This window comes from Amblyraja radiata, chromosome 29 (genome assembly GCF_010909765.2).
Source record: "Amblyraja radiata isolate CabotCenter1 chromosome 29, sAmbRad1.1.pri, whole genome shotgun sequence".
Taxonomy (NCBI): Eukaryota; Metazoa; Chordata; class Chondrichthyes; order Rajiformes; family Rajidae; genus Amblyraja; species Amblyraja radiata.
The window spans coordinates 12,950,654-13,094,832 of record NC_045984.1 but is presented as its reverse complement, the minus strand read 5'-3'; the positions used below and the strand labels follow the sequence as shown (position 1 = coordinate 13,094,832).

The window sequence follows — 144,179 nt, the reverse complement described above, 5'->3', positions numbered from 1 at the left end:
AGTTTTCTGGTGCTGTGTGTTGTTTCAGCACCTCAGCGAGCACCTTTTCCAGTAATGGTTTATTGGATAGATGGTTGATGCTGGCCGCCATTCTTGGTTCCAGCGGTGCTCCAGCCCGTGAGGTTGCTACAAAGCGGTCCACCAGACCCAACAGCTCTTCCTGTTCCTGCACCCCTGGCATACTCCCGAATTTGTCCGCCTGCCCCTGTTCCAGACCAGCCCAGTCCTGGTCACCAATGCTAGCCTCCAGTAATGAGGGAGCAGAGGGCAGTGTACAGAACACTGTGGAGGGGGTGCCTGGCCTCCCTCCGCGAGAGCGCTCTTTCTGCGCATCTCGTTGGAGCTGCTCCAATAGCTGTTGGATGCAGCTCAGGCGGCTGTCTCTCCTCCATTTAGGTGGAGACATGTCCCCGTCCGACGAATCGGACGCCACCGGCCGGATGCCTGTTCGGATGGCTAGACATCCAGCCCGCAGTTCAGGCACTAGCGGGACTGGGCTCGGCGCGGTGATGGGGATAGCGGAGCGCCCGGTAATTGTTCCTACCGCCTTCTTCTAGAGCTTTTGTGCCTTGTAGTAGCAAGAGCGCCCCTCAAGCAACGCCTCGCAGGCACCTGCTCCGAGAGCCGCTCCAGCGGCTCAGGCGGCTCTCTCTCCCCCCGTGCGGGTGGAGAGACGTCCCGTCCGAAATCGGGAACACCTGCCGGATGCCTCTTCGGGTGGCTATGCATCCAGCCCGCTGCTCGGGTACTAGCGGGCTGAGCTCGGCACGGTGTCGGGGAATAGAGGAACACCGGGTAAACGCTCCTACCGCCTGTTGCTGCCCCCCTCCCCGACGGGAAAACGTTCCTCTTCGAACGGGGGACAGTTTTGTTCCAGAGCCTTTTTCTCTGCCTGTAAAACACAAGCAGAAAAAAGGCTCCCCTGTAAAAGAAACCCGACCTCAGGGTACTCACCTGACGGTCCGTTTCATTCTGTAGTGGGAGCGCTTACTCCCGCTGCAGCCGCTGTTGCACTGCTGGCGTAATGCCGCGCCTGCGCGCTGAGCGGGTTCTTCACGTAGTCACTCACGTGACTCCGAAGTAAAATTAGTTCACTAGCCTTATTCTCTGGAAGTCTCACACTTCCGTCTGCTGGCTCCTTCCTCTTTATACATAGTAAATAATTAAGGGCCAAGAACGAATATCTGGGATGTGTAGAAAGGAACTGCAGATACTGGTTTACACCATAAAATGCTAGATTAACTCAGCGGGACAGGCAGCATCTCTGGATAGAAGGGATGAGTGATGTTTCAGGTTGCAACCCTTCTTCGCACTCGACCCGAAACGTCACCAATTCCTTCTATTCGGAGATGAAGCCTGCCCCATTGAGTTACTCCAGCATTTTGTGTCTATCTTCACTAATACTTGGGAGCTCCGCTTGTTACATAGGTCCAGCCTGAAAATAATCCATTTATTCTAACTCTGTTTTCTATGTGAGAGCTAGTTTTCAATCTTTGCTAACACGCATCCTCCAATATCTTAACATTTCAACACCAGCTTATTATGTGGCACCCTGTCAATTGCCTTTTGGCATATCGAGGGGTGGATCATTGGAGTAAATCACAATAAAAATAGAAAGCTGAAGAATCTCACACACCCCCAATAATTCACATGGTGCAGTTTTTTAAGGCAATTGACGACTAGGTTTTGATTATGTTCAGCTTTCCCAAATGATTAGTTATTTTCACTTTGATTATTTGTTCTAGGATCTTGCGAACAATAGTCACTAAACAAACTGGCCTTTAGTTCACCGCTTTCTGTCTCGCTCCCTTTATGAAGAGGGAAGTCACATTGGCTGCTTCCCAATTTTCTGGAAACCTCCTGGAATTTAACGAGCATTTAATTTTTTCAACCAACGTGTCCACTGTATCTATAGACACTTTCCTTAAAAACCTCAGGTGAGTCCATCATGTCCCAGCCTGAAGAACGGTCTGAGTTTGAAGAAGGGTTCCGACCCAAAGCATCACCCTTCTTTTTTTCTCTGGAGATGCTGCCTGACCCGTTGAATTACTCCAGCACTTTGTGTCTATCTTAGGTCCCAGCCATTTGTCTGCCTTTATCTCCGTGAGTCTCTCTATTACAATATCTCTAGTAATTGGGATTTTTACTCCCAATTATACCTTTCCTCCTTGATAATTGAAACTAACCCATCTGTTGTTAAAGGTGACCCAAAAATTCACCTATTCAGAGTGGTGAATTGGTGAAATTCTTTGCCACAGGAGGCTGTGGAGGCCAAGTCAACGGATATTTTTAAAGCAGAGATCGATAGATTCTTAAGTAGTATAGGGGTTACGGGGAGAAGGTAGGAGAATGGGGTTAGGAGGAAGAGATAAATCAGCCATGATTGAATGGCGTAGTAGATGGGCCGAATGGCCTAATTCTGCTCCTAGCACATGATCTTATGACCTTATTCCTTCTCTCCAGAGATGCTGCCTGACCTGCTCAGTTGTCCCAACATTTTGGTGAAAAGGTGCTCTTGGTGAAAAGATCGCCAGTAGTGGAGCTCCAACCGGCGCGGCCTTGTTGGCTTTGGAAGCCGCGGCCTCCAGTGCGGAAGCGGCCGTTCCAGGTGTCCCAAGCCGCTGTGAGGATTCTCCCGACGCCGGAGCACCATCACCCGGCGAGAACGGCCAGGAACATCGGGCCTCCATAGAGGCAACTGTGGAGGCCTCAATTGGCTCGACTATGGGTGAACTGGGGTTGGGGACTGGACTTTGTGCCTTCCCTCATGGTGGGAGCCATTGTGGGGGGATGTTCTTTATGTTTAAATCTCTTATTAATGTTATGTCTGTATTCTTTCTTTATGTGCTGCATTGGCAAGAAGCATTTCACTACACCTAGGTGTATGTGACCAATAAATAACCTTTGAACCTTTGAACCTTTGAACGTCTTCGGTGTAAACCAGAATCTGCAGTTCCTTTAAACTAACATCTGCTGTTAAGGAATATTTGTCATGTCTTCCACAATGAAGACAAGCAAAGAATTGATTTAACATATCTACCATTTTTTATATCCTGTTATTAATTCACCAGCCTTGTTCCACAGAGCCCCAACCATTACTTAATCTGCCTTTTAGCTATTTATATATCCATGGAAACTATGACTATTTGTTTCAATAATGCATGCAAGTTTTTTTCTCAACATTTATTTTCTCCCTTCTTGTGAACTTTTAGACAATAGACAATAGACAATAGGTGCAGGAGTAGGCCGTTTGGCCCTTCGAGCCAGCACCGCCATTCAATGTGATCATGGCTGATCATCCCCAATCATTACCCCGGTCCTGCTTTCTCCCCATATCCCCTGACTCTGCTATCTTTAAGAGCCCTATCTAGCTTTCTCTTGAAACTATCCAAAGCACCACCCTGCAAGGCAGAGAATTCCACACTCATAACTCTCTGTGTGAAAAAGTGTTTCCTTGTCTCCATTCTAAATGGCTTGCCCCTTATTCTTAAACTGTGGCCCCTGGTTTTGGACTTCCCCAACATCGGGAACATGTTTTCTGCCTCTGGCATGTCCAAATCCTAATGCCCCTGTCCCACTTAGGAAACCTGAATGGAAACCTCTGGAGACTTTGCGCCCCACCCAAGGTTTCCGTGCGGTTCCCGAAGGTTGCAGGTGGTTGCCGGAGGTTGCAGGTAGTGGAAGCAGGTAGGGAGACTGACAAAAACCTCCGGGAACCGCACCGAAACCTTGGGTGGGGCGCAAAGTCTCCAGAGGTTTCCGTTCAGGTTTCCTAAGTGGATCAGGGGCATTAATAATCTTATGTTTCAACTTTTAGTCTTTTACTGTTGGATCTTAAAAAGTTTCCAAATCTCGGAGATTAATGACTATTTTGTATGTCTTACTTTCAATTAACTTCCACTTTCTCTTCTGTCCCTTTCCCTCTTCACTTTTCCCTCACACACATTCTTGTCTTCCCATTATCTGTAATTATCATTTATTTCCCTCCTCCTCTCTCTGGCACCCTCCTAACATTTTCTAGAACTTTTTCTCTAGAACTTTCTCTGGAACTTTTTCCAGCTCACATCCTGCTGAACCACAATAATATATCTGGTTTTATATGGAAAAACATTCTGAGTGACCATCAAAAAAATAAATCAAAACCATCATGCCAATGCTTAGCATCGCAATGGGTCATTTCAGGGCAACTAGCAGAAGTTGGGAGATATTCAAAGAACGGTTACCAGCCTCAGCAACTGAATGTGTGCTTGCTGATATACTCCACCAGGTGTCTCTGCTGAGACACACCACTAAGAGTCAAGAGCCAAGTGTTTTAAGGGCCTGTCCCACATGCGAGTTCACCCAAGAGCTCTCCCGAGTTAAAAAAAAATCAAATTCTTGTTATTCTTGGAAATTTTTCACACTGTTGAAAAAACTTCACGAGTTTCACGAACTTACCGCGTTTCCCGAATACCTGCCATTAGCGTTAGGAGCCGCTATGAGACGTTCACGAGCCCCGACGTACCCGCTACGTACATTCTACGTACTTACCACGAGTTTGATTTTTTTTTTTAACTCGGGAGAGGTCTTGGGTGAATTCGCATCGTGGGACAGGCCCTTTATTGTCTCATGTCCCAGATCGAACAATGACATTCTTACTTGCAGCAGCACAACAGAATATGTAAACATAGTACACTGTAAACAATATAATAAACGAGAAAAATAAAGTTCAGTTTGTGTATACAGAGTCAGAGAGTCATAGAGTGATACAGTGTGGAAACAGGCCCTTTGGCCCAACTTGCCCACACCAGTCAACAATGTGTAGGAAAGAACTGCAGATGCTGGTTTAAATCGAAGGTAGATACAAAATGCTGGAGCAATTCAGCGGGACAGGAAGCATCACTGGAGAGAAAGAATGGGTGACGTTTCAGGTCAAGACATTGGGTCTGCAGTTTCTTGTTACTGGCCCCCATGATATGCTATTGGAATCCAAAGATTTTTTTTCTGAATCTTCTCAATATCAGTATAAGGGAACCTCCTGATTGTCCCAACCAATATGCACCACATTATATATATTTAGACATAAAATGCTGGAGTAACTCTGGAGAGAAGGGATGGGTGACATTTCAGGTTGAGACCCTTTTTCAGACTGGAGTCCGAGTCTGCCGTTTGAAGAAGGGTCTTGACCTGAAACGTCACCTATTCCCTCTCTCCAGAGAGGCTGCCAGTCCCGCTGTGTTACTCCAGCGTTTTGTGTCTATCTTCGGTGTAAACCAGCATCAGCCTTTCATATTTATCGTGAATATTATTTCCCAGTAAGCTGACCACATGCATTTTGTTTTTATTCAATAACATTGATCCCCTCCTCTCCTCCTCTCCTCCCCCCCTCCCCCCCCCCCCCCCCCCCCCCCACCCTGTAATGAATCACATCCCCCCCCTCCCCACCCTAGTAATGAAAAGCCATCAACTTGCTGTTGTGGACATAGAGCCTCAAGAACTCAGAGCATCTCTGCCAGTGGTGGAGTGAATAAAATCTGAAGAAGGGTCTCGACCCGAAATGCCACCTATTCCTTCTCACCTGAGATGCTGCCTATCCCGCTGAGTTACTCCAGTTTCTTTATGTCTATCCACGGTTTAAACCAGCATCTGCAGTTCCTTCCTACAAATAAATCAATGATGCACAAAGGTAAAAAAATGTAGAACAGGGATATGTAGAGCTAGAGGTAGGGACAGAGCAGAGGTAGGTGAGCAAGCCTAGAGAAAACAAGGATGAAAGCTAAAATCAAGAAATTGTTGGTGGTGTAATCAGGTCGGAGATGAGGAGAACTTGGTGTAAATTAGGATACTGACCACAGCTTTGGATTAACTCAAGTTTATGGAGGGTGGAAGGTGGAAGATTACCCAGAGAGTCACACTCTCTCAAGCTTGCAAATAGTAGTCTGTACCCAGTCAGAAACAGTGGGATATGAATGGGAAAATGAGATTATGGTATCTTCTCATCATGGTCAGCATAGACATTGTGGGCCGAAGGGCTTGTTTCTGTGCTGATGCACATTTACATAATGGGAAACTGTAAATAACTTGTGATTTAATTTAGAGATTTTCTCTGAATGAAGACCTTTTCTACTGCTAGTTGGAAGCCGGAGGAAGCAAGGGGAGTGGAACTGAAAAGGGCATGAGGGCAGAAAGATGAAGAATGGGGAGTGACGGTGAGGAGGGATGAGAAGGGGAATAGAGAGGTAGGAAAGAGAAAGGAGAGAGGAGAAGGAAGAGAAAGGGGTGGGAGTAGTGGAAGAACGTTATCGAGGGGAGAGGGAAAAGGACGAGGGAAGATAGATTGGGCGGGGGAGAAAAATAGAGAACAGAGCAAGGGAGGAGAGAAGGAACAGGACAGAGGAAAGGAAGAGAGGAGACCACAAGGGGAAAGAACAGGCATGGGGCAAGGATGGAGTGGAAGAGGGGTCCATGGAAAGGAGGGACAGTGGAGAAAGGAATGGGAGATAACGTGAGGAGGAAAATAATGAAAGTGGAAGAGGGGAAGTAGATTGGGAGAAAGAAAGGGTGGAGAGGAGAGCTGATTAATAAGTTTGCAGATGACATGAACATTGGCGGTATTGCTGATAATGAAGAAGATAGTCTTAGGTTACAGAATGATAATGATCAGCTAGTAGTTTCAGCAGGGCAATGACAGATGAAATTGAATCCTGATCAGTGTGAAGTGATTCATTTTGGAGGTCAAATGAGAGAAGAACATTTACCGTGAATGATAGGGTCTTAGCAAGTACTGAGACATTCTGTATAGGGACTTCGGTGTATTAGTCCAAAGATCTCCGCCTGTGTTTGCACGGGCTGATAGGGTGATAAAGAAGAAAATTCAGACTACTGGCTCTATTAGCCAGGGCATAGACAATTAAAGCAAGAACATCTTGGTACATCATTATGATAATAATAATAATAATGGATGGGATTTATATAGCGCCTTTCTAATACTCAAGGCGCTTTACATTGCATTATTCATTCACTCCTCAGTCACACTTGGTGGTGGTAAGCTACTTCTGTAGCCACAGCTGCCCTGGGGCAGACTGACGGAAGCGTGGCTGCCATTCTGCGCCTACGGCCCCTCCGACCACCACCAATCATGATGTACCAAGATGAGAAAATCATTTTTTACACAGAGAGTGGTGAATCTGTGGAATTCTCTGCCACAGAAGGTAGTTGAGGTCAGTTCATTGGCTATATTTAAGAGGGAGTTAGATGTGGCCCTTGTGGCTAAAGGGATCATGGGGTATGGAGAGAAGGCAGGGATGGGATACTGAGTTGGATGATCAGCCATGATCATATCGAATGGCGGTGCAGGCTCAAAGGGCCGAATGGCCTGCTCTGCACCTATTTTCTATGTTTCTATGTTTCTATGTTTCTATTATCTTCTGAAAAAGGGTCTCAACCAGAAACGTCATCTATTTATTTTCTCCAGAGTTGCTGAGTGACTCCAGCTTTTTGTGTCTATCTACATTTTTATAAAACACTGGTTTGGGCATTGCTGGAATATTGTGTGTAGTTCTGGTGGCCACATTATAGGTGGGACTTTGTTGTCCTGGAGAGAAATGCAGAAGGGATTCACCAGGATTTTACATTGATGTTTCAGTTGTGAGGAGGGACTGGGTTGGCTGGACTTATTTCCATTAGAACAGAGGAATCTGAGGGGGGATTTAATTGAGGTTCGGTTTAGTGTCGTTTAGAGATACAGCATGAAAATAGGTTCTTCGGCCCACCGAGTCTACGCTGACCACCGATCACCTGTTCACACTAGTTCTATGTTATCTCACTTTCTCATCCACTCCCTGCACACTGAAAAGAATTGACAGAGACCAATTAACTAAAAATACCCACCATTCAATCATGGCTGATCTATCTTTCTCTTTCAAACACATTCTCCTGTTTTCTTCCCGTAACCTTTGACAACATTAATCAAGAACCTGCCAGTCTCCACTTTAAATATACACAAAGACTTAGTCTCCACAGTCTATGGCAATGAATTCTACAGATTCACCACCCTCTGGCGAAAGAAATTCCCCCTCATCTCCTTTCTAAAGGTAGGTCCTTTTATTCTGAGGCTGTGCCGTCTGGTCCAAGATACTCCCACTAGCGGAAACATCCACTCTATCAACAGGACCAACAGAGATAGGTACTCGATGGTCAGCATTGCCATGGTGGGCTGAAGGGCCCGTTTATAGAATGTATGATTTATAATAGTATCCCCAACTACCCACTTTTGCATCTCCAGCACCTGAACATACTATGTTTTGAAATGTAAAGTTACCACTTCTGTCCTTTCGGTACACAGTGGTGCAGTGTTAGCGTTGCTGCCTTACAGCGCTAGAGGCCCGGGTTCGATCCTGACTATCGTTGCTGTCTGTACGGAGTTTGAATATTCTCCCTGTAACCATTTGGATTTTCCCCAGGTGCTCCGGTTTCCTCCCACACTCCAAAGACGTGTAGGTTTGTAGGTTAATTGACCAGTAAAAATGGTAAAATGTCCCTAGATAGTTCTAGTGTACAGGCGATCGTTGGTCCAAATGGGCCTGTTTCAGCATTGTATCTCTAATCAAATCTAAACCAAAGCTATTTCTCTGATAGCATCAATATCATATTTACATGCACTGAACCACTCTTTTATTTCATCCGCCTCACCAGTCACTCTGTGCATTAAAATAGATGCAATTTGGCCATGTATTCCTCCCATGTATGTGCCTTATCAGACATATCTGCTCTGCCTACTGTAGTAGAGGAGCTATCACGGAGGAGCGTGAGAGAATGGGAATGAGGGAGATGGGATAGCCGGGGAAGGAGGGAGTGAGAGAGGGGGTGGCACTAGAGACAGGCAGGAGGAGTAGGATAGGTGGGGCGAGGGTAGGAGAGGAAAGAGAGAATGTAGGTGGGAGTAGGGCCAGACAGGGAGAGGGATAAAGAGAAAGGGGGGAATGAGAGCGAGAGATAGGAGGGAGTGGGACTAGGCAAGGGGAGGGAAGTGGGGGAGATAGGGAAGAGAAGAGAGTAAGGGAGAGGAGAGAGGGAAGGAAGAGGGGGAGAAAGGGAGGGACGAAAGGAAGGGAAGGAGGGAAGAAAGAAGGGAAGAGATGGAGAAAAGAGGGAGAGAGAAAGAAGGGGAGAGGGAGGGAAGAAAGAAAGGGGGGAAGAAAGACGGGGAGAAAAGAGGGAGAGAGAAAGGGGAGAGAGGGAAGGAAGAGAGACAGAGAGAGAGGGAAGAGGGGGTGAAGGTGACGAGACTAGCGTCAGGCTGGGGTTACGGGAGGACGGCAGGGATGGATGTGGAATGGGTATGGAGCTAAGTCCCATTGAGTGGAGGCCGCCTTCCTCTGCACCGTGAACTACAGCACAGGCACTGACATCAGTGTGTCTCTTTAAAAAAAACATTTTGCCTCTTTGAGAGGCGAACTGAGAGAGTGTTTGTTGTGTTTAAAAAAGAATCCCAATCCCCATGTGCAGCTGCAGCCCTGGAGATGTTTGCGGCTCCGTGGCCACAGTTAAAATCCCACAAAGCTCCTACAAATCCCACAATCCGCTTTCAGACGTTCTGCTGTTGCGCAGAGCCGGAGTGGAGCTGTGTAGTTTAGGCCCCCCTCCCTCTCCCTCTCTTTCTTTACCAGTCAGTCCCGGTGCTTTGTTCGCTCTATTAAAAGGCGAGGTTTGCAGAAATAAGCAAGAGCAATGTTCTTGCAATCAGTGCAACCTTAAAGAAGCGGAGAATGAATCCCAGTGGAGGTTTCGCAATGGCAGATCACAACAAGGTAACATTTAGAAAGGAACAATGTTGCACCTGCAAGGGGATGGCTTTAACCTGCAGAGTTGGGGCTGGGGTTGGGTTGAAGGGAATGAAATTGACCTGATCCAAGGCTGTACCTATTTTAATGCTGCAGCACGAAATACATTTCAAAAACATTCCGTGACCTTTATTTCTGTGGTTTAACGAGAGAATGCAAATGTAAAAACTAATCTAGATATCGATAGGAACTGGGGTTATTTCAATGTGTAGACCAGGGTTCCAAAATGGGAGAGGAGATTATAAAACATTGCTTTAATAGGTCGGCTACAGACTGTTCTAAACGTGGATACATTTGCACAACTGTTTGGTGCATTGATATTTTATTTGTGGCTTATTATAAGCCAGTTGTTTATACGTTGTATATTTAAATGCCTTGCATTTATGTGTGTTTTTTTTTTAAACTTGGTGCAGTTAAGTAACAAGTTGCATCTTGTGGGTACACAAAAATGCTGGAGAAGGGTTTCGGCCCAAAACGTCGCCTATTTCCTTCGCTCCATAGATGCTGCTGCACCCGCTGAGTTTCTCCAGCATTTTTGTGTACCTTCTATTTTCCAGCATCTGCAGTTCCTTCTTGAACAAGTTGCATCTTGTGATTGTTGAGGTCTGCGTTTGAAATGAGTGTCAGCATTGCTTCTGGCCCAGTTCCCGTGCCCCCCCCCCCCCCCCCAGAACTGAACACTTGAGCACTTCACCGGCGGCTCCTTACAGTCGGTCCAGTTTATAAATATGATTATATTTGCAACCTAATCAGAATTTCATGACCAAAATGGCTGAGAGGCATCCGAATTACTGAAACATTGCATGGGTTTATCAGCATTGTTTCTGACATTATGCTGGGATTTTTTTAATCTATTGAATATTTCTGTTGTGGACTGATCTAAATGAGCTTGAATTCTGCCCTTCCTGGAATTCTGTAGGCTGCCTTGGATGTGTAGGCTAACAGTACACCAGTTATGTTGTATGTAAATAAGGGGATAATTGGGCTTGCTCCATCCCTAGATGTAAATTGAGGCAACAAAGTCACTTGGTATCATTGCCTGAAAGGCCTGAACTGCAGGCTTTTGCTACAGCCCCCCCCCCCCCCCCCCCCAGAAAAAACAAGTAAGAGCTCTAGGATTTAAAGGGGTGTTTTCTAATGTCATTTCCAGGCTTCCCACTCACCAAGGGGAGAATTGGGCCTAAATATCAGGCAGAGAACAAGGGAGGCAGAAGTTGTCTGTAACAAAAAGTTAGAGAAGATAATGCTTAGTGGTAGCATACAGAGCAGTAATATCACAACGGAATAATACCAAATTGGTGTAATCCTTCTTCAAAATCTGCAATTAAATTGGGCTTGGAAGAGAGAGCTAGATCAGCCATGATTGAATGATGGGGTAGACTTGATGGGCCGAATAGCCTAGTTCTGCTCCTATCACTTATGATCTTGTGATAAACTGACTCTTCTAATGAAATGATGATTTGAAATAAATAGCAGTTAATGATTTTAACCCAGATTTTCTGTGGTTTATAATACCTCAAATTAGGAGGGTTTGCAGGGAGAGATAGACCCCATTCACAAGTTATATGAGTAGAATTAGGCCATTTGGCTCATCGAGTCTACCCGTCATTCATTCATGGCTGATCTCTGCCTCCTAATCCTATTTTCCTGCCTCCCCATAACCCTTGACACTTGTTCTAATCGAGAATTTGTCCATCTCTACCTTAAAAACCTGACCTCCACAGCCCTCTGTGGCAATGAGTTCCACAGATTATCTACCCTCCGACTAAAGAAGTTCCTCTTCATCTCCTTTCTAAAAGAGTGCTCTTTAAGCCATGATTGAATGGCGGAGTAGACTTGATGGGCCGAATGGTCTAATTCTGCTCCTATCACATGAATTTATGAAATACAGGGACCATGGGAACTCTAAGTAATATCATTTTGTTTTTGCTCAGTGGGAGCAACTAAAGGGCAGTGTTATCGGTATTTAAATACCCAGGTTAGTGTAGCAGGAGACCACTCAGCCCCTCTATCCTGCTCTGTTTGGTCTTCCAATAGTCATGATCATACAGTATGGAAACAAGCCCTTCGGCCCAACTTGCTCATACCGACCTACATGTCTCATCCACACTAGTCCCACTTGCCTGTGTTTGACCCTAATCCATCTGAACCTGTCCTGTCTATGTACCTGTCTAATTGCTTCTTAAACATTGCCATAGTCCCTGCCTCAACTATGTCCTCCGACAGCTAGTTCCATACACCCGCCACCCTTTGGGTGAAACAATGACCCCTCAGATTGCTATAAAAATTTTCCCCCTTCACCTTAAACCTTGTGTCCTCTGGTTCTCGATTCCCCCACTCTGGGCAAGAGACTCTGCGTTTACCTGATCTATTCCTCACATGTTTTTGCACATTATGTTTGGACAATTTTTTTTCTCCCTGCTGCTCAATGTGATTTTTGCAAAAGGTGTAAGTAAAAACTGTATTACATGTCAACTGGCAGATACAGTTGCTCCTACATCAACCAAAGGAGAATATGATACAGATATAAGGGCATATTTTAGCCCTTGGGTGGCCAGTCTAGATAGTGAGTTTTGGCAACATGCTGCAAAGATGCAGGTGAACCTAAGCCTTCAGAGCATGGAGTAGTTTTTAAGCATTCCAAGGGCACAAGAAACTGGTCCCATTGCCCTTTGTGTCTAGTCCAACATTCCTTAAAATAATGGCTGATCCTCCATTCATTCCAGCACACATTTCCATAACCCCTTAATTCCTTTCAGCATCCGCATTTTTGCATCAGTGATGAAAAAAATGGATACTTAAATGAGTTGGATGTGACTACTTGCAAAGCTAATGAATAACCATATAACAATTACAGCACGGAAACAGGCCATCTCGGCCCTACAAGTCCGTGCCGAACAACTTTTTTCCCTTAGTCCCACCTGCCTGCACTCATACCATAACCCTCCATTCCCTTCTCATCCATATGCCTATCCAATTTATTTTTAAATGATACCAACGAACCTGCCTCCACCACTTCCACTGGAAGCTCATTCCACACCGCTACCACTCTCTGAGTAAAGAAGTTCCCCCTCATGTTACCCCTAAACTTCTGTCCCTTAATTCTGAAGTCATGTCCTCTTGTTTGAATCTTCCCTTTTCTCAAAGGGAAAAGCTGATCCACATCAACTCTGTCTATCCCTCTCATCATTTTAAAGACCTCTATTATGTCCCCCCTTAACCTTCTGCGCTCCAGAGAATAAAGACCTAACTTATTCAACCTTTCTCTGTAACTTAGTTGTTGAAACCCAGGCAACAATTCTAGTAAATCTCCTCTGTACTCTCTCTATTTTGTTGACATCCTTCCTATAATTGGGCGACCAAAATTGTACACCATACTCCAGATTTGGTCTCACCAATGCCTTGTACAATTTTAACATTACATCCCAGCTTCTATACTCAATGCTCTGATTTATAAAGGCTAGCATACCAAAAGCTTTCTTTACCACCCTATCTATATGAGATTCCACCTTCAAGGAACTATGTACGGTTATTCCCAGATCTCTCTGTTCAACTGTATTCTTCAATTCCCTACCATTTACCATGTACGTCCTATTTTGATTTGTCCTGCCAAGGTGTAGCACCTCACATTTATCAGCATTAAACTCCATCTGCCATCTTTCAGCCCATTCTTCCAAATGGCCTAAATCACTCTGTAGACTTTGGAAATCCTCTTCATTATCCACAACACCCCCTATCTTGGTATCATCTGCATACTTACAAATCCAATTTACCACACCTTCATCCAGATCATTGATGTACATGACAAACAACAAAGGACCCAACACCGATCCCTGAGGCACCCCACTAGTCACCTGCATCCAACCCGACAAACAACCATCCACCATTACCCTCTGGCTTCTCCCATTCAGCCACTGTTGAATCCATCTTGCTACTCCTGCATTTATACCCAACAGTTGAACCTTCTTAACCAACCTTCCATGAGGAACCTTGTCAAAGGCCTTACTAAAGTCCATATAGACAACATCCACTGCTTTACCCTCGTCAATTTCCCTAGTAACCTCTTCAAAAAATTCAAGAAGATTAGTCAAACATGACCTTCCAGGCACAAATCCATGCTGACTGTTCCTAATCAGACCCTGTTTATCCAGATGCTTATATATATTATCTCTAAGTATCTTTTCCATTAATTTGCCCACCACTGAAGTCAAACTAACAGGCCTATAATTGCTAGGTTTACTCTTAGAACCCTTTTTAAACAATGGAACATTCAGGGCCAATGGAATAGGCCCTGAATGAAATTTGGTTTTACCAATATTTTTCCTTCATTTTCATTTATTGCATGGGTGGAGGAAGAAAGACATACAACATGGAAACGGGCCCTTTGGCCCAATATGCCCATGCAAATCAAGATGCCCCATCTACACATCTACATTAAATCTTTCCTATCCATTCCAAATGTTTTTTTTGTGTTTTTTAATATTTTTATTGCAAGCATATGTACAGATAGTAATAAACGACAAATTGGTTACAGAGTTCTTACATAGCTTCAATTTTTTTAAAGTTTTTTAAAGAAAATAAATAAAGAAAGAATGTCTTTTAAATGTTGTCTTTTTCTAATTTAATTTAATGGGAACCAAGATGCTAAAATTCCCCTCATGCTAGGCATACTAAACTCAGAGAAGATGTTTGTTTTATAATGAAGATCAGTAACCTCAGATGTATAATGGCAGAGAATTAACTTTCCTTCTTCATCAATGGCTATCCTTTCATTGTGTATTTAGAAATGGGATTCTTTTACGTTTGACCCTTGGATAATTTGCTAGTCTGTACCCACATATTGAAGTTTACCGTATTAAATGGTGAGCTCATAATAATTTCCAAAAAAGCGTTGGTGAGGCCACATTTAGAGTGGCCTCACCAACTAACTAGCTCACCAACTGAGCTATAGGGAGAGGTTGAGCAGGCTAGGACTATTCTTTGGAGCACAGGAGCATGAGGGATGAACATATAGAGGTGTACAAAATCATGAGAGGAGTAGATCAGGTAAATGCACAGTCTCTTGCCAAGCTTAGGGGAATCAAGAACCAGAGAACAAAGGTTTAAAGTGAGGGGGGTGGGGGGGAGATTTAATAGGAACCTGAGAGATAACATTTTTACACAAAAGGTGGTGGGTGTATAGAACGAGCTGCCAGATGAGCTAGTTGAGGCTGGAACTGTCCCAACATTTAAGAAACATTAAAAAAGATATATGGATAGGATAGGTTTAGAGGGATATGGGCCAATCACAAGCAGGTGGGGCGTGAGTAGATGGGACATGTCAGTCGGTGTGGGCAAGTTCTGCTGCATGATTCTTATCTAGCTACTACCATTGAAATGAATTGACATTATCATCACTGAAAGTTACTGCCATTAAAGCCTGATCGGAAACCTAACCATCCAACATGCGTCACAGTAGAACGGGAAAGCATGTGGATTGCGTACTAGAAGTCTTGCTTCCTGTTTTTCCCAGTGTCCTTTCCACCCACCGGCTGAAACCAGAGTGGGGTGTATAACTTTGCTGCATGCAATAATATTAAAAGTTCAACAAAGCCTCATTCTCCAGTGTAAACATCTACTCCTTCGTGAAAGGTGTGCTAGAGCTTCAGTGTGTCCCATCTAAAAAATGACCTGCAATGATTCAAGGGACCTGCCAAAACCAAGAACGTCGCCACTGAGATGGGAAAAAGATAGCAAATACAAGCTGCTGCGTCTGTAAGCTCCTTCAATTCACCACCTATCCTGAGGTTGAAATGTATAGTTGCTCTTTCGTCATTGAATCAACAAGCAGAACTGTGGAAATGTCTACACCGAATCCATAACCAGTTCATGAAGGTGTCTTGTCCCCACGCTTGAGATCAGTTTTGGATGGACAATCAATTCTGGCTTGCCAGTGACATTCCATGAAGACCATTTTATTCAAAATAAATAATACAAACTTTAGTCTTCAAAGGCTTGGGTAATATTTAGTTACAGAGCAGTCATTTTGCGGCAGAGGTCAAAGTGATAGGAGCAGAATGAAGCCATTCAGCCCATCAAGTCTACTCCGCCATTCAATCATGGCTGATCTATCTCTCCCTCCTAAGCCCATTCTCCTGCCTTCTCCCCGTAACCCTTGACAACCGTACTAATCAAGAATCTATCTATCTCTGCAGAGAATCGGCTCCCTTGACCATCAGCCACTTGTTTACATTAATCCCGCTTTTCCTTATTCTCCCCACATTCTAATCAACTCTCCCAGTTATGGAGGAATTGTTTTTGTTATGATGTGGATTATTAGTATGTGATGGGCCTTACGACCTTGAAATTCCCTATAGGCTGCACTGTGTCATCTCAGTTGTGTTTAGTTTGGGTTTAATTTATTGTCACGAGGTACAATGTAAAGCTTTTTGTTGCATGCTATCAAGTCAACAACAAGACTGTGCATTACTGCAATCAAGCCATCCACAGTGTACAGACACAGGATAAATGGTATAACATTTAGTGCAAGATAAAGTCCAATTAATGATAGTAAAAATTTTGGCAGATTCCATGGAACAAGCCCTCATGAATCATTACAGGCCATTTTTTAGATGGTAAAACAGCACCTGAAGCTCTTGAATGCTTCACGCTGTTCGCTCATGAAGGATTAAATTTACCACCTCAATCTCGCTAGGCAGTATTTGAATTATTAATGTCTTTTTTTTTCCCCAAAGCATTTTGCCAACTTTAAATTTAGCTTGGTCATGCAAACACTGGTGTCCTTCACGGGTCGCAACAGCAAAGTAAACCATCTAACCATGTGCAGCATTGTTTGTTATGAAACCAAGGTAATTGGACCAAGTCCATGTGAAGGATGTCAGTGTTGAGAAGATAAATCATAACATTATGGTTGAATTATAACTAGATATCAAAATCAATGTGGGTGGGGTAAAACATTATTAAAGACTCTTCATAAAAAGTAATCCCATACTTCTGTAAACAATTCTTTTAAGAGATGTGGATTATGAGTTTTCACCGGAGAAAAGAAAATTGTAATGAGTTTACAGTATTCTTCTCCAGTTCTAACCTTCACTTAACCTTCCTCAGATGTGTTTAAGGAAGATTATAACTACACTGGCTGTGAAAAATGAAGAGGTCCAGAACTTTGTCTACCTGCTACAGCAAACCCTGAAGAATGTTGAGGTAGCTCTAGTTCTTTCAACTCCATGTTTACAATGAGCTGCCTATTGAACTCTTCATGAGCTTTCAGCCAAGCTTGATGTGTGATGGCTTTGTATGTGTGAAGTGTTTATGTGTGTTGGCTTTGTGATGATATACCTGAACAGGATAATGGATAGCAGCGACAGATTTATATTTCAACGTATTCTATTTGCTCATTAAACTCCGTTTATTCACCCCTTAACCAGCAACCATCCCTCGGGCTTCAAGTGTTCCAACTGTACGGAACGGTTCATACTCGATGTTGGCTATGTACATTCACTGAGGGTAGTGACTATGCCAAAGAAGTTAACCAAATGAGGAATGGCCATTTCTGCTTCTCTACAGAATCTGAAATGTATAACTGTTCTAAATATCCATACTATAAATATCCTGAACCTTTTTTAAAAAAAATCTGTGTGTGAAAATTCCGCATGAGGGGTGTCCAAAACTGGTGACCATAAATATGAGTGACATTTGCCAGAAATTAATTTGCCCTAAGAATAGAGTGTGGAGTTTATTGCCATGTAGTATGTTAACACTATGAATGCATAGGAAACAGCAAAATTATAAGAGTTACTTGATTTGCAAATGGTTGATTTAAGAATTTTCACTTTATTGTCGTTGATACTTCGGGGTATGTGTTTTTAATTAACAAAGTTATTTTGTACTAACGTGAATAACATGCTGCTTTCTATTCATAGAAATACACTGCACTGAAATAATCCATAATGCGTTGGCCACAACACGCTTTTGATTTCTGAAATTTTGCTTAATGTAACCTGTTCTAGGAATGCATCCCTTTCATTAATTGAGGGGGAGAGGAATCGAATGGACTTGCTGATGGAAAAGATAAAGTAAAGTGCAAGGACCCCCATGATACCGAGGGCCAAGTGGCTGTGATTCAAGAGTAAAGCTGCCAGCTTTAACAAAACCCGACAAGTTTGCTTTTAGCTTCTAGCCAAGTGCAGGGGAAGCATTGCAGGAATCGCAGCCACATGACGTGCTATAACATAAAAGCAGCTTTCATTTTTCCATTCCTCAAATATGGACAGCGAGACGAGCAACAAATGGCCCTTGTGATTAGTGAGTGAATGGTGCATATTGTGTCCAGAGCCATGCTCATTTAATCCATGTTGGGATGGGGATGCTGGTCTCTTTGCACCTGATATCGAAACGACTGCGAAAGGAAGAATTAACTTGGCTTGTTGCTCATTATTATTGCTCTTAAGATATCCAAGATATGAGGAGAGATTACAAACCTTTATTAAAAACAAAACTCTGCAGTGATGACCATGGTGTATTTTATTAAACTGGCATTTCAGGCTGAGGGCAGTGTGGGACTCTGTTATTATGCTCACTACTATTGAATAATTAATCAATAGTTTAGTTTAGAGATGCAGCGTGGAAACCGGCCCACCGAGTCCATGCCGACCAGCGATCCCCGCACACCAACACTATCCTACACACACTAGGGACAATTTAAAATTTTACCAAACCCAAATAACCAAATCTGTACGTCTTTGGAGTGTGGGAGGAAACCAGAGCACCCAGAGAAAACCTTCACGGTCACGGGGAGAACCTGTAAACTCTGTACAGATAGCACCTACAGTCGGGATCGAACCCGGGTCCCTGTCGCTGTAAGGCAGCAACTCTACCGCTGCGCCACCATGTCGTCTTGCGTTGAACAAGGTCTGAAGCAGTGATCAGCCTCTGCACATTTGCTGTGTGTTCAGGCATGAGTTGTTTTGAGAGATGTAACATCCGTGTGGATAAGAAAGTGCTTTGAATATTGTGGTATTCAACATCAATGCAGAGATATTTAACAAAAGTAATTTGTATTTGGACCTGGTTTACGAGGGATAGTTGTCGTGGATTCTGGAGAAGCCAGCATAACAGCCACTTGAAATACCATTGCTCACAACCGAAGATGCCAGAGTAGTTCTTGGAGCAATTCACATCTGAAGGATAGAATCTCAAACAAAGTAGCTTGCAGTTTGTACTGCCCAGCCAGGGTGCTATTTGTCTGAATGGCGTGGGCGTGCGAAGCACAATTGTTAAAACATAATTGCAGTATTGACAGTCCGGGATGACACTGGTGACTTCATGAAAGTCAATAGTTGTGCCTTTCACATTTAATTCACCTGAACTGTTAGGTTGGATACAGTGGGGAACCCATACTGATTCCATCCTGTTCGATTTTATGTTGAGGAGATGCGGTCTGTATCTAAACTTGCAGACCATTATTTCATGCCTTGTGATTTGCTTTCCTTCAACCTGCCCTCTTTGTTTCTCAGGATAATTCTGAGCGAGCTCTCGGAGACCTGGAAGTGGAGTATAGCTCGCTGTATAATATCCTTGATGAGTTGAAGGAAAACATGGTGACAAAGATCAAACAGGAACGAGCCAGCAAGACATATGAACTGCAGGTTGGTTGGGCATCTTGTTGGTAGAAGGTTCAGCTGTGTCAGAACATGAAAGTGACAAAGATTATTTTGCTGATCTGGGTGAAACGGGGTTTGCTGTCTCTCCTTTCGGGGGAATACGACTTTTTTGTCGTATCCCCCTTCTCTGCCTCCGTCTACGCTGAGGCCTAATGGCGGAGCTGGCGACCTCGAGGCTCCGGAGGCAGAGCCAGTCGGGACTTGCCCTGGGCTCGCTCCCGTGAGGGCGGACCGGCTCGGGGCTGGAACTGCGCTCCCGTGAGGGGCTGTGACCCGTCGGAGTGGCCCAGCCCGAGGGAAGTACGGCGCTCCCGTCGGAGCGGCCCAGCCCGAGGGTGGAATGGCGCTCCCGTCGGAGCGGCCCAGCCCGAGGGAGGAACGGCACTCACGTGAGGGCGATCCGGCTCGGGGCTGGAACGGTGCTCCGGGGGCTGGGAAGGCGTTCTGGCGGCGGTGACCTGAGTCCTGGGTTCAGCCGCGGGCCAGCGGCTGCGTGTGCTGGACTGGAGGACGGCAGCTTAGACCACCCCGGGCCGCGGTGTTTGAGCCGGCCCATTCGCGATATGTGATCTAGGAAATTTTAGTCCACCATTATCTACATTGTGGTATTGCACTCATGGCTCAGTCTGTGACAAAACATTAAGGTGACCCCCTCCCTGGGTACTTTCATCTTTCATCCATTGTTCTTTATCTCTCCACATTATCATCTATATCTCTTGTTTCTCTTAATTCTAACCAGTCTGAAGAAGGGTCTCGACCCGAAATGTCACTCAATCCTTCTCTCCAGAGATGCTGCCTGTCCCGCTGAGTCAATAATGTTTTATTATTAATGTCTCATTCCTAACTGTCACTGTATGTCATGTTGTCACATGCAGGAGGAGCATCAACGCAAATTCCTTGTATGTGAATACTTGGCCAATAAACGTATTAATTCATTCCTCCAACCTTTTGTGTCTATCTAAGGGGATCACGAATACCATTTGGGTATTTGGAACTGACACACTCACCCAGGCATTGAACAATACAGAACTGTGAATGGTAAACTTTTCTGCCTTTTGGATTCTACAGTTTGCATGGATCAGCATTGGGATAAAAGCATTTATATCCACTTCATGGACAGAAACTGGTAACTTAAAGGATCAATTTGGCATCTAGTGCAAAATATGCAATTGCAGTGCATATCAGCCCAGGCTATTTCTATTCCAAAGATAGACACAAAATGCTGGAGTAACTCAGGCAACATCTCTGGAGAGATGGGATGGGTGGTGTTTCAAGTTGAGACCCTTTTAAATTGGGAAAATCTCCCAATGTATGTAATTTCTAACAGCCACTTACATGGGTAAATAAAATGTGTAGAAAGGAACTACAGGTGCTGGTTTACACCAAAGATAGACACAAAGCTGGAGTAACTCGGCAGCTCAGGTAGCATCTCTGGAAAAAAGAAATAGGTGACGTTTCGGGTAGATGTATGTCTGTGTAAACCTCATTTTAAAAGTTGACACAAGGAACAGTGGTGTATCCTCGGGTAAATTGCTTGTATGCTTCAGGCTGGTTTTTGTGATTCAACTTTGAAGGAAAAATGCAAGTACTGAGCCAAACTAATGCTGAATAAAGGATTCTATTGATTGGAACAATGGAAACTCGAATGCATTCTGTCTCCATTGCTTCTTAATCCTTCTGCGGTTTGATTTCACAGCATGTAACATTCCTTCCCAAACAATTACAATTCGGCGCCACAATGTCTTGACCAGTGAGAAAACAGTGGGTTTAATGATTGTTTCTAGACTCCAGCAATATTTCTCTCGTACGAAGAGCTGTGCCAGGCTATAGATCACTGGAACTCTTTATTTCTAAACTACCAGATGTTTACATGGTTTACAAATAGGGAGCTACAAATATGCCATTATTTCTTTACTCCAGAATGTGGCAGTGAAAACCAACCCTGAAGCAAGTTGTTGATACACAGGTGGTTTTCAGCAAGACTTTGTTTAATTGTCAATCTGATTATTCATCCAGTTACGTGGACTCGCTTGAACCAATAGAGCCAGGAACTCTGACTTATGGTGCTCTGGAGCTGCAAACCACTGTTGTCGAACTACACTTTGCATCAGATATCCAAAATCTGTGGCAGTTTCTTTCGATTTTCAATCACTTCTCTGTGTTGTCTCGCTCCTCTGCATCCAAACCAAGTTGAAGTTGAGTTTCATCAAGCTGATACCCACTAGAATTCAGTTGTGATCCATGAAAACTGTGAGGAACATTATAGCTTAGAAGTATGTATTCTGGTAAAATGTCAGAATAGGATCTACACTACCTACTTAACGCTAATTTTGTCTCTTCTATCTGTGGTCTTGGCAGTTCACTTAAGTCCTGACCGATGTGTTTGCCTGATATGTTGAGTTACAGATTATTCTGGATCCCTCATTGACAATTATTTTGTACCCCACTCCACATCAGAACCAACTGACGGTATGTACCAAGGCTTTGGAGAGTTCAGAGGAGCTTCTGGAGTTTGCAAACCAGACATTGGACCACACGGACCCTGATGGATTGAACCAGGTATCTGCTTTTCCCAAACTGTTTTTTGATTCACATAATTAATTAAAGTTTGTCAGAGGCTATGGGGAGAAGGCACGAGAATGGGGTTGAGAGGAAAGATAGATCAGCCGTGATTTAATGGTGGGGTAGTCTTGATGGGCTGAATGGCCTAATTCTGCTCCTTGAACTTATGAAGAACAGCCCATATCAGAACTTTGTAAATAATTTGTGATGGAATTGTAATTTTGAATAAATCCTCTCAATGGAGGGAATTGCATATTGTGTCATTGATATGTTAAAGTAAAATGGGAGATTAATCCAGGGCCTTTTGAGCCATTGTTTGTTTTACATTTTCAAGAATGCCAGTCATTTTGTGGGATTTTTTAAACATAATGGCCACTGTTTAATCAAAGTTCTGATCTGTGTTCCTGCCCCTGCCCTTCCAGATTATTGTTAGCAAGATGAGTCAGTCATGGATGCTAACGCTATCTGTCCCAATAACTTTATGGAGGACAGGAATTGCAACTGAATCCATTCACTTGCCAACTCATTGAATGTTGCCCTTTTATATGCTTGGTAAACCTTGCAGCTGAGACCAATGTTGAATCAGACCCACTGTTTAAAAAAAATAAAATAATAATGGCATTGACTCTAAATGTGTTTTTTAAATGGTACCGTGAAGATTTATACCGCAGATGAGGTGTGATATTATGAGCGCTGGAGGATGAGGGGGTCATCTTATAGAGGGGGAAAAGATAATGAGAGGAATAGATAAGGTGAATGTACAGTATTTTATTCAGAATAAGGAATCAAGCACCAGAGGGCACGGGTTTAAGATTTTACAGTAACCTGAGGGGCAACTTTTTTTACACACCAGGCAGTGGGTATATGGAACAAACTGCTAGAGGAAGTAGTTGAGGCAGGCACTATCACAATGTTTAAAAACCATTTGGACAGGTACATGGAGATGATAGGTGTAGAGGGATAAGGGTCAAATGCATGCAGGTGGGACTAGTGTAGATGAGGCATGTTGGTCGGCGTGGGCAAGTTGGACCTGTTTCTATGCTGTAGGACTCGTGACTAATAGTGCTAAAATGGGTCGGCACAGTTCCCATGGATCTTGAATGGAAAACTCCCAACTGTGATGTGTTTGCTGAGCTGCTGACAAGAAACGCCATTAATCCTTGAACAAACTTTTCATGAGGTAGAGAGAAGCTGTGTGGAAATGGAGGTGATCCCACCAATTAGGTCCCATGCTACTGCAAGACATTAGATAATCAAGACATCAGAGACGAAGCAAAGAACTGTCAACGTTCAACGTGTTAGCAACTCCTTGCAAATTTTGCTGCGAGTTTCCTTCTACAGTAAATTTATCAATGGTGATAGATTGTACCATGAGCTCCAATTTATGCTGACCAGTAGGAAACCGATGATGCGTTTTGTGTCATCAGGGACCTTAAGGTCTGCATCAGTTTCCTGATGGGTGTACTTTAGATGAAGAGAGATACAGGCCCTTTTGGCCCACTAAATGTGTGCCAGCACCCATTTTTTTACTCCAGTCCTACCCTAACCTATTTTATTCTTCCCATGTTGCTATCAAGTCTCCATGGACTCTACCACTCTATGCATGAGGAGCAATTTACAGTGGCCATTTAACCTATCAAATTGCACTTTTTCTTTTGGTTGGGGGGGGTGGGTGGGGATGGGGGAGGAAGGGGGAGGAAGCCGGAGCATCCATATGAAACCCATGCAGTCACAGGGAGAATGTGCAAAGTCCACACAGAGGCTAGGATTGAACCTGGTGCCATGAGGTAGTGGCTCTAATGATTGCAGCACCTTTGCCAGTCTCCCAGACATTATTGGCAGCCAAATCCAACTCGTACTAAATAGAATTTGTATGAGATTTGTGCATTCAGTTTAGAAGAAGCTGTTGATGGATCCAATGTTTCTGTTGCTTTCTTTGCAAATGTGACAAAGTATTAATTTTTCAGGAATTATTGCATCAGGTTTGGGAAGTCTGAATTACTTCTTAAAGATTTGGTTTATGGTCCTGAAGGCTCAATTGATAATAGTCTTAACAGACACAGCCAAGATTAGCTAATCCATACATAGAATCTTCCTAGCCTGATTAGTTTTGTTTCTCACTTAAGGCTGCGTTTAACAACCGAGGAACGATGATGCTATTTAAGATTAATGTTACTGGAAGTAGAATATTTTGTTTCTCCCTCTTTTCATTAAATATTACTTTCTTGTAAAATGTGAATTGGTAAATCATTTTAATTTCTTTGGCTGTTTTAAAAAAAAAAAATTTTTTAAATGACATTCAAAAAATCTGGAAGCAATCAGATTTGTTTTTAAATATGCCCCCAAAAGAATGGTGAAAAACAATACATTTTCGCATGTCGCAATTATTGATTCCAGAAGGGTTTAGAGTTGCAGCAGAAAACGGGGAAGTGAAATGGGTTGAAAGGCAAGCAGAGCTAGTAAAGTTAAGATAGACACTAAATGCTGGAGTAACTCAGCGGGACAGGCAGCTTCTCTGGGTCTCCAGTTACTCCAGCATTTTGTGTCTATCTTCAGTGTACCTTCCCACACGTTTCATCTGCTAGTATAGTTAAGTTGTTTTAAGTATTTTGAGCATTCAAGTATTCCTGATATTTAAGTAGATTTGTTATGTATAATACTGTTTGCTTCTAAATCACAATACATAGAGAAAACAAAGCCAGCCAACCTTGAAATAGTAAAAGATATGTGAACCAATTGACAGTCAATGGATTAATCAAAGCTAAGGCTAGGCTTTATCGTTTGTGGTTGTAAATGTGTGTGCCCAAGATTTTACAATTGGGATGAGGTTTTACAGTGTTGTATTTAATTTGGATGCTTTAAATAAAGATCATGGCTGCCTGGTTGTGGTTTGTGGCTGGTTTACCTAACAGCAATGTACACTTTTGCTCAACTGGTGTTTGAATAATTATGCTGATTTGCATGTTTGATCTTCTCTTTCTTCTCTTTTCTGCTTTAAAGGCTGCCAAACAGATTAAAGATAGGTATTGTAAAATACTTTTGCTTCTGATGCACGTTTGTAATAATCTAACTTCAATTAAGAACTGCACAAATCTTTTTCTTGCTTTGAGGATTTAATAAACCACTAGCATTTTTGCTTGTTCTAGAAGTCAATCCTATTTGGTGTAGATGCATCCCATTTTAGTGCGTTAGTGCCAATTTATGATCACAGTTTATGTACTTCCTTTGTTTAACAAAATGAAATCAATGAAAAATATTTGTGTGTGTGTGTGTGTATATAAAGGAGTATATATATAAAGGAGTAAATTATGGGCGGCACGGTGACGCAGTGGTAGAGCTGGGTTCGATCTGTACGGGTGCTGTCTGTACAGAGTTTATATGTTCTCCCCGTGACCGCGTGGGTTTTCTCCGGGATCTCCGGTTTCCTCCCACACTCCAAAGACGTGCAGGTTTGTAGGTTAATTGGCTTGGTATAATTGTAAATTGGCCCTAGTGTGTGTAGGGTAGTTTTGGTGGACCGAAGGGCACTGTTTCCACGCTGTATCTCCAAAACCTAAAACAAGACTAAACTATTGTTGAATATTGCTGATCTACAATCAAAAACTTTAAAGCATTTTTCCATTTGCACAAGTTCCTTAAACACCTGGCCTAAAAAGTCAAAATTTCCATCTCTTGTATTAACTTAATAGACAGTAGAACTTAATAGACAGTAGACAATAGGTGTAGGAGTAGGCCATTTGGCCCTTCGAGCCAGCATCGCAATTCAATGTGATCATGGCTGATCATCCCCAATCAGTACCCCGTTCCTGCTTTCTCCCCATATCTCCTGACTCTGCTATTTTTAAGAGCCCTATCTAGCTCTCTCTTGAAAGCATCCAGAGAACCTGCCTCCACCGCCCTCCGAGGCAGAGAATTCCACAGACTCACCACTCTCTGTGAGAAAAAGTGTTTCCTCGTCTCCGTTCTAAATGGCTTACTCCTTATTCTTAAACTGTGGCCCCTGGTTTTGGACTCCCCCAACATCGGGAACATGTTTCCTGCCTCTAGCGTGTCCAAGCCGTTAACAATCTTATATGTTTCAATGAGATACCCTCTCATCCTTCTAAACTCCAGAGTGTACAAACCCAGCTGCTCCATTCTCTCAGCATATGACAATCCCGCCATCCCAGGAATTAACCTTGTAAACCTTAAGCCTTTGACAAGGTTCCTCATAGAAGGTTGGTTAAGAAGGTTCAATTGTTGGGTATTAATGCAGGAGTAGCAAGATGGATTCAACAGTGGCTGAATGGGAGATGCCAGAGAGTAATGGTGGATGGCTGTTTGTCAGGTTGGAGGCCGGTGACTAGTGGGGTGCCTCAGGGATCTGTGTTGGGTCCACTGTTGTTTGTCATGTACATCAATGATCTGGATGATGGTGTGGTAAATTGGATTAGTAAGTATGCAGATGATACTAAGATAGGTGGTGTTGTGGATAATTAAGTAGATTTCCAAAGTCTACAGAGAGATTTAGGCCATTTGGAAGAATGGGCTGAAAGATGGCAGATGGAGTTTAATGCTGATAAGTGTGAGGTGCTACATCTTGGCAGGACAAATCAAAATAGGACGTACAGGGTAAATGGTAGCGAATTGAGGAATGCAGTTGAACAGAGGGATCTAGGAATAACTGTGCATAGTTCCCTGAAGGTGGAATCTCATGTAGATAGGGTGGTAAAGAAAGCTTTTGGTGTACTAGCCTTTATAAATCAGAGCATTGAGTATAGAAGTTGGGATGTAATGTTAAAATTGTACAAGGCATTGGTGAGACCAATTCTGGAGTATGGTGTACAATTTTGGTCGCCCAATTATAGGAAGGATGTCAACAAAATAGAGAAAGTACAGAGGAGATTTACTAGAATGTTGCCTGGGTTTCAGCAACTAAGTTACAGAGAAAGGTTGAATAAGTTAGGTCTTTATTCTTTGAAGCGCAGAAGGTGAAGGGGGGACTTGATAGAGGTTTTAAAATGATGAGAGGGATAGACAGAGTTGACGTGGATAAGCTTTTCCCATTGAGAGTAGGGAATATTCAAACAAGAGGACATGACTTCAGAATTAAGGGACAGAAGTTTAGGGGTAACATGAGGGGGCACTTCTTTACTCGGAGAGTGGTAGCTGTGTGGAATGAGCTTCCAGTGGAAGTGGTGGAGGCAGGTTCGATTTTATCATTTAAAAATAAATTGGATAGGTATATGGATGGGAAAGAAATGGAGGGTTATGGTCTGAGTGCATGTAAATGGGACTAGGGGAAAATAAGTGTTCGGCACGGACTTGTAGGGCCGAGATGGCCTGTTTCCGTGCTGTAATTGTTATATGGATATAAACCTACGCTGCACTCCCTCAATAGCAAGAATGTCCTTCCTCAAATTAGGGGACCAAAACTGCACACAATACTCCAGGTGTGGTCTCACTGGGGCTCTGTACAACTGCAGAAGGGCCACTTTGCTCCTATATTCGATTCCTCTTGTTATAAAGGCCAACATGCCATTCGCTTTCTTCACTGCCTGCTGTACCTGCATGCTTACTTTCATAGACTGATGTACAAGGACCCCCAGATCCCGTTGTACTTCCCCTTTTCCCAACTTGACGCCATTTAGATAGTAATCTGCCTTCCTGTTTTTGCTACCAAAATGGATAACCTCACATTTATCCGCATTAAACTTCATCTGCCATGCATCTGCCCACTCCCCCAACCTGTCCAAGTCGCCCTGCATTCCCATAGCATCCTCCTCACAGTTCACACTGCCACCCAGCTTTGTGTCATCTGCAAATTTGCTAATGTTACTTTGAATCCCTTCATCCAAATCATTGATGTGTATTGTAAATAGCTGCGGTCCCAGCACCGAGCCTTGCGGTACCCCACTAGTCACTGCCTGCCATTCTGAATTTAGACATATTCACATTTTAATCCTGGTATATTCCCTAGATTTTACTTGCCTTTGGCTTAATGTGAACAACTGCTAGTAAGTTGTCTGTTATTAATTATAAAATATTGTGACCTCAAACAAAATAATCCTAGCTAAAGAAACCAAATAGCTTTAAACTGTGAAAACTAAGTTTAAACTGTATCTAAAGAATATTCTTAAATGATTAAGTCTCCAAGTGTTGGAAACTATCTGAGGATTGGAGTATTCGGAAGGGTTTTGCACCACAGCTGACGCTGACACAGTTGAATGTGATTTTAAGGTTATTAAATGTCATGCCGAAAGGCAAACCCATTAAACATGACCACTCATATCACATTGCTGATGAGAGGTAATTTCCATTGGAGCCCCTAACTTTGAACTGACCTATGTGAGATTTGCTTCTCTATTAATTTTTCATTTAAACATGTGGGTGTGATTTCTGCCAGTTTATTCCTAAAATAATTATTTTGCATAATTTACCCAAATTAGAGATTTTTATCAATTAATATTAATAACTTTAATCGTTGTAAAAGTTTATCTTAGACCCTTTTTCATTAACATGTGTTCATAAATATCTGACAGTTATATTACTAATATGTGCTTGTAGTCAAATAATCCATGAAACACTCATTGCATGAATGTTATTGAGGAACAAGAGCAAAGATGGGAATGTATTTACAGTTTCCCAAAGCAGCTTGAATGTGAGAGATTGGGTCCAAAATATATTCTATCTTCAAAATATATTGAATGTTAGTTATGGATGCCAGGTAGGGTATGCACCAAATGGCCTGATCTCACTATATTGTACTGCATGTTGCCTCACCCAGAACTTTATCTTGGGATGTTTGACACACAAATAATGGGTAACATTAAATTTGGAATATTTCAAAGTAGTTTTACCAACATGGTGGTTTTCGCACTGACTTTGGTCAGGAATGCTGAATATGTTGTTTGTAACGTTAGCTCTTGGATTTTTTTTCTCCAGTGTTACCATGGCACCAGCTTTCAGGTTGTCGTTGAAGGCCAAGGCCAGTGACAACATGAGTCATCTCATGGTTGACTTCTCTCAAGAACAAAAAATCCTTCGTTCATTGAAGTTTCTGCCAGGTGAGAAGAAATACGTTTCTCCTATTTTATTTGCCCCCTCCCTCCAGCCCCATTACCCTCCTTTCTATCAATAAAGCCTAAGATAAGCAACTTGTCGCAGCCCTCTGTCAACAATATTGCACCACCAGCCTATTCAGATTGTATCAGAGCTGGCCAGTACTAATGAAAGATTATCAATTGGTTTCGTTTATAGATACAGTGCAGAAACAGGCCCTTCAGACCACCGAGTCTGCACTGACCAGCGATCCCGCACACTAACACTATCGTATACACTCTAGGGACAATTTACAATTATACCAAGCCAATTAACCTGTAAACCTCTACGTATTTGGAGTGTGGGAGGAACTGGAGAAAACACAAGCAGGTCACGGGGAGAACGCACAAACTCCACACAGATAATTGGGATCAAACCCGGGTCTCTGGCGTTGTTAGGCAGCAACTGTACCGCTGCGCCACTAGGCCGCCCTGAATCTGCAATATTAATTCCATTTTTAAGAAGGAACTGCAGATGCTGGAAACAAAGGGAGACAAAGTGCTGGAGAAACTCAGCGGGTGCAGCAGCATCTATGGAGCAAAGGAAATAGGCAACGTTTCGGGCCGAAATCCTTCTTCAGACTGCCAATTCAGATATTTATTCAGTTTACCTTCCCCACACATGGTAACCAATTTGTGCAATATATCCAGCATCTTCTATTTTTATTTTTTGAGCAGGAAGCTGTTTCTTTGGAATGACCTGCGTATTTCAGTCTGGCTACTGCTTGTAAAAGTGGTAAACTGGCAAATGAACTATCACCGTTATTGTTGACGAGCAACTGCGCACAAATCTCCTCGCAAGAGTTCAGTTAGTATGTTCCATTTTGGATAGGCACATAAATGGATATGGATCTTGTGCAGGCAGATGAGATTTGTTTACTTTTGCATCATATTTAGCATGGACATTGTGGGCCAAAGGGTCCGTTCCTGTTCTCTGTTCTAGTTAATGTGCCCCTTGTGGGATAGGAACCATATAGATTTGTAGGTACTATCGTAATGTTTGAGAAACATTTAGACAGCTACAAGGATAGGATAGATTTAGAGGGATATGGGCCAAATGCGGGCAGGTGGGACTGGGGTAGGTATGGGACAGGTTGGTTGTTGTGGGCAATTTGAATGTTAGTTATGGATGCCAGGTACAATTTTTGACTCCCACTGGAGTGCAATTGTCCTCCACGTCGCTGAGGTATAGAGGATTCTTTCTCCTTATCATTGCCCAGCTAACTCCACTAAGTTGGCAAGTCTGTTAACAATGAAACCAGGGTGGAGTGAATTGACATGTGAGGGAGGGTGAAGTGGCACAAATGGTGGTGCTGCTGCCTCCCAGCTCAGCCATCTATGGTCAGTCCTGACCTCTGGTGCTGTCTACATGGATATGCACATTCTCACTGTGGTCATGTGTGCTCCACTTTCCTCCTACATCCCACAGATCTGTGGGTTGGTAGTTTAATCACAACTACAGTGTGCAGATCAGTGGTGGAATCTGTGAATTAAGGGAATGTTGTCAATGTAGGGGGAAAAAATCAGGATTAGTGTGGATAGCTGCTGATTGTGTTAAACCTATGAGGAGTGTTTGATAGCTCTGGGCCTGGACTCGCTGGAGTTTAGAAGGATGAGGGGGAATCTCGTGGTAACCTACCAAATAGTGAAAAGCCTAGATAATGGATGAGGAGAAGATATTTTCAGTAGTGGGCGAGTCTAGGACCAGAGGGCACAGCCTCATAATAAAAGTATGTACTTTTAAAATGGAAATGAGGAGGAATCTCTTTAGCCAGGGGATGTTAAATCTGTGGAATTCATTGCTACAGATGGCTGTGGAGGCCACATCATTGGGTATGTTTAAAGCAGAGATTGATGAGTTTGACTTTAGAGATCCAGATAGAGCATGGAGACAGGCCCTTTGGCCCAGTGAGTCCACGCCGACTAGCGATCACCCCGTACACTAGCACTATCATACACACTAGGGGTAATTTTGCCATTTTTACCAAAGCCAATTAACCTGCAATCCCGCATGTCTGTAGAGTGTGGGAGGAAATCGGACCCAGAGAAAACCCAGGCAGTCACAGGGAGAACATACAAACTCTATACAGACAGCACCTGTAGTCAGGATCGAACCCAGGTCTCTGGCACTGCTAGACAGCAACTCTACCACTGTGCCGCCCCCAAGGTTCTTGATTAGTAAGGTCATCAAAATTTATGGGGAGAATGCATGTAAATGGGGCTGAGAGGAAAAGATAGATCAGCCTTGATTGAATGGAGGAGTAGATTCTGCTCCTACTTCCTATGATGATTAGCATGGATATAGTGAGGCAATCTTTGTGACTTTGTGCAGTAATGTTTATTGTCGAGGCTTCTTGAACAAGAATTCCTTCAGTGAAGAAATGTATTCCAACCTTGTCGATGTAGATGTTCCTCGGGTCCCAAACCTCCGTGAAGCTGATGAAGTTATGTCTATCGTCGGTTTCTGCCATTTTCTTTCAGTACCCAGTATTCCAGAAATCGATACACCCGAGTGTCTGGTGGCAGACAACTGTGTGACCGTGGTCTGGAGAATCCCTGAAGAGGATTCAAAGATCGATCACTACATACTGGAATATCGCAAAACCAACCATGAAGGGGCCCCACGGCTGAAAGAAGAACACCCTTGGATGGTGCGAGAAGGCATTAAGGAGATGGAGTTCACATTGTCAGGTAATCGCATTCAAAAGGCCTAATTCAGTCTTATGATTTGCATGGATTTAAGTGAGGTTGACAACGCAGCCTTTACCCAGGATATCATATGAACTTTTGATCCAGATCACAATGGAGGGGAAATTCACCAGAAATTAACCTGCATTAGAATATTTTGGTTATTGGGAGAGGCTGCATACTCTGGACTTTTTTTCCCCAAGCGGAGGAGGCTGATGGGTGAGTGAACTCGTAGAGGTTTATAAAATTCAGGGGGATATATGGGGTAGCTAGTTGAAAAATAAATTACCACGATGGGTTTATGTAAGACAAGAGCACCACGGTTTAAGGTGGGATGTAGGTTTGGAGAGTGGATCTGAGGGGGGAATTTTTCACACACCGTGGTCGGAATTTTGAACACAATGCTTGAAGAGATTGTGGAGGCAGATATTCTCGCAACATTTAAGAAGCATTTAGACAAGTACTCTAACCACCAAGGCATAGAATGCTCAGGGACTTAGTGTAGATGTGTACAATAGATAGCATGGACGTGGGGGACCGATGGGCCTGTGCTATATGACTGACCTATGGCGCAAGGAAATTGAGATAAATTGTACCAGTCCCATTTCTGACCGGTAAAACATGCTAACTTGACACAAACTATGATCAACTACTGGAGCCTTGAGGTTTAAGTCCAAACCCAGGCTAGGAATTACTTTTTATTCACTGTGTATGACTAGTGCACAACATATAATCTTGCAGCATGTAAGAATGTCATTGTTCTATTTTGTGACATATGACAATAAAACTCTCTTGACTCTTAATAAAAATGACTTGTAACCCATGTAATCACACTAGCGAAAAACGAGGCATCACAGCGAGAGGCTATAAATTATACAATTCAACATTGTACGTATGTGATAATATACCCTCAATTATTTGCAGTTACAGTTTTCAAATAGTGGAACAGGACCGGTACATTTATAACCCAGGGTTTTACATTTTTTTATTTTCCCAGGCTTGAGATTTGACACACAATTCATCAACTTTCGGGTGAAAGCTTGCAACAAGGCAGTGGCAGGAGAGTTCTCAGAGACCGTCACACTGGAAACAAATGGTTTGTACAGCAACTTGTCCTTGCCTGCAATACTAAATGGATTTCCTACTTTCCCCCCCGACTCTGTCTGAACAAGGGTCTCGACCCCAAAACGTCACCTATTCCTCTTCTCCAAAGATGATGCTGCCTGACGCACTGAGTGCCTCCAGCTTTTTGTGTCTATCTTCTGGTTTAAACCAGCATCTGCAGTTCCTTCCTCCAACCAGATTTTGATGTTTGCTGTGGAGTTATAATCTCATAATCTTATTAACTGTCCTTGTGTTCGAGAGACTGTGCTTCCAATTTTAGCCCAGAGGAGTTAGTTAAACAGTGTTATTTTGGGGGACTATGCCAAAATTAAGATTGCTTTCACTCCTTGTGATGTTATTGTCTTATCTGGTGATTGCCACTCTGCTAATCTATTGCACTGTTGAATGTGTTAAAGAATTTGATCATAATGGGAGCCTAAATTGTGCGCATGTAAAAAAGGAAGATGGAACGACACTAGGGAAATGGAAGGCATTGTGGAGAATGCAGATATGGGGAGAAAAAAAACTCTTTGATTCAAAATACCAGTTTAGGAAATGTATGATAACACATCCTATTGGGTTTGCAGTGTTTGGCACTAATTGCTTCTGAGAGTTAAGGCCACTAATTATCTTTCCGCGCAGCGTTTAATTTCAGTTTAGATGCCTCGACTGCTCATCAAAACTTGAAAGTGGAAGACCTCAAAGTGGAATGGGACGCGTCGGGGGGAAAGGTGCAAGAGATCAAAGTTAGAGGAAAGGAAAACCGAAGTCGGACGGCCTCACCTGCCCATTCCCCTGCAAGGTGGGCAACTATATATAAATATTCCTCGAGAGAGAGAGAGAGAGAGAGAGAGAGAGAGAGACTGTGTGTGAGAGAGACTGTGTGTGTGTGTGAGAGAGAGAGAGAGAGAGACACACACAGAGATAGACTTGCTCAAGATTTTGAACAATTTGAATAAATCAGCATTAGTTGGACAGTTTCTGTAACTGGCTGCGACAAGTAGCTGATGAAAATACAGGAAGTTTTTTAAAATTCCCATCAAGTTGTGATATTTGTTTCCATTAGCATCAACATGTGGAACCCTCCATGAGTTTCAAGTTTTAAGCACCTATATTTGCAGCGGATTATTAGCTCTCAGCGTTTATTTAATTTTTACTTTGAATAATGTTAAATACCCTGGTAATGATCAGCTGTTGGAGTAGTGCTGAATGTGATTGTTTCTGTTTTGTCACGTTGCAAATTTATGTCAAAGTTTAATATGCAAGTCAAATGCTGGCAGTCTGTTTCTGACGACCATTTAAAAAAAAAAACTTTTTATTTAGAAGCATCATTCAGTCACCAAAGCGAATGCCATCCGCAAGGAGCAGTAGGGATCGATTCACTGCAGAGTCGTACACTGTTCTGGGTAAGTTCATGAATTGTTAAACTTAATGTTTTACTGGAATAGATGGTTGTAATGTTTAAGTGAATGGCAGCCCTTTATGCTCCATTCTTGGAGCATCAAGAATCCTTATTCTTCATAATAATAAGTTCTATGTTATAAAAGTTCTATTATAGCTATATATCATGGGTATATTTGGACCATTTATAGCTATATATAGAACTGTTTCAAATTTAATGATGGCTCAGGGAGAGAGCCTGGTAAATGCAAAGAGAACTTACTTTCTTGTAGAAACTGTAATCCAGTATTTGGATTTCATCCAACTCAATTAGATTCCCCTGATTACATTTGACTCTGGAAATGAAATCAATCATTGAAAGAAATCTGTTTCCAATTTGCATCTGATGAAATTACTATGGAACTTATGGAAGGAGGAGTTCTGGCCCCTCATGAATGATCAGTGCCACATACAGAGCCACCATTGATTTTCCGGCACCCTTGGTTCCAGAGCCTTGCAGGATCATCCATTTTGCTGGACCAACAGAGGTCACATAATAATAATAATTCAACAATTCACCTCCAACCCACTAATTATACACCTCCCGTGTCTCTAAGGTGACATGGGCTGCTAGATATTTAAATGACGAATTAATAAAAGTAACCAAGTAACCAATTAACTATTTCAAGATGGAGGCACATGTCCAGAGAGAGCGTGCGCCACACGTAATACTCTCGTAATTTTGTCCGGATTAAAGGAGGTACCGGACCAGCAGTTGCCGGAAAATCGGTGGTGGACCTGTAGTAATTCTCCGTGCAGCCCAGCACTTTAGGTCAAATGTTTATCCACATTTTCCTTTAATGGTTTTTGCTCAAGCTATTCCACTGGAAATGAAATCAATCATTGAAAGAAATCTGTTTCCAATTTGCATCTGATGAAATTACTATGGAATTTATGGAAGGAGGAGTTCTGGCCCCTCATGAATGATCAGTGCCACATACAGAGCCACCATTGTGCCTGTGGCTCTATATTTAAACCATTTACCAGATCATCACCAGTGCAACAACTTGTATAGTAGATCCTTTGTTATTCCATTGTTTCCAGCAGGTTGTTTCTTGGGACGTGACAATTCTAATGCGCAATCAATACTTTGACAGACATTCGCAAACAACCAAGGTTTGCAAATGCATTCCATGGGGAAGGATTTCCTCTATTTCGCTCTTTAAGCTGTCAAGGCAAAGTAGCGGCATTACTGAGAATGCCCCAGAGAGACTTGAATTAAAGTTGGTCGACAGTGACAAAACAGATCAATAGCAACTGTGCAGTTACAGTGCAGTGAGCTCTCCGATAACTGAAACGTGGATGGTTCTCAGTCCTTTCGTGATTCGAGTGGTCTGTACTTAAAAAGAAAATTCTCCTTCTCCAGCAAAGATGATCAGAGGTTTTTTTCTCTTTTCTTTCTCCTCCTCTCTCTCTCTTTTTCTGCATTTTCTGTGGTCCTGTACCAATCTGATCTCAAGGGTTCTGGAGTACATGCAGTGTTTTAACAGAAACCTAAAAATAGCCCTTTCCCCTTTGCTGTCTCCCTATAATCCCCACTGAAATGATTAAGGCTTTCATATCCGAGGCAATTTATTTCTGACCCTTCCCCACCCAACCCTAGCTGTGGAGCTGTGCTTGATATCGTCAAGTCCCAGACTTGCTGCTGTTATAGAAGCCTGAATGCTGACAAACTTCAACGTTGATGCTGTATATCTCCTTTGTGGTCTAGGTTAAAATGTTGTTTTTATTTCAAATTGTTCACATTACTTCCAGAGTAAGTTGTTGTAATGTAGAGTGAAGTGGAGCATTATTTTGAACTAAGTATGCTATTCCGTATTTAGAAGGATGTTGTAATGAAAACTTCACAGCAGCAATCCGTGTCCACTGTGATTTGTGATAGTAGTGAATTGTGTGGTGTTTGCTTATGGACTGTGTATGCTGTGAAAACTTAAGTGGAAATGAGAAGTGACAGATTAATAATTTATTTTTTACTGGTCAATAAAGATGATTTAGTTGTTATTTTCCTCCTTGTTTCTGCCAGGGGATACTCTGATTGATGGTGGACAGCATTACTGGGAGGTTGTTTTTGAAAAGGACAGCAAGGCGTTCCTTGTGGGTGTAGCCTACAGGACCTTGGGCAAATTTGATCAATTGGGAAAGACGAATGCTTCCTGGTGCCTTCACCTCAATAACTGGCTGCAAGTCAGCTTCACCGCCAAGCACAACAACAAGGCCAAAGTCCTGGACATCTCAGTACCAGACAGAGTCGGAGTTTATTGCAACTACAGCGAAGGTATCGTGATTCCTCATCTGTTGCTGGCTTGCTTGTTGGCTGAAAGTCAAAATGAAGCAATGTTTCTTTATTTCCTGTGATCTTGATTGATGAGGAATTTGTTTATTCAGCCTTCGTTAGGTAAAGCATGATGGTTCATCCCATGGGTTATTTACTCTGATGTACTACTCAATCTGACTTAAATATTCAATCTGAAGAAGGGTCCAGACCTGAAACATCATCTGTCCATGTTCTCCAGGGATGCTGCTTGACCTGCTAAGTTATTCCAACACTTTGGGTCTTTTTTTTTGTAAACCAGCTTCTGCAGTTCCCTGTGTCTAAATTTGACTTAAATATTGCCGGCTGAATGTTGAGCATCTCTTCCAGAATAATTTTGGCCATCATTCGCAGAGAGGTAGAAATTATTTTCCCCTGTCACCTTGTTATAATAGATGGTCTTTTGCTGAAAAATATTATTTGGAGAACTGAAATGATAAATGATACATTTTTAAACTATTATGTTTGTGTATTCCATGGATTTTTTTTTGTGCCTCTTCAGTTTTTCCTTTACTTCATTACATTTTCCTAAATGTCTTGCTATAGTCCAAAATCAGTTACCCAGATTATCTTTAAAATGCAGACAAACTTGATGTTTTGTGATTGCAAGATGGTGCCAGAGCGACTGTGCTGGTCCCAGAAGGGGTTCTACTACCATCCACTACAGTCGTTGCATGCTTTTAAGTCTCTATTCTCTGCACTACATGTACCTCTGCATGGCTGGATTGTACACGTGCAAAATATGACTTGATTCGACAGCAGGCAAATGAAGCTTTTCACTGTACATGTGACAATATTATACCAATATACCCCGATGGCATTAAATTGAGTTAATAAGGAGTAATAAAATCTCAACCCATGAATAAAATGTTCTTCAGATATCCCAAGATCAATGCTTCTCTCGATTAGATTAGAGACCGATAAGTACTCCAGGGTATTGTACAACAGACATAATTTCTTCGGTTTCCACTGAATCTTATTCCTATAATAATAATAATAATAATAATAATAATAATAAATTTTATTTAAGGGCGCCTTTCAAGAGTCTCAAGGACACCTTACAAAAATTGAGCATGTAGAGGAAAAACATGTAAGGGGAATGAAATAAATAGTAGAGACATGACTAGTACACAAAGTAAAGACAGAATTCAATACAAAGCACAGTATGATGCAATTAATGCACAGATGAAAAGGGAGGGGGACGTGGAGCTAAGGATAGGCAGAGGTGAAGAGATGGGTCTTGAGGCGGGACTGGAAGATGGTGAGGGACACGGAATTGCGGATCAGTTGGGGGAGGGAGTTCCAGAGCCTGGGAGCTGCCCTGGAGAAGGCTCTGTCCCCAAAACTGCGGAGGTTGGACTTGTGGATGGAGAGGAGACCGGCTGATGTGGATCTGAGGGACCGTGAGGGTTGGTAGGGGGAGAAGAGGTCAGTGAGATATGGGGGGCCCAGATGGTGGAGGGCTTTGTAGGTGAGGACCAGGATTTTGTAGGTGATCCGGTGGGAGATGAGAAGCCAGTGAAGTTTTTTGAGGACTGGAGTGATGTGATGCCAGGATTTGGTGTGGGTGATGAGTCGGGCGGCTGCGTTCTGGACCAATTGGAGTCGGTTGATGTAGGTGGAGCTGATGCCAAGGAGAAGTGAGTTGCAATAGTCCAGTCGGGAGGAGATGAAGGCATGGATGAGTCTTTCAGCAGCAGGCGGTGTGAGAGAGGGTCTGAGTTTGGCGATGTTGCGGAGATGAAAGAAGGAGGTTTTAATGACATGGCGGATGTGAGGCTCAGGGAGAGGGTGGAATCAAAGATCACGCCAAGGTTGCAGGCCTGGGGAGATGGGGAGACAGTGGTGCCGTCGATGGTGAGAGTGGGGTTATTGATTTTGCTGAGTGTGGCTTTGGAGCCTATGAGGAGGAATTCTGTCTTATCGCTGTTGAGTTTGAGGAAATTATGTTGCATCCAGGTTTTTATAGCTGACAAACAGGAGTTGATATGGGAGAGGGGGGGGGGGGTTGTGGGGGGATTTGGTGCCAAGGTAAATCTGGGTGTCATCAGCGTAACAGTGGAAGTCCAGATTGAAGTGGCGGAGTATCTGACCAAGGGGGAGGATGTAGATGATGAAGAGGAGGGGCCGAGTACGGAGCCTTGGGGAACGCCTTGAGTGACTGTGGCTGTAGCAGAGGTGTGGTTGTGGAGAGAGATGAAGTGGGATCTGTTGGAAAGGTAGGAACGGAGCCAGCTGAGTGCAGAGCCTTCAATGCCGAGGTCTTTGAGTCTGGTGTGCAGGATGTTATGGTTCACTGTATCGAAGGCTGCGCTCAGGTCGAGGAGGATGAGGATGTTGAGGGAACCAGTGTCAGCAGAGGTGAGGAGGTCGTTGAGGACTTTGAGGAGAGCAGTTTCTGTGCTATGGAGGGGGCGAAAGCCAGATTGGAGGGGTTCAAGTAGGTTATACGCAAGGAGGTGGGAATGAAGTTCCTTTACACAAATTACTATTAAAACACAAAGTACTTGTGCTGTAACACCAGGGTAAGTGCTCAACCAAGAAAACCAAAGCCAAAGTAGTATCTAAACTGCTTATACACACGTGTGCTAAGGACAAATACTAACTCCATATGTAATAATAAGCTATCTACATGTTAACGAGCTAAGCTAATCGTGTTGATGCAAGTATATCATTGGAGTTATCAAGTGGACTCCTCCCTTCACTGGTATTTCGTTGAGTTCGGCTCACAACACTGCGGGGAGGCAGTTGGTTCTGGCATCCCAGAACCACCCGCCTCGATACCTGCTCTCACCACCTATGCCACCAGCAGGGGCGGAAAATCCGGGGGGGCCAGAGGGGGCACGTCTTGGGTCCCAGCTATTTACAATATATATTAATGATCTGGATGAGGGAATTGAAGGCAATATCTCCAAGTTTGCGGATGACACTAAGCTGGGGGGCAGTGTTAGCTGTGAGGAGGATGCTAGGAGACTGCAAGGTGACTTGGATAGGCTGGGTGAGTGGGCAAATGTTTGGCAGATGCAGTATAATGTGGATAAATGTGAGATCCATTTTGGTGGCAAAAACAGGAAAGCAGACTATTATCTAAATGGTGGCCGACTAGGAAAAGGGGAGATGCAGCGAGACCTGGGTGTCATGGTACACCAGTCATTGAAAGTGGGCATGCAGGTGCAGCAGGCAGTGAAGAAAGCGAATGGTATGTTAGCTTTCATAGCAAAAGGATTTGAGTATAGGAGCAGGGAGGTTCTACTGCAGTTGTACAGGGTCTTGGTGAGACCACACCTGGAGTATTGCGTACAGTTTTGGTCTCCAAATCTGAGGAAGGACATTATTGCCATAGAGGGAGTGCAGAGAAGGTTCACCAGACTGATTCCTGGGATGTCAGGACTGTCTTATGAAGAAAGACTGGATAGACTTGGTTTATACTCACTAGAATTTAGGAGATTGAGAGGGGATCTTATAGAAACTTACAAAATTCTTAAGGGGTTGGACAGGCTAGATGCAGGAAGATTGCTCCCGATGTTGGGGAAGTCCATGACCAGAGGTCACAGCTTAAGGATAAGGGGGAAATCCTTTAAAACCGAGATGAGAAGAACTTTTTTCACACAGAGAGTGGTGAATCTCTGGAACTCTCTGCCACAGAGGGTAGTCGAGGCCAGTTCATTGGCTATATTTAAGAGGGAGTTAGATGTGGCCCTTGTGGCTAAGGGGATCAGAGGGTATGGAGAGAAGGCAGGTACGGGATACTGAGTTGGATGATCAGCCATGGTCATATTGAATGGCGGTGCAGGCTCGAAGGGCCGAATGGCCTACTCCTGCACCTAATTTCTATGTTTCTATGTTTCTATGTACATAGATGTGCATAGTTTGTCTTGACAGCACGCAAAGGAAGCTTTTTGCTGTACCTCTCAGTACAAATGACAATATACCGGATGGCATTGGATTGAGTTAATAAGGAGTTAAGTAAAAACTAAACCCATTAATAAAATGTTCTTCAGATATCCCATGATCAATCCTTCTCTAGATTAGATTAGAGACCGGTAATCACTCCAGGGTATTACACCACACACACATTTCCTCAGTTTTCTACTGAATCTCATTTCTTTACACAAATATTAATTCAATTTAACTTGGACCTTGCCAAAGGAGTTCATGATTAAAACGCCTAGCTACGGCCCACTGTTATTTATATTATTTAATATGTTTAATTGTGTTGGATGCTGTAAAGCAACTTGGGTGAAACATCTAGGATGGCATTTAACTCTTGTCTAACTTCAAATGCTCTGCCCTTCTCTCCCTGTCCTGTCTCATTAATAAGACAGTACAGATGGGTCTGTCAGTGCTGCCATTTTTAGTTGTGTATAGGTGATGCCTGTTGTATTTGTTGCGTGATGGACGTGTATAAACATACTGAAATAAAAGCAGATGCACCATTGCTGTCATGATCATATTGAATGGCGGTGCAGGCTCGAAGGGCCGAATGGCCTACTCCTGCACCTAATTTCTATGTTTCTATGCTGTCCAGGTCTAAAGATCAGCCAGATTTGAGCAAGATACAAGGCCAATCATCTTTAATTCTGATGCATACTCAATTACTTCTGCCATGTGTCCATATTTGGGGTTTGTATGGGCCACTGAATTTGTTGCATTTTGCATAATATCAGTTGGATTGTAACAGTAATGAAGCTGGGCGTCTGGAGGTAATAAAATGATGCCAGCAGTTTAAGTACACAACATGGATGAGTATTTGAGGGTTTTTTTGAGGCCGTGTGACAATGTGAATGGAAGTAGACGATGAGGTGCAATTTTGTGCCCATTTTCCCCCTTTTGAAAGATTACAGGGGAGAGGATGTTTTAGGAGAGGAAAAAAAACATAAGGCCCAAAAGGGTGGAATATAAAATTGTCGATTTGGTGCCGTCAATGCCTTTAGAGGATTAACGTCAGTGATAATTTGAAATTTAAGCGAGCTGATTGTTATTTTAAATGAACCTTGGATAGTTTGTCACCATTTTTATTATGCATTGTTTTAGGTCATCTGGCATTCTACAATGCCAAAACGAAGCAGCTGATTCATTCCTTTAGGACGAAGTTCACACAGCCTGTCCTTCCTGCCTTCATGGTAAGCATGTCTCACTGCCTTTCAATGCTTTACTGGAGCATGCACGGGACGCGTTCCTCCTGATTATTTGCACAATCAAGCCCATTACTGCTTTGTATATTGTGTACATAATCTGTTACTGCATTGGCAGTTGATCTGAATATGGGGAAAAGATTTAATAGGAATTTGAGGGGTAACTTTTTCACACATAGGGTGGTTATGGAACAAGCTGCCAGACGAGGTAGTTGAGGTAGGGACTATCCCAACATTTAAGAAGCAGTTAGACAGGCACATGGATAGGCCAGGTTTTGAGGGATATGGACCAAATGCTGGCGGATGGAACTATTATGGGCAAGTTGGACCAAAGGGCCTGTTTCCACACTGTTTCACTCTGACTCTAAGTTGACCAGCAGGTGGCACAATGGTGCAGCAAGCAAAGCCACTGTTTCTTGGTGTCAGAAAGACAGGTTCAACTCTGAATTAGATTGCACTTTGTGTGGAGTTTGCATGTTCTCCCTGTGTGTGTAGGTTTCTGTAAAGAAGTGTTATCAACACACTGTGACTTTACTTCTTTTATTCATACTGTGGCATTACAGAGAGCACTAGCTGTACGTGGTCTGTCACGGAAACTAGAGAGCGATATGTGGGTGGGGAGGTTGTAATTATACTTGTGATATGGGGAGTGGTTAGTAGTGATGAGGTAACTATATTAAGGGTCACATGCATATATCATCTACAGTTTCCTCCCACATCCCAAATATGTGACAGTCACTCAATTGACCATTGTAATTTGCCTCTAGTGCATAGGTGAGAGGTAGAAGCTGTGAGGGAGTTAATAGAATGAAGGAAGAATGGGCTTAGTATAAAAGGGGTGTTTTTTGCTCGGTGCAGACTCAGTAGGCTGAATGCCTGGGTTCCTTGCTGTATCGGTACGGTGGCGTAGTGGTAAAATTGCTGCCTTACAGGCCAGAGATGCAGGTTCAATCCTGACTGCGGCTGCTGTCTCTATGGGGTTTGACCATTCTCCCTGTGGCCTGCGTGAATTTTTTCCGGGTGCTCTGGTTTCCTCCCACACTACAAAGATGAGGAGGTTTGTAGGTTAATTGGCTTGGTAAAATTGTCCATAGTCCGTGTAAGATAGTGTTAGTGTCTGCGGGTCACTGGATGGTGCATACTCGGTGGGCAGAAGGACCTGTTCCCTAAACTAAACAAAATCTCTCCAGCCCTGACTCTATCTCTCCATTTTGTCCTGTGTGGTGGCTCGGTCTTGTCTTTCTCCTGTCCACCACCCCTTCCTATTTCTTTAGATTGCATCTCTTTGCACACGCACTCACTCAAACACGCGTGATTGAGTTCTTCTCATTGCATGTTTTGTACTGACTGTGCCTGTGTGTTTCCTCTTTCTTCAGGTGTGGTGCGGTAGCTTTATTGTGCAAACAGGACTTCAGGTACCAAATGCTGTGAAATCGCTGCAGAAACGTAACAGTGGCACTAGTAGCTCCAATGCTAGCCTAACCTAGAGATCATCACCGAGCTTCCATTTAACTGCACCATATCATGCAAATCCAAGGCTGTGCCTCGAAACTTGCCTTGAAGAAAACCGAAGACTCAATTTGGATTCTGCAAACCAAGGCGTGAAAGTTGGCCTTCTAAAATTTGACGTTATTGAGTCTGGCACTGCCTTCAGAAATGGAATATTGTGATTGGTCTTTCATTTCTGATGAGAACAATTACTAGAAAATTGATTGTAAGCTGTAAATTTTGAAATGGTTTTAAAACTGGACAAACTCGTAGCAGTCAACCATTGGTCAGGCTATTGGGATAGTATGTGATCTTCCTCGAAAGGTAACTTGGCATTTTAATATATTTTGACCTTGGGAAGCATCCTATTGTAAAACAGGGGGTCCCATTACCAAGTTTCTCTGCATTCAATGGAGAGGAGAAAATCTCCAGAGCTGGGATCTAAATACAATTATTGTAGCTAATTCTGTACTTGTGCCTTCTGTTCATTTAAAGTCAAGGTACTGGGAATGGCCACCTGGAAATTGGATTATAGAACTGAGACAGTGAAAAGTAATGGGCGTCACGGTAAAATTCCTCAATAGAGCAGATCAAAAGCATTTCCCACCTCCCCCGACTGGATATTACCTACAGTGAATTGTGCATCAAATAATGACTGCACTGCTGAGCCTGAGTAGCCATGATCACGAAGGAAATTCTGAACCCACTTAACTACTTTTTGCCGATTTTGCTTTTCATATACCGTTGCTCCGTAGATGGGAAAACAAGATAGTTTAGCCTTGCATTTCCTTTTGGCCTTTATTACAATAACAAGCCAAATTAAACCTCTGCATTCACTTTGACTTTATAAAATGGAAGCTTCACAGTAAATAGTCGATTTGCAAACAACTTCCAAAATTGTCCAATGGTAATTAATACTCGCCTTGACTGAGAACAATGAGGCAAGCGGAGGATTCCTCTGCCCCCTTCATATCCCCCTCTCCTGAGCAAGATAACGAATGCTTCATCCTTTGAAGCTTTAAGCCCTTCTGCTGCTGGCTGCTTTTTACCACTGAAACAAAATGTATTCTATTCTGTGAAACGGTTGTTTTGAGGAGAAAGCTGAACCAGTGACTGGAGCAAGGGGCTATTTCCAGGTTGTGGTTTGTGCACGTACACATCGCAGACTGGGAAACTCTCTCAAGATCACTTATACTGGAGGAACGCATTCCTGCCGCCCCCCTCCCCCATAATGGCTGGGAACCGTGCAAAATGCTACAGTCTTTTGGAATCTGTCTTTTCAGACCATTAATGAACAAAACAGTTTCTGTGGACATGGAGATTTATTCTGGCGATGTATAAACCCAATTCAGGTTTTCATACAGATGTGTTTTTTTAAATGAATCACTTGGTGAACGATGTGGTGATTTGAACTCTTGGCATAGGTCACCTGTGCATCTGGGTACCAGATCTCCGCAGATGAGGCCAAGTTAAAAAGGAAGTTAATTTGTTGGTATTTTTCAATGGCATTTTAATGCGCTCTCTGCATTTTACTACCTCTTTTGTTGGAACAGGTATTTGTGACGCACTTGCTCTGTGTAATAAAGCTGTGTTTGGCCTAACTTTTCTGTGCTTGTATTGATGTGAGTTTTCCCGTTATGCTTTAGCTGGGTTAACACGTGTCACAGAGGGGCTAACTTGAATGTGGAACATGTCGAGAGACGCTGAAGGCCCCTCTAACGAACAGTAGTAAATGCAGAGGGTAATTGAGAGATGCTAATTGTTGGAGAACTTCATTTTTGAGGCTTGTACTGACAGTGAAAGTAATGTGCAGGATTAAATTTAAGTGTTTCAAAAATCTTTTAGAGAGAAATGGAAACCAGGCGCAGAGTCATCAGTATTTATTTTTACTTGTAAAAATTTCAGTTTGGATTTCTGTGTATTATGTTGGCTTCAACATCTGATTGTAGAATGTATATAAAAGTCAGCATTTCGCGAGTTAAATGTTTACTGTTAAAAATTAATTGCACCAGGTTTTTTTTTTTTGCATCTTGTGTTTGTGCAAGGCCAAGAACATAATAAAGATATGATAGTTCACAGTGGTTACCTATCTTTTGATTCTTGGGGTATCTTTACTGCCTTGTCCGGGGTCGCCATTTACTCGGGTGTTTTGTACATAGGAGTTTGCACCGATCCCTCGGCAACATGCATTAATAATGGTAGACTAAAATGCTGGAGAAATTCAGCGGGTGAGGCAGCATCTATGGAGCGAAGGAAATAGGCAACGTTTCTGGTCGAGACCCTTCTTCAGACTGATGTGAGGTTTGGGAGGAGGGGGCGGGAAGAAGAAAGGAAGAGGCGGAGACAGTGGGCTGAGGGAGAGCTGAGAAGGGGAGGAGAAAACGGGGACTATCTGAAATTAGAGAAGTCATTGTTCATACCGCTGGGGTGTAAAATGCCCAAGTGAAATATGAGGTGCTGCTCCTCCAATTTACGGTGATCCTCACTCTGGCCATGGAGGAGGCCCAGGCCAGAAAGGTCGGATTCGGAATGGGAGTGGGAGTTGAACTGCTGAGCCACCGGGAGATCAGGTTAGTTATTGCGAATCGAGCGGAGGTGTTGGGCGAAGCGATCGCCAAGCCAACGCTTGGTCTCACCGATGTAGAGCAGCTGACACCTAGAGCAGCGGATGCAATAGATGAGGTTGGAGGAGGTGCAGGTGAACCTCTGCCGCACCTGGAAAGAATGCTTGGGTCCTTGAATGGAGTCAAGGGGGGAGGTAAAGCGACAAGTGTAACATTTCCTGCGGTTGCAAGGGAAAGTGCCAGGAGAAGGGATGGTTTGGGTGGGAAGGGACGAATTGACCAGGGACATGGAGGGTGCGGTCTCTGCAGAAAGCAGACGGGAGGAAATGGGTAGATATGGCCAGTGGTGGGATCCCGGTGGAGGTGGTGAAAATGTCGGAGGATTATTTGTTGCACGTGACGGCTGGTAGGGTGGAAGATGAGAACAAGGGGGACTCTGCCTTTGTTATGAGTGGGGGTGTGGGGAATGAGAGCAGAGTTATGGGGTATAGAAGAGACCCTGGTGAGAGCCTCATCTATAGTAGAAGAGAGGAACCCCCGTTCCCTGAAGAATGAGGACATCTCTGATGCCCTGGTGTGGACAACACATCCTGGGTGCAGATGCGGCGTAGATGGAGGAATTGGGAGTAGGGGATGGAGTCCTTACAGGAAGCAGGGTGGGAAGAAGTGAAGTCCAGAAAGCCATGGGAGCCAGTGGGTTTATAGTAGATGTCGATCAGTAGTCTATCACCTGCGATGGAGATAGTAAGGTCTAGAAATAGTAGGGAAATGTCGGAAATGGTCCAGGTGTATTTGTGTGCCGGATGGAAGTTAATGGTGAAATGGATGAAGTCCGTGAGTTGTGTGTGGGTGCAGGAGGTGGCACCAATGCAGTCGTCGATGTAGCAGAGGTAGAGTTTGTGGATAGGACCCTGGTACGCCTCAAACAAAGATTGTTCGACGTACCCTACAAAGAAGCAGGCATAGCTAGAGCCCATGCGCGTGCCCATAGCTACGCCTTGTAATTGGAAAATGCATTAATAATGGCTTGCTGACGTACAAGGCATTTGCTTGTACATATGAAGATTTATTCTTGCCGAAATTGGCAATTTTCAAGAAAAAAATGATTCTGAGGAATCCAGATCCGAAACATTGTTGTCCATTCCATCAAGAGATGCTGCCTGACCTGCCCAGTTACTCCAATACTGTCTGTTTTACTCTTTTTTTTCAAGTAAGTGTTCGTATGTTACTTTATGAAAATAATTGATACAATTCCTCCATGCCCCAGCATATCCTGATATTTTCATACAGTATAGGCCATTCGGTTCAACAAATCGGTACTAGCCCTCGGCATTCCCAAAAGTCTAATTCTTCCTGTTCCTTGCCATTTGCTCACTTGCATCAACTGTATGTTTTTCCCTTTCCACCCACCAAAAACTGGGTACAATTTACCAGTTACACTATCAACCATCTTTGTAGAGGAGCAGGCTGTCATAAGCATCCCATGTGATCCGAGACGGAGCAAACTCCACACATACACACACACACACACACAACATTTTTTAAAACGTGACGCCTGAATTAAATAATAATAATAATAATAAATTTTATTTAATGGGCGCCTTTCAGACATCTCAAGGACACCTTACATAGATTCATAGAAATAAAAACATATAATCAGAATAAAATAAGTAATAAAGACATCACAGAGACACAAATTAAAAACAGAATTCAGTCCAAAAACAGAAAATCAAAAACACAGTGTGAATTGTGTACTGATTCAGTGTGGTCTACTGTCTTACACTCTTACACTCTTCTGCTATGATTGTGCCTAATGTATAATCAGATTGCTGCTGAACTATATGCAAATAAAATCACCATACTTGTTACTGCACGTGACACAGGCACTTTTGAAACTGACCGACATTGAGTAAAAACATTAAAGACTCACTCATTTTTAAACTGCCAAAGAAATGCACCATGTCCTTTCCTCCTGCTTTGTGGTCAAATTTAGATTATGCTTTGTGAGGCTTATAAGTAAATCCGAACAATCCTGTTAATCATTTTAGAAGACGCCAGCTAAGATTGGTCTTGCTCTGTGTTTGAAGGAGTTGCAGATGCTGGTTTACACCGAAGATAGACACAAAGTGCTGGAGTAACCCAGCGGGTCAGGCAGCATCTCTGGAGAAAAGGAATAGGTGATGTTTGGGGTCGAGACCGTTCTTTGGGCTCTGTCTGAAGAAGAGTATTGACCCGAAATGCACCGATTCCTTTTCTCCAGACATGCTGCCTGGCCCAGTTGAGTTACTCCCGCACTTTGGTCTCAGTCGTATCTACTTCTGTTGTTTCTAGCCTTAGATGTCTGTGTGAAGGAAAAAGTGCACCCTAAAGCTGAAAATCGAGTTCAAGGCACTCACTATCCACACTTGATTAATATACTGTCATTTGAATTCATGGAGTTAGATTGAAAACAAAATCTGCATTTTTTAAAATATTAAGTGTAAACCATTTTTTTAATGTGAGTGCAAACCAGTCCCATCATTAGTTGTAGAAAGTGTTTTGAGGGAAGGAGAAAATTCTTCCTTGTAAAATTAAATGAGGACTTAACCTTCTGTTGTTTTACTGTATGTCAATGCAATTAGTCATTTTCCAATTACTGCATGAGTAAATCAAATGGGGATACCAGGCAAGATAAGTAGAGTGTTCAGGGAACTGGGATCAGCCGGAGTGGCCTGACGCCTTGCCAAATTCTTGCAATTAATAATCAAGTTGTCTGTTAGTGTCAGTTTTCTTGGAGGGAGTTGGCTGCCTGTCCTATTATCTAATTTGGGCTTAAAAGGAGAGTACTATGTTTTTAAACAACTGTATAATTTAATAGGTACACAAAATTGCTGGGGAAACTCAGCGGGTGCAGCAGCATCTATGGAGCGAAGGAAATAGGCGACGTTTCGGGCCGAAACCCTTCTTCAGACTGATGGGGGGTGGGGGGGGAAGAAAGAAGGAAAAGGGGAGGAGGAAGAGGAGCCCGAGGGCGGGCGGATGGGAGGGTGGGAGGAGACAGCTAGAGGGTTAAGGAAGGGGAGGAGGCAGCAAGGGCTAGCAAAATTGGGAGAATTCAATGTTAATGCCATAAGGACACAAGGTCCCCAGACGGAATATGAGGTGCTGTTCCTCCAATTTCCGCTGTTGCTCACTCTGGCAATGGAGGAGACCCAGGACAGAGGTCGGATTGGGAATGGGAGGGGGAGTTGAAGTGCTGAGCCACCGGGAGTTCAGGTAGGTTATTGCGGACTGAGCGGAGGTGTTCGGCGAAACGATCGCCCAACCTACGCTTGGTCTCACCGATGTAAATCAGCTGACATCTAGAGCAGCGGATGCAGTAGATGAGGTTGGAGGAGATACAGGTGAACCTTTGTCGCACCTGGAACGACTGCTTGGGACCTTGAATGGAGTCGAGGGGGGAGGTGAAGGGACAGGTGTTGCATTTCTCGCGGTTGCAACGGAAAGTGCCCGGGGAGGGGGTGGTGCGGGAGGGAAGGGAAGAATTGACGAGGGAGTTGCGGAGGGAGCGGTCTTTGCGGAAGGCAGACATGGGGGGAGATGGGAAGATGTGGCGAGTGGTGGGGTCACGTTGGAGGTGGCGGAAATGGCGGAGGATTATGTGTTGTATTTGCCGGCTGGTGGGGTGAAAGGTGAGGACCAGAGGGACTCTGCCCTTGTTGCGTGTGCGGGGATGGGGAGAGAGAGCAGTGTTACGGGGTATGGATGAGACCCTGGTGTGAGCCTCATCTATGGTGGCGGAGGGGAATCCCCGTTCCCTGAAGAACGAGGACATTTCCGATGCCCTGGTATGAAATGTCTCATCCTGGGAACAGATGCGGCGTAGGCGGAGGAATTGGGAGTAGGGGATGGAGTCTTTACAGGGGGCAGGGTGGGAAGACGTGTAGTCCAGATAGCCATGTGAGTCAGTGGGTTTGTAATGTATGTCGGTCAGGAGTCTGTCCCCTGCGATGGAGATGGTGAGGTCAAGGAATGGTAGGGAAGTGTCGGAAATCGTCCAGGTGTATTGGAGTGCCGGATGGAAGTTGGTGGTGAAGTGGATGAAGTCAGTCAGTTGTGTGTAGGTGCAGGAGGTGGCACCAAAGCAGTCGTCAATGTAACGGAGGTAGAGGTCGGGGATGGGGCCCTGGTACGTCTCGAACAAGGATTGTTCAACGTACCCGACAAAGAGGCAGGCGTAGCTGGGGCCCATGCGTGTGCCCATAGCTACGCCTTGTGTTTGGAGGAAATGGGAGGCGTCAAATGTAAAGTTGTTGAGGGTGAGGACCAACTCCGCTAAGCGGAGGAGAGTGTCAGTGGCTGGGTATAGGTTGCTCCTCTGGTCGAGGAAGAACCGGAGGGCTCCGAGGCCATCCTGGTGGGGGATGGAGGTGTAGAGTGACCGGACATCCATGGTGAAGATGAGGGGGTGAGGGCCCAGAGAGTGGAATGCGTGGAGGCGGCGGAGAGTGTCTGAGGTGTCTAGAACATAGGTGGGGAGGGATTTGACCAAGGGGGATAGGATGGAGTCAAGGTATGTGGAGATGAGTTCGGTGGGGCACGAACACGCAGAGACAATGGGTCTGCCGGGAGAGCCGGGTTTGTGGATTTTGGGGAGAAGGTAAAACCGGGCCGTGCGGGGCTGGGGAACGATGAGGTTGGAAGCTTGGTCAGGCAGGGCGTGGGAATTGATGAAGTCGGTGATGGTGCTAGAAATGGTGGCCTGGTGCTCGTCAGTGGGGTCATGGTCCAAGGGTAAGTAGGAGGAGGTGTCCGAGAGTTGGCGCGTGGCCTCAGCTTTGTAGAGATCGGCGCGCCAGACTACCACGGCACCTCCCTTGTCGGCTGGTTTGATGACCCAATCTGGGTTTTTGCGGAGTGATTCGATGGCAGTGCGTTCAGAGGGGGAAAGATTAGAGTGAGACAGGGGAGTGGAGAAGTTGAGGCGGTTGACGTCGTGGCGGCAGTTCTGAATGAAGAGTTCCAGAGCCGGGACTTTATGAGGGGGGTTCCACGAGGAGGGGGTGCGTTGGAGACGGGAAAAGAGGTCATCATTAGGAGGCGAGGACTCCTTCCCATGGAAGTGCGCTGTGAGGTGGAGATGACGGTAGAAGCGCTCCAAGTCATGGTGGGCGCGGAACTTATTGAGATGGGGACGGAGGGGTACAAAGGTGAGACCTCTGCTGAGGACAGACCGTTGGGTGGGGGAGAGGGGGAGGTCGGGGGGGATGGTGAACACCCGGCAGGGGTGGGAGTTGGGGCCAGAGGAAGGCAGGTGGGTAGACTGGGGACGGGGCGATGTGTGTGTGGGGGGGGGGGGGGGGGGTGTTGTGGGTGTTGGAGGAGTGGTGGGTGTTCAGGGGGTGGGGGGGAGAGAGGGCTGTAATGTGGGTGGGGAAGAGCGGGTGTGACATGGTTGGGGGTGGATGGGGGAGGGTCAGTCGAGCAGCCACTGAGGTGAGCACGGCTGGGCAGACGGGCGCTAGGACCCAGTGGAGTTAAGTCCAGGAAAGTGGGAGGCTGCAGGCCCAGTGCAGAGTCCAGGCTCCAGGTAAGGCGACGGCTGTGGGTTGCTGGAGGGGGGTGGAGTGGCGCGGGTCACCGGACCCGATGGTCGGAGTCGAGTGGCGCGGGTCACCGGACCCGGTGGTCGGAGTCCAGTGGTGGTTGAGTCGGGGCCCGCGGGCGATGCGTGGGTGGTCCCGGTGGGCGGAAGGTCGGCGGGTCGGCGGCGAGATGAATCGGGTGCGTTGCGGCGGCCATGTTGAGAGGGCCCCGGTTCGGCGGCGACGTCGGGTCGGGTGGCGATGTCGGAGGAATCGGCGATGGGGAGGGAGTCCAAGTTACCGTAGAGGCTGCGAGGCTGGGCGTCATCGGTCGGCAGGTGAGGGTCGTCGGCGGCATCGATGTGGAGGTCGGTGAAGGCGGCGTCCCGGTGGATATGGAAGTCGCTCCTAGTGGCCAAGATGGCGTCGCGGGACTCGGGCAGGCGATGCGGGCCAGAGTTGGGGCCCGGAGTCTGCGGGCAGTCGAGTCGCGGAGTTTAGGCGTCGGGAGCGGCCTGGAGTCGGGATAATTTAAGGTCCTTGGTGGAATTAAGGTAGGCCAGGAATTTTTTATTTAAGAGCAATAGTCAGTTTGCAAACACATTTCGTTGCCAGGCATTTAACCTCATGCTGTTGCATTTTAAGAAAATGCAATTTTCCCACCAGCGGGACAAATACTACTGCAGTACAATACATTCTGAAAAGCGCAGCTGTTGTTTGAGCTGCTTCCTCCCACATAGCCCAGCAGTAAGCCAATTCTGAAAATTCTCCTTTGGCCATAACTTTCTTTAGCCATTATTTGGTCTATTATTATTGATTTTAAGTGCTCAAGGGCATAAGTTCATGTGATGGGAGCAGAATTAGGCCATTCGGCCCATCAAGCCTACTCCGCCATTCAATCATGGTTGATATATCTTTCCCTCTCAACCCCATTCTCCTGCCTTCTCCCCATAACCCCTAACACCTGTGCTAATCAAGAATCTTATCAATCTTTGCCTTAAAGATATCCATTGACTTGGCCACAGCCTTCTGTGGCATTGTTGTGTTTAAGGAAAACTCCAGAAATGTGACTTTTATTGATATTGCTAAGCGATTTTGGTAAGTTTGCTTATAACTTAGCAAAAAGCTTGCAAGTTTGTTAACTTGCTCAAACGGCTACTCGATGCAAAACAATGTAAATGTAAAAATCATTGTAATATAATGTTGAAGTCTTCAGAGATATTGTTTACTATTTGCTTGACATTGGTTATTGAGATATTAGTGCACCGCTATTTTTATCGCGCTTGAGATCTTTAACAGCTTGCAGTTATGTGGACCCTCTAACGTATTGAAATGACGGAACAGATAATCTGAGTCCTTTCACAGTTTGAATGTGATTTGATCTATAGCAGGACATTTCATCTTTTTTTACAAATTGAAGGCAGCCAAGGTATGCTCTGCCATTTAGCAGCTTGATTCTGTTGGGTTGTAGTGCTTTGCTTAATCAGTCTTCAATCATGTCAAATCTAGAACCCCATGGTTGCAATCTGTCCTTTTAGACATTTGGTTACGGGGAGGAATGTACTCCTGGAGACATCCCTGAAACTAGAATATACGATAAACTGCATAATTGTCTTCCAAAACCAAAGTGCCCGCGAAGCCAATGCATCAATCTGGGCGAGACTCCATGTCCAACTAAAACAAAGCATTGTGCTCAGAAAGTCTACCTCTCGTAAAATGGGTCTGACCTTCTGAAAATGTGAGTCACATAAGAGTTGAGGAGGAACGATGCAAAGCAACTGTCGGGTAAGTTAAATTCTAAATTGTGTTTGAGTGATAGTATGACCGACTATTGATCTTCTGTTCCAGTGATAATTAACTAAATTGTCTGGCAAAAAAAAATCTATTGTGCACAGGAATTGAATTTTGAGGACCTAATATGATGAGTGTGAGGTAGAGCTTGAGAGCCATGGCACTAATTGAATAAGTTGCCATCACTCAGTGACATGCCTGGTGAAGGAGACCCATGTGAGTTAAAATTACCAGCTGGGATCTGTTGAAGCAGCGCTCCTGATTCATTGATTAAATAGAGGAAAGAATATTCAAATATTCAAACGAGAATGAGTTCATCTGTTATTGATGATTTTAAAAGCTTTCAGGTTGGGAAGAAGGTAATGGGTTGGGGAACTAAAGTAGTCTATCTTTCTAGCAAAAACAAAGCTATTTTGGAGACTTTGATCTGTGGAATTAACAAGGTACTGTGTTAGAGAATAGTAAGATTAAACAAGAACTTACCAGTTTGAAGTTTGATCTGTATTTTATGAGGAGGAACGTTGAGGGAATACGTGAAGAATCCCGCTTCCAACGCATGCGTGTCATTCTTCAAAGCAGCGGTGTGAGGTCACAGAAACTATAATGACCTAACATAGTAAGATTATCAAAGAGATACCAGTTTTTGATATGACCATAGGAGGTTGGGAGCGGAGGGCACGTATTCCCTCAACGTTCCTCCTCATAAAATACAGATCAAACTTCAAACTGGTAAGCTCTCGTTTAATCTTACTATTTTACTTCGGAGTCACGTGAGTGACTACGTGAAGATTTCAAAGCTCTGTGACCCCACGCCGTGGAACGAGTCCATGCTTCACAACTGCCTTGGGTATTGGGAGAAAGTATCATTAGCAATTTTAAACACACTCGTACAAAGATTTGTGTGATATAACGAAAAATAAATTTATTAAATTGAAATCATAGCCCTGTAACCTTTCGGGCAAATTATATTATTGAACGTAAAATGCTTTCAGAAAACGATGATGGCTCCAAAACTGGTTTGTTATAAACCTTTGGAAAATCCTTTCCGATGACCATCCTGCCATTCTGAGGATTTGGTCTGTTGGCACCTCCAGAATTTTTGCTGCGGATGTTGCTGCAGCCCTGGTGGAATGAGATTTAAAACATTAGTGTCTATTCCTGCCATCTTTAGGACACATTTGAGCCACCTTGAGATAGTTTGGGTCGTGACCCTTTTGTGCGGTTTCTTGTAAGAAATTAACAGAGCCATTTCCTGACCTCGAATGCTCTTAGTATATTCCATGTATAATTGGATATGTCTAGCTATACACAGGCGTTCATCATTTGGATATGCCATAAATTCAATCACTTGACCTGATGAACCTGGTCTGTTTTGTTTTATTAAATCATGTATGACAAACACCAGTTTCTCGGGTGAGATCATCAAGCAGTCCAGCCTCAGTTTGTTTAATGACTGGACTCGTTGTGCGGTAACTAACGCCATGAGCATAACCATCTTCATGGTCAGTTTCCGAAGTGATAATGCTGTTATGGGCGACCAACTCCTCAGCATGTTCAAAACGACACCCACATCCCAGATTCTGGAGTACCTGGTTTTAGGGGGTTTTGCATTGAATATGCCCCTCATAAGTTTTGTTACCAGGGGGTGCGTTCCACCGTGTGCCGCTCCGTTCCTTGCGATAGGTAATTGGAGAGTGCACTTCTGGCACTATTGATAGCACTGTAGCCTAATCGTTTGTCATAATGGAGGCTGTTAAAAATTCCAATACGGCCGGAATGTTCTTGGCCCTTTGGTCTAGGTTGTTGTCAAAGCAGTATCTGCCCCATTTCTTGATGTGTCCGAGGTACTGCTTCCGTGTTGACAGTCTTTGTGCGGATGTGATGAGATTTAAAGTCCTGTCTGACAGCCCCATGCCGTGTAGTGGGTCTTTCAGACTCTACAAATCAACAAATCCATAGTCTTATGGCATGGGTGACTGCCCCCAGTCACTGGATGAATTAATAGCTTTTGGGGCTATGTCCAATAAGGGAACATGGTTCTAACACCATCCCCTGTATGACCGAATACCACGGTTGAGTAGGCCAATGAGAATCCCAGATGCCGAATCTTGTTGAATTTTCCTTAGTACCCGATTGATGAGGCAGAACGGGGGAAATGCATAAAAAAGCCATTTCCCCCAATGCAGTGAGAAAGCATCTGTCGCTTCTGCCCCAGGGTCTGGTTCCCAGGACACATACGTTGGTAATTGGTGATTCAACCTGGATGCAAAAAGATCAATATCTGGTCTACCATATTTTGCTGTAATTTCAGCAAATACATTTTTATTTAACATCCATTCCGTGTTTTCGTTAAATTTGCGTGATCTGGTGTCTGCCACTGAATTTAGCTTACCTGGTAGGTATGTTGCCGATATCCAAATGTTTCTTTGGATACACCATTGCCAAATTAAATTTGCCAATTGATCACAAGATGTCGATATATTTCCACCCATGTGATTAATATATGCCACCGCGGTGGTATTATCAATTTGTAATCGTACATGCTGGTGCTTAATTGCTGAGCAATATGACTTAAGGCCATAAACTGCCCCTAACATCTCTAGGTAATTAATACCACGTGTGTTAAGTAATACTGTAGTTCAAGTATAGCTTCCGTAGGCAGCTCCATAGGCCTATCAAAATGACCCTTGTTAAATTTGAGTGCTCTAATTTTTGTTCTTTGCAAATTTTGATAATGTAATGGCCCAGATTGTGTGGCCGGGAATGTAGCCACAATCTTCCCAATTATCCGGGCTACCCGTTTAATGGAGGGTCTGTTGGTGTTAAGAAGCTCGCTGCAATCCTCCTGTAGGGCTACGGCTTTATCTATTGGTAAAGTTACTAACATATTGACCGTGTTAATGGTGAATCCTAAATAATCCATATTAGTTGCTGGTATCAATTTAGACTTAACTGGATGGATGATAAACCCTAGTTGTTCAAACAATTGTTTTGTGGCAAGTACTGTTTGATGTGCCAATTCGTAAGTTGTGCCAACAATAAAAATGTCGTCTAAATATGCCATCACCCTATGGCTTTGTTTACGTAACAATGCCAAAGCTGGTTTCAGAATTTTAGTAAATAATCTGGGGGCTGATGTTAGCCCATTTGGTAAGGCTCTATATTGCCAAAGTTCCCCTCATCCAGTTAAATTTCAAATACCGTCTGTGTTCCCCTCTGATGGGTACTGTATAGTATGCATCTTTTAAGTCCATGCTTGCCATATGGAACCAAGCTGACATTAATTCTTTAGCAGTGATAAAGGTATCCATCTTAAAATGAACATATTGAATGAATGTGTTTAGGGTTGAAAGGTCAATGATAATCTGGCAACCCCCATCTTTTTATTTTTAATAAATATGTTTGATACAAATTCTAGTTGTTCATGAATAGTATGCTCAATTACACCTTTTGTATACAATCGTTGTAGCTCCATGTGGGCTTTAGATTGTTCGGTTTTTGTAAGGACGAAATGCCTTTCTGGTGTATGTTGTACTGGGGGGTTATTGGAATGAGTAAATTCTATCAGATAACCCTGAATACTGTTTAAAATATACGAGTCTGTAGTGATTTTACACCATTAGTCACTGTCGTATTGCAACATCCCCCCCCCCCCCCCCCCACCGTCGTGGGTCTCTTTTTTACAAAAGAACCACACCCACCAACCTCCATGGTTACTGGTGGTTGTATTATTTACTTTGTTTTTTGAAAAAAGGGGGTTTACTGGAGGTTGAGGCTTCCGCATCTTCCAGGGTGGCCGTCCCTGGCCATACCCTAAAAAAGGCTGATGCGGGTTAAATTGGGTTCTGGCACTGCCACTGGTATAAGCCACACTTTTCGGTCTTCCATGTGGCTGGTACCGTGATCCAAAATAAGCCTTTGCGCAGGCTTTGATGAGCCCCAGTGCCTTGGCTTCTTCGTCCAGTTTTTTGACCTGTTTGCACAAGTCTTGCCCAAACAAAAGGGTTGGGGTTTTAACGGCTCTTTGTTTGCAAATTGTTGCATATTTAGGATCCACTGCTGGCTGAATAGCAGCCTTCCGCATGCTCTTCAGCTCATTTTGTACATTACAAAACAGGGCTAGTGCGTCTTAGTGGTCTTTAGTTAGCTCTGTTTTGTCCAGGGTGCGGGTGTAAGCTGTGATACCTGCCGTAAGCCCCTTTAAGGCTTTCTGGATTTTGAGATCATGGTTCCTGATGTCCCTCCCCATATGCTTCCAAATGCATTGGTTGACTCTGGGGACTTGTAATGCATCACAGTTTCCAGGTGGCAGATGTCTGGCCAGTGTCTCTGTGAATATTTGCTGTTGGAGTTGATGGCCAGACATATAATTAATACTGGCTGCCATCCTGGAATCCAAGTCTGCCCCTGTTTGACTTGGTTTGAAATAATCTGCCACCATGTGCAGCAGTGTATCTTTTTCTGCAGATTCAGGATCATGTGAAGCTGTATGATCAGGGTCTGGCCCATCAGGGTCCTGCCCACTCTCCTCCGAAGAGTTTGAGATATCAGGGGGTCCCTCACGGGGTACCCATATGGGGCTTGCCTGCCCACTGTGGCTAGTCTCCACATTCATGGGACTGCCACTGTGAAGGAGCTCCTCCAGCAGCTCCTTTAGACGGTCTTTATGTTGAGCTGCACTTGCCATTTTTGGCTGCTCCCATTCCTGCAGCCTTTCAGCAGTGTGCTGCTCTTTCCTGCATCCCCGCTGTTCCCGTCCCCGGTACTCACGGGTGCTGGTTTGCGGGCTTTCCTCGTCCCGCCGCTGGCCACACCGGTCCTGTCTGTAGGTCCACCGCTGTTCCCGGTCAGCTGTTGCTCCTGGCTGCTCCGTATGCAGCCACTCATAGCGGGTTTGTTTTGTCTCCCGCACCTGCTCAGCCCTGGTCCGATATTGATACGGACTGGTCGCCCGCTGCTGCTCCAAGCCGGGCTCTTCTAGATGGTGAGTTTTCTTTTGAACTTTGCCTCCCGGCCGGGAAGTATCTTTAGTCGGTGCCAGAACGATTTCTGGCACAGCTGATTCCTCTACCGAGGCATCTAGTGCCGACAGCTGTTGTCTCTGCCCTTCATCCGCGCTTTCAACGCGTTTCTCGGGCAGCTTTCTAGCAGACCGCTTCCTTTTCACTCTGTCCATTTTGCTGTGAATAAAAATGCAGAGTGCCTTACCTGCCTTTTGCTGGCCCTTTTTTCCTTCTCCCGCTACTGGGGGAACGTCCTCCCCCCTCCTGTTGACTCGTGCAATGCGTGTAGCGATATGACACGCATGCGTTGGAAGCGGGGTTCTTCACGTAGTCACTCACGTGACTCCGAAGTAAAATTAACTTTTACTGGATCCCCTTTGTCCCTCAAAATAAACAATTTATCGTTGATAGGGAGTTATGTTTTTAAAGCAGCAAAATCGCAAATTTACACTGAATTTGCATCCATTATATGGCGGTAGTCGTTGTAATTTTATTACTTGAAAAATGCAAACTCTTTTTTGGATAATTAAATTTTAGATGTGAGAATCCAAAACAAAAATGGAAATGCTGGAAGAACTCGGCCAGTCAAGCAGCCTAATCGTTAAGAGAAACTAGTTCAGGTTTCCAGTCATTAACCCAAAAGGTTAACTGGGTTCTCTTTCCACAGATACTGTCTGACTATGTTGTTCCAGCATTTCTGTTTGTTTCAGATTCCAACATCCACAGTTGTATACGGGTTGGTTTTTTTTTTACCCCAGATTTGCCTTCTTGAAATTTAGAATGTTCTTCCTATTTTGGGTAGTGTCCTTTCTTTCCCGTGGGAGATCTTGAAGATTTTCATTCAAAAGAAAACACATATCTATGCCAATTATTTGTTATGCAAGGGGTTCTGCATCAACAAGAACAGGCTGTGTCTCAACTTGGTGAGCATGTCACTTTTCCATATTTCTGCAAACTAAGAAACACCTCATGCAATTGATGTCAAATGGATAGATGTTTATTATCACATGTGACGTGTTCCAAGAAAACCTGAAACATACGATCGGGCAAGGCAATCAAAACTTTATTTCAGAGCGTCAAATACAATGATTACTGGGAGCAATCTTGGAGATTGCTCAACAAACAACAATTCATATACAGAATTTTCCTTTGATGTGTTGTTTATTGTGGGGGGCACTTCAGCATTTTTCCTTCTTCCGAATAGTTTTACAACAATTGTAAACCATGCACCCCCAAAAGAGACAACACAGCTCAATTCCACCTTATTTTATTGTTCTAAGATTGTCACTTGTCCCTCGACAACAGAGAACAGAATCTGACTAAAGTATACTGCAGTAAGGTAGACAAAAGTGCTGGAGAAACTCAGCGGGTGCAGCAGCATCTATGGAACGAAGGAAATAGGCAACATTTTGGGCCCAAACCCTTCTTCTGAAGAATGGTTTCGGCCCGAAACATTGCCTATTTCCTTCTCTTCATAGATGCTGCTGCACCCGCTGAGTTTCTCCAGCATTTTTGTCTACCTTCGATTTTCCAGCATCTGCAGTTCCTTCTTAAACAATATACTGCATTAAATGTCATAAGCACTCTACCTATCCCTTACTGTCTTGAAGCTTTGCAATTTATTTTTGACACGTCAGTGAAATTCTTTGTTTTTGCATACTATACACAAGGTACCACCTATAGGGTGCAGGCAAAGTATTCATTACAGTCCCCAATGGCCCCTCTTTGTTGTCAGTACCACTACGCCAGAGCTCTTTGTTGTCAATACCCCGACGCCAGAGCTCTTTGTTCTAACTCTCGTATCTGAGATCAGGGTGCAAATGGACATGATTTGACCAAGGTTCAGTAATATTGGTATCCATGGAGCAAGTGGCTCTCACTATACATTCAGATGATCTAGCAATATAAGACCTGATTCCATGATGTAATGTTTTCACATTCTGCTAGTGATTGTCTTTAATGAATAAGAGCTTTGTGTTTCTTTGGCATCAAAAAACATTTTTCTAAAGAAAACTTGGAAATCTAATACTGAACCTTGCTGACTGAAGACAAGACAATAAATATGTTGCATTGAACTGGGAATTCGTGCAGTTCCTAAATCTTACTATGTATAATTGTTGTCTTTGTGATAGGCCCAGCAGATCAAACTGCTGGAAACTTCCCAGCTCCTCTTGGTAGTGTGATGTGGGGGATAAAAAGAGATACTTGCAGGGAGAAATATGTCTGGTCTGTGACCTTTCTACAAATTAGTCGAAAGCTTTGGCCAGGTTCCGTTCTCCCATCAAAGGTATTGTATCCAGTGCTGATTGAGTCGTTTTATGGTCACTCCCATTTCAAATATATTAAATTAGATGAACTTAGCCTCTACACCTACTGTTAGTGAATTTGAACATGAGCATTTGAAATAAACTAACAGCACCAGAGACCCGGGTTCGATCCCGACTATGGGTACTGTCTATATGGATTTTGTCCATTCGCCCTGTAACCGCATGGGTTTTAACCGGGTGCTCCAGCTTCCTCCCACACTCCAAAGACATACAGGTTAGTTGATAATTTGATAAAAATTGTAAATTATCCCTAGCATGTAGGATGGTGCTAGTGTACAGGGATCACTGGTCAGCGTGGACTTGGTGGGCCGATGGGCCTGTTTTCACGCTATATCTCTAAACTAGACTAAGATAACATGAACTTCTTCATTGTTTGCATTAACAGTCGACATGAAGTTCTATCAGTGGAAAACCATATGCAGGAAAACTTTTGGGAGAGTTTTAGAAAAATAGGTGCAGGAGTCGTTCATTCGGCCCTTCGACTCAGCACCGCCATTCAATATGATCATGGCTGATCATCTAAAATCAGTACCCCGTTCCTGCATTTTCCCCATATCCCACAATTCCTTTAGCCCTAAGAGCTAAATCTACCTCTCTCTTGAAAACATCCAGTGAATTGGCACTCCACTTTTTACTAGTTAAAACCAAAAGAAGAAGTACTGCATATTTAATTACAATTTATTGTTGCCTTGCTTTGACCCTTTGCTAGAAACACTCCTACTGATTGGAAGTCATGCCAGTGAATTATGAAATCTTAGGGAGTGAGAGCTGGTAAGGCAGTGATCAGTCAATGATTTTAATGGCTGGAGTTGCAAATTAGGTGCATCTCTATCCAGATCTATGCCTTTCAAAGTGTTGTTCTTCGTCAGACATGCAACCTTGCAATAATCATGTTTTTTTCTTGAGTTTCAGTATCACTGGGAAGACATTATAAATTGAATGGATATCTAACTAGCGATCTGACCATGAATGTACTTATGGTGAACTGATAAAGATCATTCTCACACAAATTAAAAAAAAAATCATTTAACTCCATAAAATGTCTTGGAAGACTTTATTACAAAATAAGTAACAAGTTATAATTAAATATAAATACATGAATTAATATAACCAATAATTACATACAAAATTATTTGCTTTATTGTATTCCACTGTTACTCTTTGTGCCTCATTATTGAAAGGACACGTGAAGTTCTAACTTTTGCCCGGTGTTAATTTAACTAGGTGGTCAATTCCCCTGTAAATGGCAGAAAAATAAGAGGTTTCCTCCCTTTGATTACACACAGATAAAGAGTTGCATATTTGCATGTATAGAAAACAAAAGCAAGATATTCTGCTAGATATTTCAACGTGCATTATTAAGAAGTTATTTAAGTTCCTAAATATCAGTTACTTCAAGAGCATCTTTACAGAAATCTCTTAAGATAAAATACACAGCACTGCTGGTTACTCAGCTTTTTTGAAAAAGCACACATTATTGTAAATATGGAGTGTTAACTACCACCTCCAGACAATTATGATTCAGGCAAAATGCAAGAGGAAAGCTGCACTCTTGGGTGAAGCTCACTCTTTTAAGCCTTTTTTTTTCTCTGAAATATAATATACTCATTCAGCTACACTTTCCTTTATTTAATTAAGGTTGTTGTTGGCACTAAGGAAGAGGACTAGAAAACTATGACCCATTGATCTGTTAAAAATATTAAACATAGCTAAGAAACAATGGGTTTGATTCACACTTGTCATGGATTCTTAATATCTTATCTCTCTTAGCAAAGGTTCTGTAAATTTCCCTTGGAGCGTCACTGCCCCTCCAGATCCCTCTCACTCCTTCTCTGCCCCCAACCAACCAATTGAACAAAACCTCATAATACCAATCCCCTCTTGACTTCCTACAATATATACATGCCAAGACTGATTCCCTCCTTTCAAATTCCTGGAGCCACCCAATTTTAGAGCAGGTGTGTTCCACCCAAGGCTCATTAAACTGTTGTTTTAATAGCATTTAATCCCTGGGGGGAAAAAAAGGATATTTTCTATATTGACAGGCATTAATGAAAAGTTTAATGTGGGAATCTGGTCATGTGCAGTAGGGTGTTTGTGGAGCAGGTAAACTTGATTTGTTAACCTCCACATTTTCTCTTCCCGTTTACAGTCCAGGTTGGGCATCCCATTCATTCCTGGCACTTTAACAAATATACTGCATTATGACATACTTCTCAATTAAATCAGTATTGATACAACAATCATTAAACTAGAAGTACCATGAATACAAATGATCAAACCGTGCATCAGAATCAAGATTAAATATACAGCTTTTGCAAAATTTTATCATTGAACGAGTCAGTTTTTGAAAGTCACATACTACATGCTACATGCTCAAGCATGTCACCTGTAAAGCTCTTACTCAAATTCTTCACCTCTGATTCATGAAAGAAAATGGACCCGCGCAGGAAGTCTCTCAGTCACTATTTGCTGCCCTTTTCTGCTCGAACATTTTGCTGAGCTCTTCGTTAACATCTGGTGGAGAAATGGTTTAAATTTTTTTTTTTTAAATTGTAAATTTCCCCTCTTTTCAGAATTTTTGACTAATGCAGAGACAGATATGGTATTAAGAAATGGACAAATATATGTTCAAATCTACTTTGAGTAAAGTCTTTGAATAAGATGACTGCAGGAGTTTGTGGGTTTTCTCCGAGTGCTTTGGTTGCCTCCCACACACCAAAGACCTACGGTTTTGTCGGCTAATTGACTTCAGTAAAAAATTTAATTTGTCCCCAGTGTGTAGGATAGTGTTAACAAATGGGATGATGCTGTATCTCTAAACAATCACCTTTTGTGCACAGTACAACTCCAGCCTTCGAGGTGTTTTCCCTTTGCATTAATGGCATGCACACTACAACAAACAGTTCAGAGAAGCCCAGATCTATACTAAAACCTGCTGGGGGGTTTTTTTTTAAAAGAGGAAAGTATGCAACGATATTTAAATGTCGTGCGCTCAAAATTGTTAGAGGCACAAACTATTGGATGAAAGAAGAGTGTGTAATTATTGTACAAGGATGTTGAAGTGTGCACTGTAATATCAGCTAACTCACTGGCATCCGTCATGCAGCATACGTTAACAGGTCCTTCAGCCCATCGAGTTCCAGACAACCATTAAGCGCCCATTTGCACTAATTCTATGCCAGTCCCATTTTAGTCATCTTGCCTGCCCTCTAATTGTTCACAAATTCTTCCATTGATTACTGGTAAAGAACTTAGTGGTCAATTAACCTACCAAACCACACATCTTGGGGTACGGGAGGAAATGGGAGCTCCTGGAACCCCATACAGACACAGAGAACGTGCAGACCCCACGCAGACAGCACTCAAACTCATTCTTCGCCAGCTGTACCATTGTGCCACACCTTAAGTTAGGTTGGGATTTTAAGTGCTATTGGCCACTGTGAAACAGATGTTGTGGTTCATGAATCTTTATCAGATGAAATTTGAGATGGGAGGTTAAGGGCTTTCAGAAGGTTCCCTCGACTAATTTCACTGACAGAAAATATTGTGGAATTCATTAACTCCATCCTCAAATTATACGGCACGTATCCCTGGCAGATGAAGATCTGCACACTTGCCACAATAAGATCTTGGTGGGATGTCACAAACAAGGATATCCCAATGCCCACATTACCCATCCTTTCCACTCACCCTGCATTAATCCATGACGATTGATGGGCTGAGAAGGCTTTGCTTGTGGCTCAGTTTTTAGACATGTTCGTGGTTTTTCCTTAGCCATTCCTGCATAAGAAACGAAAAAGCAGATGTTCAAGAAAACAGCACATCCATGGTGTTCTTAGTCAATGTCTCCTTTTGTTTGAAGCAGTATCTTCTAGAGTGACACTACAATTTATTTATATTTACTTAATAATTGTAAAAGGGCAACATAAATCCTTGTACAATAATTACACACTCTTCTTTCATCCAATAGTTTGTGCCTCTAACAATTTTGAGCGCACGACATTTAAATATCGTTACATACTACGGTTTTGTCGGCTAATTGACTTCAGTAAAAAATTTAATTTGTCCCCAGTGTGTAGGATAGTGTTAAAGAATGGGATGATACTGTATCTCTAAACAACCACCTTTTGTGCACAGTACAACTCCAACCTTCGAGGTGTTTTCCCTTTGCATTAATGGCATGCACACTACAACAAACAGTTCAGAGAAGCCCAGATCTATACTAAAACCTGCTGGGGGGGTTTTTTTTAAAAGAGGAAAGTATGCAACGATATTTAAATGTCGTGCGCTCAAAATTGTTAGAGGCACAAACTATTGGATGAAAGACGAGTGTAATTATTGTACAAGGATGTTGAAGTGTGCACTGTAATATCAGCTAACTCACTGGCATCCGTCATGCAGCATACGTTAACAGGTCCTTCAGCCCATCGAGTTCCAGACAACCATTAAGCGCCCATTTGCACTAATTCTATGCCAGTCCCATTTTAGTCATCTTGCCTGCCCTCTAATTGTTCACAAATTCTTCCATTGATTACTGGTAAAGAACTTAGTGGTCAATTAACCTACCAAACCACACATCTTGGGGTGCGGGAGGAAATGGGAGCTCCTGGAACCCCATACAGACACAGAGAACGTGCAGACCCCACGCAGACAGCCCTCAAACTCATTCTTCGCCAGCTGTACCATTGTGCCACACCTTAAGTTAGGTTGGGATTTTAAGTGCTATTGGCCACTGTGAAACAGATGTTGTGGTTCATGAATCTTTATCAGATGAAATTTGAGATGGGAGGTTAAGGGCTTTCAGAAGGTTCCCTCGACTAATTTCACTGACAGAAAATATTGTGGAATTCATTAACTCCATCCTCAAATTATACGGCACGTATCCCTGGCAGATGAAGATCTGCACACTTGCCACAATAAGATCTTGGTGGGATGTCACAAACAAGGATATCCCAATGCCCACATTACCCATCCTTTCCACTCACCCTGCATTAATCCATGACGATTGATGGGCTGAGAAGGCTTTGCTTGTGGCTCAGTTTTTAGACATGTTCGTGGTTTTTCCTTAGCCATTCCTGCATAAGAAACGAAAAAGCAGATGTTCAAGAAAACAGCACATCCATGGTGTTCTTAGTCAATGTCTCCTTTTGTTTGAAGCAGTATCTTCTAGAGTGACACTACAATTTATTTATATTTACTTAATAATTGTAAAAGGGCAACATAAATCCTTGTACAATAATTACACACTCTTCTTTCATCCAATAGTTTGTGCCTCTAACAATTTTGAGCGCACGACATTTAAATATCGTTACATACTACGGTTTTGTCGGCTAATTGACTTCAGTAAAAAATTTAATTTGTCCCCAGTGTGTAGGATAGTGTTAAAGAATGGGATGATACTGTATCTCTAAACAACCACCTTTTGTGCACAGTACAACTCCAACCTTCGAGGTGTTTTCCCTTTGCATTAATGGCATGCACACTACAACAAACAGTTCAGAGAAGCCCAGATCTATACTAAAACCTGCTGGGGGGGTTTTTTTTAAAAGAGGAAAGTATGCAACGATATTTAAATGTCGTGCGCTCAAAATTGTTAGAGGCACAAACTATTGGATGAAAGAAGAGTGTAATTATTGTACAAGGATGTTGAAGTGTGCACTGTAATATCAGCTAACTCACTGGCATCCGTCATGCAGCATACGTTAACAGGTCCTTCAGCCCATCGAGTTCCAGACAACCATTAAGCGCCCATTTGCACTAATTCTATGCCAGTCCCATTTTAGTCATCTTGCCTGCCCTCTAATTGTTCACAAATTCTTCCATTGATTACTGGTAAAGAACTTAGTGGTCAATTAACCTACCAAACCACACATCTTGGGGTGCGGGAGGAAATGGGAGCTCCTGGAACCCCATACAGACACAGAGAACGTGCAGACCCCACGCAGACAGCCCTCAAACTCATTCTTCGCCAGCTGTACCATTGTGCCACACCTTAAGTTAGGTTGGGATTTTAAGTGCTATTGGCCACTGTGAAACAGATGTTGTGGTTCATGAATCTTTATCAGATGAAATTTGAGATGGGAGGTTAAGGGCTTTCAGAAGGTTCCCTCGACTAATTTCACTGACAGAAAATATTGTGGAATTCATTAACTCCATCCTCAAATTATACGGCACGTATCCCTGGCAGATGAAGATCTGCACACTTGCCACAATAAGATCTTGGTGGGATGTCACAAACAAGGATATCCCAATGCCCACATTACCCATCCTTTCCACTCACCCTGCATTAATCCATGACGATTGATGGGCTGAGAAGGCTTTGCTTGTGGCTCAGTTTTTAGACATGTTCGTGGTTTTTCCTTAGCCATTCCTGCATAAGAAACGAAAAAGCAGATGTTCAAGAAAACAGCACATCCATGGTGTTCTTAGTCAATGTCTCCTTTTGTTTGAAGCAGTATCTTCTAGAGTGACGCTACAATTTATTTATATTTACTTAATAATTGTAAAAGGGCAACATAAATACTTGCAGAGCATCTACAATTCCCGACACTTTAATGGTCCGGGATCAGGACAAATCCAATTTATGCACGGGATGAAAAGTTCAGTTGATTTATTCTTTCCCCAAGAATACAATGATAAACAGAGAAACAGTTGTCTGATCCTGACCCCTGCTGTCCTTAAACTCACTAGGGCCCTGGTTCCCGTCAGTCTCAAGAAGGGTCCCGACCCAAAACGTCACCTATCTTCAGGAATGCTGCCTGTCCAGCACTTTGTCTCTTTTTTTTGTAAACCAGCATCTGCAGTTGCTTGTTACTACATTCTTCCCTTAAACTCATCTGGTTCAGTGAAAAATAATCTTAGCTTTCTCCGTTGCATCCTAAACATAACAAATTATAAAACTGTTTGTATTAATAGGACTGAAATCAAATAGTTTTGGACATCTGCCCTTCTGGCACTGACAAAATCCTGCGTGCCAGATTGCCAGTTTTTAGCAACTAGCAGGAAGAACATCAGATAAATCCTAGCTCATCACCATAGTAATGCAGCACAGTGACGCAGTTAGTAGAACTGCTGCCTAACTGTATCAGAGAACCAGGTTCAACCATGACACGGGTGCGGTGTTGAATTAGCATTTTCGCCCTGTGACCATGTGCTTTATTATTATTATTATTATTTACTATTTTTTTTATTTTTTTAGACTTCAGATACAGCGTGGCAACAGGCCCTTCGGCCCATTGAGTCCATGCCAACCAGCGAGCACCCTGCACATTAGCACTATCCTACACACTAGGGAAAATTTGCAAAAGCCAATTAACCTACAAAGCTTGCATGTTTGGAATGTGGGAAGAAACCGGAGCACCTGAAGAAAACCCACGCGGTTACAGGGGGAATGTACAAACAGCATATAGATAACACCGAGTCTCTGGCGCTGAATGGCAGCAAGTCTACCGCTGTGCTACTGTACCGCCCCCCAAATTCTTCTTTCTCTGCTTTGCCGTGATTAGAATGAGTTTAAAGATGGTTGGCATGGACTTGATGAGTTGAAGGGTCCGTTTCTGTATTTTATCTCTATGACCCTATAATCCCATGGGATAGGGCAGAATTCCTTTTTTTTTAAAAACATTAGACCATCCAGTATAGCGGCGACTATGGTTTTGTTTATTCCCCATTCTACAACTTCTAGTCCCTAGATTTTCTATACTTAAGAGGGTGGGAATGGTGAAATTAAGATGCAACTGTAAAACAATTTTTACTTGGTGTACATAGTTAGAATGGAAAAAAACAGGGTGGGGCTATTTAATAAAGGTTTAAGCTCATTTTGAAGATATAATATTAAAGGGTGTGGTCAAAGTGACTGGGTTAACTATTGGTAGAAATGCAAAAGGTTTGCATCAGCTATCTCCACCTTGCCATCTTCTGGAATTCATATCACGCAACTATGGAAGAAGGAACTAGACATTACCCCACATTATAGTTAGATCATTTTATTGACTTTCCTTATCCCTATTTGACACTTACTTTGTGTATTAACTGGATTTCACAAAAGTGTAATAGTCATAGTGTTATACATTATAGTAACAGCCTTCTCAGCCCACGGTGTCTATGGCAACCATCATGCCTATCTACACTTATCCCACTCGCTGTTTTTATTTAGATTTTAAAATTATAAAATATTTTAATATGCAGGGTGATATACAACACAAGCCTTTAGAAAACCACATGGTAATATACTGTAATAGACCATTCAGTCCCTGGTGTCTGGGAGAGCTTGTTGAAGGAACTTTATAATTAATGCCAATTTCCTCCTCCTCCTCTTCTCATGGTCCTGCCAGTTACTTGGTATGTCATGTCACTTCTTATAGTAATCAACCAATCTGCTTCGTCCACCCTCAATGTAGTCTAGTACTTAACAATGAAGAAAATGCAGCACAATTGCATTTTTCATAAATGCAGTTATGATGACCAACCCTTTTTTACCGTACAAATGTCTTATCTCTTTGTTTTTGAAGAAAAGAATTCACTGTGCACCTTACCAAACCTGTCATGCCACATTCAAAGATTTTTTAATATGCAAAACCTTCATATTCCAGCACCAATGTTAAATGTACAATTTCAAACAGTTTGCAACAAATTAATTTTGTGCCATGGGATCGTAGCCATTGGGACCCAGCTCAAACCATCCCAAATATATCAAAACGCACCTCGAAAAGCAAATCACCAATATGCTTTATGATATTGCCATTTGTTGGCAGATATGCTATCTGCCATCTATTGGCTGGACTTGGTTAATAACATAATTGAAACAAAGTACATCTCGATAGAGAATGAGTTGATGAGGAGTCATTCTGGGCCACCCCTAAAATCTAATTCTTATTAGACATAGCTGAGACTACTGACATTCATATCCATTCAATCAAAAAATCACAGCACCACACAAGGCCCAAGGACCAAAGGTTAATTGTATAAATCAACACAGTATCTGTATAATTAATTTTCTGACATTCCTCTAACCATACAAATATTCTTGTCACCAATCACCAGTAGGATACAATAGTAAAGGAGGAATAATTATCATAGATTTCTGCACTGAGACAAGAGGTGGGTTTGCTATTACAGGAAACGTTCACGGTTTCTCGTTCCAAAGATGCCGCAAAACCCAGTATTTCCAACATGTTCCCAGGGTTTTTTTTAAACCACAGATTTCCAACACTTAAAAATGTCCTTTCAGTCTCTCCTCCTACCACCTGCGTTCACCAAAGAGAAGAATGATGTGTCCACCAGATGGGGCTCCAAACTCTTCTTGTTCCAAAGGAAAAAAACTTAGAAAAACAAGCATTTCCCAATGAATAGAAATCTATTCTGATGCAAGATATGAAACACTGCTAATAAGCACATTTTGGTCGTTTTTTGGAAATTAAAGGGTACTGCTTTTTTTATTAAACCAGATGTACTAGAGGACAGAGGATCTAGGAAGACAGTGGAACTGAAAGAAATTTGCATTAGGTGAGAAATAGTATTGGGTAGACTGATAAATCCCCAGGGTCTGATGGTCTGCATCCCAGGGTACTCAAGGAGGTGGCTCCAGAAATCATGAACACATTGGTGATCATTTTCCAATATTCTATAGATTCAGAATCAGTTCCGGTGGATTGGAGGGTAGCTAATGTTATCCTACTTTTTAAGAAAGTCCCCCCCCCCCCCCCCCCCCCCCCCCCCCCGCTTCTCATTGATAATGCACAGTAGCTCTCACACCCAAAGTTATTACTTGGGTAGATCAACACAGAGTAACAGCATCATTATGTGGCGTTTTGTTTTGCATGAATGCAACAAAGACGTTCAAAGCAGACTTAGTGCCCCATCTTGGAGTGTGGACCAAGGACCCCAGGAAAACAACATGCCCTTCATGGCAGTCAATAAGGGAACATTTCAAAATTTGCCCTCCATAGAGGACGTGTGCCAGGATAGTTATGCAAGGGGCTACCATTTAAGTTTAAGAGGCACATGGAAGTGCAAGGAATATAGGGATCATGCACAGGCAGATGAGATCAGTTTTACTTGGCATCATGTTTGGCACATATTGTGGGCCAAAGGGCCGTTTCTGTGCTGTACTATGTTCTAAACTATAGATTTGATTGCTCACAACACTCAAGGAAAAGGCATGGGACAATTGGAATAGCGGTCAGAATTTCAGTTGGGAATCACAAGGATTAGGTCTTGGTAGAAGAGTTGGCAGTCAAAATCATGGCACTCGTGACTTGGCTACATGGGAACTGACCACTAGGATCAAAGCTTTCACATGAACCTTTGTTAGTGTCAAGCAGGTGGGAGAAAACTGGAAACTTAAAATACAAAGCATGTTGGAGAAATTCTCCCCGAAAAATGTGAATAACATGCAACAGTGCAGTTTGGAAACTCAAAATAAAATCTTGCCATTGTTGTCGAGGCTACATGTTTTTGGTTCGATAATTGCAGGCTTCTTCGGATTTAGTTTCCTTTTAACTGCGAAGTAAGATTGGAAATATGATCATTGCAGGAACCATAACTTTCAGTGAGAAGGGTAGATGGATAGTGAACATGAAACATTATGTAGACGTTTGCCTGGAGTCCGAGCAGGAAAAGGCAGATTGCATGACCACTTCAAATGGCAGATTTCCTTTGCACACATTTTTTCCTCAGAGGTGTCTTCTCTAATCTGGAATAACTTGAGTTTAAAAGTCTTTGTTCATTATCTTTGTTTGTCCATGGTCAGAATAACTTTTAAGGTCATAAGTGATAGCAGAATTAGGTCATTCGGCCCATCAAGTCTACTCCGCCATTTAATCATGGCTAATCTATCTCTCCCTCTTAACTTCTCCCCATAATCCATGATACTAATTAAGAATCTATCTATCTCAGACTTAAAAATATCCATTGACGTGGCCTCCACAGCCTTCTGTGGCAAAGAATTCCACAGATTCACCGCCCTCTGACTAAAGAAATTCCTCCTCGTCTCCTTCCTAAAGGAAAGTCCTTTAATTCTGAGGCTATGACCTTTAGTCCTAGATGACTCTCCCACTAGTGGAAAATCCTCTCCACATCCACTCTATCCAAGCCTTTCACTATTGTGTAAGTTTCAAGGAGGTGTCCTCTCATCCTTGCAAACTCCAGTAGGTACAGGTCCAGTGCCATCAAGCCTTGGTCTTCTCAGAGGCAATACTGACCCTGGTCCCATCATCAAACTAGACTAACATAACTATTATGCTCACCTAGTTGACGTAATGTCTTAATTTCTAATGTTGGGCTTGTAGGCAGCTTCTGATGAATCAGTTCTCCACTTTCAGCGTCTTCCACCACAATACCTGAAGGTAGGAGTAATGGAAATTAACACCAGCATGCAGCTTACAGTGAACACAAGAAGTATCGCAATGTTATCAAGCTGGTCCCCAACTTGAATGTCCCTTTGTCAGTAGGAAGTTGGGAAAATATAAGGAAGCAAGTAATTTTAATCAAACCTTCCTAATGCAAAACAAATACAATTAGATCAGCTGCCAGTTTGCATGCAGTCAATTGAAAGTAAAATCACACTGTTTGTATAGCTAATGGTCGATTTGATCAGTATTTTGTCAGTCAAGATTAAAATCACCTCCCTTCTCACAAAGATCGGAAGCCAAAGGGAATAAAATACAGATAAATATTAAAAGAAATGTACACACTCCATCATAAACATTAATTAAGGTGCTCAACTTCAAAACTTCATATTCCTGGGAGTGCATATCTCTGAAGATCTGTCCTGGACCCAATACATTGATGCCTTCGTAAACAAAGCCCATCAACAGCTCCACTTCCTTAGAAGATTGAGGAGATTCGGCATGTTGACAAATACTCTCTAGAACTTCTAAAGGTGGATAGTGGAGAACATAGTAACTGCTTGCATCACAGCCTGGTTCAGCAACTCGAATGCTCAGGAACAAATAAGATTGCAAAAAGCAATGAATACTATCCAGTCTATCTGACCTCCCTACATTAAATAAATCTACAGGAGCCACCGACTCAAAAAGACAGCCAACATCATCAGGGACCCACATCACACTGGCCACACTTTCACGTTGGGATGTAGGTACAGGTGCCCGAAAACAAATGCAAAGGTTTAGGAGCAGCTTTTCCCCCCCAAAAACATCAGGCTGTTAAACATACTGTAACAATTCTACAGTCAGTTTGTCAACTGCTGTGGGATCTCCTGTACTGTGCTGTGAGCTAAATAACTCAACTCATTATTGTGTGTATTTACAGGGTTGTGAAGGAAAGTAGATTCATTTCACCAAGTGTTTATATGGGTACAGTAATTTTGAGCATTATCACCCCAAGGTACCGCTATCACTTAGTTAAATACTAGTTAATACAGGCATGCCCTTAATTATAAATCATTCATACTACTCAAAAAGGAACATCTAGAAGTAAGATGACCCAAAACCCAGTATTTGCAGCAATATTTTTACGAAATACAAAGGAGCAGGTCTCTGACCTCAAACCTGCTCTGCCACTTAATAAGATCGTGGTTGACCTAACTGCAACCTCAATTTCGCATTGGCACCTATTTCCAATGTTCTTTTGTACTCCTTGGTCAAAAATGTATCCACTTCTTCCTTAAAAACATTGAAAGACTCTGCCTCCGTGGCCCTTGGAGGGAGAGACTTTCAAAGACATTAGCGCCGCTGACAGAATATTTTTAAAGTTGTCTATTTTCTATCTTAAATGGGCACCCTCCTTGATTTCAAAGGGTGACCCCTAGTTCCAGATTCTCCCGATAGATTTTCTTCCTGCATCCACCCTCAGGAAATTTAAAGAGGGAATAGTTCATACAGGGGAGATTAAAGATACTTTCCTCCTTTGGCACGTCAATATTGAACCCTAGTCAATTAAATGAATTGTTGCCAAAAAAAACAAAACATCCATTAAGAATTAAAGGACAAAACATACTCAGATTAATTTCGTAGTCCTCCGGTATTTCTAAAGGCTTCAGAATTCCTTTGGTCTGTTGAATAAAATAGTCGATGATCTCCTGTCTACTGTTGCACAAGATCTGGAAAATACCAGAACACAAATTGCATGATTGTACTGCAAACTACAACTGTACCATTGTCATAAAGAGGTTGTATTTACATTGCAAGTTACATTACATTGTAAATGGCATCAGGAAGGTCACAAGCAGATATGGTTTAAGACATAAAAAACAGGTATCAATTTTCTTTTCCCCTCATGAACAGCTCCTCGTCAGGTAATTTTAAAAGTCTCACCTACATTTTCAAATCCCAACATATTTCTGTAAACTAACCCAGCCCCACAACCTTCCAAGATGCCTCCATTATTCCAATTCTGGGCTCCTAATCATGCCAACATTTCCTAAATGTTTCACTACGTTAGAGGCCCTTGGCAGCAGCTGGCAAGACCATAAGCTCGAAAATTCACTCCCAAGCCTTAGAAGTTCTCTTGTGTTTAATACCTGCCCGATAACTAAGAATTTGTTCATCTGCTCAAATATATTCTCAAGCGGCTCAGTACCAAAGTTTTCTAATAGCCCGCTCAAGCAGCCTGGCAGGTTTGCAATATAGTAGATTGCACATATGTTCATTAGATATTGTTCACAATTATTAGAGTGAAACAATGATGAATCACTTCATTTCATCATTACACTAAATGTATTATGTGTGAGTTACCAAATAGATGTGCCGTGGGGAGTGAAATCAGAAGGCATTACCTGTCATGGAGGGTAGAATGGTGGAGATGCAAGAAGGAATTTTTATTTGGCCATTTGAGAAGGTTGAGAGTGACATAGAGGCAATGCCGTGCAAAAGTAGCACACACCCAGACTCTACTGTGATGGATTCAAGGATCAACACTGGGCCAGAATTGGTCAACAATACAATAATGAACTTGAAAAAGTTACTTTAACCACCGTTTCTGCTCTATGGATGGCTGTCTTCCTGGGTATAATTCCACAAGTTATTATTTTCTGACACCTCAGTGCTTATTCTCAGAGAGAGATTCTATGTGTCGTATCGGAAGGTTACTCAGCCAAAGGGTGCAGAATCCCCAAATCCCAATTTACCCAACCTGCAGATCATATTTTACTGGATGACCATTATGGCATTAAAGTGCCAGGTGACATTTTCTTCCTTTGCACTGCTGGTATTTTAAGTCCAAATTACCAATGCTGCCCTCATTTCAATCTATAAACGCAGTCATCCTTCTGCTCTTTGATCCAGAAACATTTTGAAAGTCTCATCTTCAGCTGAATCATATAGACTCAAAATGATTGCAAGGAGATAGTAATTATTCAAAAGCTTACTTACGCCATTACCAATGTAAATGATGTAACCACTGTCCAAACAATTTATCCGGTAGTGGTTTACGATTGCCATGCTGAAATGGAACACATTTATTAAATGGTATTTCTAACATTCTTTGACCATTATCCAATGTTCCCATCACATCGCTTGCAATGCTACTCAATTCCTTAACACAGTTTTCCCTTCCCTTTGCAGTTATAAAAACCAGACCGCCCAGGCTTGACATTATCTAATCGTTTGGTTTTAACCTTTGATGAATGCGCAATTAACATATTCCTGGAATTGGAGCCTCCAGTGTTTAGGATATTTGAACAGTTTCCTTAAGTAGAGATGGTGAATAACATAATTTCCAATGTTTCACATTGTAAAATCAGTTATGGCAGGTTTCATGTGTAGGAAGGAACACCAGATGCTGGTTTACACCAAAGATAGACACAAAATGCTCAAGTAACTCAGCAAGTCAGGCAGCATCTCTGGAGAAAAGGAATTAAGTGGCGTTTTGGGTGGAGACCCTTCTTTTCATGTTGGAAAGGGTTCAGTTACACTCTATAGGTACATCAAGCATGCATTCACATTAGGGTTGAATGAGTACCCAATACACTCTTGAGCTCTGTAAAGGTAAGCCACATAATTTGCTTGCCTGACAGCAGACTCATAAAACAGACAAGCTATTTCAAGTTCCATCATGGGAGGAGATTATCACGTGGACAGAGGAAAATATTCGAATATGTTCCCAAAGCCCTCTTGAAAAATACAACATGCCCACTCACTCCCTGGTTCACAATCGCTCAATGTGGAGAGATAGCATTTAAGATTAGGATCAGTTAAGAACCTCAAGCATCAGAAGCTATTGTAGGTGCACAGAGTCTCACAAACCACACACCAACCCACCCCTATCAGATGTACAGTCAACCCACATTGGCCTCATTCACATCAGAACCCAAGGGACTGCCTTGATAGTAAGAAAACAAAATAAAGGGAACAAGATAACTAGAACCTTAGTTTAGTTTAGAGATACAATGTGGAAACAGGCTCTTCAGCCCACTGAGTCTGCGTCGAATAGTGATCACCCATACACTACTACAAGTCTTTGATGTGTGGGAGGAAACCGGAGCACCTGGAGGAAACCCAGAGGGAAAACATATAAACTCCGTACAGACAGCACCTGTAGTCTGCATCAAACCTGTGTCTCTGGCGCTGCTTCGCTCTAGTTAATTGTTTTGTAGTTTGGAGCTGCTTGTGGAGTACTATTATGCAGAAAATTGTAGGTATCCTTTTTCTCCACACAACCAGGAAAGTGTTAAATGATTGCTAGCATACAACCGGTTGCAATTTGTTTTGGGTCGCTAGAGGATGCATTGATGCACTGATCATAATTCCTTCCTTACTTGTTGATTACTTGTCGTGTTGTAATGGCTAGGTTCTGGTCACCATGGCTGGGTCTCATTAACAGATTTCCAAATTCTTTGTTTTTTGCCAGCAGGTTCTCAGCTTCCATCCTTGAGACTTTATAGAAACAGCTGGAAGAAATGGAGACAAAAAAAAGTTTAAAAGGATAGCGGTCAACTAAACTGGAAAATATCCACTCGAATAAAGGTACATGATTAATATTTAATGCCTCTATAACCACTCCCTTAGTTAATGTAGAGGAGTTAACTCTTTCATAACAAATAGGCCAATACTGCCATTAAACAGAAGCCTGGGAGATTTTCATACAAATACTTTGGAAGCACGATGCAATCTTGGGTTTGAAGTCCAGATAATCGCATTATGATGACAACCCCTAATTAGTCTAAACTAACCTTCTCATCTTTGTGCCACATGATCATTGAACTCACCAGGATCAACTAGTAGCTTTTGCTGATCAAATTAAAGTTGGGCACCATGGTTGAGCTGACAAGGACAGGATGCTGCTGATTTACATTGCTTTCCTTTAACGTATATGGGAGAATATAATGTTGGATTGGGATTCAATATTCTTCTTACAAGAGCATACAAGGTGCATACTTGAAAACCGTTGAGGCGAGTGATTGACCAAAGAGTGATGAGCATGAAGGGAATCCACAGGGCAGAAAGAATTGAACATAGCAGAAGACAGCATAACAAACAAAAACAAAAACAAAAACAAAAAAAAATGAAATGGACATGCAACGGGTTCAGGAGAAATTCATCCCCCTTTTACCTCCCTCAACATCAACTAATCCCACTTCCTTTCAACACCTAGAAAGGTACCTCAGACGGTCGTTTTCTACATCATCGTAGTTGTTTTGATCAAGCTCTGGAGTTGTTGATCGTGGTGGTGGCAGGGGTGGTGGAGAGGACCATAACATTCGGCGTTGTTTTGTCTCCTGCTCAAGTACCTCCTGAAGTCTCCGAATCTGTCCAGGGAGGAGAACCTGGTTGGGAATCTCAAGCTATAATAGAGAAAATTGCACAAGACATTGGTTAGGCCACATTTGTTGTACAAGACATTGGTAAGGTCACATTTAGAGTATTTTGTTCAGTTTTGGTCACTATGTGAAGCTGGAAAGGGTGCAGATAAGATTTACGAGGATGTTGCCAGGACTCGAGGGCCTGAGCTATAGGGAGAAGTTGAACAGGCTAGGACTTTAGTCCTTGGAGTGCAGGAGGATAATGGGCGATCTTGGAGGTGTACAAGATCATGAGAGAAATAGGTAGGGTATATGCACAGAGTCTTTTACCCAGAATAGGGGAAATCAAGAGCCAGAAAACATACAGTAGGTTTGAGGTGAGGGGGGAAAATATTCAATATGAACCTGGGGGCAACTTTTTTTTTTAAACACATACAGTGGTAGATATATGTAACGAGCTGCCGGTGGGGGTAGTTGAGGAAGGTACTATCGCTATGTTTAAGAAACATTTAGACAGGTACATGGATTGGAAAGGTCGAGAGGGATACGGGCCAAACACAAGCAGGTAGGTCTTTGGATAGGTAGACGAGGCATGCTGGTCGGTGACGGTAAGTTGGGCCCGTTTCCACACTGTGAGACTCCAATACACACCACAACATTCAGAACCAAACAACATGCTCAGTCACAACAATTTAATGAATTGTATTTCCTTACTGATAACCTTACTGTAATTTAAACATTCAAGTTTAGAGCAATGGGGGTTGCCTTACTCCTGTGACACTTATGATAGATTGATTGAATGTATTATTTCATTTCAAAATGGCCTATCTCATGAAGAACAATAGTCTGGAACTTTAAAAAATCCATACAATTGATCACAGTTGCAAACCGCCAAGATCAAATAGAGGTCATTAAATTGTCCCTTTAACTAAGAAAATTATTAGCATCTCTTTCAGTACACTTTGAAAAGTGACATTCATATTCCCAGTTGAAGAAAGATGAAAGAAAACAAGATTAAATGTTTCTTCTGATTCCTGATGAATAAATGAATAACATTTGGCTTGCTCCAATTCCATCCGACTGACTTAACATTCAAGCCAAACTAAGTACTCATGTAGAGCATGGAAAAGATCACCAAAATAGGTATTTCAGAATGGGAGCTATATCCTACAACATTTTCATTGGGAATTACTTTAGTCTTTAGTCAGAAGGTGGTGAATCTGTGGAATTCATTGCCGCAGAAGGCCGTGGATGCCAAGTCAATGGATATTTTCAAGGCAGAGATAGATAGATTCTTGATTAGTACGGGTGTCAGGGGTTATGAGAAGCCAGGAGAATGGGGTTAGGAGGGAGAGGTAGATCAGCCATGATTGAATGGTGGTGTAGAATTGATGGGCCGAATGGCCTAATTCTGCTCCTATCACATGAACATAAATTGTGCACCTGATTGGATAAAGCAATATTTTCTTTCACCATTTATCTAGGATAACTAAAGTGGCAATGGAACTGACTTACCTTTGTAACTGTGTGAATGAAGCTTCTCCATTGATCTAGGGCCTCCAAAGTATCTGCCTGTGGAGAAAAAAACCCCACAAACTTAAATAAATTTTGATTTCTGTTTGCATGTTTTCTCCATTACGAGATGGATTTCTCTCAATCTTCCATTTTCCAGTCACAATTCTCTATCTACACTGTCTTCCATCTTTGCCTTCCTAAATAATCAAGGCAGAGATAGATGGATTCTTGATTAGTACAGGTGTCAGAGGTTATGGAGAGAAGGCAGGAGAATGGGTTAGGAAGGAGAGATAGATCAGCCATGATGGAATGGACTTGATGGGCCAAATGCCTAATTCTACTCCTATTCCTTATGACCTTATGAGAGTTCAAACAAATCCCAATTCAATCTCAAGGAATCTTCTGTCTGAATCCATTGCAACTGTTGGAACACAATAATAAATTCAACAATTTCAGATAACCAGCATTTCTTGCTGGTGTCGGAACTAGTCAGGTCTGATCAAAGATCATCCACCTGTAACATTAGTTTTTCTCTCCACAGAAGCTGCTCGATTTGTTGAATATTTCCAGCAACCATGTTCTGTATTTATTTAGTGGTTCCAACATTTGATTTTGCTCTAAGCTGCTCCTATTCATATCCATCTATTTACACCTCCACCAGGCAGGTCAGCTGTGATACCAAGCATTCAGTATCCTCCATCAATGTTTGTATCACTTGGACAAACCTATTCTCCATACTTTCTTCTCTTTCAGAACGGGAAAAGGAGACAAAACATGCACTTTAAAACGCTTCACCTGGATGGACTATTTGGGAGCCTGGATGACTCCCATCTCAGGAGTAGGAGTAGGTAGGAAAGTAACAGGGTGTATGTTGCATCTCCTATGGCAACAGACAAAAGTGCCGTGAGATAGGGAACAAAAAGTAGTCATGGAAGTGTGAACAAAGGACCAGTTGAGGGAATGGTTACCTTGGGAACGAACCTTTGTTTCCCTCAACGCTACTCCCTCTTTAGAACTTAAAATATGCTAGATTTTTCTTCCCCTTTGTCCAATTTAATGAAAGTCATTGACTGAAGACCCTTTCTCCATTTTCCCCTCTCTCCACAAATGCTGCCTGATTTGATGAGCATTACTACTATTTTGTCTTTATGTCATGCTGCAAGATCACTGGTTAAAATAACTATTCACTTGGTATGTAAACCATGAGGGTCAAAAAGCATGAGGGTCAACACAAGGACAAAATGTTACCTTTAACTTTATGTCTCCAGATTTCATCTTCAAGATCATGACGTGTTGTCGGTTATTATTATAGATTTTATCGTCTTCCACAGACATGAAGTCTTCAAGATTGATTTTCTCAATATACTGAAAAATAAAGGTTCATAATATAAATGAAAAGGCAAAGAAGGTTGAAACTTTGTCTTTATTTTTATAAACGGGGAATAAAAGCACAAAGTAAAGTTCTTGTTTCCTGAAGACCAGTGGCAGGGTTGCACAGCGGTAGAGTAAAAGTATATATCAAACAAATAGGAAAGTGAATTTATTATGGGTGCCTTCGAGCCAACAGCGCCATTCAATGTGATCATGGCTGATCATCCACAATCAGTTCCTGCCTTTCCCCATATTCCCCGAGCCCTATCTAGCTCTCTCTTAAAAGTATCCAGAGAACCGGCCTCCACCGCCCTCTGAGGCAGAGAATTCCTCAGACTCACAACTCTCTGTGTGAAAAAGTGTTTCCTCATCTCCGTTCTAAATGGCTTAGCCCTTATTCTTAAACTGTGACCCCTGGTTCTGGACTCCCCCCAACATCGGGAACATGTTTCCTGCCTCTAGCGTATCCAAATCCTTAATAATCTTTTATGTTTCAATAAGATATCCTCTCGTCCTTCTAAATTCCAGAGTATACAAGCCCAGCCGCTCCATTCTCTCAGCAGATGGCAGTCCCACCATCCCGGGATTTAAGCTCGTGAACCTGCGGTGCACTCCCTCAATAGCAAGAAGGAAAAAGGTAGAAACAGAGAACAAACAACATTTGTCTGTCATTAATGAGATACTTTGGTAGTTATGATATTATGTGCTTTACAAATTATACCATGCAAATGTTCTGATTTCTTGATTAGCAAGGGTGTCAGGGGCTATGGGAAGAAGGCAGGAGAATGGAGTTGACAGGGAAAGATAGATTAGCCAGGATAGAATGGTGGAGTAGACTTGATGGGACGAATGGCCTAATTCTGCTCCTATAACTTATGAACTTGTAGGACTCATGGGTTTGGCTGGACAGGTTCTCAGATACTGGTTTGTGGATTAACTGGCTACTATAAATTGTTCTGAGTAAAGGTGGATGGTGGTCATTGTCGCAGTCTGGAGGGTATGTTCAAGAACACAAGGTTGTAGGAAAATAAGGACAGGGATTGATCTGAGAGCCAGCATAGGCTCAACGGGATGAAGGCCTTCTATGTGGCGGTGTAATACAACATGAAGTAAGGTGAACAATTTAACTACAACAGCCACCCCTGCAAACATCCATGCAAGTTCATTTATCACAGCATTACTTCCTCGAATAATGGCTGCAATATTAATGACATTTTATTTCATTAAATTAAAAACAGCAGCTGCCAAACAAGCGAAGGACAAGATTATACCAAGACAACACAAAAGTGTAGAATGGTTTCTGGGATTAATGGATAGGAATGCAAGAATTGCTAATGAGAAGAGCTCAAATGTGTTCGCCTATTTTAATTGCAGTCATTTTTAAGAATTCCTTTCCTAGACCCAATAGTGCCTTTATAATCAAAATGGTGAATAAAATGGTAACTAATGCAAAGGAAGCTGGAAAAGTCTGAAGAAGAATTCAAGCCCAAAACATCACCCATCCATGTTTTCCAGCCATGCTGCTTGATGCAACGACACAGAAAGCTGGAGTAACTCAGTATGTCAGGTAGCATCTCTGGAGAAAAGAAATAGGTGATGTTTCAGGTCGAGACCCTCCCTCACCCAGTTATGCTGCTTGTTACTCTGGCACTTTGTGTGTCCTTTTTTCTGGATATCCTTCGTCGGTCAAACGAGCAAAATTAGGCCCAAGATACTCCATCTTGGCAAAACCATACAAACTACTTACTTTCTCTCCCCCTGCTATTTCCCACCTACCTCATTCCAGCCACAAGAATAACAAAAAATCAAACCATGCAATAAGTTGTTTACTGAGGCTTCTACAAAATGGATGGTGTGGGGGACTAGCTTACAGTAACACACAGTAACATACCATTGGATCCCTGCTGGTCACCTGGAAGAATAACTCGTTCCCTCTCAGCACAGCCCAGTACCTCTTGTATTTCTGCCAATAAAAATTGCACATTAATTGAGGAATATACAATCATTACATTATTTTCTCTCTTTCAGTTCCTCCCCCATTTCACCCTCCCCAGATCAATTGATACTTCTGGCTGGAAAACAAATTATTTGGATCACCAGTATCACCATGGAGGCTGAATGGAATTCTCAGTTTGATCGAGTCTGTTGCTGTAACACAGGAAACATTTCCCCCCCCCTCCATCTTAAAGCTGCCTGGCCTGTCTCAATGGTTCACAACATACAAACTTGCAAGTAGTTGTGCTATAACATGATAGTTATGTTCCCAAGGAACCTCACATGACAGAAAGTCACATAATATTGAACAGGCTATAGTTGCCTTCAAAGTACCACTATAAACAAGATTTCCCCCATCATGATATAACCAGCGCGGCCAACATAATATAAATACTGTTCCTAATCCATCATCCATTAAGGGCAGTTTGGTGGTGTAGTAATAGAGTTGCTGCCTTACAACTCTCTGCTGCCTTGCCAAAGACCAGAATTTAATCCCAACTACGGGTGCTGTCTTTATGGAATTTGAATGTTCTTCCCTTGACCGCATGGGTTTTCCCCAGATGCTCCGTTTCCTCCCACAATCCAAAGATGTACAGGTTTGTAGGTTAATTAGCTTCAGAATTTTTTTTTTTAATTGTCCCTAAGGTGTAGAGTAGTGCTAGTGTACGGGATGATCGCTGGACTGCATGAACTCGGTGGGTTGAAAGGCCAGTTTCCATTCTGTATCTCAAAACTAAACTGGATTTCGATTAAGGCAGCCTGCGTTACAACACAACTATATGTATCTTAGGCTTGCCAGCAATATGAATGAATAAATTAAAAAGATATTCCTTCCAGTACAATTACATCATCAGTCCTTATAAATTAATCACTAGCGACTGTATTAGGCCCAATGCAAATGTCACACATGATCCCAAGCACGTAACCAGTTCTATAATATTTCACAAGGAACTGCAGATGCTGGAAAATCGAAGGTACACAAAAATGCTGGAGATACTCAGCGGGTGCAGCAGCATCTATGGAGCGAAGGAAATAGGCAACGTTTCGGTCGAAACGTTGCCTATTTCCTTCGCTCCATAGATGCTGCTGCACCCGCTGAGTTTCTCCAGCTTTTTTGTGTACCTTCTATAATGTTTCAGTCAGAGTTAAGGGCCTTTCCGACTTGGGGAGTCATTTGCTCCTCATTTGCGTGACATCATTTACGTGTCACGCCGCGAGCGTCATTGTGCGCATTAGGCGTGCGGTGACGTAGGCAGTGACGCACGGTCGCGTGCGGTGCCCCAGGATTTTGGGATGTACAAAATCTTCGCTTGCCATCTGCGTGACACGCAAATGATGCCCAAGTGGGACAGGCCCTTAAATGATTCCTGCTCAGTTACATTTTGCAATACAACAGATCAACCTCTTCTAGAATCTGACAGATTGATCAAAACACAGTGAGGTTAATCTTACAATTGCCATTCCAATCGTGAGGATTAATTTGTTACTGATTACCGCTGAATTTGCAATCAGCTTGGAATTTGAACCCAATGCAAATCTTATGGCTGTGTTAGTAAGTAACATGCCCTCATGCAAGGCAAAAAACAATTGTATTAAGATGGATTAATTTTCCTCGAAACAGTGGCAATTTGCAGCACAAGGAGTTGGAAAAGAGGAATTTATAAAATGGTGATTAAATAAAAGGAGTATCTGAAAATTCCATTGGCTGCATTATCTTGTACCATAGCACGACTTGGATGCTAGAATGATTCTATTTGGTTTGCAGGAGTGGGAGTAGACTTATACATTTTATGGATCTTCTATCATAAGATATTCCACTCTGCTTCCAACTGGTGTCAGAGTGGGGTTATAGACATTGAATATGCCTCTGGTACTTGACGTTCACTGCCAGGAATTATTATTAATTTCTTAACCTTCAAGCTTAGTACTGCACCTCCCCGACCCGTACCAGTGTGCGTGAGATTTTAAAACGCTGATAAGATTTCACATGCAGGAAGTAAACTCTCAAAAATATGTTTTGATCCAAGTACGATTCCACCCATGGGAAAACTTTACGACCCATTGATGAGCAATTGATGCCATTATGCAGGTTGCAGGGTCAGAATTTGGATCAGGTGACTTTGGCCTTTTCCTTGTATGATCATTGCCTGTTGAGACTGCGACATTGACAATATATAATCTAATCACAACCAATCAATCTTCATAGATTAAAGCACAGTAAATTCCCCAGTTGTCAATCTTCTAACGATCTTAACAATTGGAAGGCATGTGGGCCGCACGTAATGTTCATCTGTGAAATGACCAAACAAGGGGATCTGTGAGCCTCAGCACAAAATGGCTACAGTATTAGACACAGGGAAGGCTAGGGCATAAGATTACATCCTAGCTGTGGCACTGGAGACCTGCAGTCCAGAATTAGCTGAGCCCCAAGCCACACTGACCAAGCAGAGTTGCAACACTGACATCAATGATGTAAATAATTACTACCCAACCACTCCTCAGTCATCACCAAAGTGGTGGAAGCCATTATCAACTGTGCTTTCAAGCAGCACTTGCTCACCAATAACCTCCTCACTAATGCTTGGTTAAGGGTTTTTCAGAATGACTATGTTCTAGACCGTAATCCAAATATGGACCAAAGAGCTGAATTGTAGAACTAGGAGGATGACAAAGGTATTTGATGGGATACAACATCAAGGCATCCTGGTAAAACTGAGGCGAGTGGGCAGTAAAAAGGAGAAACTATTTAATAACTGGAGTCATGAATCAGAAAAAGAAAAATGGTGCGGTTGATTGATCAATTGAGCTGATTGATTGGTTGAAAAATACAGCATGGAAGCAGGCCCTTTGGCCCACCAAGTCCATGCCAACCATCGATCGCCCATTCACACTAGTTCTCCCACTTTGGCATCCACACTAATGAAAAATACAGAAGCCAATTAACCTACAAACCTGCACAACTTTGGGATGTGGGAGGAAATCGGAGCATCCAGAGGAAATCCACACAGTCACAGGGAGAATATGTAACCTCCATACAGACAGCTCCCGAGGTCAGGATCGAACCAGGTCTCTGATGCTGTGAGGCAGCAGCTCTACCAGCTGCACCACCAAAATGGTAGTCAGGGATCAATGATCCTTGCACCGAGCTTCCTCAATTTGGAGTCCAAAGCCCAATTATCGTCAGCTGCTTCATCGATGATCTTCCTCCCATTATAATGTCAGAAGTGGGGATGTTCCCTAATGATTGTACAAAGTTTACTTCCACTTGCAACTCAGCAAAAGGAGCAACCTATACCAACTTGCAGCAAAACCCAAGGGGCATTCAGGCTTGGCCAACATTCACACCATTAAAACGCCAGGTGATAACCAACTCCTACAAGTGAGAATCTAACTACTCACCTCACCTCATTACGATCAATCGGTCCCCTTCATCGATATCTTGAGGGCCACCGCTGACCCCAAACTCAACTGGACCAACTAAACAAACACTAAGTGCTGGCTACAGAATTGGCAGCCTGTGGCAACTGAATCAACTCCGGACACCCCAAGGCTCACACCAACATTTTCCCAAAACACTAATGTCAGGTGTGTGATCAAACACTCTCCACTTACCATCACCAGTATACAGAGACTGCAATGCGTACATCTACAAAGTGCACTGCAGTTGTTCAGCAAGGCTACCCCGACAGCACCTCCTAAACTTGTGACCTCCACCAGTAAGAAGTACATAGGCACTAGGTGGATGGAAACACCACTATCTGCAGGTTCCCTGCAAGTATTTTTACCGATTTGGAAATATTGCTGGTCTTTTGTCATTACCAGCTGTAAATATTGGAACTCCCAACCCAACATGCTATTGAGGTGCCCTCCCCAGAAGAACTGCAGTGGTTCACGAAAACAGCACACCACTTTATTCTAAAGGACATTTAGCAGTGGGCAGGAACGGGTTGGTCTGGCTGATCCAGACCCAAATCCAGAAAAAGAATGTGTAAAAAAAAAAAAAAGAGTTCTTCCAGTCCATCTATCAGCACCAACTGACACGAACCCATGTTGATAAAATAGAGATTTGTCAAGTTACGCATCACACACTCAAAGGCATACTTGTCAGACAATGACTTGCAAATACCATATAGAGATAAAGAGAAAAACACCTTTGCTAATATAACTCAATGGCTAAAAATGTTGCAAATACCCAGCATTATCTTTCACTAGGCAAAGACACGCACACAGACAGACACATTCCTCTCAGTTTTTTTTGATCAACAGAGTTGATATATTAATTTTCATGCTTTCACAACAGACATTACCTATCCAGCTGAGTGTTCCAACAATTTTCTTTTATTCCTGATTTTCAGCATCAATGTACTGTCATGTGACCACTGATGGCAAACTGTTCACTGCATACATGCATTAATTATTTTTTAAGTGTCTAAATCTGCATTAGGTGCAGGTGGTGCAGATGCATAGGAACTCTCCCTGTACATTGGCCTTCGACATGTCTCGGGTCTAATCTCATAACTGCTCCAACGTGACATTTCTCTCAAACCAGCCTTTCACAGAGTAAAGTTGTAAATGCTACATCAGTTGTTAATACAGTACTCAAGAGATGCTTTTATACTATTCATGAGTCATCTCTGAACCTAATGGAGACCATTTCAAAATCAAGTTATGCATAACCTTTCTGTCCATCACAGAGCAAAATAATGACTAACGTATGGGACGGCATGGTGGCGCAGCGACAGAGTTGCTGTCTTATAGATGCAGGGACCTGGGTTCGATCCTGACTATGGGTGCTGTCTATACAGAGTTTGTACGTCCTCCCCGTGACTGCGTGGGTTTTTTCTGAGTGCTCCTGTTTCCTCCCAACTCCAAAGATGCACAGTTTTGAAGGTTAATTAGCTTCAGCAAAATTGTAAATTGTCCCTAGTGTGCAGGATAATGCTAGTGTGCGGGGACCGCTGGTCGGCATGGACTCGATGGGCCGAAGGGCCTGCTTCCGCTCTGTATCTCTAAACTAATCAGTTCAGTCTGATATGAATTCAGATTCCAGTGATGAAAGGCTAGTTTCTAGCATACCTGGACATTCAAAGGATCAGAGGAAACAAAGAATGGGATTAAAAAAGAAAACTTCTAAATGCAAATTGTTGTTTTGTATGTCTACGTGGACAGACATGTTATGGGAGTATACGTGCGATGTGGTAACGTATTATTCACATTGGCATCAGGAAGCAAGATGCACTTACAGTAACTGAGTTGTTCTAATACTGCAAATATTCTCACTTCTGGCCAAACGCCAGGTTATGTCAAGAATCAAGTCAATCCAGGTAATGTTTACAGCACGTCTTCAAAATGATAAACACGGAACCTTAGATGAGATTGATTATTTGATTCCTTAAGGTTACAAGGAAGGAGATGAAAAATATTTGAAGAAAAAAAAATGAGGAATGGGGAATTTCATATCGACCTCAAAAGTTAAAATCAAAAAGGAAAAAAAGTTTTTAAAAATCGACACGGTATTTTGGTAAGGCTGCTTCACTATTGTATAGTAATGGCACCAGGGTAGAGTTTTTTTACCAAGAATGTAATCCTTCCTTTGTAGAAGTGGCGTGGGGGTGATAGTCAGGAAGTGATGTGCACTTTGTCCAAAGTCCTACTGTCAACCTTGTGTCTCAGTCAGAAAGTATTGGTTTTGGTCATAGACCAGAGACTTGTCGAGGTGATCCAGACTGACATTCTGTTACTGTACCAAAGGAGCGCTGCAATTCAGGAGGGGGGAAAAAAACTAGAATCACCCGAGATGTTGGAAAACGGAAGTTATCTAGATTTGTGAGAAGAATACTTCTTCTTCGTAATATTTTGGGTTCAAAATGCACATTCTGATTCAAATCCTATTGAAACCCGTTTTCAATAGCATCAACAAGCCATCATCCTGACATTTAATGCCAGGATCCTGTTATGCACTGACAATCCCTCAGTCAAGTGAAAGGTTATTAAAAACGCAGCTGATCGTTAAATGTAGAATTAATGTGCATTTTCCCTTTGCTAGTTCTGGCGGTCTCCAACCCGTAATATTAACCGTTTCTCTTCACACAGAATCTGACTGACATGCCGAGTGCTTCCAGCTTTTTCAGTTTCCTTTTTTGGCTTTAATTGTGCACTCCTGCCATGGGAGAGAAAAACAGACAAAAGTAGAGGATTTTTATGGAGGAGGCGGGTGTATCCTGTTAGCATTACAGCAGAAGGGGAGACACATTGTGTTTTGTGGCAGTTTTCTCTGGTCAGTAGAAATCTAGCAGAACTGGAAGAACTGGAACAATATAACCTTCCCACACACCCAAAAGTGCTTGGAGCATTTTAGAATTTTACATCCCGATACTACTCGTGTGTTTATATTACACACATTAAATTCAGTCACACATTTTAAATTAGTGTCAAATTCCCAAATTTCACAAGAAATAAAAACATGGAGTTTTAAAAATAAAGATGATGAAAATGCACGCACAGCCAAACTAGGTTAGTGTGACATAGATTGATGAATCATATCTTTAAATTGCAACCTTTGTTGAATTAATTAATACCAGCCATTGGACCGCAGGTTGGTTTTAGGTTCTTTGGGAAAGCACGCGAGGCAGAATTTTAATTTTAATCACACTCCAACAACCATGTGTACAGTAGGTAAATGCAGGAGGTCAGAACTGGTCATGGCTTGGGCATAAGAGATCATAAGTGATAGGAGTAAAATTAGGCCATTTGGCCCATCAAGTCTACTCCGCCATACAATCATGGCTGATGTATCGCTCCCTCCTAACCCCATTCTCCTGCCTTCTCCCCATAACCCCTTCTCCCCATAAGTATCAAGAGACATTCGGCACAAAATGCTGGAGTAACTCAGCAGGTCAGTTAGCATCTCTAGAGAAAAGGAATAGATGGCGTTTCGAGACTCCTCTTCAGACTATTTTTTCTTCGTCCAACTTGTTAATTAATTGCCACCGTTCCTAACGATTCACTTATTCCACCCCAATTTGCATCATTAGCAAATATAATTGCTATGCATTGAATGTCTGAAACTGTGTAATTTACACAAATTATAAACATTAAAGCTTCCCTGAACAGAGCCCTGGGGCTCACGTGTGTAAGAAAGAACTGCAGATGCTGGTTTAAATCGAAGGTAGACACAAAATGCTGGAGTAGCTCAGCAGATGAGGCAGCATCTCTGGAGAAAAGGAATGAGCGACATTTCGGGTCGAGACCCACACGTTCAGTTTTGATAAAACACCTCGAATGCCACAGATACATCCAACCCTTTAGTTAATTGTACCTATTTTTAACGCCCACTGAAATAAGTAGAAATAAAGAACTGCTGGTTAATACAGAAAAGGACATAAAGTGCTGGAGTAGCTCAGTGGATTAGAATACCATTACAAAGGGTATTCTGACCCAAGTTACCCCAATACTTTGTGACCAACTGAATTACCTTCTTTTAGCTTGGCACTCAGTGCTGTTGCCTCACATCTCTTGGGATCTGGATTCTATCCTCACCTGTCTACGTGGACTTAGTATGTTTTCTCTGTGATTGTGTGAGTTTCCCCCGGTACTTCAGTTTCCTCCCAATGGTGTACTGGTTGGGGGTAATTTACAGCAGCCAATTAACCGGTGTAATTAAGTAGTCAAACAATTAAAAGGGGGGGGGGTGATTAGTATTTGAGAAAGAGAAATAATAAATTGGAGGGCTACAGGAAAAATGAGGGGAGGGGAGATGAATAAATAAGACAAATAGGATAGCTCTGTTGTGAATGAGCAGGGAATAAATGGTCTTCTGTGTTGATTTAGGAACTATGACACCTATATGTTATACAAAGGTTTATGAACTCTTTTTGAATTCATTTTGTCCTCCAAAGTTTAAATTGGTTTTAACGCAGCTCAGGATGAAACTACAAAGTTCCTTTGCAAACATATTGTAAAGCAGATCGAATCAACAGTTATATTAGCAAAGTTAATAGGTAGCTAAACTGCATTACCAAGACTGTAAAGCAACAAACATGATCAAATGTTTACAGTGTTGGAAGGATCTGCAGATGCTAGTTTTGAAGATAGGCACAACATGCTGGAGTAACTCAGTGGGACAGGCAACATCTCTGGAGAGAAGGAATGGGTGACGATTCTTCAGGCGTCTCGACCCAAAAGGTCACCCATTCCTTCTCTCCAGACATGCTGCCTGTCATGCTGAGTTACTCCAGCATTTTGTGTCTATTTTCTAGTTTATCATGTTCCATCTCATATTTTGTCACAACACATTAAGAGGTCATTTGACCTATTAAGTTTAAGCTGGCGCTCAAAGTTCCATTACCTACACTTATTCCCCTGTAAACTATTCTCTCTCACATATTCATTAACACTCCTGTTTAAAATTGTTTAGCCAAATACCAACACTATAAATTGCAGCAGTAATTTAGGATAATGTAGCAATTTGCTTTCTAATCCCACAATAACAACCGCGGCAAACATTAACACTTCGACCCACCAACTTGTCCAACAAACTAGTGAAACCCAAATCTCTCAAAAATCAAATCACAAGTAACAGTTTCCATCACAAAGAGATGAAATGATGGGAGTAACTCGGTGGGACAGGCAGCATCTCTGGATAAAAGGAATGGGTGACATTTCGGGAGAAGACCCTTCTTCAGGGTCTCAATCTGAAACGTCACCCATTCCTTCTATCCAGAGATGCTGTCTATCCCGCCGAGTTACTCCGGCATTTTATGTCTATTTTCGGTGTAAACCAGATTCTGCAGTTCCTTCCGACACAGTTTCTGTCACAATCAGCAAAGAGGACTTGGAGATTGACAAGTAGGAATCCGAGACATTTGCACTTTTTAACCTGGAAAATTAGTCACTTGAAATGGTTACGATTATATGTGGTTTATTTTGACTTTTTAAATTAAATGCAAGAAGTTGCTGGGCTCCTCCCAATGGAATATACTTTTAGAGAGGAAGATAACAGAACCTCCTCCAAGTGCAAAAAAAATTTGAGCTGCAGAATAGGTCACCAAATAGAGGCCAAAAAAACCCCAGAGTATCACAGACTTTAATCTCAGAAGTATTACTAATTTTTTTGTAAAGTTTTATATTATTTCACCAGATGACCCACCAGGTAACAAATCCACCTTCAATGCCTACCTCACCGCTGACTGTGGAGCTTGCAGTGTAGGGGTTGTCTGTCCCAAATTTCAAGCCATTACCTGCTACACCATCTATGACACGTTATTTTTACCATTGGCAAACGAGTCAAGAGTGTTTTTATTGTCAAATGTTCCGAAACCAAACAATGAAATTATTACTTACAGAGGTATAACATATATGTAAGCATACTTACTTATCTGACTATTACTCTGTAAAGAGCCATAATGAACAAAACAAGTTTAATATATGGAGACATGTTATATATAAAACATGTCTCCATATATTAAATGTTCTTCCACATAACAAATAAATAAACGAGAAAAGTTGTTATATGTGTGTGTTTTATATAAACAATAATAGTGCAAAGTCAAAAATAACATTCCCCAAGCCTATGTAGTTCGAAGCCTATTTGGAGGCTGTGGTGTTTAATAGCCTGATGGTTGACACCAATAAGCTACTAGTAATCGACTAACCGAGTTACAGGAGTCTTTCCAAAGCACCTGTCAGCATTTTAATATACACGTAAAATTCATTATAAAAACGACGATAGCGAAATTGTAATTGATCGATTAAAAAAAGTACTTACCTGGCTTTTATTCTCCATCTTTTCTAAGTAACCTTCGTAGTAGTTCGGGACAAGGCAGGCTCTGGGTTTATCTGGCCTCGGGGATGCCATACTGGTTGAGTTAGCAGGAGCGGACTATCTTCACGAATGACGACTTGAGTGAGTTGTTCTAAGTGCTTGTTCCAGGAAGTGTGAAGGATATATATGTTCATTCCGGTCCCCTGAGGGGTAAGTGGATCAAGGTGGGTCCCGCCCCTAGCCAACATCGATTGGATCTGGGGAATCTGCTCGGGTTGCTTCCAAATTCCTGACATGCCACAGATTGCTGGTCCTCTGTTACCTGACGCCAGGTACACGTGAATAGTTTACAGCATTACGACAATGCCGAGTGGAAGCATCATGCGCTGCAGTCGGGATGAGGCAACATGGATCGACTTGTTGAGGATGGTGACAAGTGGCTGGTGATCTGTTTCGATGGTGAAAGTGTTGCATATTATATAGTCCTTGAATTTGGAGCAGGCAAACACCACGGCCTGTAACTCCTTCTCGATCTGTGCGTAGTGCTGTTCGGCAGGGGTCATGGTACGGGACGCGTAGGAGACTGGCAGTTGCAGGCCGTCATGGAGCTGTAGACAAGCGGCACCGAGCCCGAACTGAGAGGCGTCGCAGGTGATGATAATGGGACGCTGCAGGTCAAAAAATGTAAGTGTGGGGGTACTGATCAGCTTGGACTTAAGGATGTCGAAGGCTTTTTGGTGTTGAGGGAACCAAGCCCAGGCCGTGTCCTTCTTTATCAAATCCCTCAGGGGTGCGCTGAGCTCGCTGAGGTCGGGGATGAACTTCCCCAGGTAGTTTACCATGCTCAGGAAACGTTGCAGGCTGGGCACATCAGTGAGTGATGACATCTCGGAGATGGCAGCCGTTTTTTGTGGGTCGGGTTTCAGCCCCGAGGCTGTGAATACATGTCCAACATATGTGACCTCGGGGACGCGTAATCGGCACTTCTTGGGGTTTAGTTTCAAGTTGATCTTCCGGGTCCGGTCTAGGACTTGGCGGAGGTTGAAATCGTGCTCAGCGACATCCTTACCGTAGACCAGAATGTCGTCAACGATGATGGCACACGGTAGACCGGCAAACAGTTGCTCCATTGTCCGTTGGAACACCTCGCTGGCAGAGTTGATTCCGAATGGCATTCGGAGGAACTTAAATCTGCCGAAGGGGGTGCTGAAAGTTGTCAGGTCGGAGGAATGCTCGTCAAGCGGTATCTGCCAGAAGGAGCTCTTGGCATCGAGGACAGAAAAGATTGTGGCCGGACCAACCTGTGCAGTGACGTCCTCTAATGTTCTCATTGGGTAGTGCGGGCGTTTGATGGCAAGGTTTAGGTCTTTGGGGTTGATGCAAATGCGTATTTCGCTTTTTTCCTTTTTCGCGGCAACAACCATGGTGGAGACCCACTTGGTGGGTTCGCTGACCGCCTTTAGGATGCCTATTTTTACCATGCTGTGCAGCGTCGATTCTACTTTGTCCTTCATGGCGAAGGGGACACGGTGTGGCACACGGACCACTGGCACGACCTTGCGGTCGACGACAATCTTGTAGTTGTAGGGCAGCTTGCCCAGCTCGTCATCAAAGCGGTCAGGGATATTCAGCCAACGGGTCCATTAGGGCCTGCACCTTGTGGATGTCACGGTGGAAGGAGACCAGGCCCAGGTCCTGGCATGCTTGGATGCCCAACAGGGTAATGCAGTTGGAATCGAGAAGATAGAAAGTGAGGGGCCGAGAGACCGTAAATGTAAACCATGTAAAGGTTTACTTCTGACACCATGTAAAGATGTGTTATCAACACACTGTGACTTTACTTCTTTTATTCATACTGTGGCATTACAGAGAGCACTAGCTGTACGTGGTCTGTCACGGAAACTAGAGAGCGATATGTGGGTGGGGAGGTTGTAATTTTACTTCAGAGTCACGTGAGTGACTACGTGAAGAACCCGCTCAGTGCGCAGGTGCGGCATTACGCCAGCAGTGCAACAGCGGCCGCAACGGGAGTTAGGCTGTCCCGTTACAGGATGAACCGGACCGTCAGGTGAGTACCCTGAGGTCGGGTTTTCTTTTACAGGTGAGCCTTTTTCTGCTTGTGTTTTTTACAGGCAGAGAAAAAGGCTCTGGAACAAAACTGTCCCCCGTTTTCCCATTGGGGAGGGGGGCAGCAACAGGCGGTAGGAGCGTTACCCGGTGTTCCGTAATTCCCCGACACCGTGCCGAGGCCAGCCCGCTAGTACCTGAAGCAGCGGGCTGGACGCATAGCTACTCGAGAGGCATCCGGCAGGTGTTTCCCGATGTCGGACGGGACGTCTCTCCACCCGCACGGGGGGAGAGAGAGCCGCCTGAGCCGCTGGAGCGGCTCACGGAGCAGTGCCTGCGAAACGCGCTGCTTGAGGGGCGCTCTCGCTACTACAAGGCAAAAGCTCCAGAAGAACCTGTCCCCCGCTCGACTCCAGCGGAGGAGCGTTCCATTGCAGGGGGGGCAGCAACAGGCGGTAGGAACAATTACCGGTCGCCCCACTATCCCCATCACCGCGCCGAGCCCAATCCCGCTAGTGCCTGAACTGCGGGCTGGATGTCTAGCCATCCGAACAGGCATCCGGCCGGTGGCATCCGATTCGTCGGACGGGGACATGTCTCCACCTAAATGGAGGAGAGACAGCCGCCTGAGCTGCATCCAACAGCAATTGGAGCAGCTCCAGCGAGATGCGCAGAAAGAGCGCTCTCGCGGAGGGAGGTCAGGCACCCCCTCCACAGTGCTTCATGCACTGCCCTTTGCTCCCTCATTATTGGAGGCTAGCATTGGTGACCAGGGCTGGGCTGGTCTGGAACAGGGGCAGGCGGACGAATTCGGGAGTATGCCAGGGGTGCAGGAACATGAAGAGCTGTTGGGTGTGATGGACCGCTTGTAGCAACCCCACGGGCTGGAGCACCGCTGGAACCAAGAATTGCGGCCAGCATCAACCATTACTGGAAAAGGTGCTCGCTGAGGTGCTGAAACAACACAGCACCAGAAAACGGTGAGGCCCTCAAAGTAAAAAGTGTCAACAGCCAAATTTGGGGGCATGTGGGTCACACATCCAGACCCAAGAACTCAAGCTACAGCGGATCCTAAGGCTCCTGACGTCAGCCATCACAGCCTTTGCTCGTTCCGTGGAGACCACGGAGATGGATACCTGCCAGCAGGATGTGCTGGCATTAATGTGTACCACACAATTTGAGATCAACAATCTCCGGAGGGAAACATAAGACCTGCCCTCAATCCCAAATTTGCTGGCTTGTGTAAAGCCCCAGCTGCGGAGACGGACGCGCTGCTATTTGGGAAAGATTTCAATAAAAAACTGAAGGAGATGCAGGAAGCATCAAAAACCTTCGGCCTAATGAGGGCAGGCCTCGGGACGAGCAAACCAAGACCTCCGATACCCAAGCGGCAGCACCCCACGGCATCCACCAGTCGACGTCCGCAATATGGGACTGGTGAACGCTTGGGGTCCGCACATTATCCCCAAAGATCTTTCAGATCAGGGCCCGCAGCGGACCCCCTGGAAAATGCGCCTCCCCCCAACATCGCCAGCACGTCAGAACAAAATCTTCAGGAAAATGAAGAAACAGAATCGCCAATAACCATGGAGGTAGGTGGGTCTGGTCCCTACCAGCATATAGAGAATAAGGGTGCTTTATTAACAGGGGGGAGATTACACTTGTTTAAAGAAGCATGGGGTATGGTCACGAGTGACAAGTATATACTCAACAACATTACAGGATATAAAATACAATTCATGTCAGAAAAAACGCCGCCAGTTCAACAATGGCCCCAAAGGGTATTTCTCCCTCCGTCAAAAAGAAACGTGAGGGACAAGCTGAACTGGTGAGACTTATCACAAAGGGGGTCATCGAAAAGACCAAACATGAACCTTTGGAATTTGTATCGAATATATTCACTAAAACCAAAAAAGATGGTGTCTGTCGCATCATCATTGACTTAACATCACTAAACAAATTTGTTAAGTATATACATTTCAAAATGGAGACATATGTTACTGCCAAACAACTGAATTCCAAAGGACACTTCATGGCAAGCATTTATCTTAAAGATGCTTACTATCTAGTACCCATATACAAGGATCATCGCAGATACCTAAAATTTATCTGGATGGTACAAAGCATTGCCCTATGGGCGAACTTCAGCCCAAGATTATTCACCAAAATATTGAACCCAGCCATAGAAATACTAAGAAAACAAAAACATATTGTCATGGCATATCTGGAGGATGTTCTCATAGTAGGGAAAACGATGGAATTGGCTGTGGCAGCAGTATCAGCTACAAAACAGCTCCTCGAAACTCTGGGGTTCGTCCTACATCCAGATAAATCTAAGTTGAAGCCATCCACTATCATGGACTACCTGGGCTTCACAATTAACTCAGTCCATATGACTGTTACCTTGCCAAAGGCAAAAATGGTTGAATTAGCACAATCATGCAACAAATTAATGGTCAACGAGCGACCAACTATTCGACAAGTAGCAAGAGTAATTGGGGAAATGGTATCAGCATTTCCGGCTACACAATTCGGACCTTTGCACTATCAAAAAATTTACAGAGAGCAAAGGTACGGGCAATAAAACGACATACAGGTCACTATGATCGTGTCATGAACTTACCCACTGAAGCAATATCAGAGCTACAGTGGTGGGCAGAAAACGTTTGGCATAGTTTCAGCCCTATCTTTATCACTAACCCTACTTTAGTTATTCAAACAGATGCCAGTGCTCAAGGCTGGGGAGCGACTAACTCCATATCCAGCACAAGTGGTAGATGGACTAAACTAGAGTCATAATTACTACTTACACTGGGCATTAACTATCTAGAGATGTTGGGTGCCTTTTATGGTTTAAAAGCATATTTATCTAATATGCAGCACTTGCATTTTCGGTTACAAATTGATAAATACTACGGTGATGGCTTATATTAACCATATGGGTGGCATAAAATCATTATCATGCGACAAATTGGTCAACATGATTTGGCAATGGTATGTCGAAAGACATATTTGGCTATCAGCTACTTACCTACCAGGTAAGCTAAACACCCATGCCATGAGAAAATTAAACGCCTGGGTTGCAAGCTTGAACAGACCTTACCTGGAACTGGGATTGTCCAAACAAACCATCACCACCATGTCGGCATCCCTTCGAACATCCACCAAGAGGCAGTACTTAACCAGCATCAAAAAAGGGAGAAGTACTGCCAGGAAACATGGACAACATACGAAACAGCTACAGCCACCAACATACTGGAGTTCCTGGCCATCTACACCACGATGTAGGAATCAGCTACAGTGCCATCAACACAGCGCAGAGTGCTCTTTCTGCTTATCTCAAACCAGCGGCAGGACAACAGGCGATGGGATCCCATCCACTGGTGGTAAAACTGATGAAGGGCATTTACAATATCAAGCCCTAAGCCCAGGTATACCCATATTTGGGATATCAGTGTGGTCCTGACATATCTCAGGGAATGGCCACCAGCCAGATCCCCCGGCCTCGAGCAAGCTACACTAAAGACGCTCATGTTGATGGCACTTGTATCCGCTCAGAGGGTCCAGTCACTACACCTATTGCGACTGGACAACATGATCACAGCTCCAGACCAGATCTGTCGTTATCCAGCGACTGGTCAAACAGAGCAGACCAGGAACACCTAATCCAGTCGTGGCTTACCCACCAGAACCACGGTTATGTGCCATGACCCACCTACTATCCTATATAGACACAACCAGAATATTCGAGGGAGATGAAAAGCCTTGTGGGTCAGTCACAAAAACCTTATGGTGGGGTACGAGCCAAACCATTGCGAGATGGCTCAAGCAGGTGCTAGAAACTGCTGGGATAAACACTAACATGTACAAATTTTATTCCACCAGGGCAGCATCCATGTCGACGGCTAAAGAATGGACATGCCTATAGACCACATCCTGGCTACAGCAGGATGGTGGGAAGGGAAAAGACCGTTCAGAAATTTTATAATAAGCCGTTGGCAAAACCTGGTTTATTTGCAGTAAAGATTTACGAACTGCAAATATTTAATTTAAGCCCAGGGGAGCAACTTAATTCTTTGTTGTTATTGTTTAAAAAATACCATTGTGTTTTTCTACAAATAGACTCATTGGTTCATTACGATAACACTTCCTCCCTCAAGAACTTCGGCAGTGAGTGAAATGAAACTGTTACACGGTTTGAAATCACAGAGCTTTGAAATCTTCACGTAGTCACTCACGTGACTCCGAAGTAAAATAGTAAGATTAAACGAGAACTTACCAGTTTGAAGTTTGATCTGTATTTTATGAGGAGTTACGATGAGGGATTACGTGCCCTCCGCTCCCACCCTCATTATATGGATCAAACTAATAAATTGATGTCTCCTTATCTTTACTATGTTTACTTCAAAATAACTGTGTCTATCTGTGATTCCACACCGCTGCTTGGAAGTATGCCGCGCCTGCGCACTGAGCGGGTTCTTCACGTAATCCCTCATCGTAACTCCTCATAAAATACAGATCAAACTTCAAACTGGTAAGTTCTCGTTTAATCTTACTATTATACTTGTGATATGGGGAGTGGTTAGTAGTGATGAGGTAACTATATTAAGGGTCACATGCATATATCATCTACAGTTTCCTCCCACATCCCAAATATGTGACAGTCACTCAATTGACCATTGTAATTTGCCTCTAGTGCATAGGTGAGAGGTAGAAGCTGTGAGGGAGTTAATAGAATGAGGGAAGAATGGGCTTAGTATAAAAGGGGTGTTTTTTGCTCGGTGCGGACTCAGTAGGCTGAACGCCTGGGTTCCTTGCTGTATCGGTACGGTGGCGTAGTGGTAAAATTGCTGCCTTACAGGCCAGAGATGCAGGTTCAATCCTGACTGCGGCTGCTGTCTCTATGGGGTTTGACCATTCTCCCTGTGACCTGCGTGAATTTTTTCCGGGTGCTCTGGTTTCCTCCCACACTACAAAGATGAGGAGGTTTGTAGGTTAATTGGCTTGGTAAAATTGTCCATAGTCCGTGTAAGATAGTGTTAGTGTCTGCGGGTCACTGGATGGTGCATACTCGGTGGGCAGAAGGACCTGTTCCCTAAACTAAACAAAATCTCTCCAGCCCTGACTCTATCTCTCCATTTCGTCCTGTGTGGTGGCTCGGTCTTGTCTTTCTCCTGTCCACCACCCCTTCCTATTTCTTTAGATTGCATCTCTTTGCACACGCACTCACTCAAACACGCGTGATTGAGTTCTTCTCATTGCATGTTTTGTACTGACTGTGCCTGTGTGTTTCCTCTTTCTTCAGGTGTGGTGCGGTAGCTTTATTGTGCAAACAGGACTTCAGGTACCAAATGCTGTGAAATCGCTGCAGAAACGTAACAGTGGCACTAGTAGCTCCAATGCTAGCCTAACATAGAGATCATCACCGAGCTTCCATTTAACTGCACCATATCATACAAATCCAAGGCTGTGCCTCGAAACTTGCCTTGAAGAAAACCGAAGACTCAATTTGGATTCTGCAAACCAAGGCGTGAAAGTTGGCCTTCTAAAATTTGACGTTATTGAGTCTGGCACTGCCTTCAGAAATGGAATATTGTGATTGGTCTTTCATTTCTGATGAGAACAATTACTAGAAAATTGATCGTAAGCTGTAAATTTTGAAATGGTTTTAAAACTGGACAAACTCGTAGCAGTCAACCATTGGTCAGGCTATTGGGATAGTATGTGATCTTCCTCGAAAGGTAACTTGGCGTTTTAATATATTTTGACCTTGGGAAGCATCCTATTGTAAAACAGGGGGTCCCATGGCCCAAGTTTCTCTGCATTCAATGGAGAGGAGAAAATCTCCAGAGCTGGGATCTAAATACAATTATTGTAGCTAATTCTATACTTGTGCCTTCTGTTCATTTAAAGTCAAGGTACTGGGAATGGCCACCTGGAAATTGGATTATAGAACTGAGACAGTGAAAAGTAATGGGCATCACGGTAAAATTCCTCAATAGAGCAGATCAAAAGCATTTCCCACCTCCCCCGACTGGATATTACCTACAGTGAATTGTGCATCAAATAATGACTGCACTGCTGAGCCTGAGTAGCCATGATCACGAAGGAAATTCTGAACCCACTTAACTACTTTTTGCCGATTTAGCTTTTCATATACCGTTGCTCCGTAGATGGGAAAACAAGATAGTTTAGCCTTGCATTTCCTTTTGGCCTTTATTACAATAAGAAGCCAAATTAAACCTCTGCATTCACTTTGATTTTATAAAATGGAAGCTTCACAGTAAATAGTCGATTTGAAAACAACTTCCAAAATTGTCCAATGGTAATTAATACTCGCCTTGACTGAGAACAATGAGGCAAGCGGAGGATTCCTCTGCCCCCTTCATATCCCCTCTCCTGAGCAAGATAACGAATGCTTCATCCTTTGAAGCTTTAAGCCCTTCGCTGCTGGCTGCTTTTTACCACTGAAGCAAAATGTATTCTATTCTGTGAAACGGTTGTTTTGAGGAGAAAGCTGAACCAGTGACTGGAGCAAGGGGCTATTTCCAGGTTGTGGTTTGTGCACGTACACATCGCAGACTGGGAAACTCTCTCAAGATCACTTATACCGGAGGAACGCATTCCTGCCGCCCCCCTCCCCCATAATGGCTGGGAACCGTGCAAAATGCTACAGTCTTTTGGAATCCGTCTTTTCAGACCATTAATGAACAAAACAGTTTCTGTGGACATGGAGATTTATTTTGGCGATGTATAAACCCAATTCAGGTTTTCATACAGATGGGTTTTTTTAAATGAATCACTTGGTGAACGATGTGGTGATTTGAACTCTTGGCATAGGTCACCTGTGCATCTGGGTACCAGATCTCCGCAGATGAGGCCAAGTTAAAAAGGAAGTTAATTTGTTGGTATTTTTCAATGGCTTTTTAATGCGCTCTCTGCATTTTACTACCTCTTTTGTTGGAACAGGTATTTGTGACGCACTTGCTCTGTGTAATAAAGCTGTGTTTGGCCTAACCTTTCTGTGCTTGTATTGATGTGAGTTTTCCCGTTATGCTTTAGCTGGGTTAACACGTGTCACAGAGGGGCTAGCTTAAATGTGGAACATGTCGAGAGACGCTGAAGGCCCCTCTAACGAACAGTAGTAAATGCAGAGGGTAATTGAGAGATGCTAATTGTTGGAGAACTTCATTTTTGAGGCTTGTACTGACAGTGAAAGTAATGTGCAGGATTAAATTTAAGTGTTTCAAAAATCTTTTAGAGAGAAATGGAAACCAGGCGCAGAGTCATCAGTATTTATTTTTACTTGTAAAAATTTCAGTTTGGATTTCTGTGTATTATGTTGGCTTCAACATCTGATTGTAGAATGTATATAAAAGTCAGCATTTCGCGAGTTAAATGTTTACTGTTAAAAATTAATTGCACCAGGTTTTTTTTTTTTGCATCTTGTGTTTGTGCAAGGCCAAGAACATAATAAAGATATGATAGTTCACAGTGGTTACCTATCTTTTGATTCTTGGGGTATCTTTACTGCCTTGTCCGGGGTCGCCATTTACTCGGGTGTTTTGTACATAGGAGTTTGCACCGATCCCTCGGCAACATGCATTAATAATGGTAGACTAAAATGCTGGAGAAACTCAGCGGGTGAGGCAGCATCTATGGAGCGAAGGAAATAGGCAACGTTTCTGGTCAAGACCCTTCTTCAGGCTGATGTGAGGATTGGGAGGAGGGGGCGGGAAGAAGAAAGGAAGAGGCGGAGACAGTGGGCTGAGGGAGAGCTGAGAAGGGGAGGAGAAAACGGGGACTATCTGAAATTAGAGAAGTCAATGTTCATACCGCTGGGGTGTAAACTGCCCAAGTGAAATATGAGGTGCTGCTCCTCCAATTTACGGTGATCCTCACTCTGGCCATGGAGGAGGCCCAGGCCAGAAAGGTCGGATTCGGAATGGGATTGGGAGTTGAACTGCTGAGCCACCGGGAGATCAGGTTAGTTATTGCAAATCGAGCGGAGGTGTTGGGCGAAGCGATCGCCAAGCCAACGCTTGGTCTCACCGATGTAGAGCAGCTGACACCTAGAGCAGCGGATGCAATAGATGAGGTTGGAGGAGGTGCAGGTGAACCTCTGCCGCACCTGGAAAGAATGCTTGGGTCCTTGAATGGAGTCAAGGGGGGAGGTAAAGCGACAAGTGTAACATTTCCTGCGGTTGCAAGGGAAAGTGCCAGGAGAAGGGATGGTTTGGGTGGGAAGAGACGAATTGACCAGGGACTTATAGAGGGTGCGGTCTCTGCAGAAAGCAGACGGGAGGAAATGGGAAGATATGGCCAGTGGTGGGATCCCGGTGGAGGTGGTGAAAATGTCGGAGGATTATTTGTTGCACATGACGGCTGGTAGGGTGGAAGGTGAGAACACGGGGGACTCTGCCTTTGTTACGAGTGGGGGTGTGGGGAATGAGAGCAGAGTTATGGGGTATAGAAGAGACCCTGGTGAGTGCCTCATCTATAGTAGAAGAGAGGAACCCCCGTTCCCTGAAGAATGAGGACATCTCTGATGCCCTGGTGTGGACAACACATCCTGGGTGCAGATGCGGCGTAGATGGAGGAATTGGGAGTAGGGGATGGAGTCCTTACAGGAAGCAGGGTGGGAAGAAGTGAAGTCCAGAAAGCCATGGGAGCCAGTGGGTTTATAGTAGATGTCGATCAGTAGTCTATCACCTGCGATGGAGATAGTAAGGTCTAGAAATAGTAGGGAAATGTCGGAAATGGTCCAGGTGTATTTGTGTGCCGGATGGAAGTTAATGGTGAAATGGATGAAGTCCGTGAGTTGTGTGTGGGTGCAGGAGGTGGCACCAATGCAGTCGCCGATGTAGCAGAGGTAGAGTTTGTGGATAGGACCCTGGTACGCCTCAAACAAAGATTGTTCGACGTAACCTACAAAGAAGCAGGCATAGCTAGAGCCCATGCGCGTGCCCATAGCTACGCCTTGTATTTGGAAAATGCATTCATAATGGCTTGCTCACGTACAAGGCATTTGCTTGCACATATGAAGATTTATTCTTGCCGAAATTGGCAATTTTCAAGAAAAAAATGATTCTGAAGAATCCAGATCCTAAACATTGTTGTCCATTCCATCCAGAGATGCTGCCTGACCTGCCCAGTTACTCCAATACTGTCTGTTTTACTTTTTTTTTTAAAGTGATTGTTCGTATGTTACTTTATGAAAATAATTGATACAATTCCTCCATGCCCCAGCATATCCTGATATTTTCATACAGTATAGGCCATTCGGTTCAACAAATCGGTACTAGCCCTCGGCATTCCGAAAAGTCTAATTCTTCCTGTTCCTTGCCATTTGCTCACTTGCATCAACTGTATGTTTTTCCCTTTCCACCCACCAAAAACTGGGTACAATTTACCAGTTACACTATCAACCATCTTTGTAGAGGAGCAGGCTTTCATAAGCATCCCATGTGATCCGAGACGGAGCAAACTCCACACACACACACACACACACAACATTTTTAAAACGTGACGCCTGAATTGTGTACTGATTCAGTGTGGTCTACTGTCTTACACTCTTACACTCTTCTGCTACGATTGTGCCTAATGTATAATCGGATTGCTGCTGAACTATATGCAAATAAAATCACCGTACTTGTTACTGCACGTGACACAGGCTCTTTTGAAACTGACCGACATTGAGTAAAAACATTAAAGACTCTCACTCATTTTTAAACTGCCAAAGAAATGCACCATGTCCTTTCCTCCTGCTTTGTGGTCAAATTTAGATTATGCTTTGTGAGGCTTATAAGTAAATCCGAACAATCCTGTTAATCATTTTAGAAGACGCCAGCTAAGATTGGTCTTGCTCTGTGTTTGAAGGAGTTGCAGATGCTGGTTTACACCGAAGATAGACACAAAGTGCTGGAGTAACCCAGCGGGTCAGGCAGCATCTCTGGAGAAAAGGAATAGGTGATGTTTTGGGGTCGAGACCGTTCTTTGGGCTCTGTCTGAAGAAGAGTATTGACCCGAAATGCACCGATTCCTTTTCTCCAGACATGCTGCCTGGCCCAGTTGAGTTACTCCCGCACTTTGGTCTCAGTCGTATCTACTTCTGTTGTTTCTAGCCTTAGATGTCTGTGTGAAGGAAAAAGTGCACCCTAAAGCTGAAAATCGAGTTCAAGGCACTCACTATCCACACTTGATTAATATACTGTCATTTGAATTTATGGAGTTAGATTGAAAACAAAATCTGCATTTTTTAAAATATTAAGTGTAAACCATTTTTTTAATGTGAGTGCAAACCAGTCCCATCATTAGTTGTAGAAAGTGTTTTGAGGGAGGAGAAAATTCTTCCTTGTAAAATTAAAGGAGGACTTAACCTTCTGTTGTTTTACTGTATGTGAATGCAATTAGTCATTTTCCAATTACTGCATGAGTAAATCAAATGGGGATACCAGGCAAGATAAGTAGAGTGTTCAGGGAACTGGGATCAGCCGGAGTGGCCTGACGCCTTGCCAAATTCTTGCAATTATTAATCAAGTTGTCTGTTAGTGTCAGTTTTCTTGGAGGGAGTTAGGCTGCCTGTCCTATTATCTAATTTGGGCTTAAAAGGAGAGTACTATGTTTTTAAACAACTGTATAATTTAATAGTCAGTTTGCAAACACATTTCGTTGCCAGGCATTTAACCTCATGCTGTTGCATTTTAAGAAAATGCAATTTTCCCACCAGCGGGACAAATACTACTGCAATACAATACATTCTGAAAAGCGCAGCTATTGTTTGAGCTGCTTCCTCCCACATAGCCCAGCAGTAAGCCAATTCTGAAAATTCTCCTTTGGCCATAACTTTCTTTAGCCATTATTTGGTCTATTATTATTGATTTTAAGTGCTCAAGGGCATAAGTTCATGTGATGGGAGCAGAATTAGGCCATTCGGCCCATCAAGTCTACTCCGCATTCAATCATGGTTGATATATCTTTCCCTCTCAACCCCATTCTCCTGCCTTCTCCCCATAACCCCTAACACCTGTGCTAATCAAGAATCTTATCAATCTTTGCCTTAAAGATATCCATTGACTTGGCCACAGCCTTCTGTGGCATTGTTGTGTTTAAGGAAAACTCCAGAAATGTGACTTTTATTGATATTGCTAAGTGATTTTGGTAAGTTTGCTTATAACTTAGCAAAAAGCTTGCAAGTTTGTTAACTTGCACAAACGTCTACTCGATGCAAAACAATGTAAATGTAAAAATCATTGTAATATAATGTTGAAGTCTTCAGAGATATTGTTTACTATTTGCTTGACATTGGTTATTGAGATATTAGTGCACCGCTATTTTTATCGCGCTTGAGATCTTTAACAGCTTGCAGTTATGTGGACCCTCTAACGTATTGAAATGACGGAACAGATAATCTGAGTCCTTTCACAGTTTGAATGTGATTTGATCTATAGCAGGACATTTCATCTTTTTTTACAAATTGAAGGCAGCCAAGGTATGCTCTGCCATTTAGCAGCTTGATTCTGTTGGGTTGTAGTGATTTGCCTAATCAGTCTTCAATCATGTCAAATCTAGAACCCCATGGTTGCAGTCTGTCCTTGTAGACATTTGGTTACGGGGAGGAATGTACTCCTGGAGACATCCCTGAAACTAGAATATACGATAAACTGAATAATTGTCTTCCAAAACCAAAGTGCCCGCGAAGCCAATGCATCAATCTGGGCGAGACTCCAGGTCCAACTAAAACAAAGCATTGTGCTCAGAAAGTCTACCTCTCGTAAAATGGGTCTGACCTTCTGAAAATGCGAGTCACATAAGAGTTGAGGAGGAACGATGCAAAGCAACTGTCAGGTAAGTTAAATTCTAAATTGTGTTAGAGTGATAGTATGACCGACTATTGATCTTCTGTTCCAGTGATAATTAACTAAATTGTCTGGCAAAAAAAAATCTATTGTGCACAGGAATGGAATTTTGAGGACCTAATATGATGAGTGTGAGGTAGAGCTTGAGAGCCATGGCACTAATTGAATAAGTTGCCATCACTCACTGACATGCCTGGTGAAGGAGACCCATGTGAGTTAAAATTACCAGCTGGGATCTGTTGAAGCAGCGCTCCTGATTCATTGATTAAATAGAGGAAAGAATATTGATCAGTATTCAAACGAGAATGAGTTCATCTGTTATTGATGATTTTAAAAGCTTTCAGGTTGGGAAGAAGGTAATGGGTTGGGGAACTAAAGTAGTCTATCTTTCTAACAAAAACAAAGCTATTTTGGAGACTTTGATCTGTGGAATTAACAAGGTACTGTGTTAGAGAATTAACTTTTACTGGATCCCCTTTGTCCCTCAAAATAAACAAGAAAACCTGAAACATACGATCGGGCAAGGCAATCAAAACTTTATTTCAGAGCGTCAAATACAGTGATTACTGGGAGCAATCTTGGAGATTGCTCAACAAACAACAATTCATATACAGAATTTTCCTTTGATGTGTTGTTTATTGTGGGGGGCACTTCAGCATTTTTCCTTCTTCCGAATAGTTTTACAACAATTGTAAACCATGCACCCCCAAAAGAGACAACACAGCTCAATTCCACCTTATTTTATTGTTCTAAGATTGTCACTTGTCCCTCGACAACAGAGAACAGAATCTGACTAAAGTATACTGCAGTAAGGTAGACAAAAGTGCTGGAGAAACTCAGCGGGTGCAGCAGCATCTATGGAACAAAGGAAATAGGCAACATTTTGGGCCCAAACCCTTCTTCTGAAGAATGGTTTCGGCCCGAAACATTGCTTATTTCCTTCTCTTCATAGATGCTGCTGCACCCGCTGAGTTTCTCCAGCACTTTTGTCTACCTTCGATTTTCCAGCATCTGCAGTTCCTTCTTAAACAATATACTGCATTAAGTGTCATAAGCACTCTACCTATCCCTTACTGTCTTCTTGAAGCTTTGCAATCTATTTTTGACACGTCAGTGAAATTCTTTGTTTTTGCATACTATACACAAGGTACCACCTATAGGGGGCAGGCAAAGTATTCATTACAGTCCCCAATGGCCCCTCTTTGTTGTCAGTACCCCTACGCCAGAGCTCTTTGTTCTAACTCTCGTATCTGAGATCAGGGTGCAAATGGACATGATTTAACCAAGGTTCAGTAATATTGGTATCCATGGAGCAAGTGGCTTTCACTATACATTCAGATGATCTAGCAATATAAGACCTGATTCCATGATGTAATGTTTTCACATTCTGCTAGTGATTGTCTTTAATGAATAAGAGCTTTGTGTTTCTTTGGCATCAAAAAACATTTTTCTAAAGAAAACTTGGAAATCTAATACTGAGCCTTGCTGACTGAGGACAAGACAATAAATATGTTGCATTGAACTGGGAATTCGTGCAGTTCCTAAATCTTACTATGTATAATTGTTGTCTTTGTGATAGGCCCAGCAGATCAAACTGCTGGAAACTTCCCAGCTCCTCTTGGTAGTGTGATGTGGGGGATAAAAAGAGATACTTGCAGGGAGAAATATGTCTGGTCTGTGACCTTTCTACAAATTAGTCGAAAGCTTTGGCCAGGTTCCGTTCTCCCATCAAAGGAATTGTATCCAGTGCTGATTGAGTAGTTTTATGGTCACTCCCATTTCAAATATATTAAATTAGATGAACTTAGCCTCTACACCTACTGTTAGTGAATTTGAACATGAGCATTTGAAATAAACCAGAGACCCGGGTTCGATCCCAACTATGGGTACTGTCTATATGGATTTTGTCCATTCACCCTGTGATCGCATGGGTTTTAACCGGGTGCTCCAGCTTCCTCCCACACTCCAAAGACATACAGGTTAATTGATAATTTGATAAAAATTGTAAATTATCCCTAGCATGTAGGATGGTGCTAGTGTACAGAGATCACTGGTCAGCGTGGACTTGGTGGGCCGATGGGCCGGTTTTCACGCTATATCTCGAAACTAGACTAAGATAACATGAACTTCTTCATTGTTTGCATTAACAGTCGACATGAAGATATATCAGTGGAAAAACATATGCAGGAAAACTTTTGGGAGAGTTTTAGAAAAATAGGTGCAGGAGTCGTTCATTCGGCCCTTCGACTCAGCACCGCCATTCAATATGATCATGGCTGATCATCTAAAATCAGTACCCCGTTCCTGCATTTTCCCCATATCCCACAATTCCTTTAGCCCTAAGAGCTAAATCTACCTCTCTCTTGAAAACATCCAGTGAATTGGCACTCCACTTTTTACTAGTTAAAACCAAAAGAAGAAGTACTGCATATTTAATTACAATTTATTGTTGCCTTGCTTTGACCCTTTGCTGGAAACACTCCTACTGATTGGAAGTCATGCCAGTGAATTATGAAATCTTAGGGAGTGAGAGCTGGTAAGGCAGTGATCAGTGTCAATGATTTTAATGGCTGGAGTTGCAAATTAGGTGCATCTCTATCCAGATCTATGCCTTTCAAAGTGTTGTTCTTCGTCAGACATGCAACCTTGCAATAATCATGTTTTTTTCTTGAGTTTCAGTATCACTGGGAAGACATTATAAATTGAATGGATTTCTAACTAGCGATGTGACCATGAATGTACTTATGGTGAACTGATAAAGATCATTCTCACACAAATTTAAAAAAAAATCATTTAACTCCATAAAATGTCTTGGAAGACTTTATTACGGGACTTCTGGTGGCGCTATGGAGGCTTGAGTCCAGCGCCAACTAGCTCCGTGCCGAAGAAATTAAAAACGGGAGAAAATCGGGTCTTACCTGCAGCGATCGCGATCTGAACGGCTGCCTGCGTGACGTCATCAGGCGCGCGACTTTATGGTATGGCGCTACAACGTACCCCCCCCCCCCCCCCGTGGGACACAAAAAAAAGCCGGTAAAGGGAAACCGCAGATGGAAGAGGAAGGCCCTACAGAGGCCTCGGCCTCAGTTACAACGACGGCCCAGGAAGACCCTCCGAAGAAAATGAAACAGAAAAAGTCTGAAATGGAGGATCTTAAAACCTTTCTCGCAGCCGAAATGAAAACCTTTGGAGAGAAGTTTAAAGAGGAACTTGACTCTTTTAAGGTAGATTTTAAAGCAGAAATGCTTTTTACCGTTCAACAAATGCTGGAAATCTGGAAGAGGACGAGGGAGGAAGAGATCAAGGATCAGATGGAAGTGCTGGAAACCAGGCTCGTTTCGGTGGAAACGAAGGTTAAAACGGAGGTGGACCCCATTCATCACGTACTTGATCAACATAGAACAGCGATGACCGAACTTGAGAAATGGGCGACGACAAGTGCGGAAACTGTAAGTCGACTCCTTACTGAAAACCAACGCCTCTCCGATATGGTGATCAAATTAAGTGATAAGTGTACTGATTTGGAGGGGCGTCAAAGACGTAAGAATCTAAGAATTGTAGGGGTGAAAGAAGGAAGTGAGAAGGAAATGGGCACTCGGGATTTTGTGGCAGACCTATTACAAAAAGCCTTAAAATTGGATCACAAACCTTCACTCGGTCGAGCTCATAGAGCGCAGCGACGTCGTACACAAGATGATGCCCATCCAAGACAAATTATCGTAAAGGTGCAATTGGATCATGAATTTGATGATATAATGAAGAAAATTGTTCGAGGCGGACAGCTCCTTTTTGAAGGTGTGAGATTCAGTATTTACCGAGATTATCCGGCAGAAGTCTTCAAGAAAAGAGCGCTGTTCACTGAGACAAAGAGAATACTGAAGAATGTGCCTGATTTGAGATACAGCTTGTTTTATCCCGCAAGACTAAGAGTCTTCTACAAGTCCAAGGAGCACTTTTTTACAGACCATGAAAAAGCACTGGAATATGCCAAAGAAGTCGGTAACATGACCATAGACTGAAGAATTTACATTACTCCTTAGGAGTCAAGCCAGATCTAAAAGGACCTTTAAAGTTCTTTTAAGAGCTTTAAGGACATTCGGAAACCGAAATGGACGGAGGACATTGGATAAAACCATGATCTTTGTATTTTTGTTTATTAATCAATATTATTATCTGTATATTCATATCTAACTATATATGTAACAACTAATACTTATTAAATATCTATATTACCACTAAAATTATTAACATTAACATTTCTCATAAAAATTTAATACTGTATATGATTGATAACAATGATTAATAATTAATAGTCTTCGATTAACGTAGAAATGAATTACATACTTATATTATATAGGAAGATATGCAAGAGGTAAATTAGCCTACGTCATTAATAAAGTTTAACGGTTTTTCTCTTTATTTTTCAATTTAAAATTAAATTTATAGATTTAGCGAAAAAATTAATATGATATGTAGAGAATAATAACGTTGTGAATTTTTGCTGTTTTTGAACTTTTCTGCAGGGTTACGTGCTTATGTATGTATACATATGGGTATATATATATATATATATATATATATATATATATGTATATATATATATATATATATATGTATATTGTGTGTGTGTATGTATGGGTATGTAAATAAGTTTGTTACTCCCAAAGAAGTTATTTGAATGTTAGAAATAATCTTTTTTTTTTTCTTCGGGCACGGAGCTGGAAATTTTTTTTTCTTACAAAGGCTACGGAAGACTTTAGAATTCTAGCCACGTTAGTGTGGCTATCACTAACTACACTAATTGTAGATGTAGTTCTTTTTCTTTCACCCTATACTAACCAACTCTATCACTTTTTTCACTTTAAATATTTTTATAACTTAATGTTTGAATGGAAAAATAAGACTAATACAAGGAGATGTGTTCGGAAGAGCGATGGATATGATTTTAAATTCATCTATTTGAGGTTCGGGAGCAGGGTCAGGTTCTATGTGTTGTACCTTCTGCTCGGTTATAGACCACCTTAGAAACAATATGCAAGATGTTAATATGACAAGAGGGGGTCAGGGAATAACATTTTGTAGTTGGAATGTCAAGGGAATCAATGAACCAATTAAGAGAGGTAAAGTTTTGGCACATCTAAATTTAATCAAAACAGATATAATATTTCTTCAAGAAACACACCTTAAAAAGGAATCTCAACATAGACTTAAAGCTAAGTGGATCGCTGAATCATATCATTCCTCCTTTTCCCATAAGTCCAGAGGAGTTGCAATACTAATTCGTAAAGGAATACCTTTTAAGAACTCTTCAACAATAGTGGATATTGATGGTAGATATATTATATTAGTTGGAGAGTTAAATGGAGAAAAAGTGATTCTTCTTAATGTTTATGGGCCTAATTTTGATAACCCCAAGTTTTTTAATAAAACATTTAATAAAATTCCTGAATTTACACAATATAAATTAATAATTGGAGGAGACTTCAATTGTACATTAGATTCATACTTAGATAGATCATCAAGGCAAAAAAAAGTAAAATCTCAATCAAGCGTATTTCTAAATTCATTTATTAATACCACTAATATTAAGGATGTCTGGAGAATAGAAAACCCAACTGGACGGGAATATTCATTTTACTCACCAGTACACAAAACATACTCAAGAATAGATTATTTTTTAGTTGACTCTACGTTTATCCCATTTATTTATAATTCAAAATACCATAACATTATAATCTCAGATCACGCACCTGTAACATTCATGATTAAATTAAATGGAATGTCCAAGAAACAAGCATATTGGAGATTTAACCCACAAATTTTGAACGAAAGATCATGCCAGGAATATATTATTAAACAGATTCAAATATTTTTTGAGGTAAATGACAACCCTGACACACCTATTTCTCTTATGTGGGAAACGTTTAAAGCGTATGTTCGAGGTACATTAATTTCTGCTCAAGCATTTTATAATAAAGAGAACAGGATTAAGCAACAAACATTGGAAAGTGAAATCAAGCAACTAGATATAGAAAATGCGAGAATGCCATCTACTTTAAAACATAATAAAATTGCTGTATTGAAATATAAATTAAATAAAATGTATTCAGAACAAGTAATAAAACTTTATCAAAAAACCAAACAATTACATTTTGAATTTGGAGACAAACCACAAAAATGATTAGCACGTCAGTTACGAAAAATGGAAGGGGAAAAAACAATTCATAAAATTAGAACAGAGATAGGAGAATTATTAAAAATGCCCAAGGACATAAATGATAGATTTCTCCAATACTATCATAACCTTTATTCAACTAAAACCGTAGCACAATCAGAAGGAATAGCAGATTTTTTAATAAAATGTAATTTAAAAGGTTTAGATTCAAACGATAGAGAATTATTAGAAAGGGAGATTACGATAAAGGATATTGAGGAGTCTATTGGCTCTTTAAAAAATGGTAAAGCAGTAGGACCAGATGGTTTAGGTTCCGAATTTTATAAAAAAAATTATGATTTGCTTAGCCCACGTTTACAAAGACTGTATGAGTATATATATACACTCAACAGAAACTTCCAGACACTTTAAATGAATCTATAATAACACTTATTCCTAAAGCTGATAAAGATCTGGAAGACCCGGGATCATACAGAGCAATTGCACTTTTAAATACAGATCAGAAAATTTTAACTAAAATACTAGCGCATAGATTAAGTACAGTGATGAATAAATTAATACACCCTGACCAAACAGGCTTTATCCAGAAACGGTACTCATATTATAATCTAAGAAGATTATTTAATATTATATATTCCAAGAGAATTATTAATGAAGATCTAGCAATAATTTCACTTGACGCTGAAAAAGCATTTGATCAGGTCGAATGGCCTTATTTATTTTCGGTGATGGAAAATATGCAGCTAGGGGAGAAATTCTGTACATGGATAAAACTGTTATATACAAATCCCACGGCTAGAATATTTACAAACCAAAGGTTGTCATCTAAATTTAGCCTATCTAGAGGTTGTAATCAAGGATGCCCATTATCTCCATTATTATTTGCGCTTGCTATTGAGCCACTGGCAGAAAGAGTTAGGGGGCATCCGGAAATACATGGGTATAACACAAAGGACACAGTGAATAAAATTTCTCTATACGCAGATGATGTATTAATTTACATTACAAAACCAGAAATTAGTATTCCAAACTTATTAAAGCTAATAACCCAATTTGGTTCACTTTCAGGATACAGAATAAATTGGAATAAAAGTGAAATTATGCCAATAAGGGAACATAACAAACAGATAATACAACAATTTCCATTTAAAATAGTAAATGAAAAATTTAAATATCTAGGTATTTATGTAACTAAGATATATACATCATTATTTAAAGCAAACTTTCCCCCATTACTGAACAAACTACATAAGAATATTCAATACTGGAAAACACTTCCTATCTCAATGGTTGGCAAAATCAATGCCATAAAAATGATTTTTTTACCGCAAATATTATACCTTTTTCAGACAATTCCGATATATCTGGCAAAAAACTTTTTAAAAAAATTGGACTCTATTGTTAATGATTTTATCTGGGATTATAAGAATCATAGGATAAACAAAAGACACTTGTGTAAATCAAAAATAAATGGAGGCTTGGTTTTACCCAATTTTTTGTTTTATTTCTGGGCAGTTAATATTAAAAATATGAATTTCTGGTTGGAAGAAATAGATCATCAACCAGACTGGTTAAAAATGGAAAAGGAAGATTGTTTACCTTTTGATATCGGTTCGATATTATTTGCTACGTCTAAATTAAACAAAAAAATTTATAGGGAAAACCCTATAATATTTAGTGCTATACGAATTTGGAAACAATTAAAAAAGACATTAAAATTAGATAATTTATCACTTTTTCTTCCAATTGTGAATAATCCTTTGTTTAAGCCTTCATGGTTGGACGGGGGTTTTACACAATGGAAGAATTATGGAATTAAAAATATGGGACAACTTTACAAGGAAGGCACTTTTCTGACATTTCAGGAGTTGCAACAGACTTATGGACTTCGAGGAAATAATTATTTCAGATATCTTCAACTTAGAGATTATGTAAAATCGAACTCCCAAAATTTTCGAATTAGAAATTCAGAAATTCTTGATGAATATTGGAACAAACATCCTAATACAGAAAAATTAACATCTTATATATATAATATCTTATTAGACAGTGACATTCCTTCGACGGACTTGCACAGACAAACATGGGAAAAAGAATTAAATCAAGTAATAACGAAAGATACTTGGGAAGAAAGTTTGCAACACATACATCAGTGTTCACTAAACGCCAGACATTCTCTAATACAATTTAAAGTAATACATAGGTTACATTATTCAAAAACAAAACTACATAAAATTTTTCAACATATCTCACCTATATGTGATAAATGTCAACATTTAGAAGCTACATTATCTCATATGTTTGCAAACTGTATAAAAATTAAAAAATTCTGGGTAAATATTTTTAGTATAATATCTAAAGTAACCAGCACACAATTGTACCCAGATCCAAAATTAATAATACTCGGAATATTAGAATTAAATCAAACACTTAGAACAACACAAAGAAACTTTATTGATTATAGTTTAATAACAGGAAAAAAATTAATTCTAAAATTTTGGAAAGGCCCTACGGCCCCCACAATCAAAATGTGGATTATAGAAATGACGCAGACCTTAAACGTGGAAAGAATCAGATTTTCCCTGTTGGACAAACAGGAATTATTCGTTGGAACATGGTCTCCTTTTATTATAAACAGACTGGACAAACTAATCAGGAAGGCCGGCTCAGTGGTCGGGGCTGAGCAACGATCGGTCCAGCAGGTGGCAGAGGCCAGAACTCTAAATAAACTAGGTTCTATAATGACAAACCCCACTCACCCACTCCATGCCCTGAAGGTGATCAAGAGCAGCATCTTCAGTCAGAGGCTGATTGCACCAATGTGCAAAACGGAGAGATACAGGAAGTCCTGTTTACCAGCTGCTATAAGACTTTATAATGAGCATAAATAACTGCACTTTTTTTTTTAATTAATTGTATTTTAACTTGTATTTTAACGTATTTTAACTTGTTATGTATGAAAGCGTGGTGTTATGTTTGTCTTGAAGCTGTCGTGGCACTGTAATTTCCTGAAAAGGATTATTAAAGGAATAATCTAATCTAATCTAATCTAATCTATTGATTACTTAAAGGGTCAGAATAGTTCAGCACAGGAACCTGACTAGCACGCGGGCTAAAGAATGGATGAAATACTATACTCTGAAATGTACGAATATATCTCGAATGAAGTCTTTTTTATTTTAATAAATTTTTCCATTCTTCTTTAACTAACTTTTTCCTTTTTTTTTTTTTTTTGTTTTTTTTTGTTTTTTTGTTTTGTTTGTTTTTGTTTTTGTTTTTCTTCTCTTTCTTTTCTTTCTTTACTTCATCTATCTCTTTAGTTCTATCTAGTTTAAAAAAAAAGGCAAAAAGTATTGGAGACAATGTAATAATAATTGACAATATTATCAATTTAAAAATGTAAGACTGTAATTATGTAAATGGTTATGTACCTATCTCCAATAAAAAATATTTTCAAAAAGGAAGACTTTATTACAAAATAAGTAACAAGTTATAATTAAATATAAATACATGAATTAATATAACCAATAATTACATACAAAATTATTTGCTTTATTGTATCCCACTGTTACTCTTTGTGCCTCATTATTGAAAGGACACGTGAAGTTCTAACTTTTGCCCAGTGTTAATTTAACTAGGGGGTCAATTCCCCTGTAAATGGCAGAAAAATAAGAGGTTTCCTCCCTTTGATTACACACAGATAAAGAGTTGCACATTTGCATGTATAGAAAACAAAAGCAAGATATTCTGCTAGATATTTCAACGTGCATTATTAAGAAGTTATTTAAGTTCCTAAATATCAGTTACTTCAAGAGCATCTTTACAGAAATCTCTTAAGATAAAATACACAGCACTGCTGGTTACTCAGCTTTTTTGAATAAGCACACATTATTGTAAATATGGAGTGTTAACTACCACCTCCAGACAATTATGATTCAGGCAAAATGCAAGAGGAAAGCTGCACTCTTGGGTGAAGCTCACTCTTTTAAGCCTTTTTTTCTCTGCAATATAATATACACTTTTCTTTATTTAATTAAGGTTGTTGTTGGCACTAAGGAAGAGGACTAGAAAACTATGACCCATTGATCTGTTAAAAATATTAAACATAGCTAAGAAACAATGGGTTTGATTCACACTTGTCATGGATTCTTAATATCTTATCTCTCTTAGCAAAGGTTCTGTAAATTTCCCTTGGAGCGTCACTGCCCCTCCAGATCCCTCTCACTCCTTCTCTGCCGCCAACCAACCAATTGAACAAAACCTCATAATACCAATCCCCTCTTGACTGCCTACAATATATACATGCCAAGACTGATTCCCTCCTTTCAAATTCCTGTAGCCACCCAATTTTAGAGCAGGTGTGTTCCACCCAAGGCTCATTAAACTGGTGTTTTAATAGCATTTAATCCCTGGGGGGGAAAAAAGGATATTTTCTATATTGACAGGCATTAATGAAAAGTTTAATGTGGGAATCTGGTCGTGTGCAGTAGGGTGTTTGTGGAGCAGGTAAACTTGATTTGTTAACCTCCACATTTTCTCTTCCCGTTTACAGTCCAGGTTGGGCATCCCATTCATTCCTGGCACTTTAACAAATATACTGCATTATGACATACTTCTCAATTAAATCAGTATTGATACAACAATCATTAAACTAGAAGTACCATGAATACAAATGATCAAACCGTGCTTCAGAATCAAGATTAAATATACAGCTTTTGCAAAATTTTATCATTGAACGAGAGTCAGTTTTTGAAAGTCACATACTACATGCTCAAGCATGTCACCTGTAAAGCTCTTATTCAAATACTTCACCTGGTGCTCCTCTGATTCATGAAAGAAAATGGACCCAAGCAGGAAGTCTCTCAGTCACTATTTGCTGCCCTTCTATGCTTCAACGTTTCCCTGAGCTCTTCGGTAATATCTGGTGGAGAAATGGTTTAAATTTTTTTTTTTTTTAATTGTAAATTTCCCCTCTTTTCAGAATTTTTGACTAATGCAGAGACAGATATGGTATTAAGAAATGGACAAATATATGTTCAAATCTACTTTGAGTAAAGTCTTTGAATAAGATGACTGCAGGAGTTTGTGGGTTTTCTCCGAGTGCTTTGGTTGCCTCCCACACACCAAAGACCTACGGTTTTGTCGGCTAATTGACTTCAGTAAAAAATTTAATTTGTCCCCAGTGTGTAGGATAGTGTTAACGAATGGGATGATGCTGTATCTCTAAACAACCACCTTTTGTGCACAGTACAACTCCAGCCTTCGAGGTGTTTTCCCTTTGCATTAATGGCATGCACACTACAACAAACAGTTCAGAGAAGCCCAGATCTATACTAAAACCTGCTGGGGGTTTAAAAAAAAAAAGAGGAAAGTATGTAACGATATTTAAATGTCGTGCGCTCAAAATTGTTAGAGGCACAAACTATTGGATGAAAGAAGAGTGTGTAATTATTGTACAAGGATGTTGAAGTGTGCACTGTAATATCAGCTAACTCACTGGCATCCGTCATGCAGCATACGTTAACAGGTCCTTCAGCCCATCGAGTTCCAGAAACTCATTCTTCGCCAGCTGTACCATTGTGCCACACCTTAAGTTAGGTTGGGATTTTAAGTGCTATTGGCCACTGTGAAACAGATGTTGTGGTTCATGAATCTTTATCAGATGAAATTTGAGATGGGAGGTTAAGGGCTTTCAGAAGGTTCCCTCGACTAATTTCACAGACAGAAAATATTGTGGAATTCATTAACTCCATCCTCAAATTATACGGCACGTATCCCTGGCAGATGAAGATCTGCACACTTGCCACAATAAGATCTTGATGAGATGTCACAAACAAGGATATCCCAATGCCCACATTACCCATCCTTTCCACTCACCCTGCATTAATCCATGAAGATTGACGGGCTGAGAAGGCTTTGCTTGTGGCTCAATTTTTAGATATGTTCGTGGTTTTTCCTTAGCCATTCCTGCATAAGAAACGAAAAAGCAGATGTTCAAGAAAACAGCACATCCATGGTGTTCTTAGTCAATGTCTCCTTTTGTTTGAAGCAGTATCTTCTAGAGTGACGCTACAATTTATTTATATTTACTTAATGATTGTAAAAGGGCAACATAAATACTTGCAGAGCATCTACAATTCCCGACACTTTAATGGTCCGGGATCAGGACAAATCCAGTTTATGTACGGGATGAAAATTCAGTTGATTTATTCTTTCCCCAAGAATACAGTGATAAACAGAGAAACAGTTGTCTGATCCTGACCCCTGCTGTCCTTAAACTCACTAGGGCCCTGGTTCCCGTCAGTCTCAAAAAGGGTCCCGACCCAAAACGTCACCTATCTTCAGGAATGCTGCCCGTCCAGCACTTTGTCTCTTTTTTTGTAAACCAGCATCTGCAGTTGCTTGTTACTACATTCTTCCCTTAATCTCATCTGGTTCAGTGAAAAATAATCTTAGCTTTCTCCGTTGCATCCTAAACATAACAAATTATAAAACTGTTTGTATTAATAGGACTGAAATCAAATAGTTTTGGACATCTGCCCTTCTGGCACTGACAAAATCCTGCGTGCCAGATTGCCAGTTTTTAGCAACTAGCAGGAAGAACATCAAATAAATCCTAGCTCATCACCATAGTAATGCAGCACAGTGACGCAGTTAGTAGAACTGCTGCCTAACTGTATCAGAGAACCAGGTTCAACCATGACACGGGTGAGGTGTTGAATTAGCATTTTCGCCCTGTGACCATGTGCTTTTTTTTAAAGACTTCATATACAGCGTGGCAACAGGCCGTTCGGCCCATTGAGTCCATGCCAACCAGCGAGCACCCTGCACATTAGCACTATCCTACACACTAGGGAAAATTTACAAAAGCCAATTAACCTACAAAGCTTGCATGTTTGGAATGTGGGAAGAAACCGGAGCACCTGAAGAAAACCCACGCGGTTACAGGGGGAATGTACAAACAGCATATAGATAACACCGAGTCTCTGGCGCTGAATGCAGCAAGTCTACTGCTGTGCTACTGTACCGCCCCCCAAATTCTTCTTTCTCTGCTTTGCCGTGATTAGAATGAGTTTAAAGATGGTTGGCATGGACTTGATGAGTTGAAGGGCCCGTTTCTGTATTTTATCTCTATGACCCCATAATCCCATGGGATAGGGCAGAATTCCTTTTTTTTTTTAAACATTAGACCATCCAGTATAGCGGCGACTATGGTTTTGTTTATTCCCCATTCTACAACTTCTAGTCCCTAGATTTTCTATACTTAAGAGGGTGGGAATGGTGAAATTAAGATGCAACTGTAAAACAATTTTTACATGGTGTACATAGTTAGAATGAAAAAAAACAGGGTGGGGCTATTTAATAAAGGTTTAAGCTCATTTTGAAGATATAATGTTAAAGGGTGTGGTCAAAGTGACTGGGTTAACTATTGGTAGAAATGCAAAAGGTTTGCATCAGCTATCTCCACCTTGCCATCTTCTGGAATTCATATCACGCAACTATGGAAGAAGGAACTAGACATTACCCCACATTATAGTTAGATCATTTTATTGACTTTCCTTATCCCTATTTGACACTTACTTTGTGTATTAACTGGATTTCACAAAAGTGTAATAGTCATAGTGTTATACATTATAGTAACAGCCTTCTCAGCCCACGGTGTCTATGGCAACCATCATGCCTATCTACACTTATCCCACTCGCTGTTTTTATTTAGATTTTAAAATTATAAAATATTTTAATATGCAGGGTGATATACAACACAAGCCTTTAGAAAACCACATGGTAATATACTGTAATAGACCATTCAGTCCCTGGTGTCTGGGAGAGCTTGTTGAAGGAACTTTATAATTAATGCCAATTTCCTCCTCCTCCTCTTCTCATGGTCCTGCCAGTTACTTGGTATGTCATGTCACTTCTTATAGTAATCAACCAATCTGCTTCGTCCACCCTCAATGTAGTCTAGTACTTAACAATGAAGAAAATGCAGCACAATTGCATTTTTCATAAATGCAGTTATGATGACCAACCCTTTTTTACCGTACAAATGTCTTATCTCTTTGTTTTTGAAGAAAAGAATTCACTGTGCACCTTACCAAACCTGTCATGCCACATTCAAAGATTTTTTAATATGCAAAACCTTCATATTCCAGCACCAATGTTAAATGTACAATTTCAAACAGTTTGCAACAAATTAATTTTGTGCCATGGGATCGTAGCCATTGGGACCCAGCTCAAACCATCCCAAATATATCAAAACGCACCTCGAAAAGCAAATCACCAATATGCTTTATGATATTGCCATTTGTTGGCAGATATGCTATCTGCCATCTATTGGCTGGACTTGGTTAATAACATAATTGAAACAAAGTACATCTCGATAGAGAATGAGTTGATGAGGAGTCATTCTGGGCCACCCCTAAAATCTAATTCTTATTAGACATAGCTGAGACTACTGACATTCATATCCATTCAATCAAAAAATCACAGCACCACACAAGGCCCAAGGACCAAAGGTTAATTGTATAAATCAACACAGTATCTGTATAATTAATTTTCTGACATTCCTCTAACCATACAAATATTCTTGTCACCAATCACCAGTAGGATACAATAGTAAAGGAGGAATAATTATCATAGATTTCTGCACTGAGACAAGAGGTGGGTTTGCTATTACAGGAAACGTTCACGGTTTCTCGTTCCAAAGATGCCGCAAAACCCAGTATTTCCAACATGTTCCCAGGGTTTTTTTTAAACCACAGATTTCCAACACTTAAAAATGTCCTTTCAGTCTCTCCTCCTACCACCTGCGTTCACCAAAGAGAAGAATGATGTGTCCACCAGATGGGGCTCCAAACTCTTCTTGTTCCAAAGGAAAAAAACTTAGAAAAACAAGCATTTCCCAATGAATAGAAATCTATTCTGATGCAAGATATGAAACACTGCTAATAAGCACATTTTGGTCGTTTTTTGGAAATTAAAGGGTACTGCTTTTTTTATTAAACCAGATGTACTAGAGGACAGAGGATCTAGGAAGACAGTGGAACTGAAAGAAATTTGCATTAGGTGAGAAATAGTATTGGGTAGACTGATAAATCCCCAGGGTCTGATGGTCTGCATCCCAGGGTACTCAAGGAGGTGGCTCCAGAAATCATGAACACATTGGTGATCATTTTCCAATATTCTATAGATTCAGAATCAGTTCCGGTGGATTGGAGGGTAGCTAATGTTATCCTACTTTTTAAGAAAGTCCCCCCCCCCCCCCCCCCCCCCCCCCCCCCCCCGCTTCTCATTGATAATGCACAGTAGCTCTCACACCCAAAGTTATTACTTGGGTAGATCAACACAGAGTAACAGCATCATTATGTGGCGTTTTGTTTTGCATGAATGCAACAAAGACGTTCAAAGCAGACTTAGTGCCCCATCTTGGAGTGTGGACCAAGGACCCCAGGAAAACAACATGCCCTTCATGGCAGTCAATAAGGGAACATTTCAAAATTTGCCCTCCATAGAGGACGTGTGCCAGGATAGTTATGCAAGGGGCTACCATTTAAGTTTAAGAGGCACATGGAAGTGCAAGGAATATAGGGATCATGCACAGGCAGATGAGATCAGTTTTACTTGGCATCATGTTTGGCACATATTGTGGGCCAAAGGGCCGTTTCTGTGCTGTACTATGTTCTAAACTATAGATTTGATTGCTCACAACACTCAAGGAAAAGGCATGGGACAATTGGAATAGAGGTCAGAATTTCAGTTGGGAATCACAAGGATTAGGTCTTGGTAGAAGAGTTGGCAGTCAAAATCATGGCACTCGTGACTTGGCTACATGGGAACTGACCACTAGGATCAAAGCTTTCACATGAACCTTTGTCAGTGTCAAGCAGGTGGGAGAAAACTGGAAACTTAAAATACAAAGCATGTTGGAGAAATTCTCCCCGAAAAATGTGAATAACATGCAACAGTGCAGTTTGGAAACTCAAAATAAAAGCTTGCCATTGTTGTCGAGGCTACATGTTTTTGGTTCGATAATTGCAGGCTTCTTTGGATTTAGTTTCCTTTTAACTGCGAAGTAAGATTGGAAATATGATCATTGCAGGAACCATAACTTTCAGTGAGAAGGGTAGATGGATAGTGAACATGAAACATTATGTAGACGTTTGCCTGGAGTCCGAGCAGGAAAAGGCAGATTGCATGACCACTTCAAATGGCAGATTTCCTTTGCACACATTTTTTCCTCAGAGGTGTCTTCTCTAATCTGGAATAACTCGAGTTTAAAAGTCTTTGTTCATTATCTTTGTTTGTCCATGGTCAGAATAATTTTTAAGGTCATAAGTGATAGCAGAATTAGGTAATTCGGCCCATCAAGTCTACTCCGCCATTTAATCATGGCTAATCTATCTCTCCCTCTTATCTTCTCCCCATAATCCGTGATACTAATTAAGAATCTATCTATCTCTGCCTTAAAAATATCCATTGACGTGGCCACCACAGCCTTCTGTGGCAAAGAATTCCACAGATTCACCGCCCTCTGACTAAAGAAATTCCTCCTCGTCTCCTTCCTAAAGGAAACTCCTTTAATTCTGAGGCTATGACCTTTAGTCCTAGATGACTCTCCCACTAGTGGAAAATCCTCTCCACATCCACTCTATCCAAGCCTTTCACTATTGTGTAAGTTTCAAGGAGGTGCCCTCTCATCCTTGCAAACTCCAGTAGGCACAGGTCCAGTGCCATCAAGCCTTGGTCTTCTCAGAGGCAATACTGACCCTGGTCCCATCATCAAAATAGACTAATATAACTATTATGCTCACCTTGTTGAGGTGTTGTCTTAGTTTCTAATTTTGGGCTTGTAGGCAGCTTCTGATGAATCAGTTCTCCACTTTCAGCGTCTTCCACCACAATACCTGAAGGTAGGAGTAATGGAAATTAACACCAACATGCAGCTTACAGCGAACACAAGAAGTATCGCAATGTTACCAAGCTGGTCCCCAACTTGAATGTCCCTTTGTCAGTAGGAAGTTGGGAAAATATAAGGAAACAAGTAATTTTAATCAAACCTTCCTAATGCAAAACAAATACAATTAGATCAGCTGCCAGTTTGCATGCAGTCAATTGAAAGTAAAATCACACTGTTTGTATAGCTAATGGTCGATTTGATCAGTATTTTGCCAGTCAAGATTAAAATCACCTCCCTTCTCACAAAGATCGGAAGCCAAAGGGAATAAAATACAGATAAATATTAAAAGAAATGTACACACTCCATCATAAACATTAATTAAGGTGCTCAACTTCAAAACTTCATATTCCTGGGAGTGCATATCTCTGAAGATCTGTCCTGGACCCAATACATTGATGCCTTCGTAAACAAAGCCCATCAACAGCTCCACTTCCTTAGAAGATTGAGGAGATTCGGCATGTTGACAAATACTCTCTAGAACTTCTAAAGGTGGATAGTGGAGAACATAGTAACTGCTTGCATCACAGCCTGGTTCAGCAACTCGAATGCTCAGGAACAAAGAAGATTGCAAAAAGCAGTGAATACTATCCAGTCTATAAAAACAAATGATCCATTAAGAATTAAAGGACAAAACATACTCAGATTAATTTCGTAGTCCTCCGGTATTTCTAAAGGCTTCAGAATTCCTTTGGTCTGTTGAATAAAATAGTCGATGATCTCCTGTCTACTGTTGCACAAGATCTGGAAAATACCAGAACACAAATTGCATGATTGTACTGCAAACTACAAATGTACCATTGTCATAAAGAGGTTGTATTTACATTGCAAGTTACATTACATTGTAAATGGCATCAGGAAGGTCACAAGCAGATATGGTTTAAGACATAAAAAACAGGTATCATTTTTATTTTCCCCTCATGAACAGCTCCTCGTCAGGTAATTTTAAAAGTCTCACCTACATTTTCAAATCCCAACATATTTCTGTAAACTAACCCAGCCCCACAACCTTCCAAGATGCCTCCATTATTCCAATTCTGGGCTCCTAATCATGCCAACATTTCCTAAATGTTTCACTACGTTAGAGGCCCTTGGCAGCAGCTGGCAAGACCATAAGCTCGAAAATTCACTCCCAAGCCTTAGAAGTTCTCTTGTGTTTAATACCTGCCCGATAACTAAGAATTTGTTCTTCTGCTCAAATATATTCTCAAGCGGCTCAGTACCAAAGTTTTCTAATAGCCCGCTCAAGCAGCCTGGCAGGTTTGCAATATAGTAGATTGCACATATGTTCATTAGATATTGTTCACAATTATTAGAGTGAAACAATGATGAATCACTTTATTACATCATTACACTAAATGTATTATGTGTGAGTTACCAAATAGATGTGCCGTGGGGAGTGAAATCAGAAGGCATTACCTGTCATGGAGGGTAGAATGGTGGAGATGCAAGAAGGAATTTTTATTTGGCCATTTGAGAAGGTTGAGAGTGACATAGAGGCAATGCCGTGCAAAAGTAGCACACACCCAGACTCTACTGTGATGGATTCAAGGATCAACACTGGGCCAGAATTGGTCAACAATACAATAATGAACTTGAAAAAGTTACAAAAAACAAAGTTACTTTAACCACCGTTTCTGCTCTATGGATGGCTGTCTTCCTGGGTATAATTCCACAAGTTATTATTTTCTGACACCTCAGTGCTTATTCTCAGAGAGAGATTCTATGTGTCGTATCGGAAGGTTACTCAGCCAAAGGGTGCAGAATCCCCAAATCCCAATTTACCCAACCTGCAGATCATATTTTACTGGATGACCATTATGGCATTAAAGTGCCAGGTGACATTTTCTTCCTTTGCACTGCTGGTATTTTAAGGCCAAATTACCACTGCTGCCCTCATTTCAATCTATAAACGCAGTTATCCTTCTGCTCTTTGATCCAGAAACATTTTGGAAGTCTCATCATCAGCTGAATCATATAGACTCAAAATGATTGCAAGGAGATAGTAATTATTCAAAAGCTTACTTACTCCATCATCAATGTCAATGATGTAACCACTGTCCAAACAATTTATCCGGTAGTGGTTTACGATTGCCATGCTGAAATGGAACACATTTATTAAATGGTATTTCTAACATTCTTTGACCATTATCCAATGTTCCCATCACATCGCTTGCAATGCTACTCAATTCCTTAACTTACAGTTTTCCCTTCCCTTTGCAGTTATAAAAACCAGAACGCCCAGGCTTGACATTATCTAATCGTTTGGTTTTAACCTTTGATGAATGCGCAATTAACATATTCCCGGAATTGGAGCCTCCAGTGTTTAGGATATTTGAACAGTTTCCTTAAGTAGAGATGGTGAATAACATAATTTCCAATGTTTCACATTGTAAAATCAGTTATGGCAGGTATCATGTGTAGGAAGGAACACCAGATGCTGGTTTACACCAAAGACAGACACAAAATGCTCAAGTAACTCAGCAAGTCAGGCAGCATCTCTGGAGAAAAGGAATAAGTGGCGTTTTGGGTGGAGACCCTTCTTTTCATGTTGGAAAGGGTTCAGTTACACTCTATAGGTACATGAAGCATGCATTCATATTAGGGTTGAATGAGTACCCAATACACTCTTGAGCTCTGTAAAGGTAAGCCACATAATGTGCTTGCCTGACAGCAGACTCATAAAACAGACAAGCTATTTCAAGTTCCATCATGGGAGGAGATTATCACGTGGACAGAGGAAAATATTCAAATATGTTCCCAAAGCCCTCTTGAAAAATACAACATGCCCACTCACTCCCTGGTTCACAATCGCTCAATGTGGAGAGATAGCATTTAAGATTAGGATCAGTTAAGAACCTCATGCATCAGAAGCTATTGTAGGTGCACAGAGTCTCACAAACCACACACCAACCCACCCCTATCAGATGTACAGTCAACCCACATTGGCCTCATTCACATCAGAACCCAAGGGACTGCCTTGATAGTAAGAAAACAAAATAAAGGGAACAAGATAACTAGAACCTTAGTTTAGTTTAGAGATACAATGTGGAAACAGGCTCTTCAGCCCACTGAGTCTGCATCGAATAGTGATCACCCATACACTACTACAAGTCTTTGAAGTGTGGGAGGAAACCGGAGCACCTGGAGGAAACCCAGAGGGAAATCATGCAAACTCCGTAAAGACAGCACCTGTAGTCAGCATCAAACCCGGGTCCCTGGCGCTGCGTTGACCTAGTTAATTGTTTTGTAGTTTGGAGCTGCTTGTGGAGTACTATTATGCAGAAAATTGTAGGTATCCTTTTTCTCCACACAACCAGGAAAGTGTTAAATGATTGCTAACATACAACCGGTTGCAATTTGTTTTGGGTCGCTAGAGGATGCATTGATGCACTGATCATAATTCCTTCCTTACTTGTTGATTACTTGTCGTGTTGTAATGGCTAGGTTCTGGTCACCACGGCTGGGTCTCATTAACAGATTTCCAAATTCTTTGTTTTTTGCCAGCAGGTTCTCAGCTTCCATCCTTGAGACTTCATGGAAACAGCTGGAAGAAATGGAGACAAAAAAAAGTTTAAAAGGATAGCGGTCAACTAAACTGGAAAGTATCCACTCGAATAAAGGTACATGATTAATATTTAATGCCTCTATAACCACTCCCTTAGTTAATGTAGAGGAGTTAACTCTTTCATAACAAATAGGCCAATACTGCCATTAAACAGAAGCCTGGGAGATTTTCATACAAATACTTTGGAAGCACGATGCAATCTTGGGTTTGGTGTCCAGATAATCGCATTATGATGACAACCCCTAATTAGTCTAAACTAACCTTCTCATCTTTGTGCCACACTATCATTGAACTCACCAGGATCAACTAGTAGCTTTTGCTTGGTTGAGCTGACAAGGACAGGATGCTGCTGATTTACATTGCTTTCCTTTAACGTATATGGGAGAATATAATGTTGGATTGGGATTCAATATTCTTCTTACAAGAGTATACAAGGTGCATACTTGAAAACCGTTGAGGCGAGTGATGTAAGAGTGATGAGCATGAAGGGAATTCACAGGGCAGAAAGAATTGAACATAGCAGAAGACAGCATAACAAACAAAAACAAAAACAAAAAAAAATGAAATGGACATGCAACGGGTTCAGGAGAAATTCATCCCCCTTTTACCTCCCTCAACATCAACTAATCCCACTTCCTTTCAACACCTAGAAAGGTACCTCAGACGGTCGTTTTCTACATCTTCGTAGTTGTTTTGATCAAGCTCTGGAGTTGTTGATCGTGGTGGTGGCAGGGGTGGTGGAGAGGACACTAACATTCGGCGTCGTTTTGTCTCCTGCTCAAGTACCTCCTGAAGTCTCCGAATCTGTCCAGGGAGGAGAACCTGGTTGGAAATCTCAAGCTATAATAGAGAAAATTGCACAAGACATTGGTTAGGCCACATTTGTTGTACAAGACATTGGTAAGGTCACATTTAGAGTATTGTGTTCAGTTTTGGTCACTATGTGAAGCTGGAAAGGGTGCAGATAAGATTTACGAGGATGTTGCCAGGACTCGAGGGCCTGAGCTATAGGGAGAAGTTGAACAGGCTAGGACTTTAGTCCTTGGAGTGCAGGAGGATAATGGGCGATCTTGGAGGTGTACAAGATCATGAGAGAAATAGGTAGGGTATATGCACAGAGTCTTTTACCCAGAATAGGGGAAATCAAGAGCCAGAAAACATACAGTAGGTTTGAGGTGAGGGGGGAAAATATTCAATATGAACCTGGGGGCTACTTTTTTTTTTTAAACACAAACAGTGGTAGATATATGTAACGAGCTGCCGGTGGGGGTAGTTGAGGAAGGTACTATCGCTATGTTTAAGAAACATTTAGACAGGTACATGGATTGGAAAGGTCGAGAGGGATACGGGCCAAACACAAGCAGGTAGGTCTTGGCACAGGTAGACGAGGCATGTTGGTCGGTGACGGTAAGTTGGGCCTGTTTCCACATTGTACGACTCCAATACACACCACAACATTCAGAACATGCTCAGTCACAACAATTTAATGAATTGTATTCCCTTACTGATAACCTTACTGTAATTTAAACATTCAAGTTTAGAGCAATGGGGGTTGCCTTACTCCTGTGACACTTATGATAGATTGATTGAATGTATTATTTCATTTCAAAATGGCCTATCTCATGAAGAACAATAGTCTGGAACTTTAAAAAATCCATACAATTGATCACAGTTGCAAACCGCCAAGATCAAATAGAGGTCATTAAATTGTCCCTTTATTAAGAAAATTATTAGCATCTCTTTCAGTACACTTTGAAAAGTGACATTCATATTCCCAGTTGAAGAAAGATGAAAGAAAACAAGATAAAATGTTTCTTCTGATTCCTGATGAATAAATGAATGACATTTGGCTTGCTCCAATTCCATCCGACTGACTTAATATTCAAGCCAAACTAAGTACTCATGTAGAGCATGGAAAAGATCACTAAAATAGGTATTTCGGAATGGGAGCCATATCCTACAACATTTTCATTGGGAATTACTTTAGTCTTTAGTCAGAAGGTGGTGAATCTGTGGAATTCATTGCCGCAGAAGGCCGTGGATGCCAAGTCAATGGATATTTTCAAGGCAGAGATAGATAGATTCTTGATTAGTACGGGTGTCAGGGGTTATGAGAAGCCAGGAGAATGGGGTTAGGAGGGAGAGGTAGATCAGCCATGATTGAATGGTGGTGTAGAATTGATGGGCCGAATAGCCTAATTCTGCTCCTATCACATGAACATAAATTGTGCACCTGATTGGATAAAGCAATATTTTCTTTCACCATTTATCTAAGATAACTAAAGTGGCAATGGAACTGACTTACCTTTGTAACTGTGTGAATGAAGCTTCTCCATTGATCTAGGGCCTCTAAAGTATCTGCCTGTGGAGAAAAAAACCCCACAAACTTAAATAAATTTTGATTTCTGTCTGCATGTTTTCTCCATTACGAGATGGATTTCTCTCAATCTTCCATTTTCCAGTCACAATTCTCTATCTACACTGTCTTCCATCTTTGCCTTCCTAAATAATCAAGGCAGAGATAGATGGATTCTTGATTAGTACAGGTGTCAGAGGTTATGGAGAGAAGGCAGGAGAATGGGTTAGGAAGGAGAGATAGATCAACCATGATGGAATGGACTTGATGGGCCAAATGCCTAATTCTACTCCTATTCCTTATGACCTTATGAGAGTTCAAACAAATCCCAATTCAATCTCAAGGAATCTTCTGTCTGAATCCATTGCAACTGTTGGGACACAATATTAAATTCAACAATTTCAGATAACCAGCATTTCTTGCTGGTGTCGGAACTAGTCAGGTCTGATCAAAGATCATCCACCTGTAACATTAGTTTTTCTCTCCACAGAAGCTGCTCGATTTGTTGAATATTTCCAGCAACCATGTTCTGTATTTATTTAGTGGTTCCAACATTTGATTTTGCTCTAAGCTGCTCCTATTCATATCCATCTATTTACACCTCCACCAGGCAGGTCAGCTGTGATACCAAGCATTCAGTATCCTCCATCAATGTTTGTATCACTTGGACAAACCTATTCTCCATACTTTCTTCTCTTTCAGAACGGGAAAAGGAGACAAAACATGCACTTTAAAACGCTTCACCTGGATGGACTATTTGGGAGCCTGGATGACTCCCATCTCAGGAGTAGGAGTAGGTAGGAAAGTAACAGGGTGTATGTTGCATCTCCTATGGCAACAGACAAAAGTGCCGTGAGATAGGGAACAAAAAGTAGTCATGGAAGTGTGAACAAAGGACCAGTTGAGGGAATGGTTACCTTGGGAACGAACCTTTGTTTCCCTCAACGCTACTCCCTCTTTAGAACTTAAAATATGCTAGATTTTTCTTCCTCCTTGTCCAATTTAATGAAAGTCATTGACTGAAGACCCTTTCTCCATTTTCCCCTCTCTCCACAAATGCTGCCTGATTTGATGAGCATTACTACTATTTTGTCTTTATGTCATGCTGCAAGATCACTGGTTAAAATAACTATTCACTTGGTATGTAAACCATGAGGGCCAAAAAGCATGAGGGTCAACACAAGGAGAAAATGTTACCTTTAACTTTATGTCTCCAGATTTCATCTTCAATATCATGACGTGTTGTCGGTTATTATTATAGATTTTATCGTCTTCCACAGACATGAAGTCTTCAAGATTGATTTTCTCAATATACTGAAAAATAAAGGTTCATAATATAAATGAAAAGGCAAAGAAGGTTGAAACTTTGTCTTTATTTTTATAAACGGGGAATAAAAGCACAAAGTAAAGTTCTTGTTTCCTGAAGACCAGTGGCAGGGTTGTGCAGCGGTAGAGTAAAAGTATATATCAAACAAATAGGAAAGTGAATTTATTATGGGTGCCTTCGAGCCAGCAGCGCCATTCAATGTGATCATGGCTGATCATCCACAATCAGTTCCTGCCTTTCCCCATATTCCCCGAGCCCTATCTAGCTCTCTTTTAAAAGTATCCAGAGAACCGGCCTCCACCGCCCTCTGAGGCAGAGAATTCCTCAGACTCACAACTCTCTGTGTGAAAAAGTGTTTCCTCATCTCCGTTCTAAATGGCTTAGCCCTTATTCTTAAACTGTGGCCCCTGGTTCTGGACTCCCCCCAACATCGGGAACATGTTTCCTGCCTCTAGCGTATCCAAACCCTTAATAATCTTTTATGTTTCAATAAGATATCCTCTCATCCTTCTAAATTCCAGAGTATACAAGCCCAGCCGCTCCATTCTCTCAGCAGATGGCAGTCCCGCCATCCCGGGATTTAAGCTTATGAACCTGCGGTGCACTCCCTCAATAGCAAGAAGGAAAAAGGTAGAAACAGAGAACAAACAACATTTGTCTGTCATTAATTAGATACTTTGGTTGTTATGATATTATGTGCTTTACAAATTATACCATGCAAATGTTCTGATTTCTTGATTAGCAAGGGTGTCAGGGGCTATGGGGAGAAGGCAGGAGAATGAAGTTGACAGGGAAAGATAGATCAGCCAGGATAGAATGGTGGAGTAGACTTGATGAGGCGAATGGCCTAATTCTGCTCCTATAACTTATGAACTTGTAAGGTATGTAGGACTCATGGGTTTTGCTGGACAGGTTCTCAGATACTGGTTTGTGGATTAACTGGCTACTATAAATTGTTCTGAGTAAAGGTGGATGGTGGTCATTGTCGCAGTCTGGAGGGTATGTGCAAGAACACAAGGTTGTAGGAAAATAAGGACAGGGATTGATCTGAGAGCCAGCATAGGCTCAACGGGATGAAGGCCTTCTATGTGGCGGTGTAATACAACATGAAGTAAGGTGAACAATTTAACTACAACAGCCACCCCTGCAAACATCCATGCAAGTTCATTTATCACAGCATTACTTCCTCGAATAATGGCTGCAATATTAATGACATTTTATTTCATTAAATTAAAAATAGCAGCTGCCAAACAAGCGAAGGACAAGATTGTTGAAAACTCTATGGATTGGAACAATGGCTCTCTTCAAAAAGGTAAAAAAAAAAAACACCTTAATTTACAAAGTGCGGACAGAGCTGGAAACTGTTTGCTTTCATTGCAAGATAAGAACTATTTGAAGTTAACTGGCAATTGCATAGGTTTCTGACACTCCTGGGAACTTCTCCAATTCAGTTTAATTATTGTAAACATGTGTTCCTGGATGATGACTCGAGTGAATCCATCTTGTAGGGTCGCTAATGCATTAGGATTATACCAAGACAACACAAAAGTGTCTGAAGAAGGGTTTCGGCCCGAAACGTCGCCTATTTCCTTCGCTCCATAGATGCTGCTGCACCCGCTGAGTTTCCCCAGCAATTTTGTGTACCTTCGATATTCCAGCATCTGCAGTTCCCTTTTGAACACAAAAGTGTAGAATGGTTTCTGGGATTAATGGATAGGAATGCAAGAATTGCTAATGAGAAGAGCTCAAATGTGTTCGCCTATTTTAATTGCAGTCATTTTTAAGAATTCCTTTCCTAGACCCAATAGTGCCTTTATAATCAAAATGGTGAATAAAATGGTAACTAATGCAAAGGAAGCTGGAAAAGTCTGAAGAAGAATTCAAGCCCAAAACATCACCCATCCATGTTCTCCAGCCATGCTGCTTGATGCAACGACACAGAAAGTTGGAGTAACTCAGTATGTCAGGTAGCATCTCTGGAGAAAATAAATAGGTGATGTTTCAGGTCGAGACCCTCCCTCACCCAGTTATGCTGCTTGTTACTCTGGCACTTTGTGTGTCCTTTTTTCTGGATATCCTTCATCGGTCAAACGAGCAAAATTAGGCCCAAGATACTCCATCTTGGCAAAACCATACAAACTACTTACTTTCTCTCCCCCTGCTATTTCCCACCTACCTCATTCCAGCCACAAGAATAACAAAAAATCAAACCATGCAATAAGTTGTTTACTGAGGCTTCTACAAAATGGATGGTGTGGGGGACTAGCTTACAGAAACACACAGTAACATACCATTGGATCCCTGCTGGTCACCTGGAAGAATAACTCGTTCCCTCTCAGCATAGCCCAGTACCTCTTGTATTTCTGCCAATAAAAATTGCACATTAATTGAGGAATATACAATCATTAAATTATTTTCTCTCTTTCAGTTCCTCCCCCATTTCACCCTCCCCAGACCACTTGATACTTCTGGCTGGAAAACAAATTATTTGGATCACCAGTATCACCATGGAGGCTGAATGGAATTCTCAGTTTGATCAAGTCTGTTGCTGTAACACAGGAAACATTTCCCCCCCCCTCCATCTTAAAGCTGCCAGGCCTGTCTCAATGGTTCACAACATACAAACTTGCAAGTAGTTGTGCTATAACATGATAGTTATGTTCCCAAGGAACCTCACATGACAGAAAGTCACATAATATTGAACAGGCTATAGTTGCCTTCAAAGTACCACTATAAACAAGATTTCCCCCATCATGATATAACCAGCGCGGCCAACATAATATAAATACTGTTCCTAATCCATCATCCATTAAGGGCAGTTCGGTGGTGTAGTAATAGAGTTGCTGCCTTACAACTCTCTGCTGCCTTGCCAAAGACCAGAATTCAATCCCAACTACGGGTGCTGTCTTTATGGAGTTTGAATGTTCTTCCCTTGACCGCATGGGTTTTCCCCAGATGCTCCGTTTCCTCCCACACTCCAAAGATGTACAGGTTTGTAGGTTAATTAGCTTCAGACATTTTTTTTTTATAATTGTCCCTAAGGTGTAGGGTAGTGCTAGTGTACGGGATGATCGCTGGACTGCATGAACTCGGTGGGTTGAAAGGCCAGTTTCCATTCTGTATCTCAAAACTAAACTGGATTTCGATTAAGGCAGCCTGCGTTACAACACAACTATATGTATCTTAGGCTTGCCAGCAATATGAGTGAATAAATTAAAAAGATATTCCTTCCAGTACAATTACATCATCAGTCCTTATAAATTAATCATTAGTGACTGTATTAGGCCCAATGCAAATGTCACACATGATCCCAAGCACGTAAACCACTTCTATAATGTTTCAGAAGGAACTGCAGATGCTGGAAAATCGAAGGTACACAAAAATGCTGGAGATACACAGCAGGTGCAGCAGCATCTATGGAGCGAAGGAAATAGGCAACATTTCGGTCGAAACGTTGCCTATTTCCTTCGCTCCATAGATGCTGCTGCACCCGCTGAGTTTCTCCAGCTTTTTTGTGTACCTTCTATAATGTTTCAGTCAGAGTTAAGGGCCTTTCCCACTTGGGGAGTCATTTGCTCCTCATTTGCGTGACATCATTTACGCGTCACGCCGCGAACGTCATTGTGCGCATTAGGCGTGCGGTGACGTAGGCAGTGACACACGGTCGCGTGCGGTGCCCCAGGATTTTGGGATGTACAAAATCTTCGCTTGTCATCTGCGTGACACGCAAATGATGCCCAAGTGGGACAGGCCCTTAAATGATTCCTGCTCAGTTACATTTTGCAATACAACAGATCAACCTCTTCTAGAATCTGGCAGATTGATCAAAACACAGTGAGGTTAATCTTACAATTGCCATTACAATCGTGAGGATTAATTTGTTACTGATTACCACTGAATTTGCAATCAGCTTGGAATTTGAACCCAATGCAAATCTAATGGCTGTGTTAGTAAGTAACATACCCTCATGCAAGGCAAAAATCAATTGTATTAAGCTGGATTAATTTTCCTCGAAACAGTGGCAATTTGCAACACAAGGAGTTGGAAAAGAGGAATGTATAAAATGGTGATTAAATAAAAGGAGTATCTGAAAATTCCATTGGCTGCATTATCTTGTACCATAGCACGACTTGGATGCTAGAATGATTCTATTTGGTTTGCAGGAGTGGGAGTAGACTTATACATTTTATGGATCTTCTATCATAAGATATTCCACTCTGCTTCCAACTGGTGTCAGAGTGGGGTTATAGACATTGAATATGCCTCTGGTACTTGACGTTCACTGCCAGGAATTATTATTAATTTCTTAACCTTCAAGCTTAGTACTGCACCTCCCCGACCCGTACCAGTGTGCGTGAGGTTTTAAAACGCTGATAAGATTTCACATGCAGGAAGTAAACTCTCAAAAATATGTTTTGATCCAAGTACGATTCCACCCATGGGAAAACTTTACGACCCATTGATGAGCAATTGATGCCATTATGCAGGTTGCAGGGTCAGAATTTGGATCAGGTGACTTTGGCCTTTTCCTTGTATGATCATTGTCTGTTGAGACTGCGACATTGACAATATATAATCTAATCACGACCAATCAATCTTCATAGATTAAAGCACAGTAAATTCCCCAGTTGTCAATCTTCTAACGATCTTAACAATTGGAAGGCATGTGGGCCGCACGTAATGTTCATCTGTGAAATGACCAAACAAGGAGATCTGTGAGCCTCAGCACAAAATGGCTACAGTATTAGACACAGGGAAGGCTAGGGCATAAGATTACATCCTAGCTGTGGCACTGGAGACCTGCAGTCCAGAATTAGCTGAGCCCCAAGCCACACTGACCAAGCAGAGTTGCAACACTGACATCAATGATGTAAATAATTACTACCCAACCACTCCTCAGTCATCACCAAAGTGGTGGAAGCCATTATCAACTGTGCTTTCAAGCAGCACTTGCTCACCAATAACCTCCTCACTAATGCTTGGTTAAGGGTTTTTCAGAATGACTATGTTCTAGACTGTAATCCAAATATGGACCAAAGAGCTGAATTGTAGAACTAGGAGGATGACAAAGGTATTTGATGGGATACAACATCAAGGCATCCTGGTAAAACTGAGGCGAGTGGGCAGTAAAAAGGGGAAACTATTTAATAACTGGAGTCATGAATCAGAAAAAGAAAAATGGTGTGGTTGATTGATCAATTGAGCTGATTGATTGGTTGAAAAATACAGCATGGAAGCAGGCCCTTTGGCCCACCAAGTCCATGCCAACCATCAATCGCCCATTCACACTAGTTCTCCCACTTTGGCATCCACACTAATGAAAAATACAGAAGCCAATTAACCTACAAACCTGCACAACTTTGGGATGTGGGAGGAAATCGGAGCATCCAGAGGAAATCCACACAGTCACAGGGAGAATATGTAACCTCCATACAGACAGCTCCCGAGGTCAGGATCGAACCAGGTCTCTGATGCTGTGAGGCAGCAGCTCTACCAGCTGCACCACCAAAATGGTAGTCAGGGATCAATGATCCTTGCACCAAGCTTCCTCAATTTGGAGTCCAAAGCCCAATTATCGTCAGCTGCTTCATCGATGATCTTCCTCCCATTATAATGTCAGAAGTGGGGATGTTCCCTAATGATTGTACAAAGTTTACTTCCACTTGCAACTCAGCAAAAGGAGCAACCTATACCAACTTGCAGCAAAACCCAAGGGGCATTCAGGCTTGGCCAACATTCACACCATTAAAACGCCAGGTGATAACCAACTCCTACAAGTGAGAATCTAACTACTCACCTCACCTCATTACGATCAATCGGTCCCCTTCATCGATATCTTGAGGGCCACCGCTGACCCCAAACTCAACTGGACCAACTAAACAAACACTAAGTGCTGGCTACAGAATTGGCAGCCTGTGGCAACTGAATCAACTCCGGACACCCCAAGGCTCACACCAACATTTTCCCAAAACACTAATGTCAGGTGTGTGATGAAACACTCTCCACTTACCATCACCAGTATACAGAGACTGCAATGCGTACATCTACAAAGTGCACTGCAGTTGTTCAGCAAGGCTACCCCGACAGCACCTCCTGAACTTGTGACATCCACCAGTAAGAAGTACATAGGCACTAGGTGGATGGAAACACCACTATCTGCAGGTTCCCTGCAAGTATTTTTACCGATTTGGAAATATTGCTGGTCTTTTGTCATTACCAGCTGTAAATATTGGAACTCCCAACCCAACATGCTATTGAGGTGCCCTCCCCAGAAGAACTGCAGTGGTTCACGAAAACAGCACACCACTTTATTCTAAAGGACATTTAGCAGTGGGCAGGAACGGGTTGGTCTGGCTGATCCAGACCCAAATCCAGAAAAAGAATGTGTAAAAAAAAAAAAAAGTGTTCTTCCAGTCCATCTATCAGCACCAACTGACACGAACCCATGTTGATAAAATAGAGATTTGTCAAGTTACGCATCACACACTCAAAGGCATACTTGTCAGACAATGACTTGCAAATACCATATAGAGATAAAGAGAAAAACACCTTTGCTAATATAACTCAATGGCTAAAAATGTTGCAAATACCCAGCATTATCTTTCACTAGGCAAAGACACGCACACAGACAGACACATTCCTCTCAGTTTTTTTTTGATCAACAGAGTTGATATATTAATTTTCATGCTTTCACAACAAACATTACCTATCCAGCTGAGTGTTCCAACAATTTTCTTTTATTCCTGATTTTCAGCATCAATGTACTGTCATGTGACCACTGATGGCAAACTGTTCACTGCACACATGCATTAATTATTTTTTAAGTGTCTAAATCTGCATTAGGTGCAGGTGGTGCAGATGCATAGGAACTCTCCCTGTACATTGGCCTTCGACATGTCTCGGGTCTAATCTCATAACTGCTCCAACGTGACATTTCTCTCAAACCAGCCTTTCACAGAGTAAAGTTGTAAACGCTACATCAGTTGTTAATACAGTACTCAAGAGATGCTTTTATACTATTCATGAGTCATCTCTGAACCTAATGGAGACCATTTCAAAATCAAGTTATGCATAACCTTTCTGTCCATCACAGAGCAAAATAATGACTAACGTATGGGACGGCATGGTGGCGCAGCGACAGAGTTGCTGTCTTATAGATGCAGGGACCTGGGTTCGATCCTGACTATGGGTGCTGTCTATACAGAGTTTGTACGTCCTCCCCGTGACTGCGTGGGTTTTCTCTGAGTGCTCCTGTTTCCTCCCAACTCCAAAGATGCACAGTTTTGAAGGTTAATTAGCTTCAGCAAAATTGTAAATTGTCCCTAGTGTGCAGGATAATGCTAGTGTGCGGGGACCGCTGGTCGGCATGGACTCGATGGGCCGAAGGGCCTGCTTCCGCTCTGTATCTCTAAACTAATCAGTTCAGTCTGATATGAATTCAAATTCCAGTGATGAAAGGCTAGTTTCTAGCATACCTGGACATTCACATGATCAGAGGAAACAAAGAATGGGATTAAAAAAGAAAACTGCTATCTAAATGCAAATTGTTGTTTTGTATGTCTACGTGGACAGACATGTTATGGGAGTATACGTGCGATGTGGTAACGTATTATTCACATTGGCATCAGGAAGCAAGATCCACTTACAGTAACTGAGTTGTTCTAATACTGCAAATATTCTCACTTCTGGCCAAACGCCAGGTTATGTCAAGAATCACGTCAATCCAGATAATGTTTACAGCACGTCTTCAAAATGATAAACACGGAACCTTAGATGAGATTGATTATTTGATTCTTTAAGGTTACAAGGAAGGAGATGAAAAATATTTGAATGGGGAATTTCATATAGACCTCAAAAGTTAAAATCAAAAAGGAAAACAAAAATCGACACGGTATTTTGGTAAGGCTGCTTCACTATTGTATAGTAATGGCACCAGGGTAGAGTTTTTTTTACCAAGAATGTAATCCTTCCTTTGTAGAAGTGGCGTGGGGGTGATAGTCAGGAAGTGATGTGCACTTTGTCCAAAGTCCTACTGTCAACCTTGTGTCTCAGTCAGAAAGTATTGGTTTTGGTCATAGACCAGAGACTTGTCGAGGTGATCCAGACTGACATTCTGTTACTGTACCAAAGGAGCGCTGCAATTCAGGAGGGGGAAAAAAACTAGAATCACCCGAGATGTTGGAAAACGGAAGTTATCTAGATTTGTGAGAAGAATACTTCTTCTTCGTAATATTTTGGGTTCAAAATGCACATTCTGATTCAAATCCTATTGAAACCCATTTTCAATAGCATCAACAAGCCATCATCCTGACATTTAATGCCAGGATCCTGTTATGCACTGACAATCCCTCAGTCAAGTGAAAGGTTATTAAAAATGCAGCTGATCGTTAAATGTAGAATTAATCTGCATTTTCCCTTTGCTAGTTCTGGCGGTCTCCAACCCGTAATATTAACCGTTTCTCTTCACACAGAATCTGACTGACATGCCCAGTGCTTCCAGCTTTTTCAGTTTCCTTTTTTGGCTTTAATTGTGCACTCCTGCCATGGGAGAGAAAAACAGACAAAAGTAGAGGATTTTTTTGGAGGAGGCGGGTGTATCCTGTTAGCATTACAGCAGAAGGGGAGACACATTGTGTTTTGTGGCAGTTTTCTCTGGTCAGTAGAAATCTAGCAGAACTGGAACAAGAACTGGAACAATATAACCTCACGAGCAATTATCAACCCCAACCCGCTTCTGCAAAGAAAGGATTCAAGTCTTGGTTAAAAACTCCTGCCTCAGTGCCATCTATCACCAAAATAAATTTGAAAAAAAACTGGGGTCAAATTAATTCCAGTCCCGACTCAATTAAAGTTAAATTGAGCCCGTGACCCGGGATTTTTTGGCTTTTTACTCCCGAATTCGTGGTTTACGTATAGATTGCAAAAACCACAACATTTATAAATCAGACTAAAATCAGAGTATGCCAGGGCAAATCGAAAACTTAATCTCTTTTTCTGCAATAAAATATTCCCAATCAATTTGTTTTGGTTTCTGACACACATGTGGATTTACATAAAATAACGCAATATAATTATAGTCTTGAACTAAACACTTTCTTATTGTACAATAACAAGTGTGGTGACATGCCATTAATCCGGCATGTTTACTTCCGTTCCCACACACCCAAAAGTGCTTGGAGCATTTTAGAATTTTACATCCCGATACTACTCGTGTGTTTATATTACACACATTAAATTCAGTCACACATTTTAAATTAGTGTCAAATTCCCAAATTTCACAAGAAATAAAAACATGGAGTGTTAAAAATAAAGATGATGAAAATGCACGCACAGCCAAACTAGGTTAGTGTGACATAGATTGATGAATCATATCTTTAAATTGCAACCTTTGTTGAATTAATTAATACCAGCCATTGGACCGCAGGTTGGTTTTAGGTTCTTTGGGAAAGCACGCGAGGCAGAATTTTAATTTTAATCACCTCCAACAACCATGTGTACAGTAGGTAAATGCAGGAGGTCAGAACTGGTCATGGCTTGGGCATAAGAGATCATAAGTGATAGGAGTAAAATTAGGCCATTTGGCCCATCAAGTCTACTCCGCCATACAATCATGGCTGATGTATCGCTCCCTCCTAACCCCATTCTCCTGCCTTCTCCCCATAACCCCTTCTCCCCATAAGTATCAAGAGACATTCGGCACAAAATGCTGGAGTAACTCAGCAGGTCAGTTAGCATCTCTAGAGAAAAGGAATAGATGGCGTTTCGAGACTCCTCTTCAGACTATTTTTTCTTCGTCCAACTTGTTAATTAATTCCCACCGTTCCTAACGATTCACTTATTCCACCCCAATTTGCATCATTAGCAAATATAATTGCTATGCATTGAATGTCTGAAACTGTGTAATTTACACAAATTATAAACATTAAAGCTTCCCTGAACAGAGCCCTGGGGCTCACATGTGTAAGAAAGAACTGCAGATGCTGGTTTAAATCGAAGGTAGACACAAAATGCTGGAGTAGCTCAGCAGATGAGGCAGCATCTCTGGAGAAAAGGAATGAGTGACGTTTCGGGTCGAGACCCACACGTTCAGTTTTGATAAAACACCTCGAATGCCACAGATACATCCAACCCTTTAGTTAATTGTACCTATTTTTAACGCCCACTGAAATAAGTAGAAATAAAGAACTGCTGGTTAATACAGAAAAGGACATAAAGTGCTGGAGTAGCTCAATGGATTAGAATACCAATACAAAGGGTATTCTGACCCAAGTTACCCCAATACTTTGTGACCAACTGAATTACTTCTTTTAGCTTGGCACTCAGTGCTGTTGCCTCACATCTCTTGGGATCTGGATTCTATCCTCACCTGTCTACGTGGACTTAGTATGTTTTCTCTGTGATTGTGTGAGTTTCCCCCGGTACTTCAGTTTCCTCCCAATGGTGTACTGGTTGGGGGTAATTTACAGCAGCCAATTAACCGGTGATAGCGAAATTGTAATTGATCGATTAAAAAAAGTACTTACCTGGCTTTTATTCTCTATCTTTTCTAAGTAACCTTCGTAGTAGTTCGGGACAAGGCAGGCTCTGGGTTTATCTGGCCTCGGGGATGCCATACTGGTTGAGTTAGCAGGAGCGGACTATCTTCACGAATGACGACTTGAGCGAGTTGTTCTAAGTGCTTGTTCCAGGAAGTGTGAAGGATATATATGTTCATTCCGGTCCCCTGAGGGGTAAGTGGATCAAGGTGGATCCCGCCCCTCGCCAACATCGATTGGATCTGGGGAATCTGCTCGGGTTGCTTCCAAATTCCTGACATGCCACAGATTGCTGGTCCTCTGTTACCTGACGCCAGGTACACGTGAATAGTTTACAGCATTACGACAATGCCGAGTGGAAGCATCATGCGCTGCAGTCGGGATGAGGCAATATGGATCGACTTGTTGAGGATGGTGACAAATGGCTGGTGATCTGTTTCGATGGTGAAAGTGTTGCATATTATATAGTCCTTGAATTTGGAGCAGGCAAACACCACGGCCAGTAACTCCTTCTCGATCTGTGCGTAGTGCTGTTCGGCAGGGGTCATGGTACGGGACGCGTAGGAGACTGGCAGTTGCAGGCCGTCATGGAGCTGTAGACAAGCGGCACCGAGCCCGAACTGAGAGGCGTCGCAGGTGATGATAATGGGACGCTGCAGGTCAAAAAAGTTAAGTGTGGGGGTACTGATCAGCTTGGATTTAAGGATGTCGAAAGCTTTCTGGTGTTGAGGGAACCAAGCCCAGGCCGTGTCCTTCTTAATCAAATCCCTCAGGGGTGCAGTCAGCTCGTTGAGGTCGGGGATGAACTTCCCCAGGTAGTTTACCTTGCCCAGGAAACGTTGCAGGCTGGGCACATCAGTGGGTGATGACATCTCGGAGATGGCAGCTGTTTTTTGTGGGTCGGGTTTCAGCCCCGAGGCTGTGAATACATGTCCAACATATGTGACCTCTGGGACGCGGAACCGGCACTTTTTGGGGTTGAGTTTCAAGTTGATCTTCCGGGTCCGGTCTAGGACTTGGCGGAGGTTGAAATCGTGCTCAGCGATATCCTTACCGTAGACCAGAATGTCGTCAACGATGATGGCACACGGTAGACCGGCAAACAGTTGCTCCATTGTCCGTTGGAACACCTCGCTGGCAGAGTTGATTCCGAATGGCATTCGGAGGAACTTAAATCTGCCGAAGGGGGTGCTGAAAGTTGTCAGGTCGGAGGAATGCTCGTCAAGCGGTATCTGCCAGAAGGAGCTCTTGGCATCGAGGACAGAAAAGATTGTGGCCGGACCAACCTGTGCAGCGACGTCCTCTACTGTTCTCATGGGGTAGTGCGGGCGTTTGATGGCAAGGTTTAGGTCTTTGGGGTTGATGCAAATGCGTATTTCGCTTTTTTCCTTTTTCGCGGCAACAACCATGGTGGAGACCCACTTGGTGGGTTCGCTGACCGCCTTTACGATGCCCATTTTTACCATGCTGTGCAGCGTCGATTCTACTTTGTCCTTCATAGCGAAGGGGACACGGTGTGGCACACGGACCACTGGCTCGACCTTACGGTCGACTACAATCTTGTAGTTGTAGGGCAGCTTGCCCAGCTCTTCATCAAAGCGGTCAGGATATTCAGCCAACGGGTCCATTAGGGCCTGCACCTTGTAGATGTCACGGTGGAAGGAGACCAGGCCCAGGTCATGGCATGCTTGGATGCCCAACAGGGTAATGCAGTTGGAATCGAGAAGATAGAAAGTGAGGGGCCGAGAGACCGTAAATGTAAACCATGTAAAGGTTTACTTCTGACACCATGTAAAGATGTGTTATCAACACACTGTGACTTTACTTCTTTTATTCATACTGTGGCATTACAGAGAGCACTAGCTGTACGTGGTCTGTCACGGAAACTAGAGAGCGATATGTGGGTGGGGAGGTTGTAATTATACTTGTGATATGGGGAGTGATTAGTAGTGATGAGGTAACTATATTAAGGGTCACATGCATATATCATCTACAGTTTCCTCCCACATCCCAAATATGTGACAGTCACTCAATTGACCATTGTAATTTGCCTCTAGTGCATAGGTGAGAGGTAGAAGCTGTGAGGGAGTTAATAGAATGAAGGAAGAATGGGCTTAGTATAAAAGGAGTGTTTTTTGCTCGGTGCGGACTCAGTAGGCTGAACGCCTGGGTTCCTTGCTGTATCGGTACGGTGGCGTAGTGGTAAAATTGCTGCCTTACAGGCCAGAGATGCAGGTTCAATCCTGACTGCGGCTGCTGTCTCTATGGGGTTTGACCATTCTCCCTGTGACCTGCGTGAATTTTTTCCGGGTGCTCTGGTTTCCTCCCACACTACAAAGATGAGGAGGTTTGTAGGTTAATTGGCTTGGTAAAATTGTCCATAGTCCGTGTAAGATAGTGTTAGTGTCTGCGGGTCACTGGATGGTGCATACTCGGTGGGCAGAAGGACCTGTTTCCTAAACTAAACAAAATCTCTCCAGCCCTGACTCTATCTCTCCATTTTGTCCTGTGTGGTGGCTCGGTCTTGTCTTTCTCCTGTCCACCACCCCTTCCTATTTCTTTAGATTGCATCTCTTTGCACACGCACTCACTCAAACACGCGTGATTGAGTTCTTCTCATTGCATGTTTTGTACTGACTGTGCCTGTGTGTTTCCTCTTTCTTCAGGTGTGGTGCGGTAGCTTTATTGTGCAAACAGGACTTCAGGTACCAAATGCTGTGAAATCGCTGCAGAAACGTAACAGTGGCACTAGTAGCTCCAATGCTAGCCTAACCTAGAGATCATCACCGAGCTTCCATTTAACTGCACCATATCATGCAAATCCAAGGCTGTGCCTCGAAACTTGCCTTGAAGAAAACCGAAGACTCAATTTGGATTCGGCAAACCAAGGCGTGAAAGTTGGCCTTCTAAAATTTGACGTTATTGAGTCTGGCACTGCCTTCAGAAATGGAATATTGTGATTGGTCTTTCATTTCTGATGAGAACAATTACTAGAAAATTGATTGTAAGCTGTAAATTTTGAAATGGTTTTAAAACTGGACAAACTCGTAGCAGTCAACCATTGGTCAGGCTATTGGGATAGTATGTGATCTTCCTCGAAAGGTAACTTGGCATTTTAATATATTTTGACCTTGGGAAGCATCCTATTGTAAAACAGGGGGTCCCATGGCCCAAGTTTCTCTGCATTCAATGGAGAGGAGAAAATCTCCAGAGCTGGGATCTAAATACAATTATTGTAGCTAATTCTGTACTTGTGCCTTCTGTTCATTTAAAGTCAAGGTACTGGGAATGGCCACCTGGAAATTGGATTATAGAACTGAGACAGTGAAAAGTAATGGGCGTCACGGTAAAATTCCTCAATAGAGCAGATCAAAAGCATTTCCCACCTCCCCCGACTGGATATTACCTACAGTGAATTGTGCATCAAATAATGACTGCACTGCTGAGCCTGAGT

General features: G+C 42.2%; 2 protein-coding genes across 4 annotated transcripts; one reads left to right on the top strand and one right to left on the bottom strand.

Annotated features, from left to right (window-relative positions):
* Nucleotides 1–9,575: 9,575 nt before the first annotated feature.
* On the top strand, nucleotides 9,576–45,371 carry fsd1 (fibronectin type III and SPRY domain containing 1). Its single transcript, XM_033046596.1, has 13 exons — nucleotides 9,576–9,788; nucleotides 16,929–17,024; nucleotides 19,337–19,468; nucleotides 21,941–22,042; nucleotides 25,046–25,068; nucleotides 28,970–29,091; nucleotides 31,606–31,815; nucleotides 32,810–32,908; nucleotides 33,559–33,718; nucleotides 34,240–34,322; nucleotides 36,380–36,631; nucleotides 41,702–41,790; nucleotides 43,179–45,371. Exons 1-13 carry the CDS (start codon nucleotides 9,747–9,749, stop codon nucleotides 43,287–43,289), a joined length of 1,521 nt encoding a protein of 506 aa, XP_032902487.1. The 5' UTR covers nucleotides 9,576–9,746; the 3' UTR covers nucleotides 43,290–45,371.
* A 17,584-nt stretch (nucleotides 45,372–62,955) lies between these two features.
* LOC116989331 (signal-transducing adaptor protein 1-like) lies at nucleotides 62,956–140,869 on the bottom strand. Of its 3 annotated transcripts, none has more exons than XM_033046597.1 (12): nucleotides 91,889–92,035; nucleotides 82,019–82,090; nucleotides 80,005–80,121; nucleotides 78,757–78,813; nucleotides 77,102–77,283; nucleotides 76,258–76,389; nucleotides 74,873–74,942; nucleotides 73,500–73,602; nucleotides 71,789–71,881; nucleotides 70,974–71,042; nucleotides 66,823–66,912; nucleotides 62,956–63,056 (listed from the first exon to the last, which is right to left on the bottom strand). In XM_033046597.1, exons 1-12 carry the CDS (start codon nucleotides 91,976–91,978, stop codon nucleotides 62,998–63,000), a joined length of 1,134 nt encoding a protein of 377 aa, XP_032902488.1. In that variant the 5' UTR covers nucleotides 91,979–92,035; the 3' UTR covers nucleotides 62,956–62,997. The 3 variants fall into 3 exon arrangements, with proteins under 3 accessions (XP_032902488.1, XP_032902491.1, XP_032902489.1); XM_033046598.1 differs by lacking the exons at nucleotides 66,823–66,912; nucleotides 70,974–71,042; nucleotides 71,789–71,881; ... (6 more) ...; nucleotides 82,019–82,090; nucleotides 91,889–92,035 and adding exons at nucleotides 117,863–117,952; nucleotides 121,982–122,050; nucleotides 122,797–122,889; ... (6 more) ...; nucleotides 132,482–132,553; nucleotides 140,714–140,869 and having other exon boundaries at nucleotides 62,962–63,056; XM_033046600.1 differs by lacking the exon at nucleotides 70,974–71,042.
* Nucleotides 140,870–144,179: the final 3,310 nt, after the last annotated feature.

Coding starts and splice junctions, on each gene's coding strand:
- fsd1 (XM_033046596.1), top strand. CDS start 9,747: ATGAATCCCAGTGGAGGTTTCGCAATGGCAGATCACAACAAG. Junction 25,069..28,969: donor GCCAAACAGATTAAAGATAG/GTATTGTAAAAT, acceptor TTTTTTCTCCAG/TGTTACCATGGCACCAGCTT. Junction 33,719..34,239: donor CCTGCCCATTCCCCTGCAAG/GTGGGCAACTAT, acceptor CTTTTTATTTAG/AAGCATCATTCAGTCACCAA.
- LOC116989331 (XM_033046598.1), bottom strand. CDS start 140,803: ATGGCATCCCCGAGGCCAGATAAACCCAGAGCCTGCCTTGTCCCGAAC. Junction 122,051..122,796: donor TAAGACAACACCTCAACAAG/GTGAGCATAATA, acceptor CTTACTTCGCAG/TTAAAAGGAAACTAAATCCA. Junction 63,057..117,862: donor TCTTCATGGATTAATGCAGG/GTGAGTGGAAAG, acceptor TTTCTCCACCAG/ATGTTAACGAAGAGCTCAGC.